General features: G+C 39.0%; 7 protein-coding genes across 18 annotated transcripts in view; 4 read left to right on the forward strand and 3 right to left on the reverse strand.

Moving 5' to 3' along the window:
- The first annotated feature begins 289 nt into the window (after positions 1-289).
- AKNAD1 (AKNA domain containing 1) lies at positions 290-12,670 on the forward strand. The gene is made up of 16 exons (XM_027786508.2): positions 290-1,839; positions 2,384-2,506; positions 2,830-2,938; positions 3,067-3,218; positions 3,324-3,383; positions 3,876-4,009; positions 4,380-4,515; positions 5,134-5,297; positions 5,807-5,900; positions 6,506-6,609; positions 7,945-8,030; positions 9,485-9,607; positions 9,694-9,804; positions 10,566-10,647; positions 11,467-11,608; positions 12,243-12,670. The coding sequence occupies exons 1-16, from the start codon at positions 799-801 to the stop codon at positions 12,360-12,362; spliced, it is 2,781 nt and encodes a 926-aa protein (XP_027642309.2). The 5' UTR covers positions 290-798; the 3' UTR covers positions 12,363-12,670.
- A 2,878-nt stretch (positions 12,671-15,548) lies between these two features.
- STXBP3 (syntaxin binding protein 3) lies at positions 15,549-40,869 on the reverse strand. Its single transcript, XM_055815478.1, has 19 exons — positions 40,800-40,869; positions 35,526-35,575; positions 34,921-35,002; positions 32,622-32,698; positions 31,917-31,995; positions 30,841-30,941; positions 28,661-28,815; positions 27,680-27,770; positions 26,582-26,706; positions 25,124-25,228; positions 24,518-24,575; positions 24,236-24,301; positions 23,655-23,735; positions 22,871-23,009; positions 22,197-22,303; positions 21,621-21,719; positions 20,655-20,740; positions 18,899-19,047; positions 15,549-16,793 (listed from the first exon to the last, which is right to left on the reverse strand). The coding sequence occupies exons 1-19, from the start codon at positions 40,840-40,842 to the stop codon at positions 16,702-16,704; spliced, it is 1,785 nt and encodes a 594-aa protein (XP_055671453.1). The 5' UTR covers positions 40,843-40,869; the 3' UTR covers positions 15,549-16,701.
- Positions 40,870-41,073: 204 nt separating this feature from the next.
- On the forward strand, positions 41,074-55,683 carry FNDC7 (fibronectin type III domain containing 7). Of its 4 annotated transcripts, none has more exons than XM_055815757.1 (14): positions 41,074-41,943; positions 42,406-42,424; positions 43,506-43,763; positions 45,586-45,840; positions 46,564-46,824; positions 48,105-48,284; positions 49,718-49,972; positions 50,717-50,974; positions 51,412-51,666; positions 52,534-52,788; positions 53,365-53,625; positions 54,235-54,264; positions 54,792-54,858; positions 55,175-55,683. In XM_055815757.1, the coding sequence occupies exons 1-13, from the start codon at positions 41,881-41,883 to the stop codon at positions 54,830-54,832; spliced, it is 2,391 nt and encodes a 796-aa protein (XP_055671732.1). In that variant the 5' UTR covers positions 41,074-41,880; the 3' UTR covers positions 54,833-54,858; positions 55,175-55,683. The 4 variants fall into 4 exon arrangements, with proteins under 4 accessions (XP_055671732.1, XP_027642313.1, XP_013154422.2 ...); XM_013298968.3 differs by having other exon boundaries at positions 41,076-41,943; positions 48,027-48,284; XM_027786510.2 differs by having other exon boundaries at positions 41,076-41,943; positions 48,027-48,284; positions 55,284-55,683.
- A 4,414-nt stretch (positions 55,684-60,097) lies between these two features.
- Positions 60,098-69,705, reverse strand: PRPF38B (pre-mRNA processing factor 38B). The gene is made up of 6 exons (XM_005237304.3): positions 69,281-69,705; positions 65,798-65,866; positions 65,352-65,503; positions 65,205-65,265; positions 62,433-62,656; positions 60,098-62,172 (listed from the first exon to the last, which is right to left on the reverse strand). The coding sequence occupies exons 1-6, from the start codon at positions 69,563-69,565 to the stop codon at positions 61,320-61,322; spliced, it is 1,644 nt and encodes a 547-aa protein (XP_005237361.2). The 5' UTR covers positions 69,566-69,705; the 3' UTR covers positions 60,098-61,319.
- Positions 69,706-74,314: 4,609 nt separating this feature from the next.
- On the forward strand, positions 74,315-84,890 carry HENMT1 (HEN methyltransferase 1). Of its 6 annotated transcripts, none has more exons than XM_055815759.1 (7): positions 74,315-74,626; positions 76,037-76,170; positions 77,726-77,838; positions 78,934-79,068; positions 79,462-79,644; positions 81,216-81,393; positions 81,976-84,890. In XM_055815759.1, exons 2-7 carry the CDS (start codon positions 76,054-76,056, stop codon positions 82,360-82,362), a joined length of 1,113 nt encoding a protein of 370 aa, XP_055671734.1. In that variant the 5' UTR covers positions 74,315-74,626; positions 76,037-76,053; the 3' UTR covers positions 82,363-84,890. The 6 variants fall into 6 exon arrangements, with proteins under 6 accessions (XP_055671734.1, XP_055671736.1, XP_055671735.1 ...); XM_055815760.1 differs by lacking the exon at positions 74,315-74,626 and adding an exon at positions 74,633-74,825 and having other exon boundaries at positions 76,039-76,170; XM_055815758.1 differs by lacking the exon at positions 74,315-74,626 and adding an exon at positions 74,845-75,150 and having other exon boundaries at positions 76,039-76,170.
- Positions 84,891-87,520: 2,630 nt separating this feature from the next.
- On the reverse strand, positions 87,521-115,189 carry EEIG2 (EEIG family member 2). Of its 3 annotated transcripts, none has more exons than XM_027786514.2 (11): positions 114,615-115,189; positions 99,705-99,825; positions 99,067-99,096; positions 98,441-98,557; positions 97,180-97,226; positions 93,074-93,180; positions 92,034-92,129; positions 91,287-91,473; positions 91,069-91,196; positions 90,608-90,677; positions 87,521-90,098 (listed from the first exon to the last, which is right to left on the reverse strand). In XM_027786514.2, exons 1-11 carry the CDS (start codon positions 114,761-114,763, stop codon positions 90,083-90,085), a joined length of 1,068 nt encoding a protein of 355 aa, XP_027642315.2. In that variant the 5' UTR covers positions 114,764-115,189; the 3' UTR covers positions 87,521-90,082. The 3 variants fall into 3 exon arrangements, with proteins under 3 accessions (XP_027642315.2, XP_005237329.2, XP_013154463.2); XM_005237272.4 differs by having other exon boundaries at positions 87,521-90,103; positions 114,615-115,181; XM_013299009.3 differs by lacking the exon at positions 114,615-115,189 and adding an exon at positions 114,061-114,331 and having other exon boundaries at positions 87,521-90,103.
- A 7,742-nt stretch (positions 115,190-122,931) lies between these two features.
- SLC25A24 (solute carrier family 25 member 24) overlaps positions 122,932-142,854 on the forward strand; it is a 21,906-nt gene continuing 1,983 nt past the window's right edge. The window contains exons 1-10 of one of the 2 annotated variants that reach the window (XM_055815480.1): positions 122,932-123,236; positions 134,049-134,175; positions 134,696-134,783; positions 135,258-135,369; positions 138,031-138,189; positions 138,509-138,661; positions 139,787-139,894; positions 140,178-140,345; positions 141,489-141,639; positions 142,322-142,514. In XM_055815480.1, coding sequence (XP_055671455.1) covers positions 123,051-123,236; positions 134,049-134,175; positions 134,696-134,783; positions 135,258-135,369; positions 138,031-138,189; positions 138,509-138,661; positions 139,787-139,894; positions 140,178-140,345; positions 141,489-141,639; positions 142,322-142,500 — 1,431 coding nt within the window. In that variant the 5' untranslated portion in view covers positions 122,932-123,050 and the 3' untranslated portion in view covers positions 142,501-142,514. Of the gene's footprint in view, positions 123,237-134,048; positions 134,176-134,695; positions 134,784-135,257; positions 135,370-138,030; positions 138,190-138,508; positions 138,662-139,786; positions 139,895-140,177; positions 140,346-141,488; positions 141,640-142,321 lie in introns of both variants that reach the window. The other variant, XM_055815479.1, reaches the window with a different exon arrangement.

Raw genomic sequence — 142,854 nt, forward strand, 5'->3', positions numbered from 1 at the left:
CGGGAGGCAGGTACGTCAGGGGCCCCACGCCCAGGCCCCCGCTGCTGGCCGCCCACCTGTTCCCGAAGGCCCTGCTCGGGGGCAGCTCCAGCAAGCGCAGCAGCAGTGCGACTGTTTCCCACAGCCAACAAAGCAACGCAGCCATACACCTGTCACCTATAGGAAACCGGTGCTGTAAGTGTGCTGATTTCTGCTTGTGGTGACCACAGTGCATGTGATGAAGCTGCCAAGCCTGTACCTTACTTCAGTATCATATTACTTCATTGTATTTTATCTGACAAAAGAGGGCAAGAAATCAAAAAAATTATTTTAGTCTGGTGCAGAAGCTGAAGAAGCACTCTGTAAGTGGCAAGGTGAAGTGTGAGAAAGTGTATTTTTTTATTTTAACTGATGTTTAATTCTGCTGGCTCTGTTACCAATTTTTGTTTCTAGAACGTTACAAAAGGAATTAACGAGCAAAGACAGTTACCTGGTGCTAAGCTCAATTCTCCATTTCCCAATGCCTTTGTCATTCATGTCTCTGTATCTCCCCCAGCAGTTAATCCAGACTTGCACGTGTAAGAGTGAAAAGGAAACATCCATGTCAGGGGCGTGGTCCTAAAAAACCTACAGTAGGTACAAGACAAAACACATTCGAGAATAAGATGTACTTCAGTATAACATTATTATTACTCATACATTACAGATTTTGATTGCTGCAGTAATAAAAAGTCTATCCAAAATCAGAAAAGCAATGGCATTCATATTCTACGTAGACTGGATACGGAGACTATGAAAAAGTGCAAACCATGAGACTGGATGAAAACCCAAATGAATAGTTCATTTTCAGATGAATTAGGCTGTATCACAGATGCAACAGATGAGGAACACGACGACTTACCTTATGATGGAGATGTAGGAATAACCTGTAAACACAGTAAAAATTTCTACAATTTGAATGATTGTACTTGTACAAAAGATACATCTGTTATTTTAAATTTTGACTCTTCTGAAGGTAACAAAAACATAAAAGGAACAGCAAATTATGAAACTTGTCCACAGCCTGAAGAATTCTGCAGTTGCCACAGAGGTGCCACAGGAACAATGGGAATTTCAGTTGAAATGCCTGGAAGTGAAGCTTCCTTTAAGAAGGAATTACCTGTTTGTAGTTTTAGTAAACTAGATGGCAAAGAATATCTAACTCACTCAAAAATGTCCAATGTCCTTTTGCGTCATTTTTCTAAGGGTGAGTTAATGAGCACATGCCAGTTAATCGAACGTGAGACAATACCAGAGACATCCTTTACTGAAAGTATTGATGACACTGTGGGCAAACCTGAGCCTTCAGAACACGTCAAAGACCCTTCGGTGCAGGAACAATGGGGAACTAACTTTGAAGAGTATCACTTAGAAAAACACAAGGAAGTAAACACCCATAATAAAAATCAAAATTTTCTAAACAAAAAGATATGTGTTCCTAAGAAACCCATTTCTTACACTGTTATGTGTGGCTGCAGACAAGAAAATTCACAACTGATTGGCGAAAAAGAAGATACACACATCTTGCAAAACACGAAAGAAGAGAGCGCCCTGTTTAAGAAAACAGTCTCACCTTGCGAGCTCAAATATGGCCAAGGTCAAGGTCACTACTGCCTTCCTGATGTCTCCAAAGTTGCTTCAGAAGTTAAAGTACCAAAAAGAAGTGACAACATTAACTCAGTTCCTACCATTGAAAGAGCAAAATCCTTCCCTATTTTGCAAAGTAAATCAGTAATTGTGAAAAACGTTCTAGAAAATAAGAACCATTCTGTACAGAACAGAAAAGAAATAAGCATTCCAGAACTGCTGCAACAGCTAAAGGTAATTAAGATGCTTTAAGATAAATTCTTAATACTTGGTAGAGTGGCTTTACCAAAGAAGATACTCTGTGTCCAGTAAAATCTAAGATGGCTAGTTCATGTAGGCAGCCTATAGGCATCAGTGAGTTTATCACTTTAGTCAACAGCTGTTTTCACAAATAGAATTGTGGGACTGAATTTATATGGAACTTTCATTACCAAATATTTAATGATGCTCTGGCATATTATTTGCGATAAAGCATCCTATCAAATCATTAGGAAATTCACTATAAATTGTTATTTCTAGTATTATATGTAAATGTTGAAATTAATCAAGATTACTTTAACTTGCAAATTTTTCTTCATGTATTTTTATACTGGCATTTATTGACAGGTCAGTTCCTTTTTAAAGGATTTGTTTGACCACAGCATTTCTCTTATTGTAGTAAATTTCTTTTAAGGTTTGTTAGTAATTAGATAATCACTTCTCAATTTCATACCCTCCCATGGAGTTCACTTCCAGAGCTATACAGATGCTGAAGATCATTCCTAGATTTGTATCTTAGCAAATTGTTCAAGATGTAACAAGTTTTAATAGTTTTCCCTACTATTTCCTGGCTGCAAACAAGATGCTGACACAGCATGCTGACACCCAGAATCACACTGACCACCTGAGATTGAATCCCAAGGTAAATCTCTCAAAATAGACACATTTTTTTAAAACTCATTCTCCTTTATCTCTAGGACCATGATTATTCCCAAAACCTGTTTTGTCACCTTTATATTGTACTTACCATTTATATAAAATCTTTAGATTTTCAGACAGAGTTGAAGTATTTCAGTATTTATGCAATAAGACGCTATACATATATCGAACTATAACACAGAAAATTATATGGGATTGTTATATATATATAATAAACATTTCATTAATAACTTATACTATGTATTTTGAGTTATTTCTGATTTTGTGTCCAGAATTTTTCTGTAACCAAAGTTCTCATTTTAACAGATACTTCCTCAGTCAGATTTTCCAAATGCCAGCACTGCCATTTACTCAAAAGACGCTGGGACATCCTCTGAAGTCTTTACGTTACATGCTCCTATACAATCTACACATGGTTTGTCTAAAGCAAGAAAATAAAATTACAGCAACTATGCAAATTACTTTTACACAATTTGATAGAACTTTTGAGTAGACTTTTTGGACAGAAATTCCAGTTGATTGATCTTATCTTGTATTATGTAGGATCAGAGTCTGGAACAGCAGCATTGGCATTACCAGCAGCTGGTACAATAGAAGCAGGCTGTCGAAATCCTCCTTATTTACTGCCAGAACTAACACTAGGAGAAAAGATGTCTCAAGTACTAAAGGATCAGACAGATCAACTGCTAAAAAAAGTAAAGAGCTCTGTTTCTATACTTTGCACTGATGCTCCAATTCTATATTCATTTGGCATATTTGTTTTTAAAATTCCAAATAAAAGTAGTATTTTTGTCTTGAAGGTGGAAGACTTTTCTAACCATATGACCCAAGAGACATTCCTTTTACAAGACCACTATCTGGTAAATTAATTTATGTATTTTCAGCTATCTGAAACGTACTTTAAATGGCTGTAGACTCGCAATTTGCTGGCAAGGTACTCCATGTTTTCCTCCAACAGACATTTAAAAATGCTCTTTTTCTCAGTTTTTTTTCCACAGTTTAAGAGGCAAAAATGAAGGTGGTCAGTAGATGGCTGGATTCTTAAATCTGTTTTAAGGATTAAAATTAAAAACTATTAGTGAAAAGCCTAAAGTTGCCATATAAGTTATGAATTTTGACATGTAGGCTATCAGTTTGGAAGTCATGGTTTAGTATTTCACTTGTACATAGCAGAGCAGCACAGAGCACTGGGTGGTTATATAAGATGCAATCCTGTCCCAATGCAGAGCAGTACCAAAATTGTTACCACCATCACTGCAAACGGCATCTCGCTTACACAGCATAAGTAGCTATCACTGTGGCTTGCCAAATCATAATGACATTTGCTATTGAATTATTTCTTATTGGTGAAGGAATTAAATCAATTGAAAAAATACCTTGATGCCTTGGAAAGGAATTACTTAACAGCTAGAGAAGAGCATCGTAACTTACAGCTGCAGAACTACAAGGACAAGTCTGTCAACATTGGAGAGTTTGATCCTGAAAGGTTAGAAGATAAGTGCTTAGTAGTACATGAGTGTATTTTTCATATTTTAAGTGTTTGAAAAACACTTTTAAAAAACCACATTATTTTACTTATCCATTAGAATTCTTCTGAAGTGAACACAGTATCTTCATGTTATATGTGGTAAATTAGAAGTGGTTTGGCCAAAATTCATCTTGGGCATTATATGTCTTAGCTGAATTAATCAATTGGGTATCTCAATTGTAAGTACTTAAAAGAATCTCAGTGAACTCCATTAATTCATTTTTTTTCCTATGGAAGTGTACTGCAATGCCCAATATTGTTATCGAAGAAAGAAATAAAGCATCGGTTCATACAGGTTTCACTAACTGTGTATTGCAATTTGGTTTAGAGAAGTGGAAGGGGAAATATTCAGACTTGGCATGGTGCTCGAAGACATCCAGGAACAAAGTGATGACAGCCAATTCAACTTGTCATCTTTGCTTACTTCCTGCAAATCTGCCAATTCATCGTACTCTCCTTGTGAGGTAACTCAGTGAGTTTTATTATTTAAAGACTACAGTTACTCTGTTTTACTGATGCAAATCCGAAGAACCTCAGTGTGGTTGAACTGTTGTATGTTCTCTAATAAGAGCATGATGCTTTTAGATAGCGTGTTACTCCAAAGAAAATATTTTTTCATTAAATATGCACTTCATAATATTTCATTAATTGTAATAGAAACCTAAGTATAAAAACACAGGTACACTGAATATTCTTAATCCCAGCTTCGAAAGCATTTCGTTCAGAGTAAGAAAATACAAGCAGCTACCTGAATTTTTGGCATTAATCACTATCATTTAGTTGGAAGTAGTACTATCTTGTTTGTCCAAGATTCTTGAACTGCAGAGTTACTGTATGACCAAATGTTACTGTGCTATAGAAAACAGTTTACTGCTAAGTATGGTAATATTTTGTTCTGGATCATAAACACACACAAATAATCTCATGGCCTTCTACAAACCTACAGGTAAGTATCACCAAATGCTTTTACAGTCAATGTTTTAGAAGATTTTTTTTTTTTTTCTGTATCCTAAGTTAGAGACACTCAAAGGTACTTCCAATGCAGTGACCACATGTATCTATGCTATGGTTACTTTGTACAGAGCTCGGTAGTTTCAAGCATTGCTGACCCTCCAGGAAGAAGAGGTACTGAAACTGCATTTCTTCACAAGAACAAGGAGGGAGGAGAAAGTCAGACAACTGATGTAATCCCAGAGACAAATCAATTTTCTTTAGAAGGCAACAAGTGCAATCTTTGTCTTCGCATGTAAGTAAAAACCTTGGAACAGTTGAAGTTTTTATAAAAATCTTGCCTAAAATCTGCTGAATATAAGAAATTGGGATGTCTGAAAGCAACAGGAATATTTCCCGAGTAAGGCTTTTACAGAATTCTGTAACTACATACCCCAGAATTCCTTCCAGTCTTGCATTCCTGCCTTTCTGGGTCATATGGACCTTCAATTTCCCGAAGCAAAACACTATCATCACTTTCACTAGACGTTAAATCATACCTCTGAATAAAATTCATTGCAACTAGACAAATTCAGGATTTGAATGACTAATCAAAGTACAGTGCCAATAAGACATTATTTACCAATATTTGAGTGGCATTTTTAATTTTAAAAGGGAGGTATGCAGATACTTACACAATTAACCACCAAAACTTTATGAAGCAATTCTAGATACTCCCCAGGAGGGCGGAGATGGTATTTCATAGATGTTAATCATCTTAATGAGATTAGAAAAATAAACCAAATTGTTTCCCCTTAAATTCAGGTTACAAAAGAGAGCTGAATCAACCTCCACAAGAGAAACAGAGCCTCTGAGAAAAGGAGGTCTGCTAGCAAACAAGCATTCTTCCAACATAATGGTATGAGATCTGTTTCCATAGTCACTTTTTTTTTTAAACTTAAGATTATCTTATTCACCTTTGAGATCATACAGCATTTTTCTCTTAAGTTTTTGCACAGCTTAATGGCTTAGCTTTTGAGCTACTACAGCATGTCATAGCATTGCTGAATTTGTTTCCAAAGGAGAAGTTTAAGGACTATCAAACATTTTTGAAATCTGTGATAAAGCTTACTTATTCTGCAAAGACTTAACTGTGTTTACTAACCTGCCTTTATTATTTGCTCAGAGAACAAAACCCAGAATTGCATGCCTACAAAGATACTTAATTATAAGGCACTGAGAGGAATCAAGTCAGCATATGCTAATCCTCCCCAAAGCAACATGAAAACATGCCTTAAATTCCAACTTCACACAAAAAGGTGCTCATATTTTGTCCACTCCGCTCTACAGGTAGAATTGGGAAAAAATAAATCAAGTTGTAGCATTGATGGCAACTAAAAGCAGTGTAGAAGTGATATGCAAATGATGCCACTGTTTACACTATCCTGTTTGATATCTAATACAGTTAGAAATACACAGTAATATAAACAATTGTAAATTTGTTTTGCCTTCTGGGTGCAACAGAGATTCCTTTCACCTGAGGAAAAACACGCTGCTGAAGGTCTTGCATCCCATAGTTGGGGTACATCAACTCAAAAATTTAATGCTGATGAAGAAAGTATGAAAAGGTAAGTGTATTACATATTTTGACTAGTTATAGACATGGTTTTCTACAGTTAAGTGAACAGCTACATGCATGTACACTGATGCGTGGCTATACTGGACTCTGCACGAAACGCCGAATATTGTCTTAATATATATGAGAGGATGACATTTTCAAGTTTATCACCAGTTAATCACATAAGGTATGTGATCTACCAGATGACAAATAGAAAAACTCCCATCAATTTTATTTGTAATACGAATATAATCCTTTTTTAAAGTAGCCCATCTTAGTGGACCAGTGTAAGGTTTACAGTGCTTAAATGGCGGAGATATTTCAAAAGTGTATTAAGAAAAGAAGCTTTGTCTTTGTTCTCTATTCAGCAATGCATGTCAGCATCCCAAATTGGGATGACTGCAAACTGTTCAGCAATGAACAACATTTATCATTGTCATGAACTACTCTGGTAGGCCTGGAAGCCCACCATATCGATACATCTGCTTATATTTCAAGTGTAAGGATCACTCTGTAAATTTTCATTTCCAGAAATGTCAGTGTGATATAATAATTCTGCATGGGATATTTTGGAGTCTGAAATTTTGGCAAATTAAATCTCCAACCAACCAAAGCTAGATCTCATAATACATGTGGTGTAGAACACAATAATAGTCATTTAAATATGCCCTGAAATTATTTTACAGAGTAGAAGTTAACGTTTGTCTCACCTAGCTTCCTTTTTTTTTTTTCTGTCATACAAAAAGTTAGCTTAAGCTTCTAATCATTATTTTCATGAATGGGTGGAAAATTCTCCAAATAAATTTGATGATACTGTATACTCTTAAGTTGAAAATAATGTCAAATAACACAAACAATGAATTTTGTTCTTGTTCTCTCAGAAGGTACATCTCAAGTATTCCTTTAATTATCCAAAGGCAGTAAAATTAAAGCCTTAATAGCTCTAAGTTACTAAGAAATCATTGATAATTGATTGCTATTGATAATATTTTGATGCAACAAGCGAACACATATATAAATACATAGGAATTCATACTACTTTGCTACTGAGATGTCTATACAAAGACCTCTACTTTTAAAGATTTTTAAAAGCTCTGGTAAGTCAGGGTCCTTCTGTCAGAATGTGTCCTTTAACTAAACGGGTCTTTATTTTGCAAGTAGTTAGTTTTTAATTTAAGCTTGTACTTACCACCTTTTCAGGTATTTGATACAGGTAGAAGTCTTTCTATGAGTAAGCCTTCTCCTTAACTAGGAAGTGGTCAAGCATTACTATAATATGCTCGTAAGGCTTGTCATAAAGGTTCTAAGATAGAATTAAAGTATCATTCTGTTTTCATTTTCAAAGAAATACAAACATCCAGGAAAGCAAAACTGGAACATGTTCACTCCTCATTCAGAGAAAACCAACTGATTTATCAGATACCAACCTGAGTAAGTAGTGGCATACAAAGGTCTTAACTGTACTCATACCTACTATGGAATCCTGTCAAGTAGTACATTTCTGTCACTTAGCAACATGAAAATTGTTTTTTAGTTTTAACAGACGTTACTGCTTAGCACAGCACACAGAATAAAAAGGAGACTGAAGAGGACACCAAGTCAAATTCACCATGGAAGTCTCAGTGACAGACCAAGAGGCAACAGACAAGCTGCAATAGAATTTCCAGTTAGATATGAACAAAAGTTTTAACTCAAGGTCTAGTCAAACATTGAGACTGTTTGCTCTACAGAGGCTGTGGCATCCCTGTCCTCAGAGATACTCAAAATTCAGCTGGACAAGGTCTTCAGCAACTTCATCCAAGTCGGTCCTGCTTTGAGAGGGGATTGGGCCAGACAATCTCCAAAAGTCCTATCATACCTGAATTACTCTTCTAATTCTAATTCACCTTTTTAGTTAAGTTTCCAAAAACTAACATTTTCAGCAACATAATATCGGTGTGTACACAGTGCTTTGATTTTGCTTTTTCTCCTTATCATGTGCATATATTTCATGTCCTAGCAGGATATTCCAAACTTGGCGACTGCAACGTTTCATACCAGTACTTCCACTTTAGATTTTGGATTGAACTTTCTTATTTTGCATGAAAACAAAGGAAAAAAAGTTTTCCTAAATCTTTGATCCATTCAGGGTTAACACAGACTGGAAATATTCTCCTTTCTCAGTCCAGCTCCTAATATAATTTCACCAAATCCAAACTAGAGCCCATACAGGCTACTGTGAGCTAGTTAAGTCAGCTGTCAAGTCATCCAAGACTCCAGCTCTTGGAGGTTCACTAAGAATCCGTCAGCATTTGTTTCTCTTGGGGCATCCCCCTTTTACCTTTCCACTGCAGAATACTCTGAAGCTGTTAGTACCCCACAACTGAAGAGGAACAGCACGAGCTATCCTAGATTCAGTTTTATGTCTGAGTATCTAGGTTATTCTTACCTTTGGTCCACCTGCTGTCCTTCACTTCTCTGTGATATCCTTTCATTTTAATATAATACACAGGGGCCATTATTGTTAATACCGGTTTGTGCAATAGCCAACAGTGCCATACTAGATCCTCCCCAATTCTCTCGTTGCATTCCTCTTAGGCTGCATTGTTTTCACAACACTAAGGACAGGGAGATTGAAAGTTTAAGAACAGTTCTGGGACTGGAAACAACCACCATCAAAAAATACCAACCAAACTACACTTGAGGCTTACAGTCAGGGCTGAAAGCCAGTCTCTAAAGTTCAATCCCCACCTGTAAAGCAGACAAAAAAGTACTTCAAACTACAGTACTGTTACTGGCAGCAAAGGGCTCAGAAACTATGATGCTAAAACCCAAATAATTACCTAGGTACACCGGCCAAAATTTGTAATATGACAGACCTTTTTAATGTATCTTTGGTATTTTAGGCAGCGATTCAGAAGACACCTCAGCCTACGATTCTTATAACTATTCACAGAGCAAGGAACTTGTGAACTGCGAGACTAAAAGTTACAAAACATTCAATACAAGACTACATGGAGACAGAAGAGGTATAATAATTGCAAAAACGTTAAAATCTACAGAAAAATATTACTTACAGTGTTTGTTTTTCTAAACAACATGTCTTTGTTTTCAGGACTTAGGTGCAGATGCCATAGAGGAAGCAGAGATCAATTTAAACTCAGGAATTACGAAGAGGCTGTTCAGTCTTGTGCCTTATGCAGAAATAAAAGGTTTGGTTCATCCTGTAAGTATGACAATCACAGGCTAGATTTTGAGGGGCAGAAAGCCACACTGCACGTAAGAGGCCAAATTTAATTCAGTATAAGCAACCAGTAGCACTGTAGCTAAACAGTGGAAGTATATAGATCTTGTAGACCAAAATCAGCAAATCCAACTTTTACATACCTGGCCAAGTTTAATCCCTATGCCAGACAGCTTTAGACTTCTCTGGTTCCTTATAAGAAAAGTCCCTTCCATATTTTGTTTATGAGAGTAGTATCTCATTTTGCAGTACCACATGGAAGAATATTAAAATTGGGCGTTGCTGTGCCAACTTTTTCAGTGCTAGCTGTTACTTAATGTAGTATAAACAAGTACTAAAGAAAATTTCAGCTCTACACTCAAATCGTGTGACATGCAGGGAGTCAAGGAAAACCTAATGTTTTCTGGTTGGTTGGGGTTTTTTTTGGGTTTTGGTTGGGTTTTTTTTTCTTTTTAAATGCTTAACATCAACTTTGGAAGTCACTTATCTCAGACTCCTCTCTATATACTGTTGGAAGAAATCGCATGCAGAAAATAGAAGTTTTCAACAGTGGGAAGAAAAAGTATAAATTAGCTACTTCTGTATATGAATATTATAACACTATAAATCAAAGTAGCATTCAATTTTATTCAGCAGTGATAGATACTTGGGTTTTTATTTATGCTAAATAGAGAAAAAATGTTAAATACACAGAAATTTTTTTTTTTTGGCTTTTGTTTTACACATGGCCTTAACAACTCCAGCTTATTCACAAAAAAGAATCTCCACTCAAAAAGCTCAGAAAAATAAGCAGCCATGCGAACCTGTAAACAGACCTTCTGAAAGGTAAGCTGTAGCAATAACTGAATGTAGTACAATAGAAAATGCCACTGTTGAAGATTCAGCATGGAAAAAAACTCACAAGTATCATAAGCAGGAGGAATGTTTTCTTTTGCAGTGCATGCTGTACATTAAAATTTTTCTCATTAGTAAAATTAAAATATTTACCCTAAGAGCAAGCGTGAGTAATTCTTAGAGTAGCTCTTCCATCTTTCTAATTTCATGAAGAGTAACTATCTGACTTCTTTAGCCAACACATTTAGTAGTAAAAAATAAAAAACCTCACTTTATTAGGGGCTGTTCCCATTCACAGATTTGAAAGCAGGTCTGTATTATTTAAGATGCAATTCTGTTTGCTACCAACCATTTCTTCATAAATAACAGTCCTACTTTTAACGGTTAACATTAATTTACACTGGAAGTCTAGAAAGTAAAATGGATTCTGAACCGTAGCACAGACTAGACAAACTCAGACAAGTTTTGTTACCATGTTTTTTGGACGGCATTACTCAATAGCACTATTGCCTGGAAGTACAGCAGCTTCACTTGAGAATCAATAGCCTAGGCCACTCTGTGAGAGAAAGCTACAGCACCAAGAACGTGATGCTATTATGAGAGCTCCTGACTGCATCCTGGAACGTCATCTTACTACAACACAGATGTAACACTGATTATGATGGACTGTGTTTTACAATTAAATTAAAAATTCTACTCACTGTAAAACTAACTTGCCACTGAGTATGCTATCAAAGTGTATATAATTTATAGTTTAGAAATTATTTTGCTTACTAAAATTGTATTTTATTGTATATATTTTATCTTTAGGCAAAACTTTGAAGCTGTCAAAACCTACTATTCAAGCACATACGATAAAGTTACCCTTTCACACCAATACTTACCCAGCAAGAAGTCTGCCCAAAGGAAACCCGCAGTCAACATCAGAAACGCCAGTGACTCCAATACAAATGTAAGACTTCCGAGTGAAAATTAAACCCCACACAATTTATCCGGGAAAAGTACATCCCTATGTCACAGTATTGTTGAACATGGGACTAAGAATGGGACATTCTTAGCAAGTCGATTATTATAATCTAAGCATGTCTAACCCATCTGAGGATAAGAGAGAAGGAAGTTAGAAACACAAGTATATGAGTTTATATTTTAGTATATTGCTTCATGCGAGTATGTCAGAGACTTTTTATACAGCTTAGTCCCTCTATAAAAGCTGAATGGGACAGAAAAGGACCGGATCTTAATTATGTTTCATATACTGAAATGAAAAATGTCACCCTAGCAACACAAACCACTATCAAATCCATAAGAAAACCTTCTCAGTACTACAAACATAACCGCACTGGGGCTGCTACTTTAGAAAGGTGTTAAATAACTCTTATTTTTCTCTTTGATTGTGCAATCCTTTGAACCGAGAGGTATTTCCAACATGAATCCTGGAGTGGTTTATCATGACTCAGATTTTTTATTTCTCAACATTTACTCAGAGTGAAAATGCTGCATAGTACCTTAATTAAAACATCACTTTCTATTCTACGTAAAGATTTGTCTTCAGTGTTAGCAAGACTAAACTTTATTATTCCCAACAGATTTTAACTTCTACTCTGGATCATGCCATACAGACAGCAAACAGTTTGAAGAAAGCTACAGAACGAATGGTACGAGTAGTTTCAGAAGATCTAGCTAAAGTTAAAAGAAAACAGCTTTAATTACTCAGTTTCCAATGTTATCATTTTGCTGGTTGATACTGAAGTGTCAGTATATCTGCAGATACAAGATGATAAATACAAAGATCAGAAAGTCAGCTAGCTGACTTTGTCAGCTGTTCCCTAACTATCAGTACTAAACCAAACCAAAGCATATTAGTATTCCACATGTTTATATTCATTTTCAAAACTAGGAACAAATTACTAATTCCACTGAAAGTCTTCAGTACGTTAGCTAGCCCTGCTACTGTGTACGGCTATTCTCTAAGCATTCACTTAAGACTTAATAAAAGTTAGCTTAAACAAGCGAAGTTAACTTTGACTTTTGATTTTCTCCCACCCCCAAACAGGGGATCTGAGTCATTGCTACATATATTTTTTTCCCCTGCAGTAAGCACACGAAAGGGAAACAGCCACTGCACCCGAGACATCTATAAGCATCATGCTAGCATGCCAAGTCATAATTAACATTCATTATTGTAGAGTGCCCTACACTGACAGTTGTTTGTTCTTAAAATATTTCCTCGCACATCCCAGTAACTGAGTCATACCATTTGTTGCCTATGTATTCCTTACAAATTATCCATTTCTTCAATGAGGTGTCCTTACCTTGTACGATACCTGGCTTTGAGATTGTAACTGATGGTAAGTAGGCTGGAAAAGTTTAAAATACTGTAAAAATACAGCAGGCCAAGAAAAGTCATCTATTGTTTTCCTTTTGAAATCCATTTAACTGCAGTGATTAAAAGCAAGCAGTTAACAGCCTTGTATTATCAAGGATGATACTTGCCAAAGAAATTCCACAGTACACAGTGCCTAATAGAAATCAAGTTAAAAGTGACAGTGCATTGCTTAAAAAGGACACTCATTTTCAGGGAAACCTGAATGGTTTTATCAGCTGATGGACACAGAGATAATTTGGACTCTGCTCACACAAGCAGTGACAGCTAAACTTGCTGCTGTGTACCACTGATTTACTAGCCTGAGTCAATGGCTTTTTTTCACGGCCTCTTCCATGCTCCACAGCCAACACCACTATTAAACCTTCTTTTCTCCCCCTTAGGCTCTTACTGTATATCCTTATATATCAGTTTGCCTCTGCTTATTATCCATGTTTTAGCTTTATTTAGCATAAGACAACAGCACAGATCGTAAAAGGCTCGTTCCCCTGTGCTAGATTAATGTTTTGAATGTCCCTGTTACTACTTTGCAAACGAACTTAATAGTTGAAGTAATTGCTGAAGGCTTCCTAGTTTCAATTAAAAAAAAAAAATTCAATCTTTTTCATAGAAATCTTTCCACACCACAAGAACAGCTAGACCTTTGGTTTATCCTGAGTCACTGTCTGAACCTGCAGCCCTGGGCCTGAGAGCAAATACCTAAGAAAGAACATATTTATCAACACAAGCACACAGTGACGTTTCCTCAGAACATTCTCCGACAAACCGAAAGCTCAGAGTCCTTCCCTACCAGCAGCACTATGTTTGTATTTATTAGCTCTATAAAGGTTTCTCTCTCATGTCAAGATTTAAGCCCTTTCATACTACAGTTTAGAGCGTGTCATTACTTCATAACATTTCACGTACTAGATGTCCTTTTGTTCCAAAATTGACAACTGCAAGTTTCACACGTTACTTCACACATTGAATAGGGAGGTAACGTGTCTTCCAGTCTGTACATTAACATCATCTCCGAGGCATCCATCACATACTCCCCCATCCCCTTTTTTCCCTTTGATCAAGTATCCTATTCTAGCCATTCTTGGCATGGAAATTGTTCCATACCTTTGATTTTCCTCTTACTCATCTCTGACTCTTATCCAGATTTTTAGATTGAACTTAAGAAATAAATTACACTTGGAAATACATATCTTTATTATCTAAGGTAATCAGACCAACATCTGTGCTTATGTGAATCTAGGCCCACATGTACAAGCTAGGCAGCTTTTAATACGAAAACAGGAACTTTCAAAATCATAATGTTATCTTGTACATGTACTCTAAAATACTAGGTTTGGGGCTGACACATTTATCTTGATACAACTCTTTCCCATTCCTGATATAACGATTCTTGATGTAGAAGGAAGTGGCTGAGAAAAATCCTTAGGTAAAAAAATACACATCTTCACAAGAACTCACACAAACACACACACTTCTGTAAGAAAACAGGAGCTTTTTTGGGCTACATACTGCTGTCAGCTTTCTTATTTTAAAGCATCTCTATTAATCTATCTTTACAGTAATGTTTGGTTTTGCCTTCTAGAAAAAGTGGGGGATGGATTCCAAAACTCAAAAGTCTTAGTCTTGTATTTATCAGCTATCAAATTCTTAGCTGGTAATAGCACTCAACCCTAAAGCAGACACTTGGAAAAAGTCTAACTGCTGAATATGCAAAAGTAATCCAACATCTCAAGTATTTCTGCAACTCTGTGCAACAAATAGACATCAGTACAATGGATTTTATGTAATACCAAAATCCATTATTTCAGTCCTTAAATATGACGTTTTGGTACCAGTTGTTTTGTTCCGTATTTATTGCTTTTAAGCTTTGGGAATAGGAAAAAAATTGCAACTATATACAGCTTTTACACTGAACTTAGTTCTGCTTGCCAAAGTGTAAGGACTATATACCATTTAAGCATAATTGTTCAATACTGATTTCAAAGTGTTCATCTTTAGTAAGAAAATGTTGGACATAGCATTTTTAAATACGTACTTTTACTCTAGATTTTTACTGCAGTATTTAGTTAGAAGCTAGAATTCTGAACAACATTATAGATATTTCTGCTATTTTTTCTTTTTTTTTTAGTTTTGATAAACATGAAGTTTGATGAACAAATTAATTTATAAAGGTGTTGCTCCTGCATTTGTGTTGAAAATAAAGTCAGCATTCATTAGATCCCTAACTTGTGTAGGTGCATTGGAAAGCTACAGCCACTTATCCTCATCATGCCCCACGTCCTGCAACATCTTAGAATTACATAATGTTCTCCCATTTCGTTCCTCTCTGATGGGGGGGGGGTGTGCAGAATTTTACCTTTTTCCACTTTCTAATTCAACTTTGAATAAACTTACCTAGCAAAAATGTTCTCTTAACCCGAGGGCAAAATTAAGGGAAAAGAAACAAAACCACCTTTCTGCAAGGCCAACGAGTACCCTTACAGTTGGGAAAAATGCAAAGAAAAAGCCATGAGTTATCTATTTTTTATGACATTTTTTTCAGATTCTACATACAGCAAACCAATATTTCAAGGTACACCAATACAACATCCCTTTAAAAGATGAGTAATTTTAATTACTTGAGTCATTTTCTAAGACAATTCTAAACATTACCACTATTACAGAATAAAATTTAGAATTTATTTGATCCCCTTCAACACAATTTTATGTATTTCTTTCTTAGTATGTAACAAAGCAGAAGAAAACAGTAAATTCTCATAAGTACATCAGCTTTCAGTGTCTGGTTTGCTTTTCTTTTTCAAATTACCAAGCCATCTGAGAGATTCAGCTGCTTCCCTTCTTTTCCTCCCTTTTTCCCCTGTCCCCAGTCCCTCAACAAGAGGCTTTATGCTTAAAGTTTTGGAACTTCTATATCACAGGCAACTCCACTTCTAACACAGACATACTATGCAGACACAATCATAAGGAAGTTTGTAAAAAATTAAGGTTTTGTGAAAAGCTTTAATAATAAACCCTGTATATACTTAAATATAAAGTGTACTTCAGTGCACAGTTGACAGGATTTCTCCAAAGTAATTTATTGAAACTAGAACTGCTCAGTACTTCTATGATTAACTTTTTACCTTACCCACCACCACCTAAAAAAAACCTTTTGATTTTTCAATTATGTATATTTAAAGAATTTTCAGTGAGTTATTATACAGAAGATGAGTGCAGTTTCTTAAACTGTAACGCGTGAAATATTTTTACCATACACTCATATTTACACATTTTCTTCTGAAGCCTCTACCTAAAAACCCAGACCCTTTTTAATTCAGTCATTTTTAGAAATAAACTCTATTATAGAATGGTTTCACAGTTCTCAAAGACAATTCCAGTTTATATATAATTATGATAACTTTTAGCATAATTTGTTAGGAATGAACATGCTTCTGAAAAAGCACTTACAGTGTAACCCTGTGTATACTACCTACAACCTAAGAAACATACAAGTTGATTTTTAGCTCTGCCTTCTACTCCCCCAAAAGAGCAGCATATTTAAATTATAAAGTGACATTCCATTAGTAAGAACCATCTAGTGTCCTGCATTTAGTAAAGTCAATTCCATAAGAATATGTATGCACTATTTGTTTTTTCCTAATGCATCATAAATATCACCATTTCTATTCATCCTTAATGCAGGCCATATCCTTCGGTTTACTAAGGCTCTTCACTTCATCCAGTAGTTTTTTAGGTGTCAAAATATGAGTAGAACCTGACAAAAGAACATAAGTATTAACAGTATCAGTTCCAGGCCAGTGTTTTTCACAGTATCTGGAAAACTGAAAATACAACAGTTCAAAGTGTCATCACATGTTACCATACAAAGTGCCATCATGTAAGTGTCACCATTAGGCAGGCAGTGACCCTTTTCCACACACTGAGACATCCACACCTCCAGATTAGGACTCTTACTTTGGATACCAGTCTCAAGTCCCTGCTCTGCAGGGTTTGAAACATCGGCTTGAACCTGAGCCACATTTGCTGCATGCAGTTGTCCCAGCCTGCAAGAGATCTGCCCATTTTGTGAAAGGGTGAGTTAATGACAGGCTTTATCCTAGAATCAAGAAACCACCTGGATTAAAGATTATTACGAACAGTAGTTTTCCACAGAAATATCAGTTACAGCAAATTAGCTTTTACTGACTAACGTTTCCTTGAAAAAAATGCAACAAATCCGAAGTCTGGAGCCGCAAAGAAAATCCTCATTATTCTTCAGGACTGCACAACTACCTCCCTTGTTCTCAGAGAAAATGATTATAACTTCTGCCACGAAGGGTCACCCTACAGTTAAAGGGAATTCTTAACTGTTCATTAGGGCTGTCTTGAACCTTTAGTTTTAGCTGCATCAATCTGAATGGGCTAATATTCCTTGAGTTCTGAATCAGGAATACTGCAAGGTGAAAATCTTCCTGTAAGTCGCACGGAAATTTAGCGGTTATCACCTTCCCTCAGAAATCAGGATTATGAACAAAATTACAAGAATCATCTCTATACAAAAGGGAAGACGGTGCTGTGTTTAGTACCGGGTATTACAGTGAAAGAGCAACCTACGCTACACATGGCTTTGTAAACAAGTCTCAGATGAAGAAACAGTCTTGTTATACTACATACCTGTTGTCCTAGTCTTTCCATTGCAACTCAAAACTAGGACCAGCATTAAACCTACCTGAGCCACCACCAATGAAACCAGCAAACAGGAAACCAACCAAAAAAAAAAAATCAACCATACACACACACACACACACAGAGCTACAACGCTATTAATACCCTATTGATATAATACCCTGCTATTATGAGGTAACAGACTCGATCTCAGAATCAAGGCTGTCATGGCTTTAGGGAAGAGTATTTTTTTAATTAGAATTATGGTAGATAGATGAATCCTTTTTGAAACTCAACACTAATTTTAATTGCCAGACATCGGGCATCTCAAGTGGTTTCAAATGCTTTAGATGACCATGCACTCAGACACCAGCTGCTACTGCAGATGGATACAGGTCTCTGGTAAAGTTCTGTACCTAGGAGCTCTGTTTTTTGTTCTATCATGCAAATGTTTTAGCACCTAAATTTAAATAGCATTACAGGAAATTATTATTTGAAGCACAGCAGCCAATGAAACAAGCATTTGCTGCCTCTGAAGTATTAACTGAGAGATTGCTACCACAGCTGGAAATCCATGCATTTACTGCCAAACCTTGAGATTAGGGAGATTACTTCAGTTTTCAGGGCATAAGCTATAAATCATGGCATGGTTTATGTAAATTCTCTGAAGAAACCTAACAAAAACTAGAAGATGTTACAAAGTCAACTGAGCAACACTGAAAAAAGTTTTTTGACTTGGGTTGGTTTGTTTGGGGTTTTGGTTTTCTTTAATACTTCCCCTCCTTCCAAAGCGAGTGATTTTGCACTTGTCTGCCAGCTTTCCTACTACTTCCAAAAGCAATGGACAGTAATAAGTCTAGCTGAAGGTAAAGCACAGGCAGATGCAAAAGTCTGTGAGGAAACTGTAACACAAGGAAATATAGATCTGTTTAAATTCTTTTTGCTATACATCAGGCTACTTTAATAATACGTTTGTCTGATATAATTCACAATGATTCCTCTATAGAGCATAATTGTATTTATTGTTCTTAAAATCTTGCTGCAAAAAAACCATCCAAATATCAAACATTCTAGATAAAACTATGCTCTTAGACTGAAAATATTCTAAGAAATACACTGACTATAGTATTAGTTTACTGAACATAGGGACTGTAAGAAAAGAAACACGCAATAGTAAAACCCCTACATACCGCCCTTTTCCCAAGACAAGCTTACCTATAACAACTTCACAGGACTTGTAGACTTGAGAAACTTCATAAGCACTGCGCATCTCAGAATATGTAATTCCTCCAATCACAAATATAATCAGCCTTGCACTACTCTTTCGCTCATCTTGATAACTCGCTTTAGGTTTCTGGCGGGCACTGTAGATCATAAGATGACATTTTTATAGCTTTAGTAATTAATTTTGGTAAAAGTTATACACTCAAGCAGCAACAATGTCTGTCACGCAGTTCATGGTTTGATTACAGTTTCAGCAAAAGAACTCAGACAGATTGATAATTAGAAGAATTTTAATGAAAACAAGTTAGCACATTACTCAAACTATTCAGTTATCACAACGGGGGAAAACAAATACAAAGTGAAAACCTTGCTGCACACACAGCTAACACTCAAAGGACTTCTACCAAGCAGCTTAATTCTGCATGCTAGTAATTCCAATGGCATTTTTCACGAGAGGTTCATCTGAAAAAAATAGAGTCTTAGGTATTTCAGCCTCCAAATATGACCGGAATGTCTAAATAAAATAAAATAAAAATCTGGCTGTTATCACGGAAGATTCAGACAGCTAGGAACAAAAAAAACCCATCATACTTTCTAACACAGATCTAATAATTGCAGATTCAGATTAAAATCATCTGCAGTCCTGATCTCTCGTTGCTGGGGTGCCTAAAAGATTCCCACATTTCACCACCCTGTAAGACAAGGATCCAGTTACAACACACAGGGACTTGCTCTAGTGTTTCCTTGCACTGATCATCCAGGAACATAAGGACACGTCAACAGCTTGGTTAGCAGTGGAAGCAACAAAACTGTTTTCCTAAGGCTACGTATCTGTACCTTCTGTCTTTTGTTTAGAAAGGTAGAAAATCCAACTCAAGTGGGTCCTTCACATTTAGGATATGTATAATGTTTCCCTCCCTACAAATTCCACCACCCGATTAGTGCAATGAGCATTCCTGTGACAGAAACACTCTTCTCTCTAATTCAGCTGTCTCACTATTTAAATAACACTACCAAAAGTGAAAAAGCTGTCACATACACAGATATTGGTCATCAGGTTCAAAAGCCAGTGGGATTAAAAAGGGGAAAAAGGGACAGTACAAGTTGGCAAGCTAAAAAAATTCCAAAAATCACTTCAGTGCTACTCAGTAAATATGCAAGTACATGGAACACATCATTCCACATTCATTAGCAGAGAATTGATTTCAAGACCTCTCTGACTTTCCTACACCTTCTCTAAATCATCACCTGACAACAGGGGTCAAATGTCTAACAGGCCCATATTCCTTAATGAGACAGCTACAGAAGTTGAATTTAACTTGCTGAAATCATTAACTTCAAGAAAAACACAACCACTACCACGGCAGAAATAATTTTCAGAAGAAATGAAAACATTCTTTTGCCAAAGTCACCATATACTGATAATCCATTCCTGAAACTACTTCACATGAAAAAGCTCAATGGTTTAAACTTCTCATTCTGGGAATATGGAAATGTTATTTCTAACTCTGAAGCAAAAGGAAGATACTCCAAATAACAAGCTGTATACAGCTAAGAAGAGTTACTAAAGTAACAACTAAGTTCACTATGTTTTAGGTGAAATAAAAATGCAGAGTTTACTCATTAACATCACCTTATATACATTATTTCACCACTTAGTAAGCACACTTCCATAACACTTCAGAATGTACATTTCAAAAACACTGAAAAATGGCTAAATTATATGTCAGAAAATTAAACCATTTACCTTACTGCTCCCGAACCATTCCAGGTAGGAGGACACCGGGAACAATAAGGCCAGTCTTTTGAATCTAGTTTGTTTTCTATAGCATCCTGAAGGGCAAAACAAATATCTATTTTAGAGAGCCACGCAGACCTAAAACCCAACAAGTTTCAACTCCCAGTAAAGAAGTTAACTGGAATCTAATGCTCACACATGCAACATCTTAGGATATCCAACTGCAAGCAGCATCTCATGAACAACACTCCTACGTAACAAAATGCTAGAATACATAATGCTGAAAATTACTACAAGGCTTTTTGGTATCACAAGAAGTTGGAAGCGTATATGCTTTCTTTATAAGCATGATATTGATTTAACTGTTCAGATTTCACTAGCAGCTTTTCATCTCTAGTAACCTTCATATTTAATTTCTCTATAGCAGTATATAAGAGAAGTTCTCTGCAGACACGAATGAACATGTGAAAGTCACCAAGAACCTGTGAATGACAGCACTGCATCAACACTAAAGGTCCAGTGAACTCACTATTCTGACATCAGCCGTCAAGTGATGCTTCACAAGAGATTTAAGAACAGATCAACTGAACTGGCAAGTAACATTTTCCAGCCCCTCCTGACCTACAGTTTATGATCTGAATTGCAGTTTAAAGAGGCACTGGAGAAAAAAAAAAAAATCCAGATCTTTAAATTACACTGAACACCGTCAGTCACAGGACAAGCTGTTCAAAAGGACTTTTTGCTTTCACTTTTATTTGCTTCACCTTCAGAACAACCTCCAAAAAGGAGCATTGCTAACAAACAGCAGTCCGATATTCTATATTAGAGACAGACTAGAAGTGATCACTTTGCTCAAGAGATGTATTTAAAAAAAGTAACTCAAGATACTACGGAATTTCAAAAGACTAGCTAGAACTGCTCACTTGAGTAAATTTCTGCACTGCACCCATGAATTAACTAGTTGGTAAAATATACCTCCATAACATCTTTGATAACAGGCGTCCACCTAGAAAGTTGAAAAGTTTCTTCTGAAGAACGATCCCTTCTTGGGTGTTTATGCTGCTGAGCAGCAGACTGAAAAAGATTTTCAGAACATGGCTTTATTATACAATGTATTTGTATTTTTGAAACTTACTCCCAGTTATTAGTGGGGGGAGGGGGGAATCAGTAGGACTTTTAAAAGAAATAACCACAAAGAACAATTAATACCTCTAGAATTCAGGATACACTGGAAATACTAACTTCAGAGACAAGCAACTAAGTTGGCACTTTCCAAAACCAACTAGCTCAAGTCACCATCTGATTATTTTGGAGGGAATGTTATAGGTATCTTTCTTTGAAAATGATTCATGTTAATTGTTTAACAGATTTACCACTTAGACATATCATAAAAACAAGAATTCCTAGTATCTGCCTGCTCAAAAAAAAAAAAAAACCAACAAAAAAAACACGCATGAAACACCCCTGGTTAATACCACTAAGAGTTGCTGAAAGAGCTGTAACAAGTGTTTGGGTGGTAGGAAGTTACAGAATAAATAAATACATTCTTACTGAAGAGATAACAGGGACATCAAGATATTTCCAATTTCTTATCATATCACTATCACTTTCTATCTGTACATTCTGGATCAGCTTGTCCAAGTTCTCCTGGGTAGTTCCTTCAATACAAGGAAAAAGTACAGCTTAATTACCACGTGACTGTGAATAAGACCAATTTTGTCTCACATTCTGGGCTGTTAATTTAGTCCAGGATATTTTTTTTTTGTTTGGCCAGTCTAAGTTTAACATAGTATTTTACACAAATTTTTTGTAAATGCTCCATTTGTGAGACAAAACTCAATGTTACAGATTCCTTAGACCCACATTCTGCCAATTTCTTCCTCTCCCCACCGACTTAGTTTTCAGGTTGCAATGAACATGGAGACCACCCTTTAACAGCTTCAATAGGAAGTGAAAAGGAGCAAATTTGAGCTGTTGCACACACCCAAGCACAGGAATGATGCTACTTGTACTGAATCTCTTAACTCCTTACCAATAGTATCTTTGGTACTAATTTGAGAGAAGAAAGACTACACAGGATAGACAGTATTTCTTCCAAACTTGGCCATCAACTCCAATACAGATGCTTAAGTTAAAGAAAAATACTGGACTATCCCAATACTTGGGTTGAAGTCCATAGAACTGAGAGAAGAAAAAAAAAAAAAAAATAGGGCAGCTTGTCATACCATTTGTGCTAAAGATATAGAGGAGAATAGCTCTAATTTTGTCATAGCTCTCATGACTTTTGTTGAGCAGAACTGGAAGGAGGACTCTCATTGGATCTTTCACTTTTTGACCTTCTGCATCAGTTCCAAGAGCCAAGTCCTAAATTTAAAACAAACAAAAAAACCAAAACATGGTTTTAGTGAGTAATCGTTAAAAAACAAACAACATTGGTTTGTGTGTTTTGAAAGGCATTTTAATGAAACCATAGGTTTCATGAAACAAGCTACATCAATTAAAACTGAGCATGAAAAAACTTTGAAATAATTATTTCAACAGTTACAGAATTATGATAACACTACGCAACGCGAACACGTAAAACCATTTGATAACTACAATCAATATAAATAGAAGTTATAGTTTTTAATGAGATGAGGTATTACACTGTACTACTAACCCTAACAAGTGCTTTTCCCAGACACTTTAAAAAGGCTTCCTTCTACAGAACATAGTAAGACAACTTCATAGGTGTTTTCAACAAAGAAAACAAAGATGATCCTTAAACAAATTAGCCAGATTCAAAGACCAAAAAACAAAAGTAGAAGCATCTTTCACTGGCAGAGTAAGAGCCTTGTATAACTCCCTTAGCTTTAATACTACTACCTCAAAAAGTGATCGCAAAAAAAGCAAAAGGCAGAGACACACTACTTTTGTCCATTAAAGCAACATCTACTCCTGCAAACAAGTGTCACATTCACACACTTCTTTGATTTGTGGTTCGTTTTGGATTTTTTTAAAAAAACATACCTGTTCAGTCTTACAGAGCCTTTCTATGTTAGATTTGAACTTGCTCATGCAATCTTCTGCTATGTTAAGATGAACAACTTGCTAGAAGACCAAAAAACAAAAACCATACATGTATGTATGCTGTAACTTGGTTGTTTTTTTGGTTTGGTTTTGGTTTGTTTGTTTGGGGGGGGGGGGGGGGGCAGGGAACAAAAAAAAAAAAAACAACACATCAAGCAATCATTTACTGGGTACAAGAGTCAATCCTTCAACTATCCCTCAGTACCATCATGCATTTTCTGTGCTTTACCCTTCACTTGAGAGACTAACCCCCATAATACCTTTTAGAACATTACACTACTCTGCTATCTTCAATCCTCAAAGTACAAAAATCGTTTAAGTAGGCTTTTTACATACTAAAATGAAACACCTGCAAACAAGTTCTTCTCAAAATTCTGCAGTAGGTGAACATACTCATTTGGAGAAAAGCAATATAGCACACCTAACAGGAAAATGACAGAATGAAACCAGACCTCAACACCACAGAACTACAGTGTATAAAATGATTTATTGTGAAGCTGTTGTTACAAAAGACCCCTTACCCTACTAATCTCTTTACGATAGTGCGGCATCTTTTTCATTAACTGGGCCAGAGCAGATATCGATAACTGTGAAGAAACGATACAAGTTAAAAAAAAATGTTCGCCCAATATTTGACATACTTTTTTTTCCCTTCCTGTTGCAGCCTTGCTTACTCCCTGTCCCGCCAAAAAAGTCACCACTGAGTAAGCCTCCATTTCTACAAGTCCATGAATTTACATAGATCTGATGAGCTGTAAATAATTAAACTACCAGGAAAAACAACACTAATTTCAACAACTTACTTTTCCTTCTGTTGCTTTTCTTTTTGATGAAACTTCTTTCAAAAGTTTTGGTATTTCCCTAAGGGGGAGGAGAGGAAAAGAAAAAGAAAAAAAGGAAATCAATGAAATGCAACAGCACCACAGTTCTTAAATTTTAAGATCTTTACTTAAAATTTTAAAAGGACCGCTCAACAAGAACTTCTGAATGAAAGTAAAAGCTGCACATACAGGTCTACTTTACAGAAAAGTGTTCTTTGATAAAGGAAACAAAGTTAAACATTCCGTTTATGATACATGCATAATGTCATTTGATGCAGTAACTTGCCAGTACTTTAGGCAAAATAATCCCTTCAGATTTAAACAATTTTAAGATACTTCTCAGGAAATAATTTTATTTCCATTTTCCTTAAGAACTGTAATTAATATTAGTAAAATTGCATACCTCTGTGCATACTGTATTTTTCAAAGTATGTTTTCTTCCTGGCATCAGTTATTTAACAGGATGTAGTCTACAGTGCAAGCCATCTTCACTACCGCCTGTACTCCTGCTTAACAGCTCAAATGCATTCCCTCAAAGAAACTTTTATAAACTTGCATAAACTTAGTTTTTGTTATTTATTCACATACTCTATCACATCTGCAATATGCTTGTGCCGAATCTTCACCCAGAGCTCGTCATCTTCCTCCAGAATTGCCTCCCGTTCCTTCCCAGCAAGTCCTTCTGTTTTGTATCTTCCAAGAGAAAATTCAGACAGTTGTTTGGTTTGGGCCACCGCCTCCCCCCGCCATCCCATTCTCATAACTTAAAGAGTATTAATTGTTATGGTTTAGTCAACAGACACAGTAATACCAGTAACATACACAGGTTTTAACTTACAAGCCAAGCTACTGCCCAACAATAAAATTTACATAAGGATTTTACAGATTACATCTTTGAACAAAGAAGATAGATTAATTTTGGAACGATTCTTGCAGGCAAGAATTCTGGACATTCTTTTGAACCAACACTAACTAGAGTTTCAATCATACATTTACGTGCACCTCAATTTCTCTTCAGCTTCAAATGCCAATTGTGTGCAAAGCAATACACATCGAGATTGCCAAGTGCAAATAAAGTCCCATTCACCAACAAAACAGACTATGTAGGACAAATTACTTCACATACACAAGAAACATGCATTACAGCATTCAGCTATTACTTTTCTACAAATAGAAATAAACCCATACAGCAAGACAGCAATCACACTACATAACTTTTTCACATCTACAGAAACTCACAGTGTATATGGCCAGAAAGCAGAAAATTAAAAAAGTTACAAGATTAATTGCGCAAGTCAGATCGTGACTACCTCGAAAACATACTTTGCTGCATTTTCATACCCAGAAAGTTTCAGATTCATGTAATTCTACATTTTCTATGAAAATATTCATTCAGTGTTTCTGACAGAAGATATGCATTCCTGTTTGCTTAACTAAAACAATGAGGCAATCAGACCAACTACAGCATACGAGATCAACAGAAAACAGCCTTACCGAAATCTTTGGTGTCAGAACCATCCAACAGCAAAGCACGTACATTACGTAAAAAGAGGTCATACTATTCCAAGCAGTGATAAAATAACACTTACGAATTGAACAGGGCTTACCTAAATGTGCATCTCAACAGCTACACAAATTAAGTGACTGGAACTATAAAAGTGAGCGTTGCTGAGAAATAACTAGGCTTTTTCTCAGGATTCGATTACTGGTCTTGTTTGCCTTGTCAGGCCAAGAAGGTTGAGAATATGAAAGAAGTAGAGAATCTGAATGTGCACTACCAAGGTTTTGCTTCAAGTCTAGTCTTGTTTTTACAGAAATGCAATTTGTTAGACTGAAAACTTAGAAGAATGCCAGTTAGATCACACCTAATCCCATCTAAGGTTAAAAAGAAGCAGTTACAAATCCAGGAGAAAAGACTAATAATAAGTGAAGCAGCTTATGTAATATAAACAGGTAATATAGCAATGGTGCAATTCAGCTAAACAATTCCTTAGATTTTTATAATCAAGAATAAAGCTTTTAGATTTAAAAAAAAAAAGTACTTGCTTGTAAGTATCATTTTCAATTGGTAGCAGATCATATGCCATTGCCTGGAAGGTGAGTTCATGAAGTACAGTTGATACCGGGTCAAAGCCACGATCAATTATTATTAGTTGCGAGTGGGTTTTAGCCTAGAAAGCCATCAAATAAATGTAAAGTCAAAACACGCAGTACAAAGTTAATGCATGTTAAGTCTATTCAAGTTACAGTACTACAGACATTTAAAAAATAACTGGAAAAAACTAAAACGTATGGTCCAAGTGTTTATCAACATAGATAGAAACAAACGTTTAGATGATAACCACAACAAAGTGGGCTTAAATCTAGTTTTAAGGCAGTGCTCTTAGCCCACTGCAATGCATTCAGTAACCTCACCTAATGAGCAAAAAATCTAAAGGGAAAGAAACCACCACAAAAAAAGGCCTCCCACTGACTTTTCACAAATAGGTTTATTTTTGGTATTTCAGAGATTGTCTATACTGTGCTGCAATACAGGAAAAAAACCCCAAACAAACGATCTCTATACATTCAATTGAAAGTTTCATTTTGGGATTTAGTGAAGTGGCAGTAGCATCAGATACATTTATTCCTGTAGCACAGTGAAACGTCAGTGTGGTTTACTCCATACAGGCTGTATGGTTTACCCCATACTCCTGCATTTAGGCAGCTACCCTCATCTGCCCCGATCTGTAGTGCCAGATCAAAATTATGTGAAAAGCTGTATCTTTGTGGACAATAAATCCCTTAACGGGAGACACTTCAATTCTGCAGTAAAGTCCCTTCTACACATAGCCCTATAGAAGGTGATGTTAAAACAAGTTAGCCACTTCAGGTTTGCATCACCCCCTAAGTTATCACAGGTCCAATTTTTCAATGGCCATTAGTTTGATCACGCAAGTTAGATTTACTTACATACAGATTTACAGTATCAGTTACTACCTTCAAGTTACTTTCATACACAAATACTACCAAATAGCAACCAGTTGCCTTCATTAATAAATAAAATCTGGTTTTGTGGAACCTGTTGTCAAAACATATTCCAAAGATATTTTTTTTCCCCTCAGACTTACAAAGAATGATGCAAACATTTTTGTTCACTTTTACCTTTATTTGGCTTTTCTCATCAGTTTTGTAGTAGTTCTCAAGATTTTCTTCAACAAGCTGTGCAAGTTTGCTGGCTTTATCAGATGGTCCTCTGGGAAAAAGGAAGCATGCAAAAATAAAAATTTCTTCATCAAAACACTAAAAATGCTACCTTTAAAACAGAAAGAACTCCCTAGATTGATCCTCTGATTTCACGAGCAGTTTCTGAACTCCATTCTAAGTATTTCCAATATATTTTCACTCTTACATTACGATTCCACTCTTTGAATGCTTCAGGTATTTCACACAGCAGAAACAGGTTCAGCCAAAAGACTGACATTAGCTGGCATATGACCCAGCACCTAAAATTCTCACTCAGAGGCGGGAAACAAGAAAGAAAAAAAGAAAAAAAAAAAAAAAAAAAAAAAAAAAAAGAGTCAAGCAATTATTTCTTCATTACCTTTGCAGAGAATAAGGCACCACTTCATGCTACACCACAGAATGCAATTCTTGAGCATAATCTCAGATGCCTATTTTGACTTCAAAGATGCTACTCTTTGATCCAAAGCTCAAAAGAGGTATTCTTCTCAATACCTCTACTACAAAGAAATCCTGATTCCATCTGCCTCAGCAATTTATGAATACCTTGATGCCAAGCAGAGCTGCAAAATTACCAACAGCAGCAGTTCTGTTACAGTATTATGCACGCGGTATATTAGAACGCAACACATTAGAGTGTCATTCTACTGACCAAACATGAAACGGGCAGCTCATTAACAGAACAGGGTATATGAAGTACCCTTATATGAATACACACAGAAGTAATTCACTGCTCTGTCTACACTTCACAAATTCCTATCGCTCCATACTTCGGAGCTGTGGATTAAAAACAATGCACCCACAATAAAAGAAACTATGCTGCAACCTCAAGCTATAACCAAACAATGTGGGAAGTCCTAAAAGTGAAAGCAACTACACTATACAACGTTATTTTTGCCTCACCTTTTATATCGCACACCTGGATTCTCATCTAGTGTGGCACATAAGGTAACAATTTGTTCAGCCATTACTTGCATTACAGCATCTTTATCCTTTGTCTTTTCTAGAGCTGGACTGTAACAGCGGTAGAATGCATCTGGGACATTGAGAGTAAATACCTATGTAAAGCACAACCAAGAAAAAAAAAGGCTTAAGTTGTATATTTTGAAAATATCTGGTAAAAGATGGGCTAATACTTTAAAAATATGTGCTGTAACAAAAAGCCATACACAATCAACTTAAAAAAAATGAACAAAACCACACCCATACCTCAGTACCCTTTCTCTGTCCTGTTGAGCTCATTTGCTTCTTGTTCTCATACTTTTTTCCTCTATTACTCTCTGCCCCTATGTAAGGGACTATATTTTTCAAATTGCTTAGGGTCTATACAGATGGAGAGACCCAAGACAGGCTGAACTAAATACCATCCAGTGCCTCATAGAGAGCCATACAATGCAATATCAGAATGATCACAGAAGGTAGCAAGCTAAACTACCAGAATGATTGTAGAAGGTATCAAGCCAAATTTCTTTAAAATAGAACTTTACATATTGTATCTGTTTATTATATGAAGACTTTATCGCCAAGAACTTAAGTTCCTAAGTTACATTAAACCTTAATAAAAGATTAAGTACTAAGCAGAATAAAAACTTTTTCAACAGTTCACTCAATGGAATGGAAACAAATCACATTGTCAGTAAATGGATTTTCTCCAGCTTCAGATGGACTCTGTAACTATACAGTCAAAGAAGAACATTCATCCAGATAAAGGTGTTTGTTTCATTTCAGCAGATAATCACTTGGACTTTGCCCAGACCTCGGCCTGATTATTTACTCTTACCACCCCAGAAAGCAGGCCCAGGGATTTTAAGTCAGGAAAACCAGCTGACATTCTGTTCTTTTGCTAAGGATTCAAAATGTTCTTACAACCCAAAATACTGAGAACACTGAACTAAAAACAAGAAGAGACTAAGTGCTGCTTATTTTTAACTTTAGAAAAGTAGCTCCAACTTCTAGTTTCACGGCAAGTCCTCCAGCAAACCAGGACAACAAAATCTTTTCATGCCTTATTTGGTAGGGGAAGCTACAAAACTTTTTCTTACAATCAGCTTTAGCAGAATCCCAAAACCAGTTTGAAACAAAGCTTGGGAAGATCACCACCACTGGAAAACAAACCAATCAACCAGGACACTAGTTATTCTCTGATGGCTTCTCAATCTAAATAAGAAAAAATCATCATAAAAAGGAGTGTGTCTTCAAACTAGGAAACTGCATCACAATGAGACACAAATAGCAGCAACCTCTCCTATATTCACCCGCCACTTGGCATACATAAGAGTTCTGACCCTTGCTATGTTCAGAAGGTTTGAAGAACACAAGACTTGAAAGAGACATTAACAGTTACTCCAATAACTCCCCATCGCAGGCAGGGTTTGGGGGCTTCACTGTACCGGTGAGTATCAGAGTGCATTTCAGCCTTCTGTGCCTGCTGAAGTGCATGAGCAACAAATCATTTCTCAACACAATACCCATGTGAAACAACACAGTGGAAACCACTCATTGTTTTTCACTGGTGGTCTCAAATATTTAATTGAGAAAACATGCATTTCCACATTTTCCTCAATAAAAAGTTTGCCAAGTTCTTAGTTTGTTTCTTTTTCAGTGAGGCTTTGGTTTTGTTCCCCTCCCCTTCATCCATTCATTCTCTTTTTCTGATTTTTCACCAAGTAGTTAGTTCTACTCATTCCTATGCACCAACCTACCTAGTCTACCAAAATAACACCTCAGTATAAGCAGTAACAAACTTTACTGCTTGCTAAAGACAAGCCAGAAAAATTCTCTCCTCTTAAGAAACAGATTCTGCCTCTCCCGTCTCTACTGCAACTGACTCCAAGTATTGCAAAGAGGTTAAGTGTGAGCAGCAAACATTTCGAGTACAAGAGCATTTATTTTCATCCGGAAGTTATAGGCATGCACTGGAAATATGCCAAAACAGCAATAGGTCTCACATATAGTTTGTCAGTTAAAAAAAAAAAAAAAACAAACACACAAACAATCTACGATCTGTTTTCTAGAAGTTCAACAACACTTGAAAAGAGTCCTCCAGACTATTTTCTGCTGTTGAAATAAAGTATGAAACCTACCTGAGACTCACATGGGAAGAAGGATATGTTAATCTCCTTGCATCTCCTGATTGACTTTGCACAGGAAGACTTAATTTTATTGAAGAGGTGGTCAGGGCAAACTAGGGGGAAAAAAGAAAGGATTCCAAGTATAAATCATTTATACACATTCCAGCTGTTAACTCAATTATAAGCTTAGAGTACTCAGAGCAGATAACTCTAAACTAAAAGCCAATTAACAAGTCACATGCAACAAGTTGCCAAATCTCCCTAGAGTGAAAGGGAATGTATAATCATTATTTTGCATTTGAGACCTTTTTGAAGAAGCATTACTGGTCATTTTTTACTAGTTTTTGGCAAGTGAAGTTGTAGAACACTAATTAGCAGTCGGCAGCAGTGAAGGATATTTATTTTATCCAAGCAAAAGTTTCTGCTATTAATTCTCATATTTGAGAGAGAAAACATATCCCAAGCCACAAAAAGGTTAAAGGGAAAAACAACATCTTCCTTCTTTACACGCCATTTTAGTCACGCTGACTGACTGCAGAGGAACATGCAGTCACATTAACCCCATTTGCACTAATTGTCTCTGCTTTGCAATTTATATCACGCATGCAAGTGCTTAGTAGGCACCTTCTTTCAGGCAAGGGGAAAAAGCTGGCTCACAAGTCTGCAGGAGCTACATAAAATAACCAATTACAAAATATTGTTCTTGCAGCAAAGTCTCATGCATTTATAGTTTTGAGTACTATTTTGTTTATATGAGATACATAGTTTTACTCAGATTGTCTTCCTCCACATTCTCCAACATATGGGAAGACTGGAATACTTCAAAAATAAAACTAGATTACCTAAATTGAAAGCTAAGGTCGGGAACAATCAACATTGTTTAATAACTGGGAAAGAAGTGACTATTGCCACACAGCATGATGGCCACAGCTTGGCAAGCCAAATATGGTTAATGACTTGAGTCTCAAGTCTTCCCTCAAGAAACAGGACCCAAAATTTTCATGTACTAAATTATAGCAAAGAAATTCAAGAAGCTTACTTATTTACCTATATAAAGTTATCAAACTACAACACAAAAGCTTACTTACAGTCAGTGAAATACACATATGCTGCTTTGTATCTGCTGGATGATTTGGTGATGAAGTCATCAATAAGTCCATCCACAGACTTGCGGGGGTAGAAAAATAATAAAAAAATAATCATTACAGCGTTTTGCCTTTCCTCACACACCAAACAAATCTTTTCCCTCCTCTCCTCCTGCCCTGTTAATTACCAAGTCCTGTTTAGGAATACTGCAAATCAACATACAAGAAAAGAAAACACTTAGAGATTTTTAATTCCAGACCAAGAATAATAAATAGTTACAGAAGGTCAGTCATGCACCCAGATCACTTTAGGAAGTACACAAAGCAAGACAGCTGCATCATTTTCCACCTGTAACAGTGCTGAGATTTATTCTCCCAAGAATTTTTAGGAAACAACAGTAATCCTTTATTAGAGTCATTACTTAGAATTCTGTTGCTTAATGTATTGCATCATTATTTGATACAACATCTCTTTCAGTGAGGTTAGTAAGATCTATGCAATGAAACAATGGAGGCATTGAGCAAAAGGTACATGTTTGCAACATACTCTATGGCAACACTGCATTGTCTTTTCATTACAGAAAATTAAGCAGCACACAAGTATCACACAAAATGAAAAGTATCGTATAGTTATACGTAGTAAATAATGTAAAATAAGATTGCTTTTTCAGTCTGAAAGATCTTGCTCATTCTCTTTAAATTACTAACCTTTTTGGTGGGAGTTATTAAATATATTGCTTTCATGTGTGGAACAGGCTCACGGGTTTTATATACGTTCTCCACCACTATAAATAAGGACATATTACATTTTTATAATTAAGAGCTTTATGGATGTGTAAGGAAAGCACCAAACATACTGTAGTACAGAGATGATAAAGTAACACTAATCAAGTTGTCCACAAGATTAATGGCAAACACCCATCTTTTGCTAAGAGAGCTTTGACATTTTATTTATTATTTTAAATACAGCAAGTCATCACAAGACTTCTCCAACCCTCAGTCTAATGTCAACTGAATTTGTAAGCTAAGTATTTCCAACTATCCCACACAAGCAGAGTTCTGCCCTCACACAGAAAGGTACTGAAATACAAACATGCTCAAACTACGGGGCCCAGTATGAACTATCTTGCCAGAGAACTGCCTTGGCAAGATGGCTCTTTTTCCAGTACACTGAAGGTGAGAGAGAGAATGAAACTATGCAGGGCATCATTTTGGACTAGAGCCTCTTCTTGTCCTTTGTTTGCCTGTTTCCTGTACACTTACTCTGTTTCAATATAATTGCAGGCACAAATTAGACATTTTCAGCAAATCAGCTTCACTCAACTCTTGGTTTCCTCTGTTTAATAAAGTCTTAACTATGTAGCATTGCAACACACTAGCTTGAGAACGTGGGGAGATTCGTGTTGCTCACTAATTTTGAGGGGGAGGAACAAGGAAGATGAGTAATGTCAGATATCTGGATGTGGAAAGACAGGTTCTTTTCAGTAGTGTACTAACTAAAAGGTTTCTTATTGATGAACAGGGTACATGCTCACTGGAAGTTTCTCACAAAGGATAAGCAGTACTTTTCACTACTAAAAATACACTCCAAAAAGTTGAATGTATACAGCTTTGCTATTATTCTTCCAGAAGAATCATGTTATACTAAACAGCTGGAATAAGAGTCTTGCTACTCCTCAAAAAATAAGTCTAAATAATGCTCTCTTGCAAAAGTGTTTCTAAAATCTAAACCTAAAGCCAATTAAACCTAGATCACTAACCTTCTTCATATTCATTTCACTTTCAAAAACAGGCACAAAAAGATGTTCAGCAGGATGATACACTAACACACATTACATTAGGGTCAATTGTAAAAAGGAACTTTGAAAACTGTTTTATGATAGGAAAAACATGCTTGATTTAAGTTGTAGGGAAGAAAAGCCCATGACATTTATTAGAAAGAAAATATTTTTTGAAACATACATAGCAAAACAAAGTCTTAACTTAATAGGCATACTGCATAACAGATTTATCACAATCCATCTATTAATCACTTTTAACAATGGCCAACATCAAGGCACAGGAGAAACGTTCCAGACAATCTAATTACTATTAACATTGCTTAGGGGCTTATTGTAGTTAAAGCAATCGTGATACAACTGAGTTTCAAGTCTGGGGGTTTGGTTGGTTTTCCTTAAATTACAGAAAGTTCTCTTGTTTTGAAAGGTGTCTAAATATATCTGCACAACATAAATTTAAATTCTTGCCTCCATCACATCCACTTGCTTGCGAGCACCTCTCAGTTTGTCTATCAGTCTCCTGTTCACACTTTGGCTTCAGTACTTAAGTTTCTCTGCATTTGCATCCTAACTCTACCTGTTCATGAGCATCGACGAATTCAAAGCAGCAGATATTACTGATTTACAGAGCACATTAGGAAAAAATGCAGAGAACAATTTGCCTATTTGTGTATGTTTTACTAACATGCCCTTAATTTTTTACTGAGCTCTTGTTTTTCCTTAACTTCAACTGACAGATAATATCATTAAAAAAATCACCCTGTGACAGATAACTCTCTCATTTACCCCATCCTGAATATTAGCAAACACACACACACCACCGGGGTGGGGAGGCAACAACAACACCACAACAAAAAACACACAGCAAACACCACCTAGAACAAAAGAAAAAATCTAAACAAACCAAAACTAAAAAAAAAAAAAGCACACAAAACCAACACCATACACACACAAAAAAAAACACTTACAGCCATCTTTAGCAAAAGATTTTAAAGAGCATTTTCGGTTCTAGGCAGAGAAACATTCCATTTTTCATTAAAAAGGTAAGAAATAAATCACAGTTGGGCAATTACTGTACAAGCCAAAAAGCCTGCTAGTCTAACATCCCATAGCTACTTGCCTTCATCAACCATATTAAGACAATTTCTTGCAAGGGTACCATCGATATTATTCTTTCCCTTTTTCTCACTATGATATTGCCATCTGTATATTAAAAGAATTGTGCTTACCTGTGATACCTTCTGCCAGTAGATCAGTCATTTTGCAGCACTGTGACAATAATTTAGTAGTGTAATCATCTAGAAGAATTATCTAAATATATCAAAAACCACACAAGTATTTAGATTAATCAATCAGTTATAATAAATCCATTTTATTTCCTTAACAGCTTGCCATGGAAGTTTGAAGCTGAAGTTATTTTATTACTCCGTCTTTTCATCACCTGCATATAGCAGCATTGCAGTGGGAAACTGCACTGCTAAATCCTGCTTCACATGTATTGCACAGCAGTAAAATTTTTGAATAATAAAGTACAAATCTTTCAAAAGAAAAGTGAAGATAAACAGAAACAGTTTTTAATTTTCTTTTCAGAACTTAAAAAAATAATTGAGACAACTGACCATTTGTTCTTCCTGTACTAGCCCTTAGGTTTTTCATTACATTTTATACAGAGATCTGAGTTAACAGAACTGTAATCCATTACTTGGATAGAAAACAATTTTAAGTGAAAATGCCAGCCATTAAATGATACTTATTTTTTGTATACTCGGTGATACAGATTACAGATTTTTCAAGTGATTCCAACATGCTTACAAAAATTATAGCAAAACTGTACCTTCCATTCTTCCTCTTTCCTGCAGTCATCAAATACTGATGATTTTAGCTCTATAGGAAGAAATACAGTTTACCAGTTAGATGTATCAAATTGTTACCAAAAAAAATAAAATTCACCCATTTAGACTCATGTTTACAGACCTCAAAAAGAATAAAGTTTTAAGAAAAAAAACCCTACAGCAATCAATACCTCTACAGAATGCTTGACCAGAAACTGTTCCTGCCCATTTCAGAAAGTTGTAGCTAAATTTTTCACTTTCACTAATAATAAAGAGCTCCATAAAAATCGGTCTGAATTTTCACAGGCCTAGAAACATTTCACTTTCTATTTTTTTAGTGAGCTCTTCCACTAAATTGATTGTGCATATGCAAAAAAATTTAAGCTTCTCTAATATAAGGCAGGTGGACCAACACACACACAAATAAACCTATTGTAAAAAATATATGCTAACTTCAGATGTCCTTGTTCTTTCTCTAGAATTCCAGAATAAGCGTAAGAATACCAGTTCTTTCAGGAATTTAAAGTTACCTAAAACAAGGTATCCATTATCTTTTCCTACTGTGACAACTTTGTGAAAAATGTCTATCAAAATGCTTGTCCGTGACTCAGCATCTAATTATGACCCACAGCTTTTAAAGATCACCAGAACTGAGCTGCAACTTTCAGGAGTGATGTCATCAGGCTAATTCAGATTTGATCTCACAGTAGTGGTATGTATTAATTAAAAGTCAGAAGATTTCGGGAACTGTTTAAAACTTGGTGTTTATAAACATAGGAATAATGAGGTCTGACAATTCTGCTTTTTTACCAGAGAAGAGAATTTCAGATTAAGCTGATGACTACTGCTGCCTATTGAAATAGTTGGACCATTTTCCCAAATGAAAAGATGAAAGTAACAAAACAGAAGCCTAAAATATAAACAAGCAAACTGAACACATGTTTTGTGATTACTGCCAAGCGAAAGGACTATAAGAAGTTTCAGAATATTAGGTGCACATGCAATAGAAGTACACCTGTTTCCTCAGTGCTTATAAATATGAATATAGTCTCTTATGTCCAAGTCCCTTTGATGTGGCACTATCACAAGACACTCCATCTCTCCCTTCATGTCGTGGTTTTAACCCCAGCTGGCAACTAAGTACCATGTAAGCTCAATTACTCTGCCCTCCCGCAGCAGGATGGCAAAGAGAATGGGGGAAAAGGTAAAACTTATGGGTTAAAAGCAATTTAATAATTGAACTAACAGTAATGAAAAGGAAAGAGGAATAAAAGGGGAAAACGCCCCACGCACACACGAGGGATGGACAACACAATTGCTCACCACTCACTGACCAATGCGCAGCCAGTCCCCAAGCAGCAGTCAGCAGCTCCTGGCCAGCTTCCCCCAGTTTATATACTGAGTGTTCCATGGTATGAAATACCCATTCAGCTAGTTGGGGCCAGCTGTCCTGGCTTCGTCCCCCACCAATTTCTTGTGCCACTCCAGCCTCCTCAATGGCAGAGCATAAGAAACTGAGAAGTCCTTGACTTAGTGTAAACATTACTTACCAACAACAACAAAAAAATCATCAGTGCATACTAAATCCAAAACACAGCATTGTACCAGCTACTAAGAAGAAAATTAACTCTATTCCCACTGAAATCAGGACACCTCAACTTCTAGTGCTCAGAACTCAGTTTCTTCCAGTTGAGCAGCCTACCTGCTCATCCAGCTTTCATTTCAGCTTCACCAACTCTAACACTGCGTAGCACACAGCACTCCCAAAATGTCACACTGCATGCTTCTCGTGGTTATGTTTTACAAAGATGTGCTAGTGTGAAAGTTTGTATAGTGCAAGTTTCTTTTGAAAGAAAAGTACTTTATGCTTTAGCTTTCCAACATGTTCAAGTTACTTTTTGCACCTGACATTTTTCATAGAAACTTAAAAACCTCACACTCTGCTCCATCTAATAAGCTGACAGAACCACTAGTCCAGAAGTAATTTTAGCAAAAAGCACATGCTTCAAGAGGAATGCAATTGGTCTATTTCGCTGATGCTGCTAAACAATAGAACCCAAGCTCAGTTCTCCTGAACTTTTCTCTGCTTATACAACTCCCCAAAATCCATTATCACTTCCCAAACTTGCCCTCTGGGTTGCTTCCAATTCAGCATTCTTCCCGTTATACACAATTCAGTTTTCAACAAGTTCTAGGGCTGCTTAGCCTGCTGTAAACACTCCCGTGACTTCTTTGGATACATTCTCTAGAAAACTGCAGAACACTCACCACTCCACAGCTGCCACCAAGATCTATTTCTTTTACCAAGAGAAGGTAACTTATTCATCTACCTGAACCCCAGATGCAATACAGGCACATTTCTCCTGTCACTTTCATACTGTGTATTTTTAAATTACATTTTTCTAGGTCTGTACACAAGATGTAAGAACAGATCTTTAGCCTCAAGAAAGCTTCATTAACCTTCATGTTTTCTGAGAACACTCTTATCAAGGAATTAGTCCTTCGCATTATACAGAGCTCTTTTTCCTAAACTGAGTGCCTGACAGCCTTGTCCAAAATCTCAAATATATTTTTTCTACAATACTTTACCTTACTTCCCTATAAAATAAACCAGAACACACAAATACATAATCCAGTTGTGTCTTGAAGTTAATTTCTGTAATTAAAAGTAGAAGTCAGCTTTCTCCCACCATGAAAAGAAATTTTATTCCAAGCTACCGTGTACCAGATGCAGGGGCAAATACACTGTAACATTCCCACTGCTGTTTGTTTTGTCCTCGACCTGAGCCAGTTTATCCAAATATATTAGTTTTCAGATTCTCAGCTGTCTCCAGTAAGTCTTCTGAACATACCAAAACCAATCATAAACCCAGGTATGAATACTGTTCCACTCTTGTTTAAGGTCCCGTTTCCTTCTCTCAAATTTCATATCAACCACACATCCTAACTACCTTCTCTAGTTTTGTCTTATCTGAATACCTTCAATTAGTTTAAAGCATTTTTCTTCTACTTTTACTTCCCAATCCATTTCAGAACTACACACAACCCTGACAGAACAGCAGACTGCTAAATCCCTGTGTGCGGAAAAAAAAAGCACCAAATAAAAAAAAAAACCCAAAAACAAACTGCACCTTGGCAAAATTAATGACCCATTTATAACACACTTCCTGAAGAAAGGGCTAAACCAGCTTTCACTGTAAGCCAGTGCCCTGGTAAATAAAGTTACAGAAATGCTGAATCATTTAAAAAAATTAATACAGATATCTATGGTTAAGCCAGAATCTTATTACAAAAAACCAGAGCACATTTTAAAGTTGTACAAACACAATTAATGCAGAATTCCTTGCGGAAATAACCTTGTTAACAGACACACACACAGAGATGCAGTATATAGTTAATTTTTTAGTTTTAACCACAGGAACTACTGCCTCCTAAATACAGGTAGCTTCCCCTGTCCCCCTAATTGTCAATTTCACTGGCAACAAACTTTGGTGAAGTAACCTTTTCACACACTTCTGCTTAGGTTCAGTTCAAATTGCATCTTACAGAAAGGACTATCATGATGGAAAGAAAGGTTTTTAACAGCACCCCACCAGAGCATAGGTACAACAGTCTTTGTACACACAACAGGTACAACTTCTTTGCCTATTCACAGGGCAAGAATAAGACACACGCTGACAACAACCTGCTAAGTGAAGCAACAGCATCACTGAGCCATTATTTTCAGACAAACCAACCATTAAAAAAAAAAGCAACCAACTAAAACACTTGCTGCAACTTCAGAAAGCAGCATTTATAGCCTTGAATTATCCATAAACAAAGTGCCAGGCAACGTCTAAAACTTGGTTTGTCAGTCTCCATTGTTGTAGCCTTGGAAAGACAAGAGTAACTCGTTATCTAACAGCCTCTTTCAAAACATTCCTTTTCACAACATTTGCAATATAAATGTTTTTCTTCCCCATCTTGTGTGCACTGGCAATGCTGTTTTCAAAAGTCCTTATACACCCTGAGGATGCACTAGTGCTCTGATCAAGTTCCCTCTTTTCAAGGTCCAGTTTTCCATAAAACACCTCAGGACAAATCAATCGCTTTACAGTCAAAAACACAAATGACTTCACATAGCAAGATAGGACAAAGCAAAGCAACAAAAGCAGGGATTTTTAAAGGTCAAGTTTTAAACGAAGGGCTCTAACTCTTGCAAGCAAGTTACAGGTATCAGCAATCCAGGCCTGAACACCACAGAACAGTCTGTTTTCCTCTTTCTCCCCTTTTTCTATTTTCTCTCCCAGTGACACAAGCAAGCAGGCAGGCTGGAGCTTGCAGGTGGCAGCCGAGGGGAACGCAGACACGGCAGCAGCAGGACCTTCTCATTTCAGTGACAGTCGCTGGGCTGACCGAGCTGCTCGTGGAGTCACAACCTCACTACTATTAAGCCTAGTGTGTGGTGGCTGCTAATGCCTTTCCCCAAAGGTCTCACACGACCTGAAATTCTATTAGCCCTTCTACTCCAGGAAGACTTGGAGCAGTTACAACTTCATTTTCTGTAACAAAGACCAGTAGAACCTGTTCCTGAACATGGTAATAAAAGCCTGCAGTTTACTTATGACAGTACCTGGGGACACCTTCAGCTTTTCCTTCTGAAAACTGTGAAGCCCAATGCAAAGCAGGCAGTGCCACTTGGTGACAGACACCCAGAGCGCCCCTTCTGAAGCCGGGAGCTCCAAAACCGCCCCTTCGAAGCGACAGGGAAGCCCTTGAAAACCTGACTTCAGCTGAACCTCTTCCAGAGCGGGCACGGTGGCTGTACAGTTCACCTATCTCCGAACACGGCAAACACGTTTCCACCCAGGTGCTATTACTGCAGCACCTGCGGCACCGCCGCCAGCCGGGGCCGCCTCCCGCCACCCCGACGAGGCACCAGCCGAAAGAGCCGGGGAAGCGCAACCACCGCCGGCCGCTGCCGCATACCGGGCTCCCCGCGGAGCCGCCCGGGCCCGGCCCGGCCCCTCTCTCCCGCCGCCCGCCTCAGCTCCGCCAGGCAGCGCTGCGCCTAACGCGCCTCCAGCCGCGCCAGGGCGCCCGCCTCGGCGGCCGGGGGACCCCCGACCCCGACACGCCGGGCTACAGGGAGGCGACGCCTCAGCAGCGACGACGACAACGGCGGCGGCGGCCGCAGCAGCAACGAACGCCGCCGGCCCGCACCGCCGCCCACCGAGCGGCCCCAGGCCGTTCCCAGCGCCGGGGGAAGGGGACGGGGAGCCGACCCCCGCACTCACTCTGCCACACCAGCCTCTTCAGCCCCCGCACCGCCGGCGCCATCTTGCTGGCAAGCCCCGCCTCAGCGCCTCTCCCTTCCGCTCCCCCGCCCGGCCCCGCCGCTCCCTCTTCAGAGGCGGCGGCGAAGGGCGCCGCCTGCTCCTGGGGTGGGGGGTGCCGCCGGCCCCGGGCAGCCGGGCCAGCTGCAGGGCCATCTATTGCTGCCATGGCGGCGTCCGAAATTCCCACTGGGGAAGCGCCCGGCGACCAGGGCTCGTCCGCTGAGGAAAGAGCCGCCCGCCGCCCCTCAGGTGAGGCCGGCACGCCGGGCCCTGGCTCCCGAGCTGCGCGGCCGGCTCCGTGTGCTGTGCGGGGAGCGGTGCGGGGGCGAAACCCGCCGCCGTCCCGGGTGCCTCGGGGTGTAAAGCTGTCCCGCCACTGTGGCTCCCTCATAACAGCGGCCCCCAGGTACCCAGGTACATCCGTAAGCCACCAAAGAAAACACGGTCAGTTCATCGAAAGATACCATTTCTTGACACCTGAAATGGCCTGGCAGAAATTTTAGTTTGGAAACGCAGAGGCATGTTGTCAAAGGGGAGCCAGCAGCTGGTACGGATACGAAGAGATGAAAATTTCTCTCCCCACAACACGAAGCATGAGGAAGAGCGGTTCCCAGTTGGCATGGCAATGTGCTGTCCAAAGGGGAGTATGACCAGGGCATCATTCCTGAGAGAAAAGAAGAGCTTTCTAACTGGGCAAAGATGGCAATAATTTCAAATTTACATTACAGAATGTAATTATGTTATGTATCGTGCATAAGCAATACAGGAACCGGATCCTGCAGCAGAAGGGGAAAATCCCACCGCCCGCGGGCCGAGGAGTGCAGTGCCATGGCGGGCTCGTGTCATGGCGGTTCTGGCGAGGGCTGGCAGGCCGCGGGCCAGCGGGGCGGAGGCCTGGCCTCACCTCAGCCTCCCCTCAGCCTCCCCTCATCCGGGGAGTAAAGCTGCGGTGGCAGTGCTGCTGCAGAGTATTGCTGGTCACAGCAGGGACCAGCCTGAGCTCACCCCCCTCTGAAGGCTGGAACAAAGTTCTGACAAGATGTGTGATGCAAAAAGTCAATCATTAATACTTGTTGGACTGCTTTTCAACTGCCTAGAAATGGTGAGTGCAACTTACTTGCTTTAAAACTGTTTTCAAGAATGATACTGTATACTCTTTGTAAAAGTAAACTTAAAAGGGTAGAGACTACCTGACACCTGCTTCTAGGTTAATATTTTGTTACTATTACACTTTTGCACTGTTTATGAATGACTGAAAAATAAAAGAATATATTAGGATCCGAGGTCTTTCAAAGTCTGCCAACAACTGAAATTGGGATCTAGAGCCAGATGCAGAGAGGAAAACTAAGAAGTTGTAGATCTACATACCCGTACCAAATATCATTGGTCGCATAATTTCTGTACTTAAAGATTCTGAGGAAATACATCATATCAGTATAATGTATTAATAAAATGCAGTGGTTTAATTTGTTGTTGTTGTTGTTACTAACATTTATTTTTTTTTAATTTTCCAAATGAAATATTTCACTTTGTATTTCTAATTTTTTTACATCTTCCTTTTCAGATCTTTTCAGCTAACACAGGTAAATCTTCAAAATGGTATTTGCTTTTGCCTGCTTATTTTTGAACAGGTCTGAAAAGAACATGCTCATGTGATTTCTAATAAAACATTCTGTAAGTTCAAACAGCTTTATAAACAATAATTGTTTTTAAGTTTGATTCAGGTTTAAAAAAATCTATGTTGATGTCTTTATAAATTTTAAACCTCATTTTTAGGAGTCCCAATTCTGTTGGGCACTCACACAAAGATTTTGACAGACCACTTACACCTTGACACTAGTGTGAACCAGGGAGAACACTCAGCTGGATAGATTGTGCTGTTAATTAGCTACATAACTGTGCTACAGATAGGATTCAAACTGTCCTGTATTTGCACCCAATTAACTGTTGTATCTTTTTATACTATAAAAAAAACAACCAAAAAACAAAAAACCACCCATCTCAAAAACACACACCAGAAGCATGATCTCCTAAGCACAAATATTTCCAATGTTTCACAACATTTTGTACTTTCTTCTATCTCATATTTTGTGCCTACAGCTCCTATTGCCTTAAATGTGAATATTGACAAGTTTAAAATATGAGGAATGCAAGATTACATTAAATGCTCTCAGAATTCACTCTCTGGTGACAGTTCACTTTTCTTCATATACTGCCCTGTCAAGGCAATATTGCAATGTTGCAATGTTGCAGTATCTGGACACTTACTGTAGCATATTCTTTTCATAATTTGCCAAACAAGCATTTGATCCTGTTCATGTGTGGATGTTGTTGACACTGGTTGTAAATTCACATATGGATTATGCCCAGTATTTTTTTAAAAAATAATTAGACTATAGCATATGAGGGTTTCAGGAAAAATAGCTATCATCACAACCTGATATTATGAGAACAAGCAGCAGTTGTTACAGTAATTAATGGATTACAAAAGTGAACGAAGGAAATAGCACTCCAAATTCAGTGGAATGCCTTTAGTCCGAAAATTAGGTCATGTAGATGTTGATAAGGCACTGAACAATCTTCTTGTCAAGACTTGACTAAATTCAGGAATGACTGAAATTATTTTTTTATAATTATTTTTATTCTATATAATTTTTTTTTTAGGTTTCTCTGTGTCTATATTTGATGTGACATCACGAAGCATTTACCTCATATGGCCCAAGTTTTCAGGAGCCTCTTCTTACAGAGTCACAGCTACAGCTGTGAATACTGTAGGCCATTCATTACTGGCTCATTTTAGTGATGGTACACTTAAAGGAACACTAACTTCGTTAATTCCCAATACTATTTATGCTATACAAGCAGAAGCCATAGACAAGAATGGAATTATTCTTGCAGAAACACAGATTATGCAGTCAACAGGTTAGTAAGAAAAACTTTGTTCAACCTAATTTCCATTAACATTTGGAGGACTGCGATTTTATCCTTGATGTTTCATTGTACTGGTAGGGAATAGTCCTGTTGAAGCCTTTTGCGAGTTCTCCTACTGAGTACAGTATTAGCATGATTAACTCCATTTCCTCGCTGCTTTTTTTAATGTATATGTTTTCCTTTCCTGCCATCCCCAGCTTGCTCAGACTGCAGCTTTCCAAATCACTTACCCTTTCTTTACGAATGCAGATGTGAAGCTAAATGTATTTTCCACTACTGATGCTGATAAACAGTATTTTTGTTTCATTCACAGAAGAACTTGTAGTATATAAGTCATTGATGGATATTGAATAAGAATATGCATAAACAGAAATGCTTTTTTATTTCATCACTGAAATGTAATTGAAAAACTATTCTGTTGAAATTCTGTTTTTAAAATAGTTTAACTGGTGATTTTTAGAAATAGCCATTATTTTTCCAGTAGAATTTGTTTCTTCTAAACATAATTATTACAATAAAAATTGAAAATAAAAAAGTAGCAGTGTTTATCCTGATAAATATAAAAAACCCACCTCCGTTGCTAGCTTAGTTATGGGAGAACAGATATTAATGATTAATGTTATGTAAGTTATTTCTGATATAAATCATATGCTATATATTCTTTACTTGACTGTTAGCCAAGTAACTCCCTTAGACTTGCATAAGGATTTCCTTCACAGAAATTTTTATGAATTGTTACTAAAGACAATTTTTTAAAAGAAAAAAAAATCATAGTGCAATAGTTTGCTCAAAGATCGCAAAAGACACACATGCAGATGTTCCATAGGCATGATCACATAGAATATATGCTACCATTTTTACAAATGCGGCAAAAGAGGATGTCTGACTATGGCTGAATAAGAAAGTAATTGGGACTAAGAAAGTGGACGTAATGCTCAGGAGTTGTATAATACTTGCTAGGGTCTCTGAAATCCCAAATTAACTGCCTTACTATAAATAAGTTTGCCTCAAAGCATGTACTTTTGTCCCAAATACTTTTTAATTCCTTTTCTTAATTTTAGGTGGGATGCACTTTCGTTTTATCTTTTTTTCCTCTTCTAGTGAGTTTTTTGCAGCCTTGCAATTTATGGACTTGCTTTACATATGCTGATTCTAGTCTGAAAATCCTGATTACTGAACATAAATTACTTGTGGTTAAGAAATACACTCTCTGTAGTTACTTTGTCACTGCAGTACACAAGAGCTCTTTCTTAATGGCTTGCAGCATAGCATAATAGAAAAGCATTTAATTGCAGTATTTGATGTGTCATGTTATTGTATATCTGCTCTGAGCAGGGGGTTGGATAAGATGATTTCCCATGGTCCCTTCAAAACTAAATTATTTTATGTTGCTTTGACATAGAAATGCCTATTATTCAGCATCCTATTTCAGACTGCTTTGTATAAACATCCACTTCTTCTTTGTATGTATTGTTTTGTATACTGCTTTCTGTAAATATCCAGTATAGTTAATGTGCTATAGAGCAAGCCTAAAAAGAAACCTCTCATTTCAAACTAGGTTAAAAAACGGTAATTTTCAATAGTGATCTCAAGGGTACTAGAGTATTTTTATTGAGAGATGAAAGTTGGTCTAGAACATCTCAAGACTCTGTATTTTGTTGATATTCATTTAAACTTCATTTAACTCAAACTCACAGAAATTTTAGGCCGTTTGTCCTCCACTTTACCTTTGCAAAATGTTCAGAGCACTTAGCATTTCATCAGGCTGATAGAGTTCCCCAATTTCAGTATGTCTATCGTCATTTCCATTTAGCTCCAGACATACCTGTTATTGACCAAGCTTACTCAAAACTTAGCAACAGTATCACAGTGGAATGGAGAGCAGTACCTGGGGCTACTAGTTATCTGCTGACTGCACAAGATGGAGATTCCTTCATTGAAACTGTAGTTACAAACTCTCCAGGCACAGTGACGGGACTGAAACCTGCCACCTTGTACAGAATCACTATCAGATCTATAAATTCAGGAGGAAAAAGCCAGCCTTCACCTTTCAGAAAAGCAAAAACAGGTGACTTTCAAATTCTTACTCTTATTTCAAACTCTTTAATGTTGTTATAATATAAAGCATTCATGCAAGCATCTTTTTTTTTTAATTTGAACAAAATCCCAAACAGTATAGTCCAGACATGTACCAGTACTGAATTATTATAAACTTGTATTTTAAATTGTATTGATCACATTCTCCTTTCAGTTTTTGAGGACTAGAATTTGGCCATCTGACTTAATGACCAGGACAAGAGTCTGAATTAATGCTTTACTTTATGACAGTACTGTAAGTTAAATGTTTAATAGGAAGTTTTACTAGCATTTGTATGAATTTATGTATTTTCTGTTAACAAAATCATATTTTATTTTAATGAAAGACATAACTTGAAGAAATTAAGGAAATGAACAACTAAAGTTATAAAATAGTAAGACTGCGAAACTTAGAGGACAGGAAATGCAGTATCTTCTTGGTGATTTTCATTCTTCTACACATTTGACCTTTCATACTTTGTGCATGAGCTACATTCATTTTACAAAACTTGTAATATCATAATGAATGCACCAAATCAGTTTTCATATTTATTCTGTCAGTCTCACATTAATTTATTTTTCTGGTTTTATTGTCACTGAATCTGTCTCCCAGAGTTTGGTGATTGTTGTTTCTGTGTATCCATTTCAAATGTGGCCCTTTCGGATGGTATTAATGAAAAAAACCAAAAGCTTAATTGGTGTTCTTTCTCAACAGTCCTGGCTGCTCCAGTTCTGTCTGTTAGTTCTCCAAGTTGTGACTCCATTGCAGTGAGCTGGAGAGCTGTGTACATGGCAGCTGGATTCTCTGTGTCCCTCATGAGATCAGATGGTTTGGGCAGAATGCTGAAGGAGAACACCACCAATACGTCCTTGATATTTAAAAATCTAGATCCAGGAACTCTCTATACTATCAAGGCGTATGCCTGGAATGTAAATGGGATTCCTGGAGATGATTTCACGTATAATCAAAGAACAAGTAAGTTTTCTTTTCTGAAACCAAGTAAGCATTTAAAAACAAACAAACAGAAAGTGTTTATGTGTATGAGTGATTGTGTTTTGTTTTTCAAAGACACATTGGGTAGATTTTCAGATCATATAGTCTTTACCCCATCTCAAAGTTCAAGAAAACTTGGATGACATGGCTATGTTTAATGAGTAACACTGAGGCAAAGATACCATTAACTAACACTAAAGTTGTTGTTTTGCTGATTGACTGGATACCAAGCAAAAATTAATTTAAAATCAAATCTCAGAATAAGTGCAGTTTATTATAAGGGCAACTAGCGTGCAGCATGATAAAAGGAAACAGTACTAATTATGATGCACAATATGATAAAAGAGAATAGGAGCAAAGCATCAAATCATTACTTCAAAGTGTTACAGAGACTAAGAAAAGAACGCATCACCAATTACCACCTTAATGTCATCCAGGCCCACACTTCAGCTGGGAAGCCCTATTGCAGCCAGGACCCAGGGTCTCTTGCTAACTGGGAAAATTCCTACGTGGTGCATCCACCTGCAGGCGAGACTTCTGGCCCAGTCCCAGAGCTTGCCCTCCTTTATACTCAGTGAAAAACAAAAATAGTTTACACAGCTAGCACATGTAAACTTTTAAGTTTAGGCTGAGTGATCTCATGATTCATAAGGTTCACACACACCAGGGACATTGGCCCGAGTGTGGTGGAGTTACCATCATAACACAGCTGCACACAATATTTATTGTCTGGATGGTCCTGCTCATATCTTGCTTGTTCACGGGGCTCAGGACAAACACCACCTGCTCATTAAAGTAGTCCTTGAGCTCCCCAAGGTTACTAAATTAAACAATTCCTAATTAAAGACAAAGACTTTTTCATAAGCAGTAATCAATTTAATAAATTTTCACCACAGCTGTACCCAGGACAGGCCTGGGTAAGGATTACACAAGCTTATTCTGATTTGAGGATTTTTCTAACTGTGAGAAGCAAATACTTAAATAAGGCAGGGAGTTTCAACAGAAAGTTTTGTGACAATGTACAACTAGAAACATTTCCCGAAAAAACTGTTACTTTAATATGAATGAGGGTAAGGTCTGCACCACAAGAATTGTATTTAGTTTGCAAGTTATGAAAAAGAACGTGTCTGTAGGCAATATGCTAAGTTGTATTTTTCTGTTCCAAACTGATTGATATACCATAGGTCCTAATGCACCAGCGGATGTTAAAGTAGCTTTTAATAGTGGCACTTTAAGAGCTATTGTTTCTTGGATGCCAACAGAAGGAGCTCTAACTTACAGTGTGACAGCCTCCAGTGGACTCTTGAAACTGAAGTGTAACACATCTTCTGCCTCCTGCATGGTGCCATCGCTCCAGTGCGGCTCTGAATATTATGTCTCTGTCACAGCATACAATGATGCTGGAGCCAGTAAACCTACTGATGCAGTAAGCTTAAAAACTAGTATGTGTCATTGATCCTTATATAGCTTATGGCATTTTAGCATGTATTACCTTAATTTCAGATATAAATTAGTCCATTACAATTCATGAGTGGTTCTCAAACAGTTATTTCTGCTGCTGAATTTGTGCATGAACTGTGCCATATACCTTTCAATTACAGGGATAATAGCCTAAACTTTCTTCATGTTCCTGTGAGGAAAAGCTTGCAATGGGTTATATATTGTTGGCTCAACCAGTAAGCCTGCATTTTCCTCTTACCAGAAGTACCTGTTCTAAAGTCAGTTTTCTGAGTGTAAAACTCATGTAAGGAATAACAGATCTGTCCTACTGGGTCAGGTCTGTCACAAAGAGATTGGGAGAAATCCATGAGGAAATAGCATTAAGGACTTGCCCTAGGCTGAGGACTGTTCTAGGCTTCATCTGGTGGTTAGTTAGTAAGGAGGTCAACAAAACCACATTCAGCTAAAGTAACACCACTAGAATAAATTAAGAGGCCATCAACCATTCTCAAGCAGCAGCTTTGTCAGGACAAAAGGTTCCTGCTTTCAGCCACTTCACACTGCTGTCAGAGGTTATTGCTTCCTGATCTGTTAGGTCAACTGCCAGTGTACCAGAATCTAAATCATTTTTTTTTACTATGTGCTACCTTAAAGGCAAAACGTTATTTGCTTAATTATTTGATGTAACCTGCCTCATTTTGACTTCTCATTGATGTGAGTTAGAGATCATCCATGTGAGCAACTCAGAGATGGATCTAACGGGATGAGCATGCCTTAAGCAAGAGACAACTTTTAAGCTGTGGGCTGTAATCTTCTCAGCCAGGATTGCTCCAGCTAGATCATGTATATTCATTGTAATAGCAGCAAGCTAAACATTTTGAACTAGACAGAAAGTAAATGTTATTTAAGCAAAAGCCATGGGGTTCACTGTTTAATGTGACATTTTGGCATGCCACCAGAAAGGAAACCTGACCAAAGGACAGCTTTATTCAGACACAGCCAGTGAGTTTCATACTTTCATATAAGGGGTTTTCACATAAAGGCTTTTGGATGCCAACTGCTATTCAGGCTAGTATTCCGATTGTCATCCAGAACTACTATTTGTGAGCACAGGCTGTACCAGTTTCTTTTGAAATACTGCCTGGTGCCACTGGTTTTGTTCACAGGGGCTCCTTAAGCTCTTTTCTTTAAGACAGGAAGGTTGCATCTATTTTGTTCTGTGAGAGTCGTACTCACTTTTTTATCTAAATGTAAGGAGCATCCTCTATAGAGACAGATAAGTTGCTGTTTTCTTGAACAAGACAGAGCAACTGTTCAAGCTGAGTAGAATAATTCATATATACATGGTTTCCCCTTATTCCCCAAAAGTGTAACTTCAATAAAAATACTATGTTTACAATCCTTTTTTTCTTTTTTAAAACGTTTTTTTTTTCAGTTCCTTGTGCACCGGTAAATATATCAATTGAAGAGGGTGAACCTGGCCGCTTGTTGGTATCATGGTCTCACGTCAATTTCGGACATTATTACGTGGTTTTTGTGAAGAGTGATGATGGCTTGGAAGTGCACTGCAACACATCACGTACTCAATGCCATTTCCAGTCAGACTGTGGCTTCACTTATTTCATCAGTATCTTTGCATATAACAAGGCAGGGCAGAGTCCTTTAGGTGATGTATTCAATTACACTACCGGTAAGTGGCAAGGAATTCTTGCAAATTCATTTTGGATCCTTTAACTGGGTTTATTATAGAGCTGGTTGGATGTTTTTATTGGAAGATAGTGACTTAAACTTCTGGTTTTATTCTGGTTTTGGGCAAAACACACATAGGTTGGCAGAGAAAAAGAACCACTTCACATTGCAGCTGAATTTGGCTTGCATAGTCAAGTGCAACAACATGCTTACAAACTTGAAAATAGTTTAACAATTCACAATCATCAGGCATGGATGTACAAATAACACACTGCTGGCATAACATTTGCATTCTAGTCCCGTTTTTTCTGTTGTGGGTTTTTTGGTTTGGTTTTTTTTTTTTTTCCCTATTGCCTTAGGAAGGGTGTACCAAAATCTTAAACTTCCTCATAGAGAGTTTTCATATTTGGAAAGTGAAAAAGTAACAAAAGCTCAATGGAAAGCTGTGAAGAACATTGTTAGAGTTACTTAACCTCTAGGTGCTTTGATATTTTAAATCCAGGATATACATAATTCCTGTATGTCTTTGTGTTACCTATACCTTCGAATGCCCTCTCTTGATTTGGAAGGAGGGGTAGTGAGTTAGTTCTGGGCGTAAGTCTGGATGAATGAGACTGTTCGCACAGTATCAGTCACCTTTGGGTACTTAAGACGTGAAGCAGATCGGTGAACGAAACGCGGCTCTCGGGTTTCGGGCCAGCTGCCGGCCGACGCTCAGGCCGCCCGCCCTGCGCTCTGTCCCCAGCCCCGTGCTGCCCCAGCGACTTCAGGGCCGTGGTGGCCTCCAGCGACACCGTGCGGGTGACCTGGGCCCCTGTCCGGGGTGCTGAAATCTACCAAACCAGCGCGGCCGGCCGCGGCGGGCTGCGGCTCTGCAACGACACCGCCACCGCCTGCACCCTGTCGGCCCTGCAGTGCGACACCCGCTACAGCATCACGGTTTATTCCTTCAGCGAGGCCAGGGGCAGCAACACGTCCTGTGCGTCAAAGGACGTGGCAACAGGTATTGCCATCATTCTTATTTTCCTTTAGCAGAAGTAATTAGCCGGGCGCTGCAGTGATTCACAGATAAAAAGCATTACTGGGGTGCTAAGTTCCTGTAACGGATAAAAATAATAAATAAATAAATAAATACATACATACCAGAAGTCTAAAACTATACTGTAAGCAGGGACCTAAAACCAAATTTGGATTGAAAGCTTCTGATAGCTCCAAGTTTTTGAAGAATCACATTTACAATTCATCTCTGAGTTTGCATGCAAAATCCTTTCATTATCAGTTCTGTCACAAATTCTAAATTCTCACCAGGAGTAAACACTTCAGGATCATATACTTTTCCAGAGTAGTTTTTTAGCTCTAACTGGAATTTAATTTTCACGTGTAACTTAAATAGTATGGATAAACAATCTGTTCAAATACTGTTCACGTGAAATATTTCAGCTCCCTGCAGTCCTGAAATTAAAAGTATCTCAAAGGAGGCGCTTTCGGTAGTCAGCGTGCACTGGCAATCTAACAACGAAGCAGCTACATACATTGTCACTGCCAGAGGAGAGGCTGGACTTTGGCATTGCACGAGCTCTGGAAATTCCTGCACCCTAATTAATCTTCCCTGTGGATCTGCTTTCTCGGTTAGCGCTATAGCAAGATCACCAGCAGGACAGAGTTTACCAAGCTACAGTGTCCCTTTAGAGACAGGTATGTGGGAATTGTAAATAGTGGAAAATGTTTAACAGCTTATTATTAAAATAGTTCTGTGTCTCTATATGTTTTTGGCTTTTTTTGTGTGTTTTTTGTTTTTAATTACAGTGTGTGCATATTATACTATCTGTTGCTGGATGTCCTCTACTTAAACGTGTGTGTCTTTGTGTGTGAGAAGGAAGGATCACTTGGCGCTTGCCTCATACTGAGAAGCCTTTGTGCAAGCAATTGTCACGTGGCACAGCTAACTAAAATATAAGAACATAATCCACTAATGTAATGCTTAACTTCCTTGTCAGCATTTTGACTTTTAACATTTCTGGGAAAGGCAATGAGGTAATGACAACAAATAGTGTAAAGAACAGATTAAAGCACATCCTACTCACCATTCCTGCTATTAATTTGCTAGCAGAGTTTTGTCCTGTACCAGTCACCCAGACAATCCCCAAGCACAGTTCAGAGTTTAATGTACACCAGGATTTATTTTTACAGGCAGTTTGGCTGCAGTTATTTTGCATTGTAGATGAAGAGGCTTTAAACAGAGATGGACTGAGCTATATGACTTGAGGGGTAGAGATGGACCCTGACATTCTGATCACAATTTTTGGTGATTTTTAGAATCTTGGTGAATAATGATCTTATTAAAATTCTAGGGTTATAACTCACTGTTAGAGACAAATTGATCTCATTTTGTTTATTAGCTTTCCAGAATAGTCAAGTAATACTAATGTTTGCCTGAAAAGTGCACACCTTCATGCCTTTGCTCTTGCTTATGTACTATTCCAGTTGCAACCCCCCAAAATAACTTCAATTTTCCAAGTATGAAAAAGAACTGACTTCTCTATTTTTTTTGTTCTTTTTAAGCTCCTTGTTGCCCTAAAGACCTGATACTAACTCAAGTGACACAGTCTGTAACAAATGTCAGCTGGTCTGTTGGGATGGGTGCACGGACATACATAACAGCACTGGAGTCTCCAAAAGGACAGGCAAAGTGTCACACCCTTCAAAACTACTGTCTCCTGGGATGCATCGCATGCGGCACCAATTATACTGTATCTCTGAAAGCAATCAGTGAAACGGGTTTGACATCCAGTTGCACATATCAAGGATATTCTTCCAGTATGTAAATGCAATGGGGAAGAAAAAGACTCAATATACAACTTGCTTTGTGTAGTGTTCCTCTCATACAAATAGTGCAGCTGAAATTCAATACATAGTTAATATGGTTGCAGTTCCCTCTTGAATAAACGCACTTTGGGTTATTTTCACATGTAATTTAAGCCCTGTTCTTATAACAGCCATCAGGTGGAAATTTAAAGATGTTTTTATTACGATGCTCCAGAATCAATTTTTAAATTTAAATTACTACAGCATAATAAACTTTTAGAGACCACAAAAAGATTCTGGGCACTCTAGGGTAGCCCTGGTGTCTCCGTATTCAGGAGAGAGCAACAGTATTCCAGCGTTTAAAACAATGGCTGAATTCCAGCTCCATAATACGAGTCCGATAGAACATTTTCTTCCCTAGCTCAGTTCAAAAATTATTTTGCCTTTCTATGAAATAATAATTTCTCATTGAAATGCTGTTATCTAGTATGATCGAAATCATATCATCTGGTTTAAAGTGCACTCTATGAATTTGTAACGTATTGTGGGTTCACAAAATTTGCTTATTAATGTTTTTTATTTTATTAGGTGCTTGCTGCCCTTCTGGAGTGAAGCTATATAGACTTGGCAATAATGGTATCAGGGTATACTGGCGAGCTTCTGATGAAACGATAAACTACAATACTGATTTACATGGCTCAAAAGGCAATTTCACCTGTACCCCTCGCTCAGGTCTAAGCCACTGTGATATCACCGAGATACCTTGTGGAGACGTCTACACAGTGGTAGTATCTCCAGTTACTGATAAGGGGATGAAGCTTACATTTTGTCCTAAAAAAATATATTCAGGTAAAATTTAAATGTCTTTGAATGATGTATTTTTGTCCACGCATGTTAGATGGTTACGTTGTAATCTGAAATTATGTGAGTAAAGATGGCATGGAATGGAACTTTTCTATTCTGATGTTGAATCCAGAATAAACTTTATGGGTGCTATCTTGCACTACCTGTGACAGGAACTTCTTAGGAGCATTTTGGGACTGGGCATGCTTATGTACACAGGTGCCTCTTAACTGGATCACCCATAACCTGGAGAATACAGAGAAGCTGATTTTCAGGTGGGAGGTTAGTAGTGGTTAGATACAAAAGCAAATAAATGAGGATTTTTAATTGCTTTGTTTTCTAACTTTATAGAATTTCTGGGTTTGAATAAAGAAACAAATCAAGAACTTCTACAAATCATTTCTAAGCACATTTCTGAAGTAAAAATTGTTTAAAGCGGTAGAAATTCCCTTGGGATTCCTTTCCCAGGGTGTAAATTTAATCCATTATAAAACCTACTGCTATCGGATGGGATTGCACAGTTGTAGAGCATGGACTACATTCAACAGACTACTAATATTTTCTGGCTTACAACCTAACACCTAACATTTATACTTCTGTTTCATGTCATTTCAGTAACCTGTTCTGGAAGCTCTGTTGGAATGGGTAAGAGCACACAGTACATTCATTCCAAATCCATGATGTTTGTGAAACATGTTACCATCATGTAACTCCAAATAAGGTGCAGATAATGTACATATTTGATAGTCAAGGCTTGTGTTAGTGTTTTGCACGTTTGTCTCACTGCCCATAGTAACATAAAATTAAAACCAAAAAATCTTACCTATATTGTGGCCTGTATGCCATGGTGCATTCTACACTGTCACAACATTTACTATTTATCTGATAGCACATAATAAAAAACAGGCTTATCTCCTATAGCCTTGCCATATGCCATATCCCATTACAAATTAAACTACGTTGCACTTCTGATTATTTTTTTTAAGCATATAAAAAAAAGCATGGCTTACCTCAATCTATACTACCTTATTTCTTCTGGGGTTTCAACAGGATAGTCTTGTGCTTTATTTGCCAATGTAAACTTGCAGCAACTTCAGCCACTGAAACAAACATTTCTCAAGGCAGTTGCTTTCCGTAACTGAAAGTGTCTTAATTTCTGAATTCTGTTGTAGTGATTTATAGAGGAAAAAGCAATGCAGAACAACAAATCTAGAGGAAAATGCTGGTTCAAATAAAGAGGTAAGTTATGAGTCGTAGTTCAGATTAGGATCAAACTTCCCCTGCTAAAGAGCTTTGGGATTGGAGAGATAAGCTTCACCAGTATTGTATACCCTAAATACAACTGGTCTTTTAAAATCCATCATAATTACCTCAGAAACCTCAAGTTGTTTACTCCTACTATCAATACTGATTTGTCCTCTCCTCCATTTACAATAAAACCCTATTTCACTTCATTAAGCCTCTTCTAATACCTCCTATAGTTCCCCAGAAAAGTATTAAAAATACAAACAGATCAAGATACTCTTTAGCACTCATTTGCTTTCTTCTCTGCTAGCTAAAATTGCTCATTCTCCAACAAAAAGTACTGGTGTTCTGGACTATTTACTGCCCTTGTCTCAAAAGGATGGCAAGAAGTCACTGCGGACTTTTTTTTCCTCCCCAAGGTTGATCATCTCTGCTGCTGTTCTCCTACAGCTGTCCTGCATGTTAAGGTTCTTGGTAACACCATCCTCCCCAAATGCTCCTCTCAGTCTTTCTTTCCCTGAAGATGGAAAGATGACATCGGTGCTTAGCTGCATCAGTCACAGCTGCTTGAAGACTGGGAGGAGGGAAGCTGAACAGCTAGCCATATCCGAGATCTAACCCAGGACATCACACTTGGGCCCCCAACTGATGAGATAATTTTTAAAGTGCAGATGAACACTGATAGAGATCTCCGTAGTCTTGAACTGTAATTTTCCCTGTAAAGCAATCTGTTCTAAAAGCTCTTCCAAGACAGTTATGAATCAGTAGGTGTGTTCTAGACCTAATGTATCAATGAAATAGTAAAGGCTGAAAAAACAATTAAGAGTGCAATCTCACTCCTTAAAAAAAAAAAAAAAAGCAGCTGTTTAGGTGTACTCAGTTAAAAGTAGCTTCAGGCTTAATCAAGTATTCTAAGGCTATTTCATTTTAGTTTAGATTGTCAAAAAAAAGTTTCCTCCTTTACAATTTTGAGAGTGACTCATGAGGGTAAACATAATATTCTCTTCACATCAACTGATGTGTTTTGCTTTGTGGCTAACGCAGAACTGACAGTTATTAAAATTTTAATTCCACATTTTTCAGAAAAGGCAGAACCTTTGCTCATACTCCCCAGTGGTTTCTTTTTCAGCCAAAATAGAAAACAAACTTCTAGGGTTCTACATACACATAAAAAGTAAAACAATGACTCAAAAATACCTTACAAAGACAGTCTTAAGAAGCCTATGTATAAAGTTTACCAAAGGCAACAAGGTTTTTAACACTACTTTCAGCTTATAGAAACAGACACTGTGCATTCTGAAGTTTCCTTCCTTCGCAGAACACGGTTGTACTGTGTATCACAGTCACTGCTTCTGACCACTTGCACAAAATAGTCTCATGGGAATCTCACTCTTCAATACAGTGACTGTAGATGGCCCAAGAACTGCATGTTCCTTCTTAGAACACGACCTGCATTTATTCCCTGCCAAACAATTCTTTAGGAAGCATTATTTAAAACTGCCCCCGCATCACTTAATGAAAAGTTGGGTTTATTTCTCACTGAATTTGAAAAAACAATTAAAAACGTAAAAATAAGTATTTTTCACAACTTTCTTCCTCAAGGGTTTTATTTAAGTATTTTTTCTTTGCAGTCATCATTGTCAAACACTGTCACCAAAGTCTAAGTGTCTAACCAGGTGCCTCTCAACTGGATTTTCAGAGGTTTCCAGCAATCAGTTTCTTTTGGAATCAAATTTAAGCCACAGGTTTCTTCATTTCAGATAAACAATTCTGGTATTTCCATGCTCTAACAGTAACTCTAATGTATTTTAAGCAATTATAAACTGTTGGTGTATTTTTTTTCTTCATTCTTCCTGGCATACAGACACAGACATCTCAGAATTGTACTACAACCTTGACAACGCTGTAGTACTATTTTTGTCAGCTCCTCTCACTTTTCATGATCAAAAGCAAGAAGTGTAACTGTAACAGAACATATTATTTGCATGTCTGTTAGGAGAAAAATACGAAAAAAAAAAAAGAAAAGAAAAAGCGAGAAGCTGAAAAGGAGTCAAGATTGCAAGAAAAACCATGTCCATTAAACTCAAAAAGTAGTTAAAAGATGTAGGCAATTTACCAACACAGGGAGGAAAAAGAACACAACCAGCCAGCCAGTCCCACACCTCCTACGGTGGCTGTGTGTGCTGCAGGCGTTGGTATCCAAGGATCAGATGTTGTTTAATAATAATAAACACTGTCAATATGTGAAACATCACTGGCACCGAGATGATTAAAAAATATTCAGTCAGGATTAGTTTCAGGTTCTCCCCACACTGCGGCAAATGCTTTTTTATGGGTCTCACTGACTTGTTTTAAGATCACAGGAAAGAACAACTACATGTAGTGTTTTCATAGATGTAGTTTCTGTATGATTTAGTAGCATGAAGCTCTGGTTTTCATGAGGCCAAAAAAGCAACTAACCAGAAAAACCCAATAAACCCCAGAATAAAAAAAACCCACCCCCCCAAACACAAACGCAATGCTACAAACTTCTTAAGAAAAACTTGAAAATCAACAGAATTCCTGTTGAAGACCCAGGGGATGACAGCATATTGGTATGGGAAGTAAAATGAATGCTTTCGGAACAGCAGAGTAACAAATTAAGTGATTAAGAACACATAGGTTATTTCATGATAGATGCCTTCATTAATGCTTACTTAATAAAATTTCAATTAATTGAATAAAAATGTATTAGTTGCAATTACACAGATGAACACACGCAAAAAAAATTGTATGTATTGTTCTAAATACAAATTATTTGTAATTGTATTTGACACAGTGGTAGTGGCTCAAAACTTAGGCTGTTTTGAGTCCAAGAAAAAAACTGGCAAAAATCCTTGAGTTGGTTTCAGATTTGACCCAAAATTGCTGAGACTTGAGACACTTCCAGCTATTGGGGAGTGGGGAGGGTGTGCGGAGATACAACTACTATAGCGCAAAGCCTCAGGAGCAGTTAAACACTGTTTGACCCTGCTTAGTAGCTGGCGCGTATGTAAAGTTATGTGTGCTTCCCAACAGCGCAGGAAGGGCTCAAACCTCTGCCCAAGCCAGTGGAAGTCATCTCATTCTTTCTGGTTCCCCTGCAGAGACCCCGGCTATTTGTGTACCCTCGCTATTTGTGTACCGTCTTTGCGTCAGCACAGCAACACTCAGCTGTCAATACCGCAAGTATGAGCTTGTTCATGTTTCTTCATCAACATATAAATGGAGTAAACAAACTGTGGGTACACATGGTGTAGTAAGTGCCCCCCAATACAATCGGCTACATTGCCCTGCCATTCAGGCTACCTTTTCCAGTACAGGTGGACGATCGCAACACCACTCCTATTGTGTTTAGAAGCCAAATACATACAAGCCCTTCCGTACTGGCCCGTTACCTGCACAGTTATGGGGCAACGGGTAGACATGAATCTCTGGGGCCAAAGCCTCGACCCTGTTTAAAACAAAAAATGCCAGTTCGCTACTTCTTAAGATCTGAAACATTCAACTGAGTAGTAGCTTCAAAAGAAAAAACTAAAAACTAAGTAGAGATGTATTTCTTAAATTAGTGTTATTAGTCCAGATAAGTACTTCCTTTTGGAGCCACAGGGAATTTCAAAGACAGATTAGGCCTCAAAAGGAATTACTACGGACACGTGGCGGAACTGCAGCAGCTTCAGGTTCATAACGCTTGGTTTGTTGGGCTCGTACCCCACCCGCGTCCAACAGCAGCTCTCCAGCACACCCCTGGGGAAGCACTCACACACCTCTCGCTGCAACTGGCAGAAATTTTCTTCTCGTGACCCCAAGCCAAACGCCCACTGCAGCTGTACCGCTGGCAGCTGCCTCGGAGGCTCCGCTGACCTCACCAGTCCTGACCACAGCTGCTGTGGATCCGTTCCTTCTGCTTTCAAGGAAGGTCATGTGGAATAAAATTGGCATCAGAAAGACAAAGAGGAACTGAAGAGTCCCTCTATCCAAATCCAAGAGCTGCAAGACACTGAATCCCGATGATAACTTCGGACAGGTGTCTTGGTCAGTCATTAATATTGTGCTATCCCTTACACTGCTAGCTTGAGCACATAATACGGATTAAATCCAGAAGTCAGAAAGGACTATTTATTGAAAAATAAAAGTCCCCAAATTACTGCACTCATAAGAGATACTGGCACAAGCTGGTCTTCGCACAAGCTGTATCAAAACATTCACTATCTTCATGGTAATAAGGCGGCGCTCTCCACCTTCGGGTCCAAGGTTGCTTCTCAGATATCTGGAATTTGCCTGCAAATAAACCGCTCTCTCCCTGCATTTCCCAATGGTGGGGGGGGAGAAGGAGCCCTGAAAGAACAAGCAAGTCAGTAACCCATCTTCCCTGACGGAACACTGGCCTTGCAGCCTCCCTGTCCGAGAACATCATTGGTTCAGAAAATCACAGGCTGAAGGTTAAAAACGCACAAGGCCAAAAGCCTTCTAGTGACAATAAGGTAAGTAAAGTTGCCCTCACTGTTTCAATAGAATCCCTGCAATCCCCTGGCAGACTGCAGACAGTTCTAACCATCTGCTAGCCAGGGTATTTCTTAAGTGACCAGTAGTTTTTCTCCTCCTCTGTTAAATGAGAGCTCAGTATTTTAGTTTTACGCTGCAATGGAATGAAGTTGAAGCTTAAGCTTTCTGTCAAACTCATACTTAAGATCAGGTAACAAAAGTGTCAACAGTATCTGAACAACCTCAGTATTAAAAGATTTCTACTACTAAGGATCATGGTGACAAAGGAAAGGCTAACAATTCAGAAAACAGTAAAATTAGGGAGGAAGAAAAAACTGAGTTTGTAATCTTTTGCTTCCTTGAATCCTATGGAATGAAGCATATTGTTAGAAATTCAAGCAATGTTTGTTTTCTTCTAGAGGTTTAAAAAAACAAACAAACAATATTTAAATATGCCTACATGACCTGCATCACACAGAAGCAAAAACTGCATAAATAACAATTTATTTCTAGCTTCAGGTCACTTCATGATCATGAATGAGTCACAATTAATGTTCTTCCTATTTTGGGGCTGCTGCATTTCTCTGTTAGTTTCATCTTCCTTATAAAGGTCCTCGCTACATGAAATCCCTTACTCGTACCAAGTGTCACTTAGTCTGAAAATGAAACGTGGAGGAACCCAAACACTCTTCAACTGGCAAGGAACATGCAGGGAAAAGCTGACACCCAATACAAAGGAATTAATTGAGAGTTTATTCCAGATGGTTCTCCTCACTTAGTATACAAGTCATCAGAATAATCTATCAAATAGACTTGGACTTTAATGATATGATTTTTTTTTCTATAATGCATTTTGGTTTTTGCTTCTAACAACCTGTTTAAAAAAAATCTGCCAGATGAAATGTTCAGCACAAACTGCAAACCTTACTATTTGTAGAAAATATGACTTAAAAAAGGACACTATCAGGTAATTGTTATTTTAAATGTTTACACTTATAAAAATGCTTTGGAAGCTTGAAACGGAAATCCTTTGTAATAATTTTCTTCTTCCTACCTCCCTCTTCCTGTCTTCAATGCCTTTATTAGCCCAGGATTATCATAAATGACAAGAGTGCAGCTGCTGACTAAACGCATTAAAAGACCACAAATGGGTAAATTGTGGTTTTTAAAAAAAATATGGAAGCATGTAACCTTTTTTCTTCCAAACAAATAAAAAGCATAGATGGCTACGGTTCTCATCTGTCAACCTTTACAGTGTCCGCTTGAGGTAGCCTTTCTGAAGATTTCCTAAACAAGCCCCAACATAATCTAAATCTTTGCATCAAAACCACTATCTCCTTGAAAGTCCACTCTCAACACCAGTGGTGATCAACAACATAACACATTTTAAAAGCTTTTGAAAAACAGCAGGTACAGTGGACATAAATGTTAATTCTAAATCTCCAGCCCTCAATGTACATTGTATGCACATAAATATCTCAGCTATAATACACATTCAAGATCCATCCCTAAAAGCCATACCATTATGTAAAGCACAGCCATGCTAACTTCAGGATACAAACCATAATTCCACGTCTACAAAATGAAAGTAGAATTAGTGGCAGTTTATTGCCTCATACAAATTTAACCAACATGGCAACCATGCCAAAGGAATTAAAACATTTTCAGGACATATGTACAGACTGTACATTTCAGAAACATCTGAACAATAAAAATGCAAGAACAATCTCTGCATTACGAATTAAACTAAACAAATGGTTTGAAACCGTCAATGCATTGAATGGGTTTACAAAGGCACTTCCCTACCCAAAATAGGAAATGACAATCTGCAGCCTAGAGGGAGGTTGGAGAAGAGTGCTCATCAACTACTGCACAATCTCAACTTTAAGAAAAAATAAGCAGGATTTAATCAAACATTTATAGGATTCAATGTGATCCACTTCTGAAAGAGTTCACACAGTCTCATCTTTGTTTTTATGTTGCTTTTCTTGGCTCTCTCGTTCCGTGCTTTGGCTCCTTCGACGATCGTGTCTGTCTGAATGGTCCTTGCTATCACTGTGATCATGTTTGTGGGAACGTTCTTTGCTTCTGCTACGCTTTCTAGATTTTTCTTTGCTGGGACTCTGGTCTCGTTTTCTGGACTTCTCAACACTATCTGTTCTTCCTCTGCTTCTGCTTCTACTTCGTTTATTTGACTTCTCTTTACTTTCATTTTTATGCTTACTTGATTTCTCTTTGCTCCTGCTTCTGCTGCGCTTACCTGTGTTCTTACTTCGGCTCCTACTCCTATGCTTTCTTTCCCGGCTTCGACTTCTACTATGTTTTCTCTCTTTTTTGGAATCCCTCTTGTCATCCCGGTGTTTCTTGTCATCTTTGTCATCTTTGTGTCTCCTCTCTTCCGTATCACCCTTACTTTTCCTTTCTTTCGACCTTTCTCTGGATCGATCTTTTTCCCTCTCACTACCTCTTTCCTTATCATAATCCCTCTCTTTTTTCCGGCTCCTTTCATTTTCTTTCTCTCGCTCCCTATCCCTGTCTCTCCTATCTCCTTTCCTGTCACGACTTCGACTACGGCTTCTGTATCTGTCCCTGCTTCTGCTTCGCCTCCGTTCGAGTGTGCGATCAGTACTCCGAGATCGCCGCCTTTCTTTTTCTCTCTCCTTAGCTTCACGTTCTAACCTCTGCCGTTCTCTCTCTCTTTCTAGTTCTCTATCAAAACTAGATGATCCATGGCCTTCCCGATGATGACTTCTGCTTCTGGATCTTCTGGGAGACCTCCTGGGACTGATGGATCGTCTTGGAGACCTTTTGAAATAAAAAATATTCAATATGAAACACAATCTTTTAAAGTTAAGGGACTTTCTTTGCTTTCCAGTTTACACTTTAGGTGCACAGTCTATATATAATCTTAAATACCAAATATAATCTGATTATTTTAATCCATTAGCAGCCACAAACATTTTGCCTATTGCCTTAAAACCAATCTCAGTAAGAAAACAACACGTTACTGGTACTAAGTAGTTCCAACATTTTAACATTCATTTTCAAAACAACACGCATATGACCTTGAACGTCTACGTTCTGCATGCCGGTCTATTTCTTCCATTCCCTCCTTGCCATCTTTCTTGATTTTTCTAGGTCTGCTTTTAATTTGCTGGTCAATGGTTTTCTGGACTGGCACAGGAATTCTTGGAAACAACGTTGAAAACCATTCAAGCTTAGTGAGGAAGGAACGAAGCATCTCCCCGATGGTCATAACGCAACCCCCACCTGCCTTCACATCCAGGTCCTGCAAAATACAAGCAAAAAATATCCTGATGGTCAAAAATGTTCATTACCGATTTAAAAAAAAAATGCTGCTACAATACTGCCCTCTTGAAGTCTCATGATTATGGAAGTTTACTTGTCTCATATTCTAATACATTTCCTTAGAGAAATTCAAACTCTGCACCCTTTGGATTTGGCAGTACGTTACAGATAGGGAATGGGACTTAATATATATGCATGCAGGCACATACTAATCCTGCAGCCATCTGGATGGTAAGGGACTGTCGATGAAGAGATTAACGCAAAATCCCCTTACACAGTCTGGTTATATGGTATGATCTTGCATTTTATTTAAACGCCACAAGTTGAGAAGTCCTCTCAAACTACATTTAATACTCCATTTTGTGGATGTACAACTGCATACCATCATACCCAACCCTGTGGCCTAAATCATTTAAGAACTACATCATTGCCTATCTGAAAATGATCATAGGAAAACCTCTAGTACAAAATGGCATCCTAACAGAATTGGAAGCAATAGCAAACCAACTGCCATGAAGCAGTGAGGTTTCTAATTTAGAAATATGTAAAAAAATAAATAAATGAACAAATAATTGGAAACGCATAATCCATGATGACCATTGTCTCTGAAAAGGGTCATTACCGCATGAAGGCCTTCTTGCTATGCCCTCTCACAGCTCAGGACATGTTAGTCAGCTATTGTCAGTCCCAAACCTATAGTGCAAGCACACAAGGAAAGTGAGATTTGTTATCTAAACAGGAAGAGAAAATCTAAATGTAAAACTGCTTGCACTCACACACATTTAAGTGTTCAGATATACAGTTTTTCCAAATATAATTCGCTGCAGAGATCTAAAGAAGAAAAAAAGGAGTTAAACGTAGCACCTGGAGAGTACGTACAGTTGAACAAAATAAACATAAGAAACATTTTTATAATTAACCCTGTGTCTTGGGAAGTTTTTCACAGCAGCATGACAAAGGATGAACTGCTTCCCCATATTTAAGAACTGGAGAAAACCCAAAATTCCTGTAGGTTTAAGTAATTCCATATATATAAATTTGCTTCGTCCTATTGAGCTTGACCAGGACTGGGGAAGAAACTCAAGACAAGCAGCCCCACGCACTTTTTCCTACATAACACAAAGCTACTGAAAGTGACTGGGAAAGAAACACTAATGCCAAAAATAAATTGGGAGTTTTTAAACAACAACAAATATATGCTGATAACCAATAACTGCATGGACTGAAATGTAAAAACTGAAAAAGGTGCTTTGAATAATGAACCAGTTAAGACCTGCACAATGAATCGCACTTGTGATGGCTTTATTATCCTGGAAATCAAGTTGTTTGTGGGACCCTGCGAATGAAGCCACCCCAATCCTCCTCATAAGTTACAATGCAACATTGCAGAGAAGAGTTCACATTAACTAGCACCACCTGAGGGAGAAGGAGGATACCACAGCAATGCAATCAAGATTTAAATGTGGTTTGATTTTTGTTACAAACATACAACACAGGTTTACCTGAAATAAAGCTGTTCCCTTTGCACAGTGTTTTTGATACTTAGCATGAAATAAGCTGTTTAAAATAAATACACTGCATTGCAGTCAGATACATGCATAATTAACACTACTTTTAATACGAGTATTTGGACATCATTTGCAATCACAACATTTGAAATTTCTTGAAGTAAATGCCTAATGTCACACTGAAGAGGGCAACTGACCATTCCTGTTCCGTTCTTAAATCTTGAATGTAATTTAAAACCTGCTCAATAAATACAAATTGCAACAGCAAATATCAGACTGCATAGTCAACTTCATAGACCGAGAAACCGCACCCACCAACTCCAACTCCACTTCTCCAGACAGTAAATCAGGGCTATGGTACCAGAGGTATTCTCCTTCTTTACTGTTCTTCAGTTAACAACCTGTGTTTCTTTTTTTGCCCCGTTAGCAAAGATATTAAGGTTACCAGACACAATACCAACTTATGCAATAATTAGGCTGTTTGTTTCTCCTCTGAAGAGATCCTGGGTTTAGTTATTCCAGGACCCGAATAATAACCACAGAGATTTTTGGTAATGTTTTTCAAGGTGAATGTTGGTTTCTACTATACACTTCCCACTCTTCTATGTAAGCACGAATTGAATTCCCCCTGTCCCAGTAATAAATGCAAAATACAAATGTAGCACTCTCAGGACTTACTATACCTTGCTTAAAAATAACTTTTTCTAAAAACCACACAGAAGCCACATTTACCCAGCCTGCTAACTGCATTCTGATTTAATAATCCTGTTTCACACAGGTTTGTAATATTTGACACAGTAACATCCTAACCAATGGAAAATTATGTTAAGTATTTGAAACCTAAGAAAAACGACCCAGGTCCCAGCTCAGACCTGCTTTCTGCACTAATTAATGACATTTCAAGAACATAACATCGCAACATTCAAACTACAGAAAACCGTATCAAAACAATGTTTAAGCCTAAAAGTAGTAACATGAAAAGAAACAAAAGAAAACAAATTATTACCCTCGCCGACATACCTCTTCATCGTCAAGAAAGGATTCAAACCAGTCCCACAGATCTGTAGGTGGCTGTGTGTACCTTAAAGTACAAAAAAAAAACCGTAAAATTTTCATACGGCTTTGTGCGTATTAGATTAGGCATTAGTTGATTATATTGACACTCACCTAATATACATAAATCCAAGAGCCCTAATATATGGAGAGTCTGTATGAGTTATAAGGCCCATCACTTGCTTACGAGTGAGTTTCAGTGTAAATAGTTTGTAGAGCAGACAAAAGGCAGTAGACACAATTCCTCCAGTTCCAACACCACGTACCTTTCAAAAGAAAAAAAATGTAGGTGACAATACTGAAGTCTGAAAGACATACCCCAAATCTACAAAAGAATGATAACTTAATATAGGATAAAATCTAAGTCTACAAACTGAGCTATGCAGAAAAAGTAACACTACTTGCATCCACAGCTCTGGAAGCAAGGGGAATGTATCAACTCTTCGTAATAAATATAATAACATCTAGGGACTGAGCCAATATACAAACAAGTTTTAGCTATGCTTGGGATATTTATTTACCAGACAGAAAAATTTAAGGCGTCACGTACTTCTACTTACCCCTCCACACATCCCTGTCTGGCCTGCTGTTTTTCTGCTCCCTTTTTCCCATGGTTCAACATGCGTAACCTGAAACGGGAGGTGAGGGGGAAGAAAGAGCATTACAATCACAACCTCCATAATGTTTAACTGCCTATGCAAACCTAATTTAAACTACAGATATCCTAAATCAATCTTAAATAGCTTGTCTTCTACCAAATACAAGATCAAGTTTGCTTTGCCGTTACAGCAAAGCACTTGTTTTGTTTAATTACCACATTAAGAAATTATAGCCACAATAATGAAGTTTAAACAAAAACAAAAAAACCCCACACCACCAAAGCAAGCACCCATGTTTATCCTATACTGCATGAACTTTCAAACACTTGATGACTAAACCCCATCATTACTATTTTCTAAGGTGACTAAACAATCACCTTTAAATAAATAAACTGTCTCTTTAACAACTTCAGTGATACCTGCTGATGTATAGCTGAAGAAGCCAAAACCTATAGCCTTATGTTCATAACTGAGCCTAACTAGAGATTCGAGTATTGCCTACAGTTAGGACACAAGATGTCTATAAAGTGTAGTATTTTAATCTAAAAAGCCAGTTTTTTCTTGTAGACTGGCCTGATGATCTTCGATAAAACAGTTCCCAAGTACTAATGAGCAATGCTTGCCTAATTCAAATCTTTTGAGATGCATTTAGAGATAAGTGCATGAACACAGTTAACCAACACCATTCCTTACATTTCACAATAAGAGTCATAAACAAGCTAAGAACAATAAAACTGCCTACGCTATATTTGAAATTGTAAAATTCAGAAAAGTCCTGGCTCAAACAAGTATATTTCCTAAACACATCAACTTAAAAAAAATAAATAAAAGCAAGTCAAAAAAGCTACAACCCTGTTATATTGGATTGGGGATAAGTCTGTGGCAAGTTATACTGTAGTTCACAAATTAAAATTCTTTAGCAATACATGAAACAAAACTGGTTATGTACACAACCACATGAAATCAAGAGATAATTTAACGGCTGGACTCATTGAACTGTTTTTTTTTTACAGTTGCTGTCTTATCTAAATAAGAAACATGACAGATGCCAATAGTTAGAATTCAAATTCCACTGTAACTTCCTGTATTAGCATCATTATGAGAAGTTCACAAATACTACAGCAGTAATGCTGCGCATCCTTCTGATTATTTATGGTTTTGCCTCTCAGAGGAAATGAAAAGTATTTTTTCTAGTCAAAGGATCAAGTATGATACTATCACGATGTAGTTGTCAATTTTCTTAATTATGGTTATATTTATTGGCCACAACCAACATAAACATGCTGGTTTTGACAGATATCAGTAATAAAACCCAAAGCTCTGAAAACAATGTTTATTTCAGAAGAAAGTATTTGAAGTTTTGATCCTACAAAGACTGCTGTATTTGCTTAACTTGTTGGAAGCATACAGATTAAATGAAGTTGAGGACATGCACACAGTGCTAAAGATCAAGGATAAAGAAAGAGGAAGTCATCCACTCTGCAAATACAGAACTGAAACAGGAGACCAATCCTACAAGTGAATTAATTCAAATATCTAGACAGAGTCCCTGTCTTCAGAGATTGTCCCTACCGCTAGCTGCCTGTATCACTCAAGATCATCTTTCCTGATAATCCAGCACCCAGAATTGTTAATTTTTTAATTAGCCACTGATTTTGGTTCCCAAACAAAGACAAAAATATTCAAAAATCCCTGGTATAGTGGATATTGCACTCTCGCACTCAAAAAAAAGCAGCCAGCAATCTTTCAGGAATTTAAAAACACTAACAATTTAAATTTTCTGCCTATCAATGAAGTACCTTAACCATCAGCTTATCTTCTCCCTCACATCTATTACCCATGAGTAACTAAGGGGCTGAGTTTTCTCTTTATTTAGCATGCAGTTTTGAGTCACGGTTTGAACTGTCAAGTTCAGTAGGCAAACTTTATGTACATTAGATTAATAAGCAGATATTTAATGGTATGTCAAAATTCCTCCCCAATTTAAGATTAAGCCACTTATGGAATGAAACACAGACAAGCAAACTATTTGGCCTACTGCAGCTGAGCTCTACCAATACCAAGAAGATGAATCCCATCAAGTATTTTTACTACATCTGAAAGGGTCCATGTAAAATACAGTAACCTCTCAAAATTTTCTTAAAATATGCTTCTTTTATAAATTTTTCAGCTCTCACCATCACTTGGAAAAATAAACTTTGCTGCTTTCCATACTGACAGTCAGAACAAATTATTTCTCTCCCATACACAGTAAGCAGTAAATTAACTCTAGAGAAGCTTTGTCAACAATCTATATTACTCTAAGTATTAGGAGAATTAAGTAGTCAGCTCCAAATGACAGAGCACAAGCAGACAAGTGCTGTCATTAAGAGGAAAAACGGTAGCACTGTTTTCATAAGGAAGTGCAAACAATGCCAAAAAATTCAAAATACTGCCGTGGAGTTACTTCTTACAGTTGTAGTGCCTTAAGTACCTTGACTTGCCCAGGCTAAACAAGACAAAAAAAGTTGTGTTTGGTTTTTTTATTACTATTTCAAAGTGCATTGAAACCCACTGACACAGTAACATTATCAAACAAAATAAATTCACCTGAGAAAAATATCTCAGTAAGCACCAAAGTACAGCTGACTGAAGACAGCAGGCTGAATTATCTAAGTTTTGCTCTCATGATCGGAACAAAGAATGTGGCTGTGTTGATGAGCATTAATTATGCATACCTCTACCTGGGAGACTGGCTTGATGGAAGCCTCGCTGCAAAACTGATTCAATCCTGCTAACAAAACAAGAACTGAGACATGGGTGCACTAATACAGTTCAGTTATCTCCCCAGCACATCCTACCTAAAGCCAAGAGAAGCGCTAAAATGAACTAGGTTTTTAATTGGGCCTGGAGGAGGGGGATCCTAACCTCTAACTGAGGAAGAAGACCACGTGCAGCCAACCTCCTGCTGAAACCACCTACAGTCAGCACTGTACCTTCTGCGCAGTTACACGGCATGGCAACTGCTAGGCAGCGGGGCCTGCTTGTCTCTAGAAGCGGCATGCAGATCGGGTCCCCTCCCCACTCTCTCCGACTGCGAGCGCAGTCCTTAGACGGCCATTTCATCCCCACTGCCCTGGCTCACGCTGCCCACTTAAAAACTGACTTACAGCTCCGTAATTCCAAACGAGACGCGACACGCGCCTCTTTTGTAAAAGAGAGAAGGCAGCACCTTCGATTCCCCCGAATAAGCGATTAAAAAAAAAAAGAAAAAAAAAAAAAAAAAAGAGAGATCTGCTCCCGTCCCTTACCGCAAGATAAGGGGCAGGAAAGCAAGAGAGAGAATCCGCAGGCCGCAACCAAAGCCTCGCCCCTCCACCAGCCCCAGCCGCGGGGAGGCCCAGGCCAGGCGCCAGCGCAGCCCCGAGGAGTCCGCGGCGCCCAGGGCGCGGCCCGCGGGCTCACCTTGAAGTAGATCTCGTCCACCACTTCATGGTAAGTCTTAAGCTCATAGAGCTGCACCTTGAAGTAGGGCGACGAGAGGATGTTGGTGAGGATCATGGGATTCAGGTTCATGGTCTTCTCGTTGCCCCAGAGCGGCAGCACGTTGCCCTGCTTGCCTGAGGCCGCCGGCTTAGGGGCTCCGCTCTGCAGCTGCTGCTGGGCCGGCGGGACGGCGCCAGGCTGGTGCTGGGCCGCCTGCTGCCCCTGGCAGTTCCCGGCGCCGACGACGGGGCTGTTGTTGGCCATGGCGGCTCAGGGCCCGGAGCGGGGCAGCGGGGCGGCGGCACGCGGCCTGCGAGGCGGACGAGCGGCCGCGCCACACCAGAGCGCGGGCTGCCGGGCCGGGCGCTGCCTCCGCCGACTGCTGACAAGATGGCGGACTCTGCGGAAGTGACGGCTTCGCCTTCCGGGGCCGAGCCGGCCAATCCCCGCGGGGGAGCGCGGCGGCGCGCGGCGGGGGCCGGGGGGAAGGGGACGAGGAGGCCGCGCGCCGCCTCCCCCCCGCGCCCGGCCGCTTCCCGCAGCCCAGGCCGAGCCGCTGCCCGCCCCGCGCCGTTCGGGGCCGCCCGCAGTAGCGCTGGCCCTCGGCCGGGGCCCGCTCGGCCGCGGGGCTGCCCCCAGCCAGGCGGCGCCTGACGGCCAAGCCGCGGGCCCCGCGGCGGGGAGAGCCCGGCCGGGGAACGCGAGGGGAGCCGGCGGCGGGCCGGGGGGCAGCCGCGGCCACCACCGTGACGCGCCGCCCTAAGCCAGGCACTCGGCACGGCCACCCCTGCCGTGGGGAACGCGGCCAGGGCGCCGCAGGAACGCGGAAGCGAGACCCGGCCGCCCGCCGCTGCCTCCACGTTAACGGAGAAGCCAAGAAATAACGACGGGGTCGCTCAGTACACAGGGATCTCGGGGGAAGAACGTGTGTTGCGGGCTGCAGGGCCGGGCCTGGTCACCTGCAACCAGGGCTGGTGACTGGGGGCCGTGGCTTGGCGAGGGTCCAGCAGCTTCCGAGAACCTGGCCGTACCCCACGAGAACGCGCACTGTCCCCTGTCCACTGCTGCTACATTCAAGCTGGACATCCCTATGAAATTACTGATACCACGTACAGACTCGGAACAATCAGAGTTGGGTTAATGCATTTGAAAACAAACAGCTGGATTTCACACAGTAACTGTCTACATTTAAATGCTAACAGAATGAAAGAGGGGAAAAAAACCTCCAGTTTTACCTGAAATATATCTGATAGATGAGTTGAACTTGAATTGTCAGATTACATTTAATTCATTATCCAAAGGTTTCCAATTCCAGATTTTGAATTACGTGCTTTCTCGCAAAAGCAAAAATGACCCTAGCTGTGTACTTTGGTGTCAGGCTTGAACCTGAGGTACGAAAGGGCAGCTGAATGCACAAGTCAAAAGAATTGCCAAGAGATTCTAAACATCAGATGATTGTCCAAAAAAATAACAATGTCCACCAAAATGACTGTACCCCGGGCACAAGTGGACAAAGCACGTTCAGAGGCACACACAGAGAAGGGCTCCATGTTGCTCAGCACACCGGGAAAAAGGCGCAGGGGGAAGCTAGTATGGAAACAGCATCCCTACATGTGTGCTATTTATTTAAAACTAGTTTCGATTTTTCAATTTAAAAATGAGATAAATACTGCTGGAGGCAACATTTGAGTATCTTAACTCTTCATTGCACCTTGAAAACCTGAGAAACAGTAATTCATCTTGGTTTTTCTGGCCCTTTAACATATCTTAATAGCTTGCACTGCAGCAGAAAAGCGTTCTTATCAGGGCCTTGACAGTTAGCAGTTTCTCCAAGCTGCTCATTTTGCTATCTAGTGTCATCACTCCCCGCTTCTAGGAATAACTTCATCAGTCTCTTTTTGGCCTCCTCTTCCCATGTTCACGAAACGTCATTACTTGTCACAGGACTCTACCAACCCGATGTAGTATATACCCATTTAACAATCTCATATAAAATTAAAGAATCACAAAATTAATTCTAAAAACGTGTCCTTACAGTAGTGAAGTAATCATGTTCTGGAGACAGTTAGCTAGGGTAGTAACTTTTATTTGAAGCTCAGTGGGTTTTTTGTTGTTGTTTAGGGTACCCTTGACTCTTTGAGCTCTTCCTTAATTTGTCTTGTATAACCAAGACAGCCTGTATTTCTATTGTAATTTATATTACCCAAATGGTGTTTTCACACATTTATCTTTTTCTGGTGGAATAATTAGTCAATATGTTCCAAACCTCAGTGTTTTTGCTCTGTGTAAGACAACATTTTTGTACTTTTTATGCAATCCCTCTTTGGGGGTGATACTGAAACCTTTGACATAGCTGCAACCTATAAATCCATTTGGTCCAAATTAGATTTTCTTCCCTCAGGCATCCCAGCTGGTCTTAATACAGAATAAAGCCAGAGGAAAAAAAAATATAAATCAACAAGGTGATGTTCACTTGCAAACTGCAAAGAACTGCATATAATTATAGAAAGTGAGAGTATGGTGATCTATGTATGCAAGGGCCTAGCCTCACTTCTCATTCACACAGATTAATTCTGAATTTTCTCAAAAAGGCCTAATCTGTTAGTCAAAGCTGAGGAGAAAGATGCTAGTACTTAGTCACTAAACATCCTTTGAATCTGGTTTGAGAGGAATGGTTGGTAGCTCTTGAGTTACAGATTAAGCAGTACTGCTGCATGTATTTTCCAGTCAAATATCAGTGCGGACTAGTGTCTTCTGGCAGTAGTGCTGCATTAAGAGTTCTTAGGCACTGCAACTTTAAAGGGAAAGTACAGGTATTACATACAGTTGTCTTACTCATCCCAATTACTGAAGGATAAAATAAGTTTTAGCAGTTTAGGATTTCTTTGTTCATGACTTTCTACTATGAGATGCATTTATTTCAGTATAGTCATATAATTTGTCACTCTTTGAATGGTACAAAAGTAACAGGCTTCTCTAAAAATAATCTGCTTAAATTTGTTGGCATAATGTACAGAATACAACCTGAATATTCAGATTGAAATTACAGATTGTAATGTGAAAAATACCTTTGAACTGAAGTTTCTGAGGAGCCTCATTGACTTGGGCCTCCTTTGAGCAGGGGGAGCATTAGATAACCTCTAAAGGTCCCTTCCAACATAAATTACGCTACGATTCCTTGAGACTGTTAAGTAGATATACCACTGCATAAAGGAAAAAAAACTCAAAACTTTAAACAGACTAAAGCAAAGGATATTTTTAAATGGGTTTTTTTTTCAGTGAGAGAATAATAGAAGAAATTACTTGATGTAGTGGGGAATAATCAGAAGAATTTTTTAAAACCTTTTTCTATCAAGAATAAGATCAGACACCCTGGAGTCAAAGCAGATTTTCCAACTTAAAACTGCTAATAACCCTCTCCATCTCTTTCATATTGCCAATCTTCAAAAGATTGGATCTCTAATCCAATTTAATTTCACCACCTAATATGGATCAAAAAAGATATTTCTGTGATGATATTATTTGATAATGAAGTATTAAACATCTGATAATTCTAAAGGTTTCACAGTGGTATATTTTGGAATGAAGTCTCACAAACTATTAGGAAATTGCATGAATGCACAATGTGTAATGAATTTACTTTTACTGTATACTGTAACTTTACTGCTGTCCTTCCCTATACCTTTTTGTGTTCTTAAGAATGTCAGACTGAATTACAAGTAGAATTTTACAGGATACCAGAATCTATACAATTTTAAGCCAGGAAGTGAAAGACTTCTATTAATAAACTTTACAATATCTCTCCAAGGTAAGAAAATACTATGCACAGTTTACAGACTGCCTAATTGAGACATAGGTACTAAATGATAGTTTAACCTTAAACAATGACTCAACGGCCAAAAAGAGCAACTGAGTTATACAACAAAGAGCCTCCAAGCTATCTTTTTTTTCATTGTACAAGGTATTAAAACCCTTATTTCAATTGCCATGTATTTTCTTTTCTAAAAAGCAAAAACCTAATTGAAAATAAAAAGTCAATTTATTAGACTAGTCAAAGAGATTTCATAGGAACCATTCCCTATACAAACATAGTTTCTGTGCATGACCAAACCGAGTTCCGCAGGTCTTTAAATCTTGTTGGGGACAAAATCCTATTAAAATATTTGACCAGGTGTATATATACTTTAAAATACATTTTCTATCCATGTAAAGGTTGGTAATATTATAACACTTATTTAAAACCTGTTTGCAATCCAAACGGTGATTGAACTAGCAACTCTCAGGCTGTCTTACTTGCATACACTGCTGTTAGTGCTTCGCTGTTACAACAGATGAATAACAATGGTAAAATTGTACATACAGCTCCCTATTTCTACTACTCATAAACCAAAATAAATACAAAGAAAAGCTAATTGCTATTGTATCCCAAAACCTGAAAAATAAAGCTCAAACAGAACAGAACCTTTCCAGTAACTTGAAATACCTGAAAATGTCTGGGTTGCCAGTTTGCAAGGACGCTTGCATACACTTTCTAGTTATTAAGTAAACAACATAGCCAACCTGCTGTTAGCTACCAATGTGCTGTCAAGGCCACATCCTGCAAAACTTGAAATGTGTAGCCAAGACTCAAGTTTAAGTCATTAGTCAGGTATCAGCATATAACGGTCTAGTATTTTCTGGAAACTAAAACAGATTGAATTGTGGTCTAATGTAGTTAACAAATCTTCTTTACCCTCCCTACCACCTGAATCACCCTCCCTCTGTCCAGCTCCCGGCACAGGAGGCACACTAGCGTTTTCATACAGCAGCCCCCTGGGATGCACAACAGCTGTGACCAGGAAGGGCCACAGGACAGCTGGAGAAAGGCTTTCCTTCCTGCTGTGCTGGGCACGCAGATGCCAGCTCTTCAAGACACAAATCTCGCCCCAGTGTGGAAAATACTTAATGAAATCTTGCAAAAGACGTCGATTTTTTTTTTTTTTTTTTTTTTTGGTAGCCTCTCCGTTACTCACCCCAGCAGAGCTCTTCCACTGCCTGTCACAGCCGGTGCAACTGTGTTAGTTCCCCCTAAGGAGAGTAACAGTAGCCTGCAGACACAGGAGCTGGCCCGGGTCCCACAGAACCTGCAAGAAACAGCACGAGGCGCAGTGAGGTGTTTTGGTGTGAAAACTAAGGACACCCCTTCCTGCTCATCACCCATTACTGCCACAGAGGGAGGCTGGCAGGGGCAGAGATACGTAAAACAGGTGGCCCGCTGGCTGTGCGTGTGATGCCGATCAAGGGTCTGGCATTACCGAGGATGGGAAGCCATCCTCCTGCGTTAAAAGATATAAATAAATGTGCTGCCGCGCGGCCGCGGGGAGCTGCCGCCGGGGCGGGGGGACTCAGGGTGGCCGCTTCCCCGGGGCTCCCTCGGGCAGGGCTGGCTCGGGGGTCCTGCAGGCGCCTGAGGCCGGGCCGGGGGAGGCCGCGGCCCCTTCCCTCCGGCGCCCCGCCGCGCTCTGCCCGCGGAGGGGACGCGGCGGTGGGTCAGCCTTCGGGGGAGCCCGGGGGCAGCGGCGAGGAGGCGGCTGGGGCGGGCGGGCAGCGGGGCCTGAGGGAATGGCTGTCGGAGGGGCGGCCCCTGGGCGAGGGCCGGGGCCGGGGCAGGGCCGGGGCCTGGCTGGCGCTGCGCTGGCGCGGCGGGGCTGGGGCGGCGGCGGGCTGCCGGGTGCGGGGCCCGAGCAGGGCCGGGCGGGCAGCGGGAGGCGCGGCGTCTCCTCAGCCGGGTGCTGGTGAGGGGAGCCCAGCGGGCTCGCTTTGCCCCTGAGGCGGCGGACGGCTGGCCTGAACATTGAGCCTATTTCCTGGTTGTGTACATATATTTGTATTTGTAGTTACGTGTGAGAGACAGTACGGGGCGGTGCAGCTGCCGGCAGGCGTGCCCTGCTGCCGGGTGCTGGAGCTGGAGCTGGCGCCTCAGCGCCGCGGGCAGCCCCGGGCCGCCTCCCGCCCGGGCGGCCCCGCCACGCCGCGCTCGCCCTTCGCTGGGGCCCGGGCCCGAGTGGGGAGGGGGCCTGTGAGCTGCTGTGTGTGCTCCGGCGTAGTGCTTAGTGAGGCGTGGGAGGGCTGGAGGTGCGCTAATGGTTCTGACGCCATGTGGCATGAATGTTGGTTTACTTAAAAATGCAGGCGCTAGTACCAAGGCTTAGCTGGTAGTGAAGTTGAAGCCTAGCAGACCACCTCCTCTTCCACAACGCAGTAATTTATCAGGTATTTCCTGCTGGTTGTTACATAGTAGAAGTTGTATTGAGCCATACATACAGAAACCTAGATACAAAATTATCTGAATTGGAAGATAAAACGAATGATAGACATGAGACAAGACAGCAGGCGCCTGAGTGAGAAATTATTTTTCTGCTCTTGTCAGAAAAGCTAAGGAAGATTAAGTATGTTGCAGTTGTGTAAACACTATGTAGGTGTGCTGGGTGAAGAGTGACAGATTAAAAAAACTTGGTTTTTTATGATTGTATGTGGTTTCTAATTGTTTATAAAGAGGTTATTTACATTGCTATATGTGGGGGGAGCAGCTAGTGCCTAGTTTTGCTAATTCCTGTATTTGTGTCATTCTCTGAACAGAACTGGGATTGCATCTACCCCTGCTTAATAGTGAATTGAATGCCAGTGAAAACTGCAAACTCTGTAATTTGATATGTTATAAAGTACTTCAGAAAGTAAGAGTTAACTTTTTATTTTAGCATTGACAAAATATCATGGATAAGAACTTTCAAGAAGAACAGTTTACAGGAATTGCTGAATTTACACCCCCTTTGTACAAACAACGCTACCAGTTCATTAAAGATTTAGTGGGGAAATACAAACCTAAGAAGGTTAGTATGTTTTGCCTTTTTATGTTACACATTTGCAGAACAGTTACCATTAGGTATCTCAGGAAGACAGGAAATGTGTAGATAACCTGCTAACCTAATTATGAAACAACAGTAGTGGAAGAGCTATTGTGAAAACTAAATTGCCGTAGCAGACACTTGATGATCATGTTTTGTTTTTCAGGGTGACATATAACTAATGTTAATCGATGGGAAGGGGGGAAAATATAAAAAAATGCCTTAGCTTTTTTTGGCGAATAGGTGGCATTCTGGTTTTAGTTTAATGCTGAGGGTTTTGCTTCAAGCAGCTTTCATCATAGTTTGGTTTTGCTTTCTAGAGCCAATAGTTCCGTATACGATATTGGGTTTTCCTCATCATTCACATGGATGTTTTCAGATGAGAAGTGACATTAAGAGTATGGGATTATGTGATGCTAACTATCCTCCACTTTCTTCAGCTCTTGTCACCCCCTCCTGTTTTTTCCTCCCCCCACCCTCCCCATATACCAGGGCTCTTGTTTCGATACTCATTTTGAAAAGTTAAATTCTTTCGGTAATGTTGTGTAGTAATTGCTGTTTTCTAATATGCCCTCCCCCTAGCACCTCCTCCCAAAATCTGGAAAGTTGAGAAATACCTGTTTTCAGTGTTTAACTCTGAAACTGATGTTAATGTCTTAGGGAGCATGCAAAACATTGATGAGAAATGCACCAGCACTGTGCTCACATAATGATACTTCTGATAGCTAATAAAAATCTAATCTGGTCTATGATGTTGTGGAACTGTAATCGGCTTTTAAAGAGAACATACTCAGGAGTGTTGCATCTGTATTTAAAGGTTTGACTTTTCTGATTTAAGATGTAAAATGGGGTGCGGGGTGTAAACTTCCTGTTTACCTGCAGGGTAGAGGTAAACCGAATAGAAACAGTTCAGGATTTTCACACTGAGAGCAGAGCAGTGTGCTTCAACCTTGCCTTAGCCAGGGAAAGAACAGTGGGGTTTGGTTTGTGTACTCAGCTACCTCTTAAGCTTACAGGAAAGAATATCTATTATATATTTGACTTTGTGGTCTGAATATCCCCAGCCTTCCCCACTTAAACATTAGACTTAGCCTGTAAACTTGTTTTATGCAGATGCTTTGCTGCTAACCTGGCTGCTGGTGAGCCTAATCTCTGTTTTGGATGGAGAGTAGTCTAGTGAAAAGCAGTGGTGAATGTGAAAATGGCTACAGCTTTAATACTTAAAATAATATCTTACTGTTGTTTATGTGGAAGACATTCTCTGGATTCAGTGGGATGTTCTACATGTAGTTGTTTATAGCTGTAATAGTAAAAGGTTAATCCATTTAAAACATTTTGTAGGATCTTCATATATGTTTTTAAAAGAATTTTCAAGTCCATGTCTGCCCTACTTGCAACTGTAAATTTTAGTTAAGATTGCAAAATGCTTTATTATTAAAAAGTTATTTTGCCATAAATATGGAATTCTTATTTTATTAAAGTTTCTGAAATTACTTGGAAATATGCAGCATTTACACATTGTTTAATATCTAATTTACAGGTGGCAGATTTAGGATGTGCTGACTGCACACTTCTCTGGATGCTGAAATCCTGCAGTTGCATTGAGGTGTTAGCTGGGCTAGATATCTGTGCAAGCGTAATGAAAGAGAAAATGTAAGTTCTTGCTTTGTGTTAATTTCAGGTTTGCATTTGGCTTGGCCTAGTAACACGTTACATCATTTCTTAAAAAGAATTTCAAAATGAAGGTAAATGCGGAAATACGAGCTTGGCAAATGAAGAGCTAGCTGTTGTGAATCAGTTAAGTTGCACCTGTGTCTGTGGGCTACTGGGCTGTGGATGCCCTTAACTTCACCTAATGTAGCAAAGGTCCGAGTCATGGAATGGCCCTGAAAGTGTGTACATCTAAGAAATACACTGTTTGTAAAGGTACTAATACATTGTATTAATAATATCTGTTTATGGAAATACATGACGTTGCTGTGGTATGCAAATCTGATCTTTTTGAATTGCACATGTAACTCTTTTTAGTCACCAGGGTGGGGACTTCATGCTTGCTAACATTTTTTAAATGGGAAGCTTAGCTCAGTGTTTTGTGTCTCGCTTAGAAGGCTCTAAAATAAATAGTTTATGTGACTTTTGAAGCATGGGCCAGACTGGTGAGGAACACCCAACGTTTCTGTCTTAGAAGCTGATTATTGTGGTTTCAATGAGTATGTAGGATCTAGATGCTGATGTTATGACTTGTGCTTTCTCAAGAATAAATAAAAGTAGCCTTTTATTATATTTAATGCTTATCATGTGCTTTGTCTGATGCAGTATTTCAGAATGAAATTTGAACATATCTTTTAGTTCTCAGTGTATTTTTTTTGGAAAAAATAGGTTAATATGCTTGCCTAATAACTTCCCCAAAACCCTTGCAAAGTGTGTGTAAGCTAGAATTACTATGTGTCTAGACTTGAGCTACTATCTGAATTTACAAGCAGCTTTCCAAGTGGCTTGAGAGTATAGTGGAATTTTTTGTAAATATGAAAGACAACTGCTGGATTAATTCCTCTGCTTTTTCTGTCCTATTGTAGATAGTCATAACAGTGTTTGTATTAGAAATTAATTTTTTTATCCCTGTAAAATAGTTACCTTGTAAATCTCAAAAAGGTTAACTCTGTAGGGTGTTAGCTAGTTCAGTTGCATGCACAATTTGTTCTGTCCTAAGGTCCTTTCTATAACATAATTTTTTAAATACTTTTGTAGGCATAGGTTGTCTCCTCTTCCCGCTGATTATTTGAAACCATCTGAAAGATCCCTAACTGTTACCTTGCATCATGGTTCAGTTGCCCAGAAAGATCCTTGCATGCTTGGTTTTGACTTGGTAACGTGTATTGAACTGTGAGTATTAGGCCAATGTACTACACTTCTCTAAGTTCGTTAGGGTTCGGTTTGGAATTATGTCCATACTTTAAATAGACTGGAGGAAACTGTTCAAGCAGAAGAAAGTGGCATGTAAATTGTGCTTGAATTAACCATACTAAGAAATTAAAAGCTTGCTAGGTTATGGTGGAAAAAGGATATTGATGAAAAAGTACAAAATGCAGTAAGAGATTTTCTCAGACAAAATCTCTAAGCTGCTACTCAACTACAGTGCCAGGGCTAATATTGCAGAGCTAGGCTTAAAGTTACAGGGTACAGGCACGGGTTTGGTTTGGGTATTTTTTTACTGGTTAAGAAGATTAAAACACAGAAACATTTTTTTAAAGACATACATAAACTTATCCTTTACAGAATAGAGCACCTGGAAGAACCAGAACTAAAGAAGTTCCCTGAAGTGGTGTTTGGTTTCATGGCTCCAAGCATAGTTGTGATCAGTACTCCAAATTCTGAGTTTAACCGTTTGCTTCCAGGAGTGATGTTATTCAGGCATCCAGACCACAAATTTGAATGGAACCAAGTGCAGTTTCAAAGCTGGTAAGCTTACTGAGCATCGTATGCAGGCAGCTTGGAGTGTTCAGTAATGTGTGAAAGGAACAGCTATATCTTTTCAGAATGGCTTGTGTATGTGGTTTGGTGTCAGTGGAGTTCCACACCTACTGATCTGGTGAAAATTTCTTTGCTGTTATCAATAGTTAAGCATGCTCCGTGGATTTTGCATGTTGTGAAGGTCGTTAGGTTAGCTTGCTTTTACTGTAACTGCTCTGCAAAAAATATCTAAAACTTTTACTTTCCTTTTTATATATCTTTATTAGCATTAATGCATTTGAAGTGTAAGATATTAATTAACCTTTTTCACATAATAATACCCTGCTATAGAAATGCTTCACACAAACCTAAGAAATCTGCTCAATATGTATGGTGCGTCATCAAAGCACTCAATTAGTCCAGACCTCTCTGTAAGAGTATGCAAGCAGATTTATCAAATAATCAGAGTAGCAGAACATGTTGAAAAAGGGGTAGTTTAATGGATCATGGCACAATGAAAGATTTTATGCAGAACATATGTACATGACAGAAGGTTGCGTGAGATGTATCTTACTCTAATACCAGTAGATCTAATAAAAACAAAAGGGAGAGTGGGATGTATATCCTGTGATAACAGTCAACTGTCAGGCAGTTGTGGAAGAAAATACATGGCACAGTAAAGGATGCCATGCCTCAATAGCCAGCTCTTGGTCAGAAACTGAATCCTGGAAAACTTGCCCCTTGAATTAGGTTGTTTCTGCCACAGAGTTTAAAGTATGCAGTGATTTTTGAGTATATAGTTTTGAAAAGCTTGGAGCATTTATTTTTTCCTACGTAATGATACTAAAACCAGCCTGCATTATTGAGGATGAATACCTTAGACACCATTTATATGACTTAAAGTAAATTTAGATTCTGCTTTTGGATAGAAGTGAATTAAAAATATTTATATTGCTGACAGAGTGATATTTTTTGGAGCTGCAAACATGAGAGAGGAGAGGGTCTTTACATTTGTGTTGTGAAATATAAATACTGTGATATTCTCTAAAATACATGAGATATTAATTTAGTTTACTACTGCTTCATGGAGAATGTTGCAGGTAAGTAGTGCCGTGTTAGTTCCCTGCCCCATCACTTCTTTCACCTTTAACCTTGGTGAGGTAGATTTTATACACTTACAGCAAACCTCAGGGGTTTTTTTTCTAGTAACTGGTCTATTGTGGTTTTGGGGGGTGTATGTTTTTTATGGGTTCTTCTCAAAAAATTTTGCTCTCTAACATTGGTAGGTTTTAGCTCACTTTCTATGCATTTAAGACAATAACCAACTGTGAACATGTGTTTCAATTTTAGAGATAACAATAATGTTTGGTTGCCTAAATTACCGATACTAAATGATTCGGACTGTGGTAAGGATATGATTACAGCTCAGATTCAGCAAGTATTGACAGTGCTTATCTTCAGGCATGTGGGTATTATTAGAGAAACTATCAGGCCTAGGGTCTTGCTTCTGTTGGAGAATGCATTTTTATCACATTAAAAGATGAATATTTAGTATGATTGGGATAATTTGCCTTTCTTAGGGCTCTAGAGACTGCTAGACGTTATGATTACTCAGTGGAATTTACTGGTGTAGGGCACCCGCCAACAGGAATGGAGAATGTTGGGTTTTGTACCCAAATAGGTGTGTTTCTTAGAAAATATCCTCAAACCAGTGAATCTGCTCAATCTGAGAAACCCACTCAAGCAGTTTACAAAACGGTAAGTACTATTTTCTTCCTTTAGAAGGATGAATAAAGAGTAAAATATTCTATGATTTGCCTGTGTAGGTGTTTTTACTGTGGTCTACCATTGCTATCCAGTCCTAGGTGTGATTAACACACACTGTCAGATCAAAGGAGTCTAAGTCCATGATAAAGGCCTCTATGTTTTAGATGATTTGCAGTCCCTGTTTCCAGATGACAGTTCAGAAGTAGTTTAGAATCTCTGTAGCTGTGAAACTGTCACCAGAGCCTCATGAGGAGTAATGTGAAAAGTAAGAGAATGGTTAGAAATAAATAAAGCATTGCAGGTCTACACCTTGCCTGATCTGCAAGTATAGCTTGCAGACTCAAGTTAATGGAACTTCAAAAAAAATAAGGCTTACTTAATTGCCATTGTACTTGTAATACTTAAGTGACATTGTCTAGGTTTTTGTTACCTGAAAATGTTTAAACTAATAAGCAAGACAGGACTGAATCAAAAATTATGTTCTCATTTTAGAAGTTCTTTTTGACAGGCAAATGTTAAAATCTGAGCCAGTGGTAATGATAAACATTGTATTTGTTCTTCTGTGTTGTAAAGGTCTTCAAAGCAGTGTATCCAAGTCTTAAAGATGAGAAGTACCTGCAGAATGCAGTGGTCAGTGAAGTTATTTTCACAGCACAAATCATTAAGCAAAGTCTGCTGAACCATTTAATGTCAGAACATGATCCTACCGAGAGAAAATCCAAATTCCGACCCTCGATGAGCTGTTTTTCAGAAGGTCTTGGAAAACTAGTTGCTGGAAAAAGCATGGAACCATTTGTTAATGGAAATGTGGTTTATATACCTCTTACAACAATCTTTTCTTTTCCCAAAGTTAAAAATCTTTGTGGTACCTTTGAGAAGTTATGCAGGCTTATTGCTGGCAAGGTCACGCTGAGCAGTGATGGTTCTACTGTGATGTTCAGTACTGAACATGAAAATTAAGAGAATTGGATCACAGATTTCTTATACAAAGTTCAGGTAAAGTAATGAAAGTATTTTCTTAGTAGCTGTCAGATGGTGTGTTCTTTTATGCTAATGAGAACCACAAGATCTCACAATTTACCCATCAGCACCTCTCTGATTCAGTGAACGTGAGTGCTGACAAAGACTGCAGTAACTCATAAGGTTTTGAAGTAGAGTATCGGGGCTAAAAGGAAAGAATTTAATTCCTGTGAAGAAAAACTTAAAGAATTTCTGTTTGTTTTCTATTACTATATTGTAGCTATTGTTACTAGATTGTTTTTGGTAATCGTTTGTTAGCTCCAAGGGTAGTTGAAGATAACACAGAACTGTGGTGTTATGCTGAATAATCTGAGTCAGACCTGGGTTTAGGACAAGTTTTTTTTTTCTTAACAAGATAAAATGTATAGATACCTTTTTCAAGATGAGCACGTACTCCATCTTCAGGAAAACCAAATCTTGTTCCAGATAAACTGGAATATGCCACAAACATTTATAGCTCAGTAAATCCAATACTGGGGAAGAGTGCCATGATGTTGATACAATATGAGGAAAAAAAAAGGTAGATTTAGCCCTATTGTTTTATCCAGTTTCTTGATAACTGCTGCTTGGGGAATAACTTGCATCCTGTAACTTTCCAAAAGCTGAATTTAATTAATTTGAAACTGGTATCTTTGACTATTCTGGGGGTTTTTTTGCGGGGTGAAAAATAAAGTCTGTCATTGTGAATGCTAACCTGGCCCCAGTGTACAAAAAAATGTCTGCGTTTTCACGTGCAGCTGTTGTCCAAAAAATCTTGACAGCACATTCAGCAGAAAGTAAAAGCAGAGGTGTTACAGATAGTAGAGCTTACTGGCTTGGCCAAGATGCCTTTTGCCTAAGTAGAGCTGAATTGTAGGTGTAAGTGCACAGTAAGCAAATACTAGACGATGGACTTCTAAAGACACAGATTTTGAAGGATGGACAAGACTGGCCTGTTGATACAGGATTAATGAGGCAACACACTGGAGTTAAGTTTATTTGCGTACCTGAATTTTTTATAACCAATAATTTTAATATCTCAACTGAGTATTTGTTTTAAGTGAAGAGATGCTTAATTAAAAGGCCTCATTTGGTGCATGTTTTGCAATGTCATTGGCAGCTTTGAATGAGCTAGTATTATCAGAACCAACTTGTGTGAAACATGAAAGTTCACAAGTTTCTGCAAGTAAGAAATTCTGTGTAAGGCCTGACAGTTTCTTAGAGAAGATGACTGCATTCTACTGTCTAAATTTTTGAAATTAATTTGAACTGATTAGGGTGAAAGATCAGACATAAAGGGGAGAGGCAACTGTAATTCTCTGAATTGAGAAATGGTACAGGATCTATAACAGGCTGAGCTTCAGGGAAAGAAGAATGATCTGCAGTGCTCTGTCGTACTGAATGATTAACATATGCTTAATGAGCTTTGTCTTTTGTGGGAGATTTTTCTCCTACCACAAATAGACATGGATTATTAAAATCTAATACATTTAGAATTAATTTTCAGAATTAATGTAATTAAATTTCACCTTTAATCAATATTAAAAATGGTTTCTTTTTTTTTTTTTTTAGATTGTGATATGAACTTGCCATAGTTGGTATGTTACAATATACGTACAATTAAAAATTGGTAAATATTCTTTGGACAGTAATAAGCATAGCTGTTTGAGAATGGCATTGGGTTGTTATGAAAAGATACCTCTGCAGTTCACTGTACAATTTACTATAGTTAGAAAAATTTTTTGGACCACAGAACTTCTCCCTGGGTTGTTTCCTCTTGCAATGTTATATCTTTAGTGTACTTTATAGCATAATCACTTTAAAATAAGGAAAAGGGAAAAGAAGGTGGACCTGTTGGATCTGGCGTTATATTTGCCTTGAATTTTGTATTCAGGTAACATCTAATTACAGGAATGCCTCATGAACAGACAAGATTGTATATGAATACATGCTTGTTTTTCCTCAAAACATTATACCCTTAAGGCTTCATAGCTACATTTGGAAAAAGGTTTATGTGGATATTGGGTGGACAAATGTCAAGGAGCCTAAATGGTAATTAATTTTTAGGAGGTTCATGGATCCATTGTAAGAAAGTTTAATCTTTAATGATAGCTAGGGCAAATATCAATTCTTACATTCTTGCTTACGCCTTTTCCTGAGGAAAATCTTAAGTCAGACTACAGATGTTTGGCCCTACATGTTCAGTGTTCCTTGGTATGTATATGTGTACTGAAACTGAAGAAGCTGTTACATATCACATACAGAAGTACTGTTCAGAATATGTACATTTTACTGGACTGCTAGCTTTTAGTAACACAAACTGCTGGTTTGTATGTCAGGTTTCTACTGGCTGAAAGCAATTTTAATTAAGGTTTTCTTTAAAGTACTGAAGTAACCATCTTTTCGGGAGCAGTTAAACACTTTGTCAGGGTTCATTGTGCATAGCTTTTCATTATCGGGTTGGTCTTTTGATTAAACTATTACGCATATTGCGTCCCACTTGACTTTGGTCAGTTTCAAACTGCAGGTTTAATTCTGTTGTCTCAAAAGAGGATGCTGAAAGGACGTTTGCGTGCATGTGGCAGTATCACTGACCAGGAGATGGCACACGTGTGTCAAAACAGATCAACCTTGGGTTGTTCAAAGCGATAAAATCCAAATATTGTTTTAAAAATACCCCCAAAACCCCCACCAGAACCTAACCACCACCACCACCAAAACCCAGTGCAATAGCTTGCATCTAAGGGATAGCTACTGAGTGAGTTCGTAGGGATTGATTATGGTCAGAATAGAATGTTTCTGGTCAGTGTTTTGAATTAATAATAACACAAGTGAGGAAGCGGTATAAATAAATCTTAAAACGATCCCCTCCCTTATCTTAATAAATCAAAAATAACTGCCTTATTGTGAGAGCTGGAAGAGTTATCTGCCTGTCTCCCCAGAGATGTCTCGGACAAATAGATCTCACAGCTAATAAACTTGTGATGTGTTTCAGTCCAGTCTCTTGTGGATTTCTGTGGTCATAGGCTCTATTCCATGCTTGTTATCGTTATGTTGATAAATGAGGTTTGGATCATTCAGTTACAGCTGTTATGTGTCACTCATAATGGTTAGTTGTTGGGACTTTTTTGGTTTTCTACTTAAACTTCTTTTTAAACTGAGTAGAAGAAACATAGGAAGGGGCTTCTGAAATAACAGCAAAATTCTTAGGCAAAAGTCCTTTGCGCTTTCTTCCCTATTCAGAAAAAACCCCAGATATTAATGCAGTCCTGTGTGCAAACAGTTCACTGGGAACGCCCCCAAAATAAAATGCACTGACATTAGCATACACACAAATGAGGATATTGGGGAAGCATAAGTAGATCATAAGAGAAGGCAATTGAAAAAAACCCCAAAACCTAGTGCTGCCTTTACAAGTTTATCAACCATTTGAGTTGTGATTGGAAGGGCAGTATATACAACCCTGAACTCGGGCAAAGATTTGCTATTGTGTGCTTTCACAAAAAAACCCCCAAAACCACAACCAACCACCAACAAATCCATCCAGTAAGTTAATAATTTCTAATCTTTAACAAGGAAGAAACAAAATTAAAATAGCCTGTCCCACAGAAATGTTAACAAATGTATTTAAAATGTGTTTGCCTTTCCCCTTCTTGTTGGCAGATCCCACTGAGGCCATACAGGCAAATAAATCAATGTGTCCCAGAAAGTCGTAGTAGTTTCTACACAACTACAACAGTAGTAAAGGCAGGAAGAGGAGCGCAGACAAGATTCAGCAGTTTGTTGGGGAAGGAGGCAGAACTACTTATTTTGCCTTGAGAATTACTGAAAATATTTTTTTTCCCATGCTAATCTTTGTCTCTTTGTTGTTTTCCCATGTTAGAAGGTCCACAAAATCCACCTGAGTGTTCAATGACAACATTCAAAGTTCTGGTACCTCACATCCCAGCTTCCCTCCGTCCCTCCCCCCCCCCCCCAGTAGTAAAGGAATATCTTTTCCTGTACTACAGTAATGATTTTACTTTGGTATGTTACATACAAGTCTGCAACATAGGCTCATAGCCTTATTTTCATTCATGAGATGTTTTTTTCCTTCCAGATTAAAAAAGAACCATGTCTAAACAACATGTTTTCCTTACAACATGTATATCACTAAAACAGTATGAAAACACAGAACTAGAAAAAGAGAAGCACTTAAAAAAAAAAATCCCCTAGTGATTGTATTTGCAGCTGCTGGTATTCAGTAAGGTGGCTATCATTATGAATTTTATCTATACACATGTGTAATTCATATTTCTGAGAGAACTCTCAACAGTGAGGTCCTTATTGTTTGCTGATGAGATTTGCATTTTATTCACTGAGAAAACTGTAGGTTCATAAAACCAGAAGAGAGATAACAACCCACAAAAGAAATTCTAGGATAGTCTGCTGAAATGTTGGAAAATTTGCCTTCCTCTTTGAACTGAAAGACAGCTGAGATTAGTTATACATGGTACAGTTGCTTCTCTTAATCACTATACAATTAATTGATTATGGAACTGATCCGAGTGCCAAATAGTTTGTACTGTAATAAGCTGCAATTTTCACCAATCTAGACTTTTTTTATGTAAGAACAGATGCTTACTGCAGTACCAAACACTTGGTTACTTTCAGTGCATTGATGAGAAAAGAAATAGATACCCCAGGTAGTTTTGTTAGGAAAATAAGAAGGTAATTTACAAAGTTATACAAACTGTATGAAAAGTTTAAGTAGTAGTAAGTCTTTACACTCAACTGAGGAGGATTGATTTTGTCATTTGCAAGGTGAGGAAGGACTGTACGTTGTGCCCTCACTTTCCCCAAATACTGCTAGTTGTGGAGTCGGCTTAATAATTAAGCTACCAATATGCACATTTTAAAATTGATTTTTCATTTGTGTGAGACTGATATAGTACTTTTCCTTCCAGGAGACAGATAAATAACCATGTACTAGTACAATGTGCCATTGAACGCTTCACGGACTGGAGGTGAAGTTTAATAAGCTGCAGAGGAAAAGTTTGAAAAGCACTAGAGAAACAGAAATGGACACAAACATGCAGTTCAGTTTGTCATTTTTGCATTTAAAAAAAAAAAGACATAATTGTTTAGAAACAGATTCTAAGCTGAAGACGTTGGTTTATTATGTGTCTGGGAGATTTGCATTTAAATACAGTAAAAAAAACCATACCGAAAACCACCAACACATCCTGAACAGTTTACTTTATGAGAGTCTCCAGTATTCTTATAACACAGTTTACAAAAACAAAATTCTACATCTAAATATGAAAGTTATATTCCATTTAAAATATGCACAATTAGAGAATCATTTCATAGAGAGTTGTAACTCAAAGTCAGAATAATAAGTTACTAGTATACAGTTTTATTAAGAGCTCGTTTTCTGTGTAAACTTCTCTCCTACTTAAAAGATCTGCTCAGGCAAGAAAATAATTGGTTTCTGGTAAGCAAAGTACCTAGATGATCTATGGCAGTTAACTGGGGCTTTTAACACAGAATACAAATCTGGGCTTTGGAAATTCCCTTAAGAATTACATGAGCACTTGTACAATGTTTTTTAGATGCCTGTTTTCCTCAAACGATGCCTATTTTTCCTAGTAAGCTTAAGTAAACTACCATCTAACTACTACTGGTTTTAGTAGATTTGACAACAAGTGTAGCAGTGTTAAAAGAGTACTGAAAGCAACAAACTTATTTAAATGTCATATATCTTTTGGCTTGCAGTAGGATTTTTTTGGTACAGATTAGTTACATAACAGGAAAGGAAACTATCATGTTCTGAGAGATAATCGCACACTAGCAGTTACATAGTTACTGTTTAAAATTCCTGGGGAAGATGGAAATGCATAATACCACACTTCTATTAACAGCAGCTCAGATGTATCTTTGTGCTAATCCTTTTACCCATTAAAACATTTCAAAAAGATTATAATTAACAGTAGGAAATACAAGATTGAAGTACCATAACTGAGAAATAGCTCATATCCATCATATTCAGTAACAGTACTCAAGCTTTAAAATCTGAAATTTCCTTAAAAAACACAAATAAAAATTAGTTTAATAATTCTAGTACAGATTTATGGAAAACAAAGACTGCTTTTCTTAATTTAACCTATTTAATATGGCCTATTTATACTTACATAAAAGAGCATCAAACATCACTGTGAGCAGATTTTAAAGCATTCAGAGCTTTCAAAATTGGCCACACTATTTTTATTTTTATTTAATCCAAGCCTTACTGATAAATGATACAAATAATCATAAAATTAAGATCACGTGCAGTTTACAATTAAATGCAGCAGAGCCAAGCCTGAATTAGAATGGTGTCACCTAACACATCCCTTAAGAAAGAATCCATTTTTAATTCTCAATGAAAATTTTAAGAGGTATCTTTCTTCTTTCTTGCCTTTCAGGCAAATCACTATTTGTGCAAATTTAAATAGAGTACGTTTACCTTAATATAACAGTGGACAGATAGTGAAGGAAGAAGTGTTCAACAGATCTGTTGCACAGTAAGACGTTTTGAGTGCAGAGTAAGTCTACAATAAAGTGCTTCTCTTAATAAGTTATATTGATAATAGTATAGATGTTTACCTAGTTTTAAAGCTTAAGTTGCTTAGTAAATAGTTTAACCTCCCTATACGTCCTCCGTCCTGCAAGGCACATTCAAAACGCAAGCAAAGCAGTGACTGACTGTGAAGGGTTAAGCTATAATAAAAATTAATAAGTGGTAGTAAACTACTGACTAGATTTGTAAACAGTACCATCCTATTGAACCTCAAGCTTCATGCATTACTGAAGTGAGCTTCCATGGAAGCAGCTTCTGAAACCCAGATTTTAAAAAATCAAGCCAGCTTTCTTGATAGTACAGTGCTGTGCCTTAGTATTTTGATGTGGAGTCACGCTTCTTTTGTCACTTGCATCAAATGTGACATCTGTTTTTGTGCATTTAAGTCTCTAGACTTCATATACCATTAACACAACTGATTAATGGCTGGTTTAGACTATTTAGGTTTTTGGGGTTTTTTTAAATGCACTGAAATTCACCTCTACTGTTCTACCTTACAAGGAGATTATGCTCAGTTCTCTTACAAGAAGGTTTTTGGTTTTGTTAAAACATAGCTGGGCTGTTTTGTGGGGGCCTAAATTTTGGCTTGATCCTAAATTTTGGCTTGACCAAACTAATTAGCTTCTCTAAGGCTAAAATGGCAAATAGGTTCAAATTGAGTAATTTCTTCAGGTTCATTTAAGATCAACTTTCAGAAGCGTCTTTAGAAAATTAAGTTACAAAGTACATCACTGCAAATGATCTCCTGTATAAAATACTGAAATGGGACTCACTTCATGCTTCCAAAAACGTTTCATACAACTTAAAAAGCAAGTAATTCCACTAACATCAGGTAGACCTTTCAAAAACAGTCCAAGTGCTTGCACAAGGTATACATAGCTAAATATTGCCTTCATACCACAGAAGATAAAGCTCTACCAGCAAGAGGCATTCCATTACTTTTTAAAAAAAGATCACATTGAGTTCATCTTGGCTTTCCCAACTCTTGCAACAGAGCAAACAAAACCACAATTTTCAGTGCCAGAGCTCTAGGTTCTCCTCCTGTTTGTCATTCTAGTCTAGCGTTTTATCACCACCTGCTCATATGCTCCAGATCCTGCTCTGAAAGAATGTTTGAAAGAAGTTAGTTTGATTTGGATTTAAATGGAAGCTAAACAGCAAGTACCACAGATCAGCAAGTTCACTGTTTCACAAAAAAGAACACCAACCAACCAAACCCCACCCCCAAAAAAATGCAACACCGCCCCCCCCCCTCGACTGAACAGCTCGTACCAGAACAGCTCTACGTGAAGGCTAGAAAATGTGTAATTACCATGCTACTGAGTAACCTAGATTTTAATGCATTAAAGCATTTTGTGTTATATTACATTACTTTGGAACCCAGACTCTTCAGAACCTTGGAAAGTTATAATTCTTATGGCTGACACATCAGTTCTACTTTGGAACTAACCTGCATGTTCTGTTTTAAAACCCAATAATCTATTTCTTTTATGCTGATACAGAATAGAAAGATAAAAAGACCAAGAATGTATATACAGATTAATTGCTGTGTAAGGTGTATTTTTGTTTAGTATTACCTATAGATTAGTTGTTCAGGCTACATACCTGTTGGGTAGATGATGGCTTCCAAAAGAAGTGCTTCCACCAGGGCCCACAAATAATCTTAAACCTTCTTCTAAAAAGCAAGGGAATTAACATGTGAGCTTCCTTTAATGTTGCCCTAGCTAAAACTAAGTAATTTTAAATCTACCAGTTTTGTAACCGATACTTTCAGATGCAAATGTTTTAAGTAATGAAGAACCAAACTTCACGTGGCATAGGTTGGAGGAACTACCTTCACTGTAGGTTTGTCCCTGCTTTTTCCAGGCTTAAAGTAATTCTCTGGGAGTTACCCGAGTCATGCAAGGGTCTTTTCAACTTCTGGGAGACAGGATGAAGCTGAAAATGCAGTGATCATATGCACAGTCCTTGTGATTACAAGCAACAGGGACTATGAAGAGAGTGGATTTTCTTAAGACCTGTAATGTCTATCAGTTTTCCCTAAGCTTCCTTATTTATCTCCGTACCTTCTGCACTTGAGTCGAAACTGAAATCTTGACTCTGGAGTATTTTTTCAACTATATCATCAGCATCAACTCTGGTAGCATCGACCCTCTTCAGCTGTGACTCCACAGAGTCTTGCTTTACAGGACGTCTGCAAAAATAAATACATTTAGAGCTCTTAGAAGTAACATAGTAAGTTATGTTTTCCTTCTGCTAGATAAGGCTTTCAGGTTGGGTGTACCTGCAGAGTTTTTCTGACGGTGCATCATTAACTGATGTATCAATACTAGCTTCAGCTACTTTTGGCTCAGTCTCTTCACATGGCTCTAGAATACTTCCAATTCCTGTTGAGGTGCTACCCACTGAGGCGTTTCTCCTGTGGCAGAGGTCAGACAGACTGGATGATCTAGAGTGACATGTGCTATATCCTGTTGGGAACGTGCAGGAGAGCTAGGTTAGGTATGTTCTTGGCAGCCAAGGTCATTACTTCTACTTTACCATCCTGCAAGCAGAATTTGTGTTTTGTCTTCCTATAGAGACTTCAAAAGCATTATGAACGTTTGTGTTTACACCGAGCAAGCAATTCACTTCGGGGTTTATATTCTAGCACAAGCTATTTCCTTTTTGTTCTAAATAACTCTTGCTTCCTAACAAATGTAATGACTTGGTGTCATTACTTCCCCTTCAGCTTTTAGAGCTAAGTCTCCATTTGTAAGTTATTTGTTTTTACATGGAAGAGGTAAAAATCTCATTAAGATATGTTAATTGGAGGGAGCTAAGGGAAAAACCCATCTCACATCTGAACAGATAATTCATTGTGCTTTTAAGAGGAAAAGAAATGTTGTTCTCCCCACAATTGCAACTCCTAGGAAAAAGCTTTCAAATTAAAACAATTTTTTTGAACATATAAAGTATACTTATTTTCTACAGTCTAAAACTGTGAAAGTAAATAAACCCCAACAATTCATAACAAAATTGTTAAAGCTACCTGACAGTCTTGACTGCTGACTTGCATAGCTTGATGTTCTGGAATGTCCACATGCACCAAGTTCGTCTGGCACTGAGGCACTCTTTGATGAGACATCTGCAACATGTGCAAGTCAGATACTGTTGCTAAAGCCTGCTTTGTTATTACTTTGCCGTAATCTTGATTAGGCTTAAATGTCAGATTTCCCAGAGGGATTAGGGACTTGACACTGGTTTTCTACAAACCCTTTGAAGATTCAAGTGCTGCAAAAATACTGTGTATGTTAATGAATATACGTACCTTAACAAAAAAAGTTTCTGAGTAAAGCAGAGAGTATCATTAGGTTAGAAAGATTTGCATGAAATGTAGTCCTAGATTTGTCTGTACTGTCTGCATTAAAAGAGATTTGCATGCTTTCCATCATACCATACTAGCATGGTGTGCTAGATGTTTTCTGGCTGAAAAAGTAACTGTGGTTAAGACAACTAAAGCTGTGTTTAGGATGGAAACTAACCAGCTACCTAAGAACCTGAAGCTTGTAAGAAAACCAGCCTCCACCCCCCAAAAAAATCCCAAACCCCCAAAGTTCAACCTGTAATAAAGTGTTTTAGTAGTATTTTTTGCTAATAGTCTAAATTTCAGAGTAACTACTTCAATTGTAAACAATACTTGGAACTTTTACCACTCAAAATTTACTCAGTTAAGTGTATCCCTACAATTCATAAGTAGAAAACGAAGGGCCAAATTAAATGCTCAGTTTGAATACAAATCCAAAGCAAATCAAGAAATGTGTCACACAGAAACGGAAGTTTTCAAATATTTAAAAGAAGGCAGGTTATCAATCCAATTCCTGTTCTTTCTGTTAATTACATCAACTCTTACAAAAGTAGAAAAGAGATTCCACTGAAGTTATCTAGGAGAGCGTGTCTCAACAAATAATCAAAGAAGGTCCCTTGTGGGCCAACTGTCAGCATCCCTGTAAAATTTGAAGTATTTCATACATCTGGTTGAAGCTATGAAGCCTGTTACAAAAGAGCAGAGAGATTAAGAGTATTTTATACCTGCTATGCCCAGGTGTACTACTGTGAAGTTTTCTCCACCTTTCCTATCTTCATGCAAAGATTCTGATTCTCCAGCAATTGCTATAGACATTGCTGTGGAAGGAGGCCTGTAAGAAAAAGGTGGTTGAGATTTGCTGCACTTCTGCTGCTGTAATCCCCAACCGATCAGCACAGGTTTTTTTCTTTTCAAGTAAGTTGGCATATTTCATACTGTGCTTCAGGTTAATAGGCTTGTAAATTTTTTGCTGAAAACACACTGCCTAGCCCCCTGTTAAAAAGAAGAAGAAAAGTTTTCTCGCTGATCTTAAGGACATTTTAAAGAATCCATCTGCTCAGCCCTCAGCCCTTTAGGCTTCTGGGGACCCTTGGAAAAGCTTTTCCTTTTTTGATTATTTTTTGGTGGAGTAATATGTGTTTGTTTTGAAGTTCTTAATTATTTTTTTCAGTGTGTGGATCACACGATAATTTACATGGTGAGAATATATATAATTCAGTACTTCATGGAATACATGACAAGATGGTAAGTTAAAAAACACCAACCCTATGCAAGGACAGTTGGCCTACTTGGCTTGTGCACTGTGACATACTCCTGGCTTTGTTTCATCTCTGTAACAGTACATGAGGAGATTCTGGGCTGAAAGCCCTCCCACTCCTAACAAAGAAGCCTATGTTACCATCTCCGTGTATTCCCCTCTAAATTCTGCCTCCTGCAAAGTAAAAAAATAATCATGTACAACACAAATTAAATTTGGTTCAGTATTAAAAAAGCTTTTAATAAAGCTTAAATGCTTGTTTCATTTTATATCAAGACCCAAAGGTATATTTTATTAAAATTAATAAATCTCTAAGTTTTTATTGCTAGTGCGAAAGAAACTAAATAGAAAATGACGAAGTGAAAGTAATCTTCTCTGGCAAGCAAATAACACTAAAATACATTTCAAGATGTTACCTGCAGGTTTTTGTAATGCTTTGTTATTCCTGACTTTGGGAACAGACTGTTGGTCTGCATACAAATGGGTATTTGTTAACATTTTTTGATTTGACATATTCAATGAATTAGTCACTGTCTTTATGTACAGTAGCATATCCCCTCATGTTACCCTTGAAAGTACAGAGAAATACAAGGCATGTGTGACTTAACTGCCCAACATACATTAGAAAGTAGGAACTGGCTGCTTTCAGGGATGTCACCCCAGACCAAACATCAAGCCTTCTAGGCTTCTCCATAAAATATGTAGCTGATTCCAGATTGTGAAGTTGTTTTAAGGTTTATTTTTCCTTCTGTGAAAGACATCTGGATTAGATAAATTTTTTATTCTGTTTGTGTTGAAAGTTTACGTTCCAGGAAGTTGTTATATCATCAGTTTGGAAGATAATGCCAAGTCTGAATAATTTCAGTTCAAGATTTTTTCCTAGGGAGCCAGAAAACTATTTAGGTCCAAATTTAAACTCCTTCAGTACCAGCCAGTAAAGAACAGAAATACACTCTTTTATTAGTATACAAAACTAATGATTAGTTAGTTGCCTTTGAGAAATTGTTTTATCAGTACCAGTGATATATTTGTTAATAGGTCAGACTCAAAAGTAAATGAAGAGTTGGCTAAAAAACTAAGGATACAGAACAGCTTTGTCCAATCAGATTCAGGTAATACCCTCTTACTATTTATTCAGTAAGCACAAGATGAGATTTTAGTGTTCCCTTCTTATTATAGAATGTTAAAGGAAGAGAAGAGTAAGAGCCTTTAGTGGTGTGAGGGGACATTGAAAGGTTCCTGTGGTGAACCATCTGAGCTAGGCTGGTGCGGGCAACATTCTTAGTTCTCCTCAGAAACAACGGTAAGGATACAGATGCAGCAGTAACACACAAAGCCTCTAGTTGCTAAAGAAAGCAGTTCTTCATTATCCTGATTACACCAGCCTACCTCAAACCAGCTAAAACTACAAATCGTGAGTTGCTTCATACTTGCACCTGAGACTGAGTTAGGAGATCAGTGCTGCTTCTCTTGGAGCTGCAGCCTCATTTCACTTTAAACTCATACAGGCTTATTCTGTAGCACAAACTGAAGTCTTCCTTAAGTAAAAAAGACTGTATTTACTATCCCTCTTCATGGGATTATTCAGAGGGGCATTGATTGCACACATTAATCTGATAGAAGATGAGTTTGAATTCGGTTAACGAGAGTTTTTTTCAATAAAAACCCCTAATCCGTACTGAAGGAAAAGCAGTTTAGCGTAGCAGTTTGTCAGTAAGCACTAGATCTTTACAATAGAAGATTTGATTAATCCAGCATAAGGTCTGAAAGTATAAAAGAAAGTTGAGAACAAAAGCCGAGATGGACATAACAAGGGTGAAGCTAGCAATTTTTTCCAGATTGTTTTCCTTAAGCTCATGTTTTTCTTTTCAAGTTATATGTAATACTTGGAACTCTGCCTTAAGATTGTTTTTGAAAGGGCTAACATGAGAACAAGCATGCTGTCTCAGACCAAAGGTCTGTCTAGCTTTGCATCCTGTTTCTGTCAGCAGCAAACAACAGATGCTGAGAGAATATGACACACACGGTAACGTATCTCCCGAATGCTCCCCCAGCATTTCCTCATCTTTAAGACAGGTATTTCTTGAGCCACATATGATGTTTTATACTTAGTAGCCCTCAATAATTTTTCATTCAGGAATTAGTCTTAATTCTTTCTTGAGCTTTTAGTATTCACAATGGCTAGTAGCAAGGAGTTCCACAGCTTAATCACGTGTTGTGGGAAGAAAATACATCCTCTCATTTTGATTCCATCTCCTCCTAGTTTCAGTACAACAGCGTGGTGAATGAAGTGAACTGGAAATTTGAGTTAAACTAGAACTTAAGGGATCAAATTTTCTTTGAAGGCATTATTTCATCAGCCCATCTCCCAAACATCTTGTAACAAGCAGAATACAACTAAGCTGGTTGGAACCCGATCTAGACAAAATTGCCATCAACTGTTATGTAGAATTAGAAAAGCCGGACAAAAACTGAAATGCACAAACACTTTGGGCAACCCAGTCTACCAATATTCTGAATTACTGAAAAGCAGTGGCATTAAAAATCTTGGCAAGTACCGAGAAATTTTCCACGCTGCATTCATGGAAGCAGATTCTATACATATCTCTAAGTCTATCCTTAAAATGAATGGCTTTCAGGGTTACAAAGTATCTCTCATAATGCAAATGACATGAGAGTTCCTTACTTCCTACTGATCAGGATAATTAAGTCATGGTTAGCAAGATAATGGTGTTCTCTGGAAATAGGAAACTTGCCAATTGCACTGTTTCAGCTTACTTATCCATGGAGCTTGGGTGTCTCATAACAAAATAGGTTATTAGTCTAGAAAGAAGGAAACAATTTCATCCTACTCGTGACGGGCTTTCCCTAGTATGCATGATTACTCCATCCTGTGGTTAGTTATGGAAGCTAACGTGCTCTAGCAAAACAATTACATTTCCTTAACTACAGGCTAAGGACAATGAGGCCACAGGATCCTGAATGTGTATTTTCCTAGCTACGTCCCCTCTCAGATGTTACCTCTTGCATCTTTTACTAAGTTGCATAATATCTTTGCTAACTAAATATCTGTAAGTGCTTTCTCTTTTGCTAAGTTATGTCAAACTTCTGGTTTGTTGTTGTTTGTTTGTTTTTTTTTTTTAAAGTATTTTTTTTAAAATAATTGAGACTTGTGAATAAAAGGTGTAACAGCACATTTTCCAAACACCATTGGTCTGGTCACCCCATGCCAACCATGTTTATATAAGCTTGCTGCAGGAACCGTTTCTCTGAAGTATTTCTTTTTTTTCTTTTTTTCCTTTTTTTTTTAATTACAGATGTACAAGCTAGTATTCTTTACTCAAAAATAAACTAAGTATTTAGCAGCAATGAGAACTATGATACTTCTACTGGTATTTTTACCATGTTATCCATTACTCAGCTACCATCCCATTTGTGCTTTTTCTTTCTTTTTTTTTTTTTTTAATATTATTGCCAGATTGGAGAGATTTATAAACACAAATTAGAAGTGTAATTCTGAACATGGAACGTGTGACCAAAACACTATCTCACACAGTTTTTTTATAAACTTACATTTTAAAGCATGGGTCTCCAGACATTAGCTGCATGTTGATCAAAACCTACACATTAAGAAAACAAAAGCCACTGTAAGAAAAAAAATGGAATCGGTCTGTGATATATCTGGCCAAGTCACTAAGTTATACTTGCCACAAATCTTACATTTAAGTAAAATAAAATGGCATCATCCCATATGCAAATAAAGACACATGCAAAAAACTGACCTATTTTTTCTTAGCACACACGCAAACAACATGAAATAGCATTTAAATAACACAGCTGCACGTACAAGATTCTGAAAAGGATACGTAGATCAAGAGGAATCTCAGAATCATTAACAGTTAAGATGGCTTCAAGGGAAAAATGGAGAAACAGGAAATCTAAGAGATTAATGAGCAAACAGCATTTTTTAACATGGCAGATGCAGAAGATGTTCTTTGCTGAAAGTGTTTAGCAAACTGTTAGCATACAGGAACTGGTTGTACTAACATCAGAGATAAAGTAAAACCACACAAGGTAAATAACACGCTAGGCACGACAATGCATTGAGAAGGTTTGTTAGGTGGATCGAAGCCATCAATGAAAGGTTTTCTGGACGTCTATGACTGTCTTAAAGAAATCAGGAAGTGCATGCTTAAAAGGTATACTCAATAGTATAAGAAATTAATCCTAGTGTCTTGGTAGGAAAATAATTTTTTTTTTAATTTACTTGTAACATTCTATATGTAATTATTTTCAGGTTTATACTGCTTATATTCAGTTTTTTAAACTCCCCGGACTCATGGGAGAAAACGGCAGGGCAGGTTTCTTGCAACAATGCTCACCAGTTGCTACATTGATTACTACCAAACAGAACAGGGAAAGTTCCAGAAGTCATGGAGGTGTTGAAGGTGGCTCATATATAGATAAGCCAGTTAAGAGATTCACTCTTAGAAAGCTGCACAGGAAGTTGCCCAGTCTTAAAGATATAATCACTACACTTATATGAATGTATTAACTTTTCTGTTGTGCTTCCCTATTCCACTTTTCAATTCCTGTTGGAATAGGAATACCTTTTGAAAGCTTTTCTTTTACAGCTATCTGGCTCCGTTTCAAGGAGTAGGACAAATTCTGTTTTTGACTGCATGGATTTTAATGATTACCTCTAAACAACACTGATATATTTGAATAGCTTTCCTTCTAGAAAGAGGTTCAGCAAATGTATTTTAGATTTCATTACGTTCTTAACAATACTACTTGTTCTCTGTTTTATATTATTACAAAGGAAACAAATTACTTTGAGAATGGAGTTATCTTGTCTTGTATTTTTGGTATCATAACCTTCCAGTAAACAGCGACGAGTGGTATTTCCCGATCCAGCAAACTCTGCTAGATTTAGATCTGCGAATCCCAGCTGTTATGAGAAAACAACAAAGTCAGTAATAAGCATATTACTAAATGAAGGTACTTACTACATGCGCAGTATTGAGTGCCACTCAACAGCAGTTTCTCTCAAATATGAATAAGAGCATGCCCATTAAAGGGAGTAGTCCAAGGCAAAAAGCAGAAACCAAACGTTGAGTGTCAAATTCTGCATAGTTCTATTTTCAGTTAAAAATTAAAATCTCAAGAGAGAAAAAGAACAAGGGGAGTTTTCTTTATTATTAGAAGTAAAGACATGCAGAAGGGTTTAACCAACTCTTTCAATGTACTAAACTGAAAGAAAAAAACATTCTTGGGATATAATATCATTATATACTTATTAAACACAGTGACTGAGAATTCCACCACCACTGTGTCACTATAACGCACATAATGAAATCATGGCTGTCAGAGTATTACCCTGGAGTTACTTTAAAAGGGCATAAAATGATAGGAAAGAAAAGCTAATTCATAGGCAAAGTTAGATACATCTCAATTTACCTTTGCATATGCCTTTCCTCCTTTTAACTCCTAGAAAAAAAGAAAAACAAAAAGACACGCTGTTAAGCCATTAAAGATACCGATGGGGTTTTATTGACTGTTTCGGTTTTTTAGAAAAGTAAATAATAATCTTTGTTTTAAAACAGCTCAACACACATTTGCTAGGCTGTACTGTTGTCATTTAGATCTTAGTATTAATAATGTCCTTGGTGCCTTGGTGCAGGCCAGCAGGAGACTGTCATCTTGTGGAGAGGTGGGAACGTGAGTGCCGGATGCCCAGGCTCTTGTGAAGCCTGGCCCCAAAGGTAGCACATGCTGCATACAAAAAATCTGGTACTTAGCACCGTTCAAGGCTTCCAAGTTTACTGCTGCTTGCTAGAGGTATCTATCAGGGGCTAACTTTACAAAGACTGATGAGCAATTCCTTTGTTGTCCTGCTGGAATAAATGTTCTTTTCAATAAGAATGTGACAACCCATGAATTAGTCAAACTAAGATAATTAATAAGATCGCTATGAAATTTTAACTAGAAGAATACCTGACGTGATTGCAGCTAAAATTTGCTTTATGAATTTTATCAGACATTTAAAAATTAAAGCGAGCAGGGAAAGAGGAGAGGAAGGAAAAAGAGCTACTTACCTTCCGTACAGACACCCTGCAAATGCAAGTATCCAGAATCCCTGTTGCGGCACTGGCACTGATTTTACACATAAATAAGAACTTTTTCTTCCAGCGGACACAGTTTGCCTGTACTACCTCCCTGTAAAAAGAGAGTATATGCTTAGTATTAGTTGTGTGTACAATCAGGACCATAAAATGCAATAAGATGGCTCAAGAACAAACACTGGCTCCACTGGTTGTAGAGCGGTCACTTCATGGAAATCTGTTCCATGGAATAATCATCCTTCATTCTTCTCTTTGTGCAGCAGGACTAGTAAGTGCTTCAAGCCTTGAACACAGTATTAGACCTACAGAAAAATTTAACAGTCATGTGTTTTCGCAAATGAATGAGGCCATAATTTTTCCAGTTTGCCTCAGGAGAGCGAAGCCTTCCTGAACATTAGCTACCAGGCACTGCCTTCCAGGCTGCTGGACTTTGGAATGTGCTCAAGATACTGTCTTTGACAAGTAGTTTTTCAATACATGGAAAGGGAGCATCATACAAGCAGAACCAGATAAATATGAGGCATGAAAAAGTACAAATGAAGTTTACCTACAATAACCGGATACAAAGTAACGCACTTTGGGCAAGCAAGAGTTTCACCTACAAACTGGGAGCTTGCCATTTGAGAGCAACATAAGACAACTAATATCTGAACAGATTTGTTCATCGAAGGAGGATTACAACCGGACAGCATGGTGCAGCTGAGAACAAGGCAAAACACAGGATGCTTTCAGTTATATTAATGTCATTGTATAAGGCTTAAATGGAGCACATTATTCTTTTTCCTTAACTCTGGTTGAGTGAGAACAGACTAAAATGAACAGGTACGGAGGGAACAACTAGAAAACTCCTGTATCTTACAAGAAAAAAATCACATATAATAAAATACACTCGTGATTCAAGCACTTTAGAGACTAAATAACTTCAAGTCAAGTGAAAAGTGGTTAGGACCAAAATAGGGCATAATCAAACACCCATTTAAAACTGAAAATTACAAGGTCTCAAACCACAGAGCGATTTTCTAGAACAGCCTTCAAAAATAAGAGAAATAGGAGCAAAAAAAATCTTACTGTATTTGAAGGCAATGTTGACCAGTTTGTCACTAATGTGGTATAAGGACTGTGATTCTGAGGGACCTGCCTCAGTGATCAAAAGCTCTTTTCTAGTCCCACGTTTCTAAACTCAGAACTTGGAACTGTGGGGAAACTGAGATAATTTCTTCTACTGCTCTACTAATTCAAGTACACTCTTCACATATTAAAGCAATATTTGTCCTTTTCTTTCTCTTCCATTTTTCCTAATGCATATATTCCTACCTATGTTTTATATTATTGTTATTGAAGATCCAGTTTGACATCTTTGACAGAGTGAGAATTCTGTGGTTCCACATAAGCTGGAGTCAGAGTTTATCACCCCTAGGGAGAAATGATGAATCGCCAGGCTCACGCAGGAGCTCCAGTTTGCTGTGCTGGTGAGACTGCCAGCTACAGCGCTCACTGGCACTGTGACTTCTTCCTAGCGTAGCAATAAACTAGCCTGCTAAAAATGAGTTAGCTGAATGACCACAACAGACTTAATGGATTCTGATGATAGAACACTTAGTCATATTCCAGATGTGACCTATAAGGAACAGGCACTGTACACCATGACCTACCTTCTATCTGTTATATTTTACACTGTAAACTTTACTGTGCTTTGAGGGGGAGGGCGGAACACCAAACTGCCAGTGCATGAGTTATTTAAATCCAAAACAGAACCAGAATTCAAAAAAGGCAAATTACAAATAGTTACATCCTCTACTGGAAACTGGTTCAGGCAAGAAGTCATCAAGTAAAATACAACCTTAAAGGGATATTTGATAACTGCTAGTATTTGCTACACTTAGAAGGCCAAGGAGTAACTATTGCAGCTCTTACATGATAGCTGCTCAACTCCCAGGTAAAAAAAATAGCCAACTAGATGTCCACTGTCAAGCAGAACAGGGCTATACAAGTGCATGGGTATCTGGGGTTTGCATATTTGCAGGTTTCATACACGGTGCTTAAAGATAACACAACTGCTGAGAACACCCTACTCTTTTTCTGCAGACAGCAGTGGTCCAGCCTTACTCAAAGTAACTTAGAAATGAATCTCCAGAATTTTTCTTTTTTTTTTTCCTAAGTAAGGTTTTGAGCTTATCCTAAAACAAAACAAAGGCCCTCTTCTCTCTTAAAACACCACCAAAAGCAGTTTTACCATAACCAGGAGAAAAGGAGAAAAACTTTTTTCATGAGCTAACTACAAATTTTTGCTTCATTATCTTACGTCATTAAATTCACTGTAGTACTGTGATCTGTCTGCCGACAGCTCTGTCAGGATAGATTGAGAGTGCCAGAAACTTATGAGATAGTACTGACGTCTTCTTGCGAGCAGCAGAAGTGACAGGCCTCCATGGGTGCTGGAAGACAAGAGGCTGGTTCATAGCCTTCATCCTGCTGGCGGCTACCCTAACATTCAGGGGCTTGTTAGACTAGAAAGGCTGAGCAGGAAGGTGAACTTGAATGCAGATTAACCTAGTGATATGGTTGGTCAAGATTTTCTTTCACTAAAACCATCACATTTTGGCACACTGGTAGTATTCTTCCCCAAAAACCCCGCACGAATTGACACAAAACCCCTCAGAACCAGATTTTGTATCTAGTTTCAGCACAGAGTAAGAATCTCAGTTTTAACACACAATTATAATTAAAAAAACCCTCTACATTAAGAGGATAATTAAAAATGGTGTTGCCTAAACAAACCGATCGTTGTAGCGAGCTGTTTTACTGGACTTTAAAGAATTACTGAAGTTAAATTTTACCTGGAATATCTAATCAATACTAGAATGCATGCAATTATACAAACCTTTATTAAGTTTCAGAAAGCAAGAAATCTTAACAGTGCTTTGACTTAACCTCCCTCCTGCATTCTACCTCTAGTTTCAGATCAAGACGGATCAACTATGGTCATGAATCCACAGGGAGCCTGTATTTGCACATTACATCCAATAATATCTGCAAAACAATTCCAGCCTCAAGTGCCCTTTTGGAAACTAGAAGCAGTGCAGATTTTCTGCTATTCATTATCAGGCTATAAAACAATGCTACAAGACTGAAAGTGTTCACTTGTCATTCATAAAGGTCAGAAAATCCTTTCTCGTAGCATCTGTTCATCATGCAGTTGTCATCACCCTTACCACCCTTCCCTTATACCCAGGATACCATTGGGGCTACCAATAACAGAATCACTTCTCCTTATTCATTTTGCTAAGTTCTTGTACTGTTTTTACATCTGTAACATTTCCAGTTATTAAGTAAAAAAAAAAAAAAAAGCTTTCTCCTACAAAAAAAAAGTTTATGTAAACTCATAAGGTCTTAATAATGTGCCAAAATCTTTGTACAATGCAGTATTACAGTTCTGCTTCTCAGAACAGTTTTCTGCCTCTACAGCAAACTACAGTCAAAGCAGCGTTGCACTGTACAGTTACACAGTATCCCAGGCATCACTAACAGAGTAAGAGATAATTTAGGGAACATTAAATGTATTTTTTGCTTGTAAATACAAGATAAACATAAGTAACATCTGATTGAGAAACGTTAAGTGTCCTTAAAACGTTTAAGGATTTTGAATGTATTTCAGTATAGCAATACTACTGTATGTATATGGTTGTCCAAGTAAGGAAGATGGCACAAAACCACTGTGGTTTTGGAAGACTCGGTCCACTTATATCACAGGTCAAGATTGATTCAGGCAAATAGTTTAATAAACATTAAATAGGATAGGCAGGTTTTTAAGTTGTCTTACAAACATGAAAGTAACATTTACAGTAAAAAAGCCTCAGTTTTAGACACTGATGCTCTAAATCTTGTAAAAATAAGACCAAGTAAACCCGGGAATACCCCTTCCTCTTCATAAGGACATCAAAAATAGTATCATTAGTTCCTTTCACTGGCACATAATTTTAAAAAATATTTGAAACATTTGTACACAATGTGTAAAAAAGCCCCCAACCAACTGCCCCCGTTCTACTGAACAGTTCTTCTAATTCCATTATACAAAAAAAAAAAAAAAAATTACGTATTTTAATAAAGGTAATTTTTTGTGTAAAGAAAAGCACCAGCAAGTTATTCCCTTCATGCTGAAAAAAAAAAGTCAAACCAGAACATTTAACTTTAAACAGTAATTTCTAAGTTTGTAAGATTCTTAGTTCGAGCCCAAGGCCTTTAGAAAACAAACAGTTACATCGATTGGTTCCTATGGAAATGAACCCAGATAACTTTTTGGCAGCCGTGCCTGTGCTGCGGGGCACGCTGGGGAAAGCTTTCCGTTATGAGTCAGTTTCCTATGAGTCTCACAGCCACTTTACCACATGCAAAGCAAACCCAGTTGTTTTATGAATCAAAATATATCCTCGTTACTAAGATGCGTTCAAATACACACTAGGTTGTAGTCCTTTGGTGTAAGTTAATGCTGTCAGTAATACCTAACAGAGAATAAATTGAATAGACAGATATTTTACGATAAATTGATTCCAAAGTATAGTTTATGTTACCGTCAGTTTAACAAATCGTTTTTTCTTTAGAGGCACAATTTCACATTGACTAAATTTCAAATGCTGAAGAGAATTCAGCTATAGGCAAGTCTTTTTCTGTCTCTATTTTATGCAGTGTACACAACTGCCATTTAGAATGAATAAAAGTCTTGGGTTTTCTTTTCTGAGCCACAAAAGAGAAAATCAACAAGAAAACCCAACACAAAAGAAACAACAAATCCTAAGCCAGTCAACTCCTCCTCCTAATTTGTTAACAAGTTATGTGCTTTCTTTTTTTCAGGTGTTTATGACCAGCAGATTGTTCGTTCCCACATGGATAAAGGATATGAATAATGGCTGATTTCAGCAAATAGCTACAAATGCAAAAATAAATCACTTTTAAGGACCTTAAGTGTCATGGGAAAAATCTCTTCTTGCCAAATGGAAAAGCTTTAGCAGGAGAGGCTTAGAAATAAAGAAGCCAAAACTCCTTGTGGGCATTTACCAAAATACTGTGTTCCATTAATTAGAAAATTGTTTACTCATCTGAATTATTCTAGACAGCCAATTATAACATTTAGCCATCTGGGGATGATTAAATTAAATGGATTGCTTTTCTAGTACAGTTATTTTAGAATCATTGGTCACCAAAGAAACAAAAAATTGGGAGCACTTGTTCTCAGTTTTAAGATACCATTCAGTCTTTATATCAGACTGCTTTCACATGAAACTACTTCTAGAAATACTTTTGGAATCGATTGGGTCAATACACTTCTTTAAGGAAAAGGGTGTTTGCTTAATCGTAAAGCTTTTGGACAGAACATGAGTTATTTACTCACTATAAATATCTTGAAAAAATAGCTTTTTCACTCCATGAGGTAAATGGGAATATTATCGTTATAATTATTTTTTCAAGCTGGTAGTTTGAATGGAGAATTGCTTTGGACTTTTAAGAATTGTTGAGGCCAGGTTCTTAAGAATCCAAAGCACAGTGAATAGAATGTCTTTAGAAGAGTTTATCTGAGCGAGTGCAACATTTCCAGCATTACCTGTGTTTTGCCCACTTTTTTTAGGGGAAAATAGATCATGTTGATGAGACAATGAGACAGCCTGAGAGAAGTGAGGCTGCTGCAGCTCCACTCCCCAGATCCAACCAGCAGTGAGGCTGAAGATATATTCCCAGTAAGCAAGACGCATACACAGCCAGCCGCGCAGAGCGCTCACAGCCAGTACCAGCTTCATCCTCTCCCCTCTCTGCCTGAGGAGGACAGAGGTATGCTGACAAGACCCTTACACATACATATGGCACCACCTCCTTGACAGCTAGTGCGCCTTGATCCCTGATAGCATTTACACACTGGCACCCCTGAGCTCGGTCCAGGTGCTGGCAGCACAGGTCTCTGGCTCCTGGTCCCACCCCAGCTGGCACAATGGACACACAGGTCCCTGTGACCCACAGCCCCACTCCCATGGCTGGCACTTAAGTCTGCTCACCCAGGTCTCTCCTCTTGCTGGCACCACAGACACCCAGGCCCTCTGATGCACAGCCTTGACTCCAGCTGCTGGCACTCAGGGCTCCCCACTCATACACACCGAACAGGGAGCCCTTTGCCCAGGAGAGAGCTAAATTTAGTTTAATGTAAAGATACAATGGCCTGCACTGAACAGAAACAGGGCACAGCCAGACAAATATACTGTCCAGCAAAGTATTTACACCTAACTGGCCCCTTTATCCCCTTACCTCTCTATTTTCCCCACACTTGTTCTTCTGCGAAAACACCTAAGTTCATCCCTTTCTCCACCTTTACTTCGTCCCCCAATAAGCCTCTTCCCCGGAATCTCACAATGTATCAGTGCTATGCGGCCACTCCACTCAGTCCTAAAGGCGCTTTAGTGTCAGCTCAAAGTGATGGGTTTCCTGCCTGGACCACAGGGCTGAGGCTCTCCTGGGACAGCTCTGGGAGGGGCCTGGGCAGGGTGTCCATCATTTCAGTTCCTCACCTGCCTCTCTGTCCCTGGGCTTGTGTAGATGGGCCTTTGATGGGCTGATGGCTCCTGTGACAGGGCTAGGAACAGCCGGGGAAGGGTATTATTTTAGCTCGTCCACCCTCCCCAACTTTGCTTCCTGCACTCATCTGTGGGTGTGCATATGAACTTCTACCACCTAACCAAACTGCTTCCCTTGATCAACCCTTGCCTCAATAAACTTAATACAGTTAGCTCTGTCCTCCTAATATAAATACAGTGTTTAATAGACCGGAGTAACACAGAGTGATTTTTAAGGTAGGCAATAGTCTTTTAAAATGGGAACAATATTCCATAGTATATATATAAAAAAATACATATTAATAGTTATATATATAAATATCTATATAACAAAAAACCCACCAAACATCCATCTTCTGCAGAATGCCAATGTCATGATCCCACCTTACAGAGCCAGGAAGTTTTAATCTGACAGTTTTATCAAACACACTTGCAGTGCCCTCAGTGGTTCAGGTAATTTACGGTAAGATTTGGCCTTCCCTGGGCCGTCTTCAGCATTAGGAAGGTATTGCTGGATATAAAATTCTCATATATACTAAGAAACACATAATGGTTTGGCATGCAAGAGAAGAATACCCTCTTGCACCCCTCTTTACCCAGAATCTACTTCCATTTAAAATGCATGCAGTCTCACAGCTGGGGCAAAGATACAGGTACCCATGCCACGGCTCCTGGAGCAACTGAGTGGCTGTCTTACCAGTCACTTGCAAGCAAAACACTGTGTACTACTATGCAGTCCCCTGGGATCTGCCAAGTAGCTTGCTATTTGTAAAGCCTTAAGAATCTCAGAAGAAAATTATTCTTGCTACACAGAAATGTAGTCTTCTTGATTGGTTTAGGTCTGCACAGCTGAAGTGTCAACCAATACGGTTTACTCATGTCTTTTGTTTTAGTGTCTCTACTGAACACACAAAAATATAAACAAGATCACCCAACAAAGAGATCCTTCACTTTCAAATTAAACTAAAATCCTTACTGTTAAGTTGTTAATGAAAGTAAAACCCAACACAAACAGACAAATCTGAAATAAGCACAGGTATTTAAAAGCAAATAAAACAACATCTAGCACCAACCCCAGTAGCAATTTTATTACAGTGTATTCTGTGCATCTAATGCACATAACATCCATGTGGATCCATGTGGTCCAAGCACATACCAATTCCAGCCTTACTACCATCAACGATGAGCTACACAGGAGCAAAACATGTTCAGTATAACTTTTCAAATGCCAAATTATACTTTAAATTGTTATTTGATAACCAGAATGCTAAATTTAGTCTTCATATAGAAAGATGCATCTCTGGCAGATTGAGATGATGCTCTGAGCTCTAAAGTATACACTGCAGTAATAAACTTACGCAAAGCTTCAGTTTAATTCTTATATTCAGGAATAAATAGTTTACTTTTCCTTTAATATTCTGTGTTTTCTCCATGCCTGAGGCATATAAGAAGATACATCCCCTCCAGCAAAAACATTTTTTCCTAAGCCTTGCAAAAAAAAAACCCCAACAACAAAACCAGTCATTTACAAACAGAGCTTCAATGTTTCACAAATTTCAGCTCTAAGCAAACCAGCAAACAGCTGGTTCTGCGGGAAGAGCTCCACTTGTTTACAGTGCACAGCTCCCCAGTTAATTTGCTGTTAGTGCATGCAAAATTAACAGAGCAATCATTTTTTATTCCACATGTTTTTACTCATCATAAACAGGTTAAATCTGTAAGTAGCAACGTTTCATGTCTAGTATTTCTTATAAAATACGTATAAACTGATCATCACATGGAAATAGAGCTGCTTTGGAGTACTTTTACTTATGAAAAACTGCTGGTTACAGACAAATGCAGACCTGAAAGAGAATTAGCACTGTGAAGGGCAAACTGCGTTAGCGGACTGTAGCCAGCAGTTCAAAGGAAGTGATTGTTCCCCTCTGGTGAACATTTGTGAGGCTGTTATCTGCAGCACCGTGTCCAGTTTTGGGGCCCTCTCAGTAGAAGTGGCACTGATAAACTGAAGCAAGTCCAGGGGGTGTGAGATGAGGGTCCGGAGTCAGGGATGAGGGGGATGAAGCACCTGATGCAGAAGCTGGGAGCATGGGATTTTTACAGTCTGAAGAAGCGGTGAAGGAAGATCTAATCACTATCTTTAGCCATCTTTATTGGCTTAGAGAGAAGATGGCACCAGATGTTTCTTAGTGGGGAGCAGAGAAAGGAACAGAGGCAGTAACAAGAGAAATTCCAAGAAAATCAGGGGAAACAAATGTTCACAATAAAACTGGTGAAGCAGAGGGGCAGGTTGTCTACGAAGACTGGAATCCCCGTTCTCACGGATTTTCTAAAGTTGACAGGATAAAGCTCTGAGCTTCCTGCTCTAACTGAAGTTAGTCTTGCATGAAGCAAGAAGCTGGACTACATGATCTCTGCCACTCCCCCCGCCCCCCCCGTTATTCCATGAACAGAAATAGCCCTTAAAATTTGACAGCAATCAGGTGCTACGGTGCTTGCAAATAGCAAGTTTATGACAGCAAAATGCTGTGCTCCGTGCACTGTGCTGGGGTGGGGAAACAAATTCAACACCACCACCAGCTCTTTTAAACCAAAGTGCCTATTTCTCCTGCACAAGCCAGGTGCATTAAGTGTAAAAGCTTTTTCCCTCAGTCCCTCCCCTTCGACAGCTGCCTGCCGCCTGCCATGCATCTCTTTCCAGAAACTTTTTCCTGAAAAGCTAGCGGTTGCTGTATCTTACCAATACTTACAGTAAAAAAAGTGTCACAAGAATGAGCCCTTTTCATATCTGCAATAATCATTTACGTCCCGTGCAAAATGCAGTCTCTACAAATCTTTTATCCCCTGTTGTAGTCCAGAGATGGCCCTCTTCCTATCTAATTTTTTCTTTATTCCTTTGATTAATTCTTTGATTTTCTTCCAATCTATTTGAGAGATCCGATTTCTTCATCTCTCTTTATTTCCACAGTTACTCTTCCACCTTTAGCATTAACTTTTCCATTAATATTCTAGCCTTAGTTTCTGCGCCTTCTGCCTTGCCCAGAATATCCATACCAATCCTTGTACGTCACATGACCTTTCTCAAGCATATTCTCCAAATCTGTAATCTGTTACATTTTATTGTAACTATTATTAAAAGGCCAAAGAGCTACCTCTTTTAACTACATTAAAAAAAAAATAAATTGTAATTTGTGGAAAGAACTTCCCCTTCTTATCTCTTCCTCTCTACAGAGGAGGACAGGTTCTGGAAGCGGCTCAACCAACAGCCTCTTCTCAACTGAGAAATCATTGAGTGGACATTTGGAAATCTGAAAAGAGCAGCTACAAAATTGCAAGGCAGGATTTTTATCCCATTGCAGATTTGCCTCACAGCACTTGAACATACTTTATTTCAGTTTATCCAACTGCAAATCTGGTTACAGCTGAAGAAGCTATTAGAAGTAGCATTAGCCACTACCAACTCTGAGCACAGGACATACACCATACAGGAAGATCGTGTTCAGGGTGTGAGACAGGGAAAGTAATTCCATGTGACAGGTATGTTTTTCTAACAAGTACTTTTGTCTAAAAACAGAAAGCTGGTTAAGCTATGTTATCAGAAGAAATCTTCCCTTTGAAATGCCATAGCAGTGACAGGGAAAACAATGGTTAAAAAGCAATTTGAAGAGTCCAGTGAGGCAGAAAATGTACTTGCTGGAGTCACAAAAGCTGGATGTAGTTTTAGGCAGTTGGGAAGGAGGTAGGCAAGCATCACTGGAAGTAAGAAGTACTTATTACCTGAAAGAAAAGAAATCAGTTTTTACAGAAGACAATTATCTACTCTAGCCTGTATCTATTAGAAATAAGAATATATTCACACAAGTAATGCAAGATCTCTGAGACTGCCTCTCAGGACTCAAGAGTGTGCTGTACATGAAAAAAAAACCCAAACACTTTCCCTGAATTTGTTGGAGAATAAAATGTTTTGATGAAAAAGTTAAGAGTTCTCAGCCACTCCTAATCTCTCTGTCACACAGATACCAATCATAATCAGCTGCTTGCTTTTGAATGTTGTTTTGTAAAAGAACAAAGAGAGAAACATCGGCAGTCTACAGTGCCAGAAATCAGATCTCAAAGGCAAGGGAATAAGACCAAACTGAAGACCGCAGTCATAAGAACACATCAACCAAGAAGTCCTTTCCTTGAGTGGGGTGCGGGCAGAAATCAACCTAATAATATAACTACTGGGCTTACAGGTGCTGTAGCCGGAATCTGTAGAGTGCAGCTTTGAAAGTACACCCTCAAGATCCTTTACTTTCCAAAACTACTTTGATTTCCTCAAATCCCTTCTGTTCTTTTGCTGCTGGTTGAGCAACAACTCAGCCTATGAGCAGTTATCTGCTCTAGGGGCCCATCAATTATTTCTTCAACCTACTAAAATGAAGGCAGTTACAGTCAGCCTATACTTTCAGTATATTTATGTCTGCATCAGACTGGCCTCAAATAAATATGGTTAGTATATAGTCAAGTCAATACTTCAAAATAGTATTTTTCAGTTCAAAATATTCATAGGTGTAATTCAGCCCTGGAATAATCTTCTGTCCCTTCATGGTGCACTAGACATTATGTGCACAGTATTTCATGGCCAGGCAGCGTATAGATACGTAGTATCCTGGAACCTGCACAAGTATCCTGTATTAATGTATCTAATTTCAAAAAGAGATACCTATTATATTGGCCCAAGGAAAGATAGAAATGCAGAAAGACACCTTTCCACATAGGAAGCCAGGCTTCTTAAGCTAGAAAGTTTTCTAAGTGAAAATGACGTTTCTTAGTATAGCTTTACATACATCCACAGGCTATTTGCTGAAAAGCCACCCTCTGTTACAAAATCTAAAAATAGTGTTGTAAAGATCCAGAAGTCAAATTAGAAAGAAATTTCAGAAAGGCGAGGACAGGAATTACACGGCATGGCTGTCAGTTTACTAAAACAACCAAATAAAGCTTCCCTCCTCCCACAACTCCCTTCAAGGTTTTCCATGTTGCAGAGTCAAAGCTCATAACCTATTAACTCTCCCGAGAATTCCAGGGTCCCGATCTTGCACACAACTCAAACACTTCCCCCCCAGTTTAAACACTGCTACTACTTGGCTGTTCAATGTCCTTTGATCAAAATATTATTTGACAGTACCAGATTACTTTTAAGAAGTTGAATTCTAGGTAATTAAACATTTAGCATTATAATACAGAATTTTCTTTTCCTACAATAAATATTCACAAATGTACATAGGGAAGTTTCGAACAGAAGTTTCCAAATTGAAGTCCTAAGAAACTACATGCAAACACAAAAAAAATCAGAGTGATATGTAAACAATTAATATGGTTGCTATTTACACACAAAATACCGCTATTATTACGCTATGTACTGCATGATATGAGCTGGTTTTATCTGATCACAGATTTTCTATACTCTCAGGCACACATCCGTGGCAGCCAGAAAAGTCATTGGACTGACCAGTCCCCAGTAACATGGACCATATCTTCATAACTTATTTCTTACATATCTTTCTCAATAAAGATCTGAGAAGTGAAAAAAATATTTTTCAGTAGTTTGTACTTCCATCTTTTTGTCTTCTTTTTGTCCCACTTCAACATTCAGAGGGATGATGTAGGTATCACACTGCTTGCAGGATCAGGGCTTTAAGCGTTCATACGGTGTGATTCACACAGGGCTGAAAAGACGACTACTGCTTGAATCTGTTTTCATTACAGCTAGCTACATATAGGCCTTTATCCCAATGCTGCCAGCCTGTGTTTTTATGACATTTTTCTCAATGAGTAAACTTCGGAAAGAAAATGCTAATAATGTTAGGCTGGTTTATAACTTGTTGGTATGACTATATTTTTGTTTGGGTTTTTGGTTTTTTTTTTTTACTTTTTCTTTTTTTCCGAGGGAGCTGTTAAGGCAAGAGGCAGCAGGGTATTGGCTTGTATCAGCACCAACTTGAGAACTTTATTCTCAATAACTTCTCCCAAAATAATTATGGTTCACTAGATCTCAGTCAGTAACAAAACTAAAAGCTATTAAGAAGACCCAGTCAGTTTTCCCCTGTATTACACAATATTTGAAGTGAGTTTGTGTATTACTTTCTGAAACACGCTGGAGTTCTCGAGACTTCTTTTATAAAGCTACAAAGATCACTACCCTAAGGATATGACTTCCAGCTCACAGTGAATCTAATAAATGCATGCAACTAGAAGATGATGGCCATTAAGAAAAGTTTTCAACTGACAAGTTATGAAATGCTGCCACTCTGATGTTAACTTAATTTCTTATTTATTCAGACCACTGCTGAATCACACTGTGAAAATTCATCTGTTAGTTCTTAAGCCAAGAGCAAAGACACTCCCTTCAACTGGCACTGAAGGATCACTGCAGAAGAATTCTTTACCTTCCTACCAGCGTACCTCAACGCTTCTCAGTCCAGCAGGAATAGACCAGTTATACCCACAGGGGCTCTGATATACCAGCATATGTTTCACTGCTATTCTTATTTTTAAGCCGTACCCCCAGAACAAGAAAATGGAAGAATTTCAAAGCTTTTTTGACTCCAGCACAATACTTCAACACAGTTTTTACACAGTCACACTTCCACTGACACTTCCTACCTCCTATCATGCATATTTTACTCCAATGCACTGTTCACATTCATCAAGATATGCAGGAACACTTTCAAGCTTTCAATTTTAGCATTGTAAACAGGCAAGGCAAAAAAGGCTAAGATTACAACAATGTATCAAAAACATCTGCTCAGCAGAAATCAACTCCTTCAAAATATAGGTACTGTCCAGAAGATGTATGTCATCCTGTGAAAACGACTTCAAGGCAGGAAGGGCTGCATTAGGACAGTAATGGCACATTAGTGCCTAAAATCATGATAATCATCATCACCATCTATTACTCATGAAGGAGTCGCTCACAAGAAAAATATTGAAGAAAAGAGAGGCATGAAATGAGAACAGAACACTGATGAGTTGAAGACCCTCCAACCATACAGAAAAAAAAATACCTTCAATTATACATGCTAGTGTAACAGAATGGTTAAATAAGGAGGTTTAGGCCACAGTTCCATTTTTATGGTCTTTATTCTTCTTGATGAATTATATTTACAGAATCAAAAGCAGATAATTTAGCAAGCTCTGTAACAGCAGTATATTTAGTAAGAAAATAACTTAATATTTATAGATTTGTTACCAATTTCTGTCTGCTCTCAGAATTCTACGAGACATTTTTCAGTAAATCCTTTCTGTAATAACATTAACGTAATATAATAACGCATACAACATGAACAAGCATAACGGGAGGGCAGTCTCCTCCTCGCCAGACCTGAAGCCACAACACACCCTTCCTATCGACAGGGTTCTGCCTCTGCCTGGTACCGGGGTAAAATGGACCCACTGGCCCTCTGCTTACCCACCGCTACCAGCGGGTGGGGAAGGCACCGTCACAGCACGACAGCTCTATTGGTGAGACGCAAAAAAAGAAATTGAAGAAAGAAAAAGGAAAAGGACACCTGCTACACTTGCCCTGCAGAACGAAGCACGAACAAAGTCAGTAACGTGTATGACCTGAATATGTTCAGGAGCTAAGAGAGAATCTTTCCACGAAACTGGTAACTCTCCATGTAAATACCCACAGAACGAAACGCGGTGAGCCAGTGTCCCACAGAACAAAACATTAACGTCGCACGACTCACGTTCACAGGGGACAGCTCTGACTTCAGACTCGGTGGCAAAAAATTTCTTCCCCTCCCGTCACCCGCCCGGCCAGCAGGCTTCATAGCTCGTGGCGTTACGGCACAAGCGACCGGTTTCTCCAGCACAACTCCCTCCACTGACGGATTCGTTTCCCCCGTTACTCAGTGCTTAAGACCCTCAACATGGACTTTAAAGCCTGGTGCCTTCAAGCTGCGAGCAGCCAGGCGGATGAGGCGCTCTCACACCTGCCCTCCCGCCGCTGGCGCCGGCAGCGCGGTCGGGAGGCGGGACAGCCCGCCCGCCGGCTGCGGGAGCTCCCGCCCGGGGACACGGCCAGCAGCGCGCCCGCAGCCGCCAGAAGCCCCGGGGCAGCCGCCCCCTCCCCGCCGCGGGAGCGGACTGCGCGGCGGCCGGCCGCCCTGCCGCGGGCGGGACGCGGCTTTGCAGGGGCGCGGAGCGGAGCCCGTCGGCAAGGGGCGGCCCGGCCGGGGCTGCCCACGGGGCAGCGGGCGCCCCAGCAGCCGCTCGGGCCGCGGACCCCGGAGGCACCTACCGGGAGGACTCTCCGCTGAAGCTGCCCCCGTCCAGCAGCCGCACCTTGCAGAAGAGGATGCCGTTGACGAAGGGCACGGAGGAGAGCTCGTCCAGCTCCAGCTCCACGCGGAACTTGAACTTCTTCTTCTTCATCATGATGAAGGCCATGGGCCGGCGGCTCCCCGGGGGCCGCGCCCGGTCAGCGCCGCGCAGCTGCTCCCCTCCGCGCCGAGCGCCCGGCGCCGCGCCGCTCCCATGCCCGGAGCGAGGGCAGCACCGCCGGGCCGGGCCGGGCCGCTCCCAGCGCAGCCCCTGCCGGCCGCCGCGCCTCCCGGCCAAAGCTTACATGGCAGCGGGCGCCTCCCTTTCAAACCCGCCCGCCTCCGCTCCGCCCGCTGCCGGCAACGGCTGCCGGCGGGGCGCGGCCAGCAGGAGCCCTGCGCTGGCACCGCCGAGCCCCGTCCGCCGCACCACGGGCCGGGCGGTGCCGCCGCGAGGTGGCCTAACCCGGGGGCCGGCGTGCCTGCCCCGCGCGGCGGAAGGGCTGCGGAGGAGGGACGTGGCGGCTGCCCCGGCGGCGCGGAGCTTGTGCGATCCACCCCCGGCGGCCGCCCGCCTCCCCGGCACCGGGCTGGGGCGGGGGGCGCGCCCCGCCGTGGAGGCCTGCGGCCTTTGCGCATCTCACGTCAGTTAAGCGTATCGTTTCGAAGAACATGAAGAAAACATCGTTTAGACGTCGAAATCTCGACTCTGAGTTTAGGTTCTTTCTACTCCAAGTCAGACCTTACAGGGTCTCTCACAGCAGTTCCGCCGGAGATTCACAACTAGCCCCACTTTCGATGCGAGACACAGATGCCCGTAGCCTGGTGAAGAAGGAGACGTACACACATCTGTGTTCGGTTTGGGAACAGCCCTGTGGCACAGATGATCACAGTCCCACACAGGCAGCGCTTCTGTATGAGGCGCAGTCCAACACCAGCGTGTGCCCTGCAGGGAACAGCTTTGCCTCAACAGCCCCCTTACAGGAGGCTAGTGCACAAAGCGAGCTCCCAGCGAGCCCCACCAGCAGATCAGTTTCCTCTTTAGTGTTGTGCAAGAAAGCTCTGACACATAGCGTGTCTTCCCACAACAGAGCATTATTCACGTGGTAAGAAGAGGAATTGTAAGATTACACATGCAGTATGATGCTGAGCCCCTGAAACCTTGGTGCAGCTTGTGAGTGTATTGCTGCCCCTCATTCAGGATAAATATGTAAAAATGGATTTTGCGTGGAATACATACCAGATGAATAGAGACACCACAAGTGATGTGTGCCTAAGTACACCCAAATGTACAACAACTGCCCTGTAGCATAATCCTAGAAAAAAAAAGGAAGTAGCAAAGAGTAGAAGAACATAAAAGCAGAGTGCCTCGAATAGGAGTGCTCTTGCTTTTTATGTCCTACAGCATCCAGGGCATAAGAAGTATTTATATAGCCAGTTTTCCAGTAAAGCAGACTACAAGGGTAGTTCTGACTCCATTACCAGTTTCATGTTCCTAACAAAAGCTTCCCTCCAAAACTCCCAAATGTCAAGCAATCACTGGCTCTGAAAGGAGCCATTTAAACAGAGTAAAGTTTATATGACAACATCTTTGATGGCCTGTACCTAGGAATTTCCACCTTGAGAACGCTTCTTCAGTCTGTGCTACAGTAGTTTTGAAAGTTGTTTCCCTAACTGACTGTAACAGCCTACAGCATATCATATAAGGCATTTCTTAGGGCGCTGTATTAACCAGCTCTCTTAAGAGGCAGAAAGTGAAAGGTTGTCAGCAGCTAAACAGGGTGAATTAATGTCAAGTTACACAAAGTTGTTTTTTTTTCCCTTTCAAGGCTAAAGACACAATTACAGAGTTTTTTTAAAGACAGATGTTTCTGGTTAATGGAAGACATTGCCATATTTAACCATAAAATCCCATGTAATTAAGATCTAGGAAGAAAAACAGGGCTGAAGAACCCGGGGTGGGGTGGGTGCATGGGTGTGTCTGTGTAACAAACAAACAAACAAACCCCAAAAGAACAACCAACCCCCCCAAAGAGCCTATGAGATAAATTATCCATTAGAAGTTTAATAAATACAATTGGCTTTGCTATTGTACAACATGTGAAAAAAAATTTGAATCCATTCACATTTAGCTAGAAGAGAAGTAAATTAGAGTAATCTTCATAAATTATCAAAGCCTACAGATTAGTATATGTTCTTTGACTAGCTCCCTATACTAGTAGCTCCCCTATATCACTGAGCTTCTCTGGAAGGTTTAGGAGTTTATATGCTGAGTGCACCAACACGCTGTAATGATCCTGACCAGCCTCACCTGGGTCCTCACCCACACTCTGCCCCGGGGCCCATTTAAGCTCAGCTCTGAGCCCTCGATTGTTTGAGCCTTGTTGTAGCTTTGCCTGGTTGTTGGGTGGTTGCTCCACTGTGGTCCTGGTTGCCCCTTGTTGCAGATGCTGACCTGGAGGCTGACTTCCTAGATTGATCTCAGGCTTGTCTTAGAGTTGTAAATGTGTCTGACTGCTGTTGCTGGGCCCTGAGCTGTGTTGCCTGCAGGACCTGCCTTGCTGCTGCGCATGCTGGCTCTCCTTATTCCGGTACTGTACCCCTGCTCTGCTGCCTGTGTTCCTGCACTCAGCTTCCTGCTCTTGGGGTGCCCTTGCTGTGCCCTGTCATCCTGAGGTATTAGCTGCTAGAACAAAGAAAAGGGGGGGTGTCCAGTGACTTTAGAAGGTTTGATTCAAATGTAGTCCTTGTCCAAAAAAGCTTAGCTCTATTTGAAGCTATATTTATGTTCTGAAACTGATGACTTGCAAAAGTCTTCTATATTGAGTATAACCTTCTTGATCAGAAAGAGTCAAAGGCAAAAGTGTCAGAAGTATAGATTTCTAAATATATTTAGAATCTTTAATCAGAAGATTCTCAAAGAAGCAGAGGAGTTTTTCAAAAAAGGATAAACACTGTGGGTAATGATACAATCTTGTGTTGTCATTTATGTCAAGTGTCTGCAAGTTTAAAGCACCAGAGTTGTATTTTAGAAGAAATTCATAAATCTTTAAAGAAGTTGGATGTTACTCAAGAAGGTACAAAACCTCAAAGACTCAAGAAAAATCAGTATTTTTCAAAATACCACAGTTAAATCGGGATAAAACAAATAATTCAAAAGGTGTTTGCTTTCCTGAAAAGTGTAAGATTTTAGTCATAAAATGGCAGTAATTAACAAGGAACTTGCTTAAGGGACAGGTGAATGAAGCCCAGGTGTCTGGGTTTTTTAAAAACCCCAGAGCACTAGTTTGTATATCATTCTTGAAAGCGGTGCTGGTGTGACCTGTGTTCATTCACTCAGCCTGTCTGTTTTCTGCAGCAGCACTCTGACCTGTTGCTCTTTTTCCTGAGTGGTGGCATCGGAAAAATATCGAAATGTTTCCTAGATTTGGCTTTAGATGGATTGGTGCTCTTGATCTGATGTAAGGTCTGGGCTACAACCTCTACCCAGGTCAGTGCTTCCAGCAGCAGTAACCACTCTGTCTTGGTCCTGGAAGAGATTGATTTGGGTGTCTGAAGCTAAATTAAAGAGTGAGCTCAGTGGGAGCTAAATAGAGTGTGGGTAAGTAAACTATAATCATGACGCTTTTCATGCCACTTTAAGAAATATGTGATGAAGTCTCAGTCCTCCAAACGTTTGTACATGTTTAGTGCAAACCCCCAGGAGTACTCTGATTACCCTCGGAATGATCGCTGCCCTCGTGTGGCATGGCTATTTAAAGCTGTACTGTAAAAGCTCAGGTAACAGCCCCAATCCTACGAGGTGGTCTGTGCCCTCCAAAATGGTGACATGTCACAGGAAAAGTTGGAACACAGCTGAAGCATACCCAGCTTAACCTTCACTGGCAACACGAAATCATGATTTCTTAATTTGTGGACTATATTTACCTGTATTACAGCATCAATCTTTCTGAATTAAGACATAATTTTTTCATGCTAAACCAGTCCAACGCTGTGTGCTAGAAAAGACAAGTACCTATAAAGAAAAATATATGAAAATAAAAGAACCTGGATTTACTGTAGCTTGTTACTATATGATAGTAAGATTCCAAAATATGCTTTTTAAGAATTATTTTATAATGATAATTTAAAACTGAGCTAATTACATCTATATAATAAATGAAATATTAATTTTACCCTAAATGAAGAAAAAACACTGAATTTTTCCTGTTGCCTTTTAAATATTTATTGCCTTTTTGTTTAATTATATCTCCTGTGTGTGTTCTGAAGATTGTTCCTTCAGGTAACATGGAATGTCTGGATGTACTTAACAGACAATTTTTAAACCGTGATACAGAACTGGATTTGATCTCATAATTTAAAAATTAGTCAACTTCACTGCAGTCCCTGGAGTTAAGCCAGAAATTACTTTTGGCTCATGCAGTAGACTATTTTCATAATTTTGAGATTATTATTAAGTGTTTCCTTGCTCACAGAAAAAGAGCTACAGTATCTAGAGCAGACACTGAATCATGCAATTCAGCTGAGTTATCTTTTAGTCTATTAATAAAATATATCAAGTCTGCTTCTAGCCTCTGAGGTTTTGTGATATTTATAGCACTTCCTCTGAGTGGATAGTATTGATGTAATTTAAACATTTATTGTACATCTATTGATATATATACTAATTAAAAGCTCTTGTTTTAGTAAGTAAAATGTATATATTTTTCTGACATATTTTTAATGTTCTGATACTAATCAGTGCTGATATCAGAAAGCCTTACAACGCTCAATACAAATAGTATAAATATTTCAGATTTTTTTAAAAAAATATTTCAGATGCATATCTTGGGCAAAGATATTTCTTGACTGAGATGTCCTTTGAGACTATGCATTTCCTTCAAGCAAGGTAGAAACTGGAGAGCAAGGTAATGGACTCTTCAAAACTCCTTTTTAACAAACAAGGACTCTATAAACGATACAGCCCCCAAATCTGTCATCTAAGACCATTTGTAGAACAAATTATAGTTTTGATATTTCTGGCTTTCAAATACTAGGAAAGACTTATTTTCTTGTTAGAGATGTAAATGAGGGAGAGCTCTGGGTTTGTGTTTGTGATCACAGTCTCAAATGTCACTGCAGTAGGTCAATTGGGCCTCACTAGTGTTGGTATCTTTCAGCAAGGGCAATGGCTTCCTCGGGTCGTATCTAATAGTTCATCTACCAACATACGCTAAGTGTTTGAGACTCTTGCCTCCGTTTCTTATCTGGTATCAGCCAATCATACCAAAGTCAACGTAAACCTTCTGCACAGCTCTCTGCTACTTACTCCATTTTCAGAGAGACCAGTGCAGATCTGGACTGACTCAATGAAAAATGGGTTTCACTGTTGTGTCACCATCGTGGATAAACAGTTGGACCGCTGGAATACAACCCGTACTTCCAACCTGCTGCCGTGCATGTAAGTCAGCACAGAATCTGTTTGCAAATATGAATTGTCTATCCATCAAGCTCTATCATCTGCCTGCTTTCTGAGGCCTGCTTTTCCTACACGACACCTTACAGTATGACACACACTATATAAATTGTAACTATGCAGGACGCGCTTATGGAAACCAAACATGCCAGGACTAGCTTTTCTTGCTTCAGGAAGAACAAGTGCATCTCTTCCTCTTTTACTTTGATTTTTGGACTATTGACAATAACTTTTCATATGTGTTAATGACAAATGCAGAGTTTTTAGAAAAAATGTCAGTATTCTATTGAGGTTCTCTTCTTGTCTTGATCTTTCATTTATGTCACTTCTTTCTTTAGTCAATCATCCCCCCATTGGGCACTACTTTCAACCCACGCTGCAGGTAAATTACAGCAGATGTGCAACCAATCCACAAACTTGTATCTATCACCACTAAAGTAATAGTTATAAGTAACTGATAAAAAAGATATTTAAAGTGCGTGTATATATATAATATATACATATTCACTCTGAAGTGGTGTCTGTCATTATGCTGCCAAGAAAACTATTACCACTCAATGCCTGCAGGTTCCTGTGAGTGCTTGCATATAGCTTTATTGATCATGCAGAAATGATTAGCTGATGTTGAACATCTAAATGACATTAGCACACAATATAGGGTAAAACTGCCTGATGTGAATTTAATTGTATGCTTCAGGTATTTGATATTATTTTTGGGTGGTTTCAGTTCATATGTGGTGTTAATACATAAGTATATATAATATAATATGTGTTTAGTATGATATTAATCATATAATAAAATAACTGTACTTCATCAAGACCTGAGACAATGGTAATGCTGGATATTAGGAACCTAGCGATATGCAATGGGAGCCTAAGGTAGCACCATTTCATTCCCGCTTACGTCATATTTCTTTATATTGTACCTAGTAACTAGTAGAGGTAGTTACAACTTGCATGTTCCAATTAGTGATAAAAAGAGAATGCTGCACTCGCTGTACTTCATTAGATAAAGACCTAAGGATGATGGTATGGGTAGAAAAACAGAATCAAAGGCCATGCTACTTAGCAGTATTACATTGCTGGGATGCAGTCACCTCAGCAACATTTGCTGTCCTTATTCCAGAAAGGGGTGAAGTATATTCAGACTCTGCCTATTTCAATACACAATGTTAGCTGTACTAACAAAGTAACATTTATATTTGGACCTGTCTTGTTTAACGTATTTGTCAGTTAAGTGGAGGCAGAGAGCACACTCCTTGAGTTTCCAGATGACTCCAAACTGTGGGGGACCACCTGGTGCATTCAATTGCAGGGCTGCTATTCAGAGAGCCTGGCGGAATGGGATGACAGGGACCTTAAGAATTTCAACAAGGACAAACATGCAGTACTGCATGTAGAAAGGAATAGCTCTTTGCAGCTATACAGGCTGTAGGGAGCAGCTCTGCTGAGAAGGACCTGGGGTCTTGGCAAAGAGCAAGCTGAGCATGGCCCTGCAGTATGTCCTGGTAGTAAACTAGGCTGGCAGAATTCTGGGGTGTATTAACAGAAGCATGGCCAGCAGACGGAAAGAAGTGTTTATCCCCTTCTACTCTGCACAAGCTAGACTGTATTTAGACACTCTAGTCCAGTTCTGGGCTCCCCAATATCTGAGACATGGATAACCGGGAGAGTTCAGCAGAGGACCACCAAGATGCCTAGGGGCTGGAGCACTTGCTCTGTGAGGAGAGGCTGAGGAAACTGAGCTTGCTCAGCAGGGAGAAAAGAAAGCTTTGTGGAGATGTAAAAGGAGGCCTCCACCTTCCTGGTACCCACAGAGAGTTCATAAAGAAAACAGGGTCAGGGTCCTTGTAGTGGGGCATGGTGGGACAGTAAGAGACACCAGGCACAAACTGAAATGAGAACAACTCTGAGTGGACCACAAGGGAAAAGATTCCTCCCTGTGAGGCCAGCCAGGCTGTAGAGCAGGCTGTCTGGGGACGTTGTCCGGTCTCCATCCTTGGAGGCTTCAGGACTGAATAAAGACTTGAGTAACCAGGTCTGAGTTCATGGCTGAGCTTGCTTGGAGCAGAACCTTGGACTACAGACTCCCCGAGGTGCCTTCCCACCTTATTCTGAGATCCCACTTATTCTGAGATTCAATGAACCTTCAACATAATCTGGTAGTCTTTATGTATGCAAGTCATAGTAGTGTCAGGCCCCTTTTTCAAACACCAATTAGTCTATCGTCAGACAATGAAGCGTACTAGCTTTGTCAATTACTTTTTGAGCAAGGCTGCTAAGCTCCTGCTATAAGGCTGAAATGTGCTTTCCATGGTTGTATATTGAATGAATATGCACCAGGAAAGCACGACTCAATTCAGTGGCTCGTGTTTTTACTGCAGCGCTCACAGACAGCCTATTTGCTGACATTTTCTATCCATTTGTTCTTATACCAGCTGTGTCCTTTTCAATTTACTCAACTGATTTATTTATGAAGCAATTAAGAAGCTACAAAATATTTCCTCTTCCAGTCTTTGTTCGGTTAGGCCAAGGGCTGCCCCTAGACAAGGGGCTTTTCACACAGCTTCAACCCAGACCTCAACCGCTGGTGACTAGAATGAGCCAAAGTGTCCAAATTAGGTCTTTTGCAGCGTTGTCGGTATTTCTGTACTTGTACTGGAAACGTTTAGCTGGATACAACCGTTGCGCGGCAGGGAGAGGCGAACGAGCCCGAGGGGCTGCGGCCCGCCCTCTTCCCTCAGCAGCTGCTTTCCCGCCCCAGCGGCCAGGAGGCGGAGGGAGGGCGGGGCGTGCCCCAGGGCCCTCCTTCCCCCCCCGCCGCTGAGGCCGGGCCGGGCCGGCTCCTCCCCGAGCAGCTGCGGGCGCTGGCAGCGGCACGGGCGGTGCCTCCCGTCCGCGCCCAGCCCGCGGGAGCCGGGGGGCGAGCGTCCCGCTACCCGTACTGCACGGCTCCGCCATGTTCCAGCTCCTGCGAGGCCTCGCGTTGCCGGCAGCCGCCTGCGACGGGAGCAGGGATGGCGACTCCCGCTACGCTAACCTCTTCAGGAAGCTGGACCTCAACGAAGATGGGAGAGTGGACATCGCCGAGCTCCAGACGGGCCTCCGGGCCATGGGCATCCCCCTGGGAAAAGAGGCGGAGGAGGTAAGAGCGGGCCGGGGGCGCGGCGGCGGCCCTTCCCCGGTCTTCAGCGGTTTCGCGCCTGTGCCGTCTCCCGGAGGAGCAACCGGTGGCGAGCGGTGCCCCCCCGGCGGCCGTGGGGAGGGCGAGGCGCGGCCTGACCGCCCCAGCGCGCCGCTCGGCTCGTGAGGGACGGGGCGCTGCCGGGCCGCGGCTCGCCCGGCCGGCCTCGCAGCTGGGGCGGCGTGTCGGGGCTGCGCCGGAGCCGGGAGCCGCTGCTGGGCGAAGCTTCCTCGGGCCTGCCTGCTTTCGTCGTTCCCGGGGCGCCGTGCCCGCTCCAGGGGCCGCGCTGTACGGGCACGCCGCGGGCGGGCGGCTGAGGGGTCCCAAGGGCGAGCGGTGCTGGCGGCGGTGCTGCTGCTGGCTGCGCACCGCCGGGTTTATCCATCGCGCGTCCACTTTTGACTTCCTTTGACTCAGTGTTGCATGATTTCGCATAGCGTATTCCTCCTCCAGCATGATAAAGGATGGTAATTTACAGCTTCTGGCTGTCACACCACCTTTGTGTAAACTAGGTCTGAGTACGTTAAGGTTTGCTTTGGGCAGCAGGTAAGTAAATCAGTGTAACGGTAGTTTGTGGTGTCAGAGCTAGTTATTGAAGCTAGGTCTCCACAAACACACAGACATGGAAATGAATCTTCTTGGTGTGGGCTGTGTCAGATAAAGAGGCCCTTCTGGTTAAAAATGCACACCTGTAACAGCGGCCATCAAATGATGAAGCAGGCAGCATAGTCTCTTTGTGCTGTGGATTCTGCAGTGGTTGGGTTGGACTATTACATTCCTTTATCCCCTGTTATCAATGTTGTGACCTCACAAGTCAGTAAAACTTGAGTCATCAAGCATTCCAGTGCAATGCTGAGTTACACTAGCAGATCTGACCTGCACCCAAAAGAGAAACTTCTCCTTCCTAGCTGTTTTCAGCAATCCCCAGGGATCAGAATATAAAATTATTTAATTTTATATTATATAATAGTTTATAAGCTCTCTATAAATATGAGCTCAAATCTGTAGACGTAAGTATTTGTGTGGTAAGGTGAATCTGCACTGAAAAAAGCACCCATAGGTTTGGTTAGGCACAACAGGTACAGCTGAGGTCTGTGCTAGACCTATAACCGTAACAGTCCTATTCTTTGTTTCCAGTATAAATGGTTGGATGGCATTCCGCTGCTGTGCCTGTACTAGCCATTGCATACTTTCCGAAAGAGGTTCAGGAAAGTGAACTTAAATTTTGACTGCAGTGTTAAGACAGGCAATAATTCAGTTTCAGTGACCTTGTAGTAATTGTGGAACACTGCTGGTTCTTTCCCGTGGACTCATTATTTGGTGTCTATTTTACCTCTGTCTCATATACTTAAGGAAGAAGTATCTGGTAGGCCTTTTGAGTTGAGTGATGCTTATGTGAGAGTATGAATGTAAGCACACTTTGACTTCGGTCCTGCTTCTGGTCAAAATCATCTTTACAATAAATACATTTTGTGTTCTCAGTTTTTGGTGTATAAAGGAGGGACAGTTTGCCCTGTTTGCTTGTCCGGGAAAGTTGTTAGTATTAAGAACATGCTAGTTACAAACTTCAGTCACACGTTATATACACATTGTTGAAAACCCGTTGTACCAGTTTGACTGTAACAGTTGGGGGGTTTTACTTACACTGGATGACAGGGGAACAGGTGACCAGTTCATTTTCTGGTGGTTAACGAGGGTGATCTTCCCATATAATTCACTGACAGCCCTGAGACACAAGTAGTGCGCCTCTTAAGTTTTGAACAACGTGGAATTGAAGTTCCAAGTTCTTTCTTGAGATTGATGTGATGCCTTTCATTAATAGTGCACATCTGAGTATCTGTGAAATTCTTCTCAGTTGCTACAGGATAAACTGGAAGTGAAACCTGTGAAATCAATAGAGATAAGCTAGCCTTACCTGGATGTAAGGGAGAACAGGAACTAGCTGCCTTAGCTGCCTAAGAAACACAGAGTAAACAAAATAAGCCATGAGTCATGTTGCACGTTTGAGAGGGGTGGAAGAATTGTTGGAGTGCACTGAAACTTCTAGGTGCTCGCTATTTTAAAGTTAGTGGTGGGCACAGTTTGAACTAGAAACTAGATTGGTTATATATAACTGTTAATAACTAGACTTCTTATAATAAGAGAGCTTCAGTAAGATTTGTCTTTACCTAGCTTATCTGCTTCCTGTACTTTCTTCCAGCTTGAGGCTGCCTTCTCCCACTTCAAGCTCTAAAGTGATGTTGAATTCAATAAAATGTCTTTTTACTGTCTGGTTACAAGGTATTTCATTAATGAAGTCAGATATTGAATCATGATCCTTGTGTTTGGTGAGGCAGAAGTAGTCTTATAATTACTGTTAACTAATGAGATCAAGTATTACACGATGTGGCAGTCTCAGCCCTGCCAACATAGTGGTACCGTGGGGTGGGCAGATCTTGGGATATCCTAAAGCGGAGTAAACTTTGGTGCCTCATGACTGGGCTGGGATCCCAGGCCTTGTGCTGTTATGTTCTAGGTCCAGGTCTGGGTTAGGTTTCCAGAAATACTCTTGTAGGGATGAAATCCACGTACGTGGTAGTGTTGGTCACTGTACTTCTGGGGGGCACAGCTGCTTGCTGGCTAACTCCTGGTAAGGGACCATGTGAGTGTTACTGTGTTTTGCTGCAAGGTCAGTTGACTCCTCCTCAGTCCTCATCTTCAACAGTATAAATTAGTATATATTCTACTAATATTACTTTCCTTTTTTTTTTCCTTGAAATGGAATTCCACTCTAGAAGGAACATGCATGCCTTTAAAAGATGCAAAGCTGCTATTTATTTGAGTAATAGACTACTCGTATGCTCTTTTTATTTCACCTTTCTCATAAGTTATTTTTGCGGTTTAATGTATGATGAGACACTCATTTTAGGTGAAGTAATTGTAGATATGAGAATTGATGTGAAACCATGTAAGCTTTGGAGGTAGGTTGCATGTCCCTCTAAGGAAGACTTTTTTTCCTCATGGCAAGACATCACAGCACAATGTGACAGAAGCTCCTGACTTTGTGTTCTACTTGACCTGCCTTCTCTCAGTATCTGACAGACAAAAGTAAACCACTGGAAAATCCAAAATGTGTGCTGCTTGGAGGCTGCCAGGATAACTCCTGTTTTATATTGTAGTATATTCCTCGCCAGGAATGGGTGAGTTTGCAAAGCTTTACAGGACATTCCTGACATAATACGTCAACACCTGTGAAGAAGGAATTCAGTGTGGTGTCAATATCAAATGGCACTTTATGAGCGACGCTAACAGTTATTGTATAGTCACTTTGATTGTCAGAGTTGTCCAGTAGAGACACAAAATAGATGCTGGGATCAGATCAAATGATCTCATCCTGTGTCTTCAGATTGCTGTGAGTCTCTTAGGCGGGAGTACCATAAATGGTGAGAGTAGTTATATGAAGTACTATTTTTGTTCACCCTTTTCTTCTGTTGCAATCAATCCTTAGAGTAAACCTGTAGGAGGCAAACTCTGCATTTCAAGCTTTGGTGTGGGGTAGGAACAGCCAAGCACGCAAATTCAGGTACTATTTATACAGTGAGTCCTGGAGCTAGGAGTAGAAATATGTTATTGAAATAGATAACTACATTCTGGAAACAGTGTAGTGATCTTATTTGGACTGACTCTCTGTCAGGTTTTGATATAAGTCTTTGGCTGTGTTAAGGCTCCTTTGGATAAAGAAACAACGTGATGAGACACCTCTGTGTGGTGGAAAAAGGGCCTAATGAGACTAAATTCTGAGCAATCAGAATACAGTCTGTTTAGAGTAATTGACTGTGTTTATGAAAATTTTAGTCCAACAAAGTCTAAAAATACTCAGAACACTTGAAGTGCATTGCTGCATTGAAACCAAAGAAAATTCAGAATTCTGTCAGACAAGGCAGGCCCCTGTGCTGTGTTACAGGGCTGTGTCTCGGTGGGTGAGAACAGGGTCAGGTGTGTGTTTCCTTCCGTGCTTTTCTCTGGCCCCTAGAAACTACAGCTAGATAGTGCTTCAGAGCTTGAACTTACCATAGCTGTTCTTAGTCCAGAAAGTCACTTGTTTAGTGACTGAGCTAAATATGTCCTTGACTGTTTCTCTGCTGTTTTAATAAGATGTTTGCACTTTTCTTAATTTTGGTAACTTCCCTTACGTGGAAGGCTAGTATACCAAGTTAACTGAACCCTCTTCATTATGTTGTAGCTTGGCCAGAAACATACAAAAAGTATTTTAGCAACTTCTTAGAAGAAACATGGGCATTTTCAATCACACAGTACCTACTCTTAGAAATCATTATATGTAATATCCAAATTCACAGTCCTATAAACTTCGGCACTTTCATGTCTCTAGGTCATTCTTTGTGACATTAAGCTTTCTCTCACCTTAATAGTATGCCAAAAACTGGTACTGTAGATCTAGAGTAGACAATCATCTTCAGGTTATTTTTTTACTAAAACAGATGTCACCTCATGTGATTGTGGAAGACTGGAACCACTTAGTTCGTTTAAGCTTTGCTTTTCAGGTCATAATAGTGTTACAGTTATGTCTTATTATGGGGACTCAATTGTGAAATACCACAAACATCTTCAGTAATACATCTGACTTCAGTTGTAAGCAAATGTTTCTTGCTTATTTCATTTCAATGTGTACAACTTCAGAAGCTTTTAACTGGTATGTGCTGTAGTCTCCAAGTCTCCATATGAAAGCAAGATGAATGTAAGTTTGTTTTCATAACACTTTAAACATCCAAGGAAATAAAATGGATTTTTTTAATACTGACTTGATAGCTTTTTTTCCTGAACAGTGACAGGGCACAGTGAATGAATAATTCTTCCTCTTGTTGTTGCAAAGAGCAAGAATGCCAGGCACTAAATATGGGCACCTCCGCCTCTGGAAGATCTTTTTAACTGCATGTTGAAATACTTTGCCAAATCCCTGTCTTGAGGCAGCAGTGTGTCCCAGGTAAACAAACAAGGTAAACTGGTAAATCTTTTAAAGTGACTGTAAGGTGAGGATGCCTCTAGCTGAGTAGTCTTATTTAATGGAAAAAGTCAGTCTACCAAGTATGTTCAAAGTCAAAAATACTGGTGTTAACTTGCAAGGAATGATGAATGAAGGTACAAAGGATAGTTTGTATCTCCCATTTGTGCTGTTTCAGATTCTTTGAATCTAATTCATAGCTGTGAGTTGAGAGAGTTTATCCCAGTTCTGAGCGAGCGGCTTTTACAAGGCATATTGGAGAGCATACGCACGACTTGCATCTCTTCCTTTTTAGGCTCATTTATTATAGAGATTCTGTTACCTGAAATGGACTAGCGAGAAGATCTCTGTTAGTGCTTTCCTGTTGCAGGGAAGAGTGGTGCTCAGGACAAAGAACAGGAAGGGGAAGCTTTGCCGTTGACAGCAACATCTTTGCTACCGCCAAGGGTGCAAGTCTGCTGTACTGGATTGGGTGACTCTTAATGTCTGTCCATCTGGAAGGTTTAAAGAGCCTGCTTGGGTACTGTTTATGTGTTGATAGTATCCTCTGGGAGGGAAGTGAGTAAATAGGAATGCAGCATTTGAACAAGTTGGGAGATCTTTGGAGGCAGTGCATATTATTTTTTTGCTCAACATGCAGTGTTGTGTTGGATTTCTGGAGGTAAAGTGGCAGTCTAGTTCGCTGATGTGTTATGTGGACTCACTGGTTGGGATCTAATGCCATGTAGGTATATCCTCAGGCCCTTTCCCTTTATGCTGGCTTTATCTCCCCACTGATGCTGTTTGACCAGACTGACTTTAATCTTCACCACTGATTTCTGGGTTATCGTTGTATGTCATAAATTTGTGTAGTCTTGGCAGGTATGGGAAGGAAAAGGACAACATTAGGTTTTAGTTTTGTAGAGTATGTACCCAGTAAAGAGAGAAGAGTTGTGTATACTTGAGCTGTAACTGAATTTGGCTTCCAATAAGATTACAGTCTAATAACTTAAAATCGTAGAATGCAGAGCTGGGTGAATGACTGGCACTAATTATTTTGGAGGCGAAGGGGAAAAGGGGAGAAGAGGAGAAAGAAATACCATGATTTGTTTTATATGTAGTGCCTCTGGTTTTAAAAGAAAATGTGAAATTTGTGAATGTCTGGGGACAGAATGCTGTTCTTACTGTCGTGCTGGTGTTTTCTCTGTGCAAGATTTGTAACTGTGCCCTATGGAACTCTAGTCATAGATTGCAGAGTAAGGAATTGCTAATTGTACCAATTACGTATCTTTGGGTGTTGTTTTTTCACTTGTGTCTTGTAGATAGCATGATATGAAGCTAGAAACACCCAGTTACTTCTTGATGGATCACTTCCTTTTAAATATTCTTTGCATTACATTAATAAGCTGAAATAACAAGCTAGTGAATAAATTATTGGTAATAATTTGCACTGAGCAGACCCACCTTTCACATACAATTCAGTTTTGTAACCAGAATATGAAGGCTTACGCACAATACACAAATAATGATACTAAGTAATATAAAAACTAAAGTGTGAATTTAAAAGAAAAGTCTACATAAAAGCATTAAGATTTCTACTGTCTCACAGTCTCTGTCTTGACATTGTAGCTATGAATGTATTGAAGTTCATAACTTTGGCACAGAGTAATCTAATAATTCGTCAGGCCACTTAGAGCATCATGATTTTTAGGTGTGTATAAAGCTTGTCTATAACTCTTCTGATTTTTTTTTTTTTTGGTTTCTTTTGAACAGACCTGCTGGCTTCAGTTTCCACACCAAATACAGAGGTCTTCTGGAAGAGCAGGAATTCAACACTGCAAAATGCTTTATATAATTCAGAAATTTAAAAATGAAATTCTTCAGTGTTTCGGTCTACTTGTGGCCTTTCACATTGGTGTTGCCTTGCTGTGCAGGCCTTTGAAAGCAGCTGTATTAACAAAATACCCAGCAGAAAAAAACCCAGAAGTAGCAGAATTTGAGAAAAAAAAAAAAAAAAGGTTAAAAAGGCAGCAGTGTCATGACCAAACAGGTCAGCACAGGAACATTGTAGTCAGTATGTCTGAAAGCCGATGGCATTAAAAGGAAAGATCATCTGAACTGTCTTCGTGTATCTATCAGTAATTAGCAATTCTTTGTGTTCACCATTTTGTTTTATCTAGTGAATTATCTTTATTGCTTGGGGTTAAAGTTTTTAGACAATGAGAACAAAAATGGCACGCCTTGAAAATAAACGTTTTCCTCTTGGGGCTGGGCCTACATAAAGGTGAGGTGATCCCACAGTAAGTCAGTAACAAGAAATGGCAGGTTTTACGTGGCAGGCACACTGAACATTGTTTCCCAGGACTTCCAAGCGAGGACTGGCATCTAGGTTGGTTCCTGCTCTATTGTTGTAAGCATGCCTATTTGAAAATGCATCTGGTTCTCCTCCATCAGCGAAGTTGGTGAACCAGGAAGTAGCACAGTGACAAGTGGTTGTAACTGTGCAAAAATTGGTGGTATATTAAATGCAGAACAGCAGAGTTGGATTCCTTGTTGAACTGAAGTGAGAGTGATTGAATGTTGGAACAGGTTGCCTGGGGAGGTTGTGGAATCTCCATCCTCGGAGATATCCAAGACTCAGTTGGGTGTGATCCTGCACAACTGGATCTAATCAGACATGCTGTGAGCTGGGGTTGTGCTCAATGGCCTCCAGAGGTTCCTTCCAACATGATTTATTATTTGATGCTGTGAACGGGCTGTTTGTACCTGGGACTTACTGTGCCAGGCTCCCCAGAGAATCAAGTGCGTGTCTTCCTGCTGGCTATGTCCATGGAGTATATAACCTCCCACAAGGGAGTTTCTACCCTCCAAGTGGAAGACAAGCTCCTTTCAGCATTCCTGTTTGTTCTACAAACTTGCAAATTACTTGGGTTTACTCTGAAACTTTAACACCCGCGTAATTATACATTTCATAGACAGCAAGAAGCTTTTGTTTGTATGAACTTTTAGATCTGTAATGTGAGGAAAAAATGCATGTGCCTGCTGAGGCAAAGCATACGTTTTTGTTCCGTGACGCTGCTGTCCTGCTGCACTGAGAGTGGCAGAGGCTGGCTTGAAGTCTAGAAAATAACTGTAAAAACAAAAGCAGGGAATGGAGAGTATGTTTGTGCTTCCCCTTTTCTAATTGTTGCAAATGAGCAAAATCTGCTCATTTGGTGGACGAAATGAACAGTGCCCCCCTTCACAGACACACTAATTTCCAGCTCGCTAAACCTCCTAGGAATTTCCGTTTTCTCTGGCTCACATCATCCTCAGCCATGGAGGTTTTGTAATTAGAATGTAGTTGAAATTTTGCCATGTCAGTAAGCCAGAACAACACTTGCTTTGTTCTGCATTTTTCTTTCTGTAGTTCAGGTAACAGTAGGGAATAGTAACAATTTGTCTTGATCAGAATTCACTCAAAGGGTGTGTATGACTGCCACATAAATTACCTCTTGGATATTTATATTTATATTACCCGATGCTCGGGTCCTGCTGTATGAGGTGCCATGCATGGAGTACAAGATGGGTTGAGATTGCCATGTCTTTGAGGAGCAGACGTTTACAACTAGACTAATTTTTAATGGTGCCTTTTGGTTTGGGTTTTTCTTGTTTGGTTTTTGTTGTTGTTGGGTTTGTTCATTGTTTTTTTTTTTTAATGATTAGTCTATTAGCCTTCTTAATTTCTTGTTAAAGGTCATGGTTAGGAATGCATCCATAAACTTCAATAAATGTAAACTATTTTTTTTTTTGTAATGGGAAATTCTGAACAGCCCTAACCATATTGGCAAGGGCATGAAACTGAATTGATGAGTATATTTTTATTGAAAGGTTATTAATAGAAATGACAATCAAGCTGGACTCACGAGTATACTAAGAACAGTATTTTTCAAAGCTGATACCAAGCACCTCTATCTGAGTATGCGGTAACTTGATTTTATTGTGCATAACTTGCTGTATCATGAGAGTTGGATAATTTGCTTCTTATTTCACTGTGGTGTACCACATCATATTCCTCCCTTCCATTGAGAAAGCTATGATAATCTTAACAGATTTTTGGTTTTTGATGTTAAACATTAAAGTACATTTCTTTTAGTAGAGGGATCGGAGGGGTAAAGGAGGCAACATAAGTGTATTCAGTTGTCTTCATTTTTTTTTCAGACACCTGCAACAAATACACCAGAGTTTTCAACTTCCTTTATGTTTAGTTTCTGTAGGTTAGAATTTGTTGGACTTTGGTCTTCTGAGGACTTCTACAAATTATAGTGGAGTAAACAAAATGATTAAACCCAGATTTTGCAGATTAGAACAGCAGTGCAAATCTTGTTGAGAGTTATTTTATTCAGAAACTAGAGTTGCGCAAGGCAGTCTGCAAAATAGAAGATATTTGGAAGAATTTTTGGCACATGCTTTACGTGTGCCCTGAAGTGGCTCTGGGACTTAGGGCAAATTAATGGAGAGACTGTGCTGTCAGGTTGGTCTCCCGTCCGTCTGTACAGGGTGCTGCCCTGTAGGATTTCGCACATTGAGGGGAAACACAGAGACTGATGCCCGAAGGAAAAGATGAGCATAATTCCCTTTAAATCTTGTGTTCTAGAGCAGGGTTTTGGGGTGGGTTTCCCTGGCCGCATCCTGCCAGAGGAAGACCAGTGCTGTGGAAGGTGCCTGTGGCAGAGTGCTGTGGGTGCTGCCTCTCCTCGCCCCTGCTGCGCCCTGCGGCCCTCCCTGCGTGGAGCAGCCCTTGCTGTGGCATAAAGCCCAAGCTAATAAATCCTGCAGAGCTTGTTTAGCCTATGCTTTGCTCTTCTAGGGGCTTTGCCTTTGAAGACAGGCCTCAGCAGTTACAGGCTGATTCTTGGTGGGGCTGCCGTCGTTTCCCTTTTTTAAACAGCTGTTTTCACACACAAAGACAGTAAAGTATTCTGGCCCTTTGTTGATGGAGAAGCATATGCCTAGGCTCTATTTCAGACTTGTTGCCTGCAGTGCTGGTGATTGTATACCATGCATTCATCTCGTAGTTAATTTTGCAGGTAGATGTTTCTTATCTGCAGGATAGTTACTAGGAGAAGTGCAAAAAGGGAAGCTAACTTCTGCTTCTATATTGGAAGCTAACAAGTCTGTTGCTGGTTGTTTCAAATTTTTGTCAGGGCTTCAGTTTGAAGCAGAAAGCTCTGCCTTCTCAAACCCTGGAGGGTAGAAGTGCTGGTCAGGCAAGGTCTCTGTATTTTTTTGGTCAGCAGTTAGATAGTTATTGATATTTGTATTATTATATTTATAATTAATAGAACACTGGATTAAAGAGGATAGTTAAGACAGTACTTGTTTAATTTTACTGACATATTGACAAATTTCATGTATAACCAGTAAAGTCACAAGCTTTAAGTTGTTCTCTTTCATGATTTTGTCTTGTCCCCCACCTCCTTCACAAATACTTGCGATCTGTAGCTGTAACTTGCCAGTGCTGGTAAGAAATCTTAAAATCTTTGAATAGGGAAGTTATGTAAATAATAAATAATGCTTTCTTATATCTAATTTGCTGCCAAGTGTTTTCTCTCTTTATGAAAATACTGAGAATATGTTAAATTCTGAAAACAAATACAGCTCTGAAGTGTATGCTTAGATGCTTTCCTCATCTGACTCCCAAAGTGACCAATATGATGCTTTTCTTAAAGCCAGGGCTGTGCTGTGCAGTGCTGCTGTTGCTTTGTGATTTGCTGTAATTTGGAAAAGTCAAATGTCGAATTTTTCCTCAACAGAAAATTTTTAAAGCTGGAGACACTAACCAGGATGGACAGCTAGATTTTGAAGAATTTATGCGGTATCTTAAAGATCATGAGAAAAAGATGAAGCTGGCATTTAAGAGCCTGGACAAAAACAATGATGGTATGCCTTGACTTACTTTATTTGTTCAAACATGGTTCGAAGAAACTGCATTAAAATTTACCTTCCTTTATATTCTTTGTCCAAATTGGAGACAAATAGTTCTGAATATGGAGCTCTTGTTTCTTTTCCTTAATAGGTTCATAATTACCGTTTACTATAGATGGAAGTAATAAATTATTATAGTCTTTTTTCCTTTTTATTATTTTCCAGGTCTGTTCATCTGGGGCTCTTTGTTCCCCAGATAAAGAAGCTGTAAGGAAGTTTCAAAGTATCTATTAAAGATAAAACAGTTTTTAGCTCACTGAATGTTTGCATCCCATTTGGTTGCGTGATTTTAATGTACTTATCTTCACTCAGTCCTTATAGTAGACAATCAAGTTGTATTGTCTGTGTTTAAATTGATTTTAAATTATCTTTGCTATTATGTAGGTGTTACAATGGTACTTTGTGAGCTCCAAGGTGCCAAGTATATTAAGCTCCATGTTTTAAATATGTATCATCTTTCTTTTAATGTCTGAAGGAAAAATTGAAGCATCAGAAGTTGTCCAGTCCCTCAAGATATTGGGTATAAGCATTTCAGAAAAGCAGGCAGAAAAGATCCTGCAAAGGTCAGAAATTACGATTTCTGAAAGTTTTTTAAGCTGCTTTGTAATGTTAATTATTATATTTTTATAATTCAGAAAACAGGATAAACGCAATTATAAATTTGAAAGGTGTTGGTTCCTTCAGTGGTGCCTTTCTAAGGATTCTCACATATTCAATCTGTTCTTGGGTGTCTAATCACTATCTTAACATTCTCCTCCCAGAATCAGATGCTATCTCATTTCCCTGTAAATGTTGTTCATAGAATGAAGCATTATATTATGTTTTTAAATGGAATATGCCGGATGCACTTGGATAAGAAAAACATAGTATTGAAAGGCCGTGGCAGATTCAGCCTTGAAGTCTCCACGTGCAATTTACAGTCAGTTGTCACCGATGTGATGGTGAATATTACTTAAAAAAAAAAACCAAACAACAAAACAACAAAAACCTATCCCTGCTACTGTTTCCTTATATAGTTTTGTTCCATTTCTTTTCAGTATTGATGCTGATGGGACAATGACAGTTGACTGGAATGAGTGGAGAGATCACTTTATGTTTAACCCAGCTACGGACATTGAGGAAATAATTAGATACTGGAAACATTCCACTGTAAGTTCAACTTTTCATTTAACTTAGGGCAGCTTTTAAGCTCATCTCTGCTGTGTTAATTTGTGGTATTAAGTATGACAGCTTCACAGTTGTTACATTTCAAGCATACGTGTATTTAAAATTGTTTGGGTTTCCTTTTCACTTCACGCTCCCCCATTTACAAGCATGATAGTGTTGCATGAGTTTCTTCTGAGCAAAGAACTTCATCTAAACTTTGCCAATAATTATCAGTAATTCTTAGGAAGCAGTCCTTTTCTTCCTTTGAAGATGTTCCACAGAAAGATAAATACAATATTAAATATTTTTCTTTTCAAATTTCGGTAAATTCTTACGTTCAGTGCTTTTGATGTGTTGAAACAAATTATTGAAGCATTTTAAGTTTATGTTGAAATTTGTTCAGTATTTGTATTTATATAGTAACTATTATTGTCATAAAATCACTGCTGTCATTAGCGATGATTTTCTGTGCATGTGTTCTCATACTCTTTTGTGCTTTAGAATTTCATTTAAGAATGACAGAATATACAGCAATAGGCTATTCACTGTGTAGATAAATTATTTTAGTTATTATTGAATGGAGTTCTTGCCAGCTCAGTGACTGACTTTTAAGAATAAATAATAAGGTAGTGTATACCAATAGTAATCCTCTTTGCTGAATATCCTTCCTGTAGGTTATAGGAGCAATCCATAAAGTTAGGTAAAGACAGATTTCTTTGAACATAGGGAGGCCATTTATGTCTTTGGGGATTAGTCAGCATTTCCATGATAAAAAACAGTTTATGAAATCTGAAAGCTTTGAGTGTTCCGCACTGTACAACCTCAGTTCAGAAATGCTTGCCAAAAGGGACGTAGCTCCCTGTTTGCTGAAGGAAACACTTAGAGTACTGCTATGATATCAAATAGTCCCGGTCCCAGATTACTTATGGAAGAAAACCCCTTTCTTTGCTTTAATAAAGTGCTTCATATTACTATCGTTAAACATAAGATATTTTTATTTTTTTTAATTATGGAATGTCATTATTACTCCCAAGAAATAATTTTAGAAGTCTCCTGTGATCTTTCAGTGTTGCAGTCAGCTGATGACCCAGTTATCACAGCAAGCAAAATCCAGCTATACGGCAGCACAGCTGGTGTTTCAGATAAGAGCAGATGTGAGACATCACATGCCTGGCTGGCATTGACAGCTCTTTTAATTTTGTTTTTATTGTAAAATTTTAATTGCTGTCAGACTCTTCCAAGCAGATAGCTGCATTGGCATGGAATTACTATGAGTTGATAGCTATGGCCTTTCTGTTATAAACGCCCTCAAATTAACCTTTTTTTTGCAGTTGTGTCTAGGGCTCAGTAGACACAAGGTTTAAACCCTGGTAGATATGCATAATATCTCTTAAGAACACTGAATTTATATTTTGAGAATTCTGATTGATAATTTTTTTTATGATTTCATAAAAAATGACTGCTGACACCTTAATTGGAAACCATAAATGTCAGAAAGATGGAATTTCCAATCGATCTGTTCTATGTTCAATATCCAGAATAGTTGGTACTTAGCCTGTTTTGTCCAGTGGCTATATCCATAATCTGTGTCCTCCTGTTCCTGGTTCCAAATGACCAAGACAGTATTCTGCCTACTTAACGGATAGGGAACACGTTGTAAGTTAGAGCCGTAGTGTCTACAATTAAAATCAACAGTAATTAAAAAGAGTTCATCAGTTAACACACTTTCTGGTCAGTACTTACCAGTCATTAAAACATTCTTGCTTCTTTATAGGTTTAATTTATGCATAATATTGGTTTTGCATTATTTACAGTGTATTTGTTCTCATATATTTTGGTTATAAATTACATGAAGAGCAGAGACCATGTGTAAGTGGTATGTGAGATTTCATTGTCTTGTGTCTTGGACAGCTTTATCACTAAAGCCTACAGTCATGGTCGTCTTTGATCAAATTGAATAGTACATGCACCTCAATGAAATTTCAAACTTTTATAGCTGAAGAGTCATCAGTATGTCTTTCAGTATAACTGATGATAAGAAAATGTATAAAGCATTAGTCAAACTTGTCATTTTTTAAGATAATACACAGCAGTTAAAACAAGTAGAATATTCCAATCTATCACAATCTTATCGGCTATAAAAATGCTACTTTAAAATGTTGGGGCAGGAAGGGGAAATCTCACATATGTGTGAATGAATTACCATGAGAGAGAAATCTCTTTTTAGCATCCTTAGGAGATTACCAAACTAATCCCAGAACGCTGTCTGGTGAAAGGTTAGCTGCAACATATAAGCGTTTAAGCTTTAGTGCTGACTGTAAAGGTCTACCGATCATGACAGAATGTCTTTGTTTGGGCCATACTCAAGGCGGAAATTTGTCATAATCTTTAATGATGATGGTGCAGTCTTTGAAATGGTGGGTCTGTGGTATTATTATTCAATATCTATGTTGAAGTCATTAAAAGTTGCTATTCAATGAATAGAAATAGCAATCCATAGCCTGTTAATTATAGAATGTAAATTAGAGATTTTTTTTTATTTTTAATGAGCATTTTGTTTACATATTCTCAGGTGGTAGGCTAATTTGCAATTAGAACTGTTGATAAAATTTAGATGATGGAATGAGATAGTTATTTGCACATCTTCACTTTGGATTTTAATAGGTGTTGGATATAGGAGATAGTTTGACTGTTCCAGATGAGTTCACGGAGGAAGAGAAAAAGACTGGACAGTGGTGGAAACAGCTGTTGGCAGGAGGAGTGGCTGGTGCTGTGTCTCGAACAGGTACAGCACCATTAGATCGCCTTAAAGTGATGATGCAGGTAGGTGCAATGTTCAAGAACTTTTTAGTTTCCCGTCTATCACTTGAGTTTTTAGAAAGCTGTTACAGAAAACTGGTGGCCAAATAAAATACCTAGATTTTGGAGGTCTGGTTATGTTTAGACAACTTCCATATTTTGTGTTCATAAAAATTGCCTTTTCCATAGTCATATTGGAAAAAGTGTAAACAAAATATTGTAATACTTGTGCCACTAAAATTTTTTTTTCAGTAGTGGATGTATTTTTGCCGATTTATATATTTAAGCACTTTTACAGTCTGATCAGAGCACTGTTCTTTACTGTGACTTTGGGTTTTTTTAGGTTCACGGTTCAAAATCAAACAAAATGAATATAGCCAGTGGTTTTAAGCAAATGTTGAAAGAAGGTGGTGTCCGATCCCTCTGGAGGGGAAATGGTGTAAATGTTGTGAAAATAGCTCCTGAAACAGCTATTAAGTTCTGGGCTTATGAACAGGTAGGAATGAAAGTAATGGTAAATAAAATACTATATCACTCTCACTGTTCATTGTTTACACTGTTGTGTTATATAGGAGTTCTTACCATGGGTGGGCATTTTTTCATAGTAATTTAGTTGCTTTCAGATTGGAAATAGTCTATTCTGTTAATAGAGTACTTGGTATTATAAGCAGAGTAAGTCTGGAGGAAAGTTTAAAGCATATGGCAGCCTGCATAGCTTCATGTGGAGTAGTGCATTAATATCTAATCTGTTGCTTTGAACTGACAAGAACCAAAAAACTTTGCATGTTGTGTTTGCTGAACTTCTACAGGATTCTTTTTAAGTCAAATATCATGGTGCTATGTAAGATGCCCTCATCCTGGATTTCAGAGTTATATTTACCTCTGAATCAGCTTTAAGCATCATGTTAAGGACTAATCCTGCTCTGTAAAATGAACTCTTGTTCTGGTGTAGTTGAATGATCTTTATTCTTCCTCTGTGGGGCTTTCTAGTGCCTCAGGTAAGACTTAATGAACGTACTGCACACCTCTGTACAACTATGAAATAAAAGCAACAAAAATTCAAGTAAACTTTTGGATATTGCAAGACTGAATGGCAGATTTCGATGCCATAGAGTAACCTTGAGCACATTATTCCTTACTCTTGCTCTGCCTTTTGGGAGCTGATGGCACATTCTTGCATGATGGTGTCTGTCTTGAATGACATGGTCTGTACAGCTCTCTAACTGTCTCTGTGAACATGCTAGTTGATCTTTCTTTCTTTGATTGGCGAACTGGATCTGCAAGGGATTCAGGTTGGCCCCTCTGTTGTCTGGGGGCCATGGTATGGGTACCCTTGTGTTGGCTGTTTGTAGAATACCTGACAGTACTGATATACCGGGTGGCTGAGGTGTTTAATGCAAAGAATTTTTGCAGGCTGGAGTATTTATTGTATTCTTGAGAATCTGTGTCCATAGAGTTGCGGTGAGTGTACTGCTAAATTTGTTAGGTTAGTAAATGTAACTGTAAATACATGAAATAGTGAGTACAGCTTGAAAAGACATTTTGTACTGTATTCCTGCCTCTTGTAGTAACTCTTTCCCTACTAAAAAGCATGTGATACTTATCTGTTTTAACTATACAGTATAAGAAGATACTCACTAAGGATGATGGAAAGTTAGGCACTGTTGAAAGATTTGTGTCTGGTTCTTTGGCTGGAGCAACAGCACAAACTTCTATTTATCCCATGGAGGTAAGTAACAGAGAATCTGCTTCCACTGGAGACTGCCAAATGTCTGGTTCGTTTCTAAAGTAAACCCCATTTTGCTCTTGAAAGTGTCATAGGAATTCCTCAATATTCTTACATCCCAATTTATTACTTTATACTGCTAACAACAGTGGTCATCACAAAGGAAATTTAAAGTGGAAAAATGCAAAGCAGTTCCAAAGGAATAAGCAGAGAGTTACTGTGTTTTCCCTTGTTTATAAAATACATTAATACGTATGTAATTAAGGCTACTATTTTTTCCCTTTAGGTTTTAAAGACCAGATTGGCTGTGGGTAAAACAGGCCAATATTCTGGGATGTTTGACTGTGCTAAGAAGATCTTAAAAAGAGAAGGTGTAAAGGCCTTCTACAAAGGCTATGTTCCTAATATTTTGGGTATAATACCTTATGCTGGCATTGACCTTGCAGTTTATGAGGTGAGTTTAGATCACTGAATGCATGTAGCTTTCATGAATTAATTTACACAAAGGGTAGGTATTCTTTAGAGTACTGTATCGTTAGTTAGATTTGTAATGTGTTTGTAGTATTATGGTTGCCGTCAATTTAGAATAGACAAATGAGAAATTCCACTAACCTTACTAGACTTTAAAGTTTTTCTTGGTTTGCCCCTTGCCCCTCCTGGGGGAGTACCTGTACTGATGGGCCCTTACATGCAACAGTACCAGACAAGAAATCTCCTCATACAGCAGGATTATATAGAACTTGGCGATACAGTGTGCTTGCATACTTAACTAACCCTCTTGGACTGGAACGTATGTGTTTTGTAGCAAATATAGGTCTTAAAAACCTGATATGATATTCATATTAAGTTACTTACCCTGCATTTATGATACTTAATCCATTTTTTTGCCATTTTCTCTGATTTATAATTTGATTGTAGTAACCTCAATTCCTTGTGTGTCTGTGCATGTCACCAGAATTCTTTGTGGCTGACATAGAGTTGTTCTGAGCAGTCTGAAACACTGCTGTCTTTCCTTTCAAGAGGAACTGGTACCTCTTACACACATCAACAACTGAAATATTTTACCTATCTTAGGTGCTGTGTGTTCAAAGTGTGTTAAGTAGCCCAGATGCACAAAATCATTTTTTTTCTAGTCTAGATAAATCTTTTTTTGACACTGCAGTGCTGATCAGCAGAATTGCTTGAGCAAATGTTTTCAAAGCAGTATGGGTGTTCTTTTCTACAGTTTGCATCCTTGCTTCTGCATGGGGTGATATGCACAGCTGTGCGAGGCTTTCTTGCACCCTGTGGGGTGCCGAGTTGTGTTTCCCTCCTCCTCCCCGCCAAGTGTTAACAAGTCTAGAACATAGGCACTGTTCCTGCTGCTGGATCTTTTAAGGATTTCTCTTCTAGGCACTAACTGCTGTAGTCTAGTTAAAAGTCCTTACCTGTGTGCCAAGGTGTTTACCTCTGCACTTCAAAAGTAAACATGCAGGACTGGCATAGTGAGGTCGGTGCTTTGCCGGATTGAGCCCATAAGATTTGTTATGAATGAAGGTGTATTTACTTTCTTGAACGCAGATCTCTTGTCTTATCATTTAATTTTGTGTCTTGGCAGCTCTTAAAGAGTACATGGCTAGAACACTATGCATCAAGCTCTGCTAACCCAGGTGTTTTTGTATTGTTGGGATGTGGTACTGTTTCCAGTACATGTGGGCAGTTAGCCAGTTACCCTCTTGCTCTTATCCGAACACGCATGCAGGCTCAAGGTGAGTCCTGTTGTACTGAAAATGTTTCTGTGTGGTCACATCAAAATTGTGTCATTTGGGATAGCTGTAGCAGAGACATGGGAGTAAAAAAAAAACCAACTTGAAAAACCAAGAACTTACCTGGAAAATCCTTCTTAACGTTGGTCCCGTTTTCCTATTACTCCCAACGTTGTTCTTTATCATACTCGATTCAAATGTAACGTTTCAGTTGCTAGTGCTCTGTGTGATCTGAGAGCCACATTCCATACAAGACTACCAGGCACAGAGTACCTGTCATAGTCTGGGAACACTTCTAAGATTTAGAATGTTTCCTAAATTTTAGAGGTACAATGAAAAGGGCTTGCATCATCCTGTGAAGGTAGATGGCAATTTTTTGCTCTAGAGGACATTTCATAAAGACAATTTCATAGCTGAGACTTTTTGCTTGATAGGTTTGTGCAGAGTCTTAAGGATAGGAGCCTAGGTTCCAAAGGAATGTAGTTGGATAAATCTTTTCAGTGGGATTTAGACACATGGATATCTCTCAAATGTCTGAATTTAAAGAGATCTCCTTTCTGTGAGGACTCGTTTTAATCAGTGGCCCTAGAGATGATAGTAGGCTTACCACCCAGGTGTTTGATACTTGCTTGAGAATTTTAATGTTACTAGAACTGTTGTATAACGCATTGTCATTTTCTTCTAGCCTCAGTGGAAGGAGGTCCACAGCTAAACATGGTCGGTCTCTTTCAAAGAATTATTGCTTCAGAGGGAATCAGAGGACTTTATAGGGGCATAGCCCCTAATTTTATGAAAGTGCTTCCAGCTGTCAGCATCAGCTATGTTGTATATGAAAAAATGAAGCAGAATTTGGGAATAGCGTGAAATGAAGGAAAAAGGTGAGATGCTTCTAATGTTGGAAACACCAAACAAAAATGATTTCTCAAGTAATCTGTTCTCCCAATTAGAGATGGATCTTTGTGGAGAGATGCTGCAGCTTCTATTTTTGCCCTGAAGTGGGAAGAAACTTTCTTAAATTCTAGTTCACGATTTCTAAACAGATACCTATATTGCACTTTAAAATGTCACTGAGTTAAAAAAAAAAAAAAATGATCAAGAAACTGTCTTTAAATCAGCAATACGTTTATATTTTCAGGAAATCATGCATATTTTACTCATTGGCTTCTTTTTGTTTTTGTATTTGTCTTCTCTAAATGTGTATTTGGCTTGGATCAAACC

This window comes from Falco peregrinus, chromosome 10 (assembly GCF_023634155.1).
Source record: "Falco peregrinus isolate bFalPer1 chromosome 10, bFalPer1.pri, whole genome shotgun sequence".
NCBI classification, from domain to species: domain Eukaryota; kingdom Metazoa; phylum Chordata; class Aves; order Falconiformes; family Falconidae; genus Falco; species Falco peregrinus.

What these genes read in the sequence shown, in the direction of transcription:
- AKNAD1 (XM_027786508.2), top strand. Translation starts at nt 799, where the DNA reads ATGAAAACCCAAATGAATAGTTCATTTTCAGATGAATTAGGCTGTATC. An exon ending in GGAGAGTTTGATCCTGAAAG is followed by an intron (nt 4,010 to 4,379) that starts GTTAGAAGATAA and finishes AATTTGGTTTAG; the next exon opens with AGAAGTGGAAGGGGAAATAT. An exon ending in GTAAACAGACCTTCTGAAAG is followed by an intron (nt 10,648 to 11,466) that starts GTAAGCTGTAGC and finishes TTTTATCTTTAG; the next exon opens with GCAAAACTTTGAAGCTGTCA.
- STXBP3 (XM_055815478.1), bottom strand. Translation starts at nt 40,842, where the DNA reads ATGGCGCCGGCGGTGCGGGGGCTGAAGAGGCTGGTGTGGCAGA. An exon ending in ATATGTGTATTTCACTGACT is followed by an intron (nt 30,942 to 31,916) that starts GTAAGTAAGCTT and finishes TTTTCCCCCTAG; the next exon opens with TTTGCCCTGACCACCTCTTC. An exon ending in ATGTCCCTGTTATCTCTTCA is followed by an intron (nt 21,720 to 22,196) that starts GTAAGAATGTAT and finishes AATCTTTTTCAG; the next exon opens with TCTGCTGCTCAGCAGCATAA.
- FNDC7 (XM_013298968.3), top strand. Translation starts at nt 41,881, where the DNA reads ATGTGTGATGCAAAAAGTCAATCATTAATACTTGTTGGACTGCTTTTC. An exon ending in GTCAAAGGACGTGGCAACAG is followed by an intron (nt 50,975 to 51,411) that starts GTATTGCCATCA and finishes GAAATATTTCAG; the next exon opens with CTCCCTGCAGTCCTGAAATT. An exon ending in TGGAAGCTCTGTTGGAATGG is followed by an intron (nt 54,265 to 54,791) that starts GTAAGAGCACAC and finishes ATTCTGTTGTAG; the next exon opens with TGATTTATAGAGGAAAAAGC.
- PRPF38B (XM_005237304.3), bottom strand. Translation starts at nt 69,565, where the DNA reads ATGGCCAACAACAGCCCCGTCGTCGGCGCCGGGAACTGCCAGGGGCAG. An exon ending in TGGACGAGATCTACTTCAAG is followed by an intron (nt 65,867 to 69,280) that starts GTGAGCCCGCGG and finishes CTCCCGTTTCAG; the next exon opens with GTTACGCATGTTGAACCATG. An exon ending in CTTGGATTTATGTATATTAG is followed by an intron (nt 65,266 to 65,351) that starts GTGAGTGTCAAT and finishes TTGTACTTTAAG; the next exon opens with GTACACACAGCCACCTACAG.
- HENMT1 (XM_055815759.1), top strand. Translation starts at nt 76,054, where the DNA reads ATGGATAAGAACTTTCAAGAAGAACAGTTTACAGGAATTGCTGAATTT. An exon ending in GGAAATACAAACCTAAGAAG is followed by an intron (nt 76,171 to 77,725) that starts GTTAGTATGTTT and finishes TCTAATTTACAG; the next exon opens with GTGGCAGATTTAGGATGTGC. An exon ending in AGCGTAATGAAAGAGAAAAT is followed by an intron (nt 77,839 to 78,933) that starts GTAAGTTCTTGC and finishes ATACTTTTGTAG; the next exon opens with GCATAGGTTGTCTCCTCTTC.
- EEIG2 (XM_005237272.4), bottom strand. Translation starts at nt 114,763, where the DNA reads ATGGCCTTCATCATGATGAAGAAGAAGAAGTTCAAGTTCCGCGTGGAG. An exon ending in AAGATAACTCCATTCTCAAA is followed by an intron (nt 97,227 to 98,440) that starts GTAATTTGTTTC and finishes CTTAATGTGTAG; the next exon opens with GTTTTGATCAACATGCAGCT. An exon ending in TTTCGACTCAAGTGCAGAAG is followed by an intron (nt 90,678 to 91,068) that starts GTACGGAGATAA and finishes CTTGCTTTTTAG; the next exon opens with AAGAAGGTTTAAGATTATTT.